General features: G+C 41.9%; 2 protein-coding genes across 8 annotated transcripts; both read right to left on the reverse strand.

Moving 5' to 3' along the window:
- Window positions 1-27,613: 27,613 nt before the first annotated feature.
- Window positions 27,614-31,041, reverse strand: PHLDA1 (pleckstrin homology like domain family A member 1). The gene is made up of 2 exons (XM_070755740.1): window positions 30,351-31,041; window positions 27,614-28,799 (listed from the first exon to the last, which is right to left on the reverse strand). Exon 1 carries the CDS (start codon window positions 30,826-30,828, stop codon window positions 30,367-30,369), a length of 462 nt encoding a protein of 153 aa, XP_070611841.1. The 5' UTR covers window positions 30,829-31,041; the 3' UTR covers window positions 27,614-28,799; window positions 30,351-30,366.
- A 4,344-nt stretch (window positions 31,042-35,385) lies between these two features.
- On the reverse strand, window positions 35,386-105,076 carry NAP1L1 (nucleosome assembly protein 1 like 1). Of its 7 annotated transcripts, none has more exons than XM_070755743.1 (15): window positions 104,845-105,076; window positions 91,270-91,306; window positions 80,584-80,672; window positions 74,630-74,732; window positions 66,510-66,651; window positions 65,552-65,632; window positions 59,301-59,426; window positions 58,767-58,838; window positions 57,450-57,589; window positions 56,407-56,552; window positions 46,214-46,233; window positions 40,152-40,274; window positions 36,620-36,652; window positions 36,431-36,481; window positions 35,386-36,086 (listed from the first exon to the last, which is right to left on the reverse strand). In XM_070755743.1, exons 2-15 carry the CDS (start codon window positions 91,284-91,286, stop codon window positions 36,051-36,053), a joined length of 1,179 nt encoding a protein of 392 aa, XP_070611844.1. In that variant the 5' UTR covers window positions 91,287-91,306; window positions 104,845-105,076; the 3' UTR covers window positions 35,386-36,050. The 7 variants fall into 7 exon arrangements, with proteins under 7 accessions (XP_070611844.1, XP_070611842.1, XP_070611847.1 ...); XM_070755741.1 differs by having other exon boundaries at window positions 59,301-59,429; window positions 104,845-105,032; XM_070755746.1 differs by having other exon boundaries at window positions 35,386-36,083; window positions 104,845-104,987.
- Window positions 105,077-121,896: the final 16,820 nt, after the last annotated feature.

A 121,896-nucleotide genomic window follows, 5' to 3' on the forward strand; every position in this document is an offset into this window, starting at 1 on the left:
AAAGACATATGTCATGTGGGAAAGGGATTGAAAACAAAACTGGCAACATTATAATGCTTCAATAGAAATAAAAAGCATGACCTCCTTGGAAAAGTGCACATTTATACTTGTTGCATTTTACCAAACATATTATCTTAACGTGCAGTTTCTAATTTTACAGCTTAAACTGCTTTAAAAGACTGCTAAAGTTTTGTTTTGACTCATGGATGAAATGAGAATTGTACTGGAAAGAGGAAGCTATCTGCCCAACTGAGCTCCCATTTTACATCTTTATTATGGCTGCTTTAGGGTTTGTTAGCAGAAAAACAGGATGAATGGATAGGCAATTAATATACTAAAATGCAATAAAACCAAGAATAAAAAGAATAATATAATATGAATGAGTTTATTAGTACTGATAAAAGTGCAGAGTAACTAAAATGATCAAGCAACTTCACAACAAACAGAGTGCAATAATTATGTTTTTTTTTAAATTTGGAAAATTGGGGAGTAATTAAAAGATATGGTAGCAATGGAGATATGTAAAATTGTGAAGACAATGGCAAAACACGAAGTAAGGGTGATCTCTTGAATACAGGGAGATGCAGGGCCAGTAAAAGGCAATTCTTTATTGAATGCATACAGAAACTGGAATTTATGACCAATAGATGTGTCATGGCAAAGACCATCAATTTAGAAGAATGTAAAGGATAGACCAGTCCATGTAGGAAATTTGTCTTGATGGATATTGTTGTGGTTAGCTCTGGCCCAGCTCCTACCCCAAGGAATGTGCAGGTGGATGTGGGGGAAACATCCACATGCTGCAGGCCTGTTTTGCTCCCAATGGAATCTGCCGACGAAGCCTCCTCTGACCAAGGAAGCGTGAGTGACAGGGAAGAGGGGAGTTTGGCAGACAGCCCAGGAGGAGATCAATCATCTGTATCATCCTTGGTGTAATCTTCTAGTATGCCCACAATGAACTATTAAATGGGATAGATGCCTGTGATCCTTAGACCCCTGACCTGATCCATGGGATTTCAGGTTTGCAAACATTGAAAACTCTATAAAAAATTCATGATATAGAAAAAGTTAGTGGTTGGGGTTTATTTTTCATAATACAAAACCAGTGGCTTAGGTTCATATGAAACATTTCATTCTATTATTTTGGAATTTTGGAAACCCCTATTTTGGAATGTCATGAAGCAGAAATAAAATGTTCTGTTGATATAAAGTACATACTTCACTTAGCAGCCTTGTCAACCATGAAATTTGAAAAAAATACTTCACTAATATTTGAATAGTCTTGTATATTATACATGGGCGTGTTTTCAGGGAGCACTATATGTTATATAAATGTTCCTAGAAACTAGCAATTAACGCTATTCATGGTTTGTCATGAACACTGCTGGATGATACACAGCAAAAGGAATGTGATACTGCTTTTAAAATAGCCTATGACAGTTTTCAAATCAATGTGGTAATACAATGCATGATATCATTCTCTGGGTATTACACTGGATTCTTGTCAGTTGGTTTAATTTGAGTGCTTCACCACATACATGCCACAAAAACAGTAGCAGCAGTAGTAGAACATACATTCTCTTTGAAAACAAAGATCATCTGTCAGAGAAAGCTGCTAAGGAGAATGAATCTCCATAAAGATCCAGAACTGGAACATGAAGTTATTGTAGTCCTTAATATATTTACACCTGGCAAAGATCCTTTTACCATATCATGTATATAAACTGAAGCTCTAGCTCTTTACAGAATTAATATTATATTTCTGCCTCTAAACTCTTAAAAAATGGAAGAGTAGAAGATTGGTGTGAAGGATCATGAATAAATGCACCCTGGTTTTGGAGGAAACATGTCCTGGAATACTTTCTGGAACTTATTACAATTTCCTATTTAGTATGGGGTGTGTGTGTGTGTGTGTGTGTGTGTGTGTGTGTGTGTGAATTCATAGATTTTCATGGGTATATGTATGTAGATTGTTGTGAATTCAGGTTTTTCCCCATGTAATATTTTGAGTGTCTTTGCAATGTTTCAGCGAAATCACATTCGCCATCTTCAGGCTGAAGTTATTGGCTTCTGCTGCTCTGAGTATGGTCATATGTTATAAACCTCCTATGTGGGGCTGCTTTTGAACAGCATCTGGAAGCTTTATTTGGTGCAGAATGCAGCTGCATGGATTGTAAATTGTGTCAAGTATTTGGCAAATGCAACACCATAGCTTTGTGGGATGCACTGGTTACTAGGGTGTTTTTTCAGGTGAAAGTCAAGGTATTGGTTGTTACTTTTAAAGCTCTACATGATTGGGTTACCTGAAGGATATTTTTCACCCAGTTATTTCTACCAACCCAGTCTAGACCAGCGGGACAGGCATAATCTGAGTCCCATCAGCCAAGGATGTCAATTGGTGGTGACCAGGAGACTTCATTATGGCCTTCTCTGCCATAATGCCTGTCCACTGGAACATCTTCCTACCATGAGCAACTGTCTGGAAAAAATGTAATGTAATAAACTAGACTTTCAAAGTTGAAATCAAACAAATAAATAAGTGCATATGACCCCTGGAAAGTTCATTTAGCATAAAATTATGGCATGTTTTACAGGTCCTCATGCATGGAAAGGTGAAGAAGGTGATGATAGTGTGCATATATGTAAGCTTGGGCTAATGCACCAAGTATGGCACCCATTTTTAGCTAGCAATGGCTACCATGACTCCCTTCAACAGCATCTAGTCAGAACTGTACTTCCCAAGTGCTGACCATTTATTTATTTAGAAGATTTACAGAGCTCACGTGCCTATCTTGCACGTGAGCTCTGGGCAACTAACAGGCAAAAACAAAAACAGTATAATAAAACCTCTGTTATACAAACAAAAATGCAACATTAAAATAAACATAGTGCAGCAATATGGACACCATAAAACTCAGTCACACATACCACACCTATATGGGACTTATCTGGCATTCTGGCTTTGGCTGGTCCTGGTTAAGGGCGTTGCAAACTGCAAACAGTTCCATAGGAATAGTGGTTTATCAATCAGCCTTACATTCCAAAACACAATTACTAAGAGCCTGTCCATTTTTGTCCTCAACTTCTCAAGCTTCCATATCTGGAGAATTTTGTGTGGTTTATAACTTCCAATTTGTATTCAACTTTCAGTGTTAACAGCATATTTTAACAGTAATATTCTTAACATTTGTACAATTCATTTGAGATAGAAAGTGGTGCTTTGCAATTGATTTTATGAGCCTCTGTTGGGCTGTTTTTATTACTCAATTAAGTGCTATGCCGCCTAGTTTTACTGCATTTTAACTAATGTAAGCTGCTTTAAGAACCCTCTTGGCTAGGAGGCAGTGGGGGTATTATAATAATAATGTGATAGATTTTCAGGAAACTAGAACTAGAAGGCAAATAGGTTAGGAAAAAAAGGACAGCCTGGCACCACCATAACTCAGGCATTTCTTTCTGATGACTGGAGAATGGGAAAATTCACCTAACTTCAACCTGCCTTGTTATATACTCAGACTGAAGTGCATAGGTTTCAGTCAGGTCCTCCATTCTGGAGGGAAAATATTGACTGCTGATTGGCTAGACCAATCCCTATAAAAGGGCTGTCTGTCAAACAGAGCTTTTGCTGGGTTGTAAATAGTTGCCAAATAAAGTGTTATTGTTTTGAAGAGTCTTTCATTCACCTTATCTAACACTGGCAACGAGGATGGGATTGGAAGGCAGATGGGCCAGAAAACAGCTGACAACTTGGCAATCCTGCCCGGGGCAGTAAGTCTTCAACAAATGGTGTTTCCAAAACACCAACTCAGCCGACATGATGACACACACCCTGCCAAGTCAACTTCAATGCAGCACGGGACATCTACATGACTTGTTTCAAATGTTTCATGGAGGTAAATAAGCTCCTTGGGCTATCAGACAATCAAGCCCTCTTCCTGAGCCACTGTGACACAGATGTGTTCGAGACAGTCCAGGCACTCACCAAACCAATACCAGTTCAGACAGTCACCTGGTCCTCCCTACAGACAATGCTCAAAATCCATTATGACTCCCAAATTCTCCAAATTCGAACAACAGTGCATTTTCAATCTGAGGAACCAGAAGGATGGGGAATCCGTTAATGAATACATTGCTGCACTGCATAAGGCTGCTGCCCATTGTGAGTTCTGCAATCTAGATGAGCTACTGCTCAATTGAGTGATCTGTGGAATTCAGGACATTAACTTCTAACAGAGATTACTTTCAATGACAAGGCATCCACTAGGTTGAGTGAGGCAACCAAGCAGCCTGAAGAGCATGCAAAGGCAGTCAGTGTGCATTGCAAGAGTTTAGCATGAGACTTCTCACCTGATAGTGATAAGGAAGTTAAAAAACGTGAATTTAATTTAAAAAGTGTGAAGCAGCCATTTTAAAATTTAAATTCAATTTTAAAAGTGTGAAGCATCAAATGAATCTGATGGCAGATGAAAGTTCCACTTCCATTCTGTGCCAGCTGCAGAGGGCACCATCACCACACAACTGCCGATACCATGATGCAATCTGTCAATGATGCGACCATTGCAGTCACCTAGCAAGAGGCTGCCATGCCAAGCTGCCTTCACCACAAGGCAACATGATGAGCACCAAGCAAACCTGGCTATGCCAAGCAGCCTCAGCACCATGGTTTGCAGCCACGACAGAGAACTGACTGTGCCAACATGATCTTGTTCAAGCCTATCAGCAGCTGCCTGTAGATAGTGCCAATATGGCGCTCCGGACTATTTTGAAGCACAGGGGCATATAGCCCTCAGACTGTTCCAAAGTCTTATGGAATGCCTGTTAGAAGGAATTCTGGGGGTCGTACCATATTTCAATGATATTCTAATTTCAGCCAAAGACAAAAAACAGTTATATCAAAGACAGAGGACAGTGCTGACCCAAATTCTGTGGCTTAAAAAGGGAAGATGCCACATTGGAGTGGACAGGGCAGAGTTCCTAGGGTACATGATTGATAGCTCTGGGATTCACCCCACAAATTCAAAAATTAAGGCAATTCAGGATGCCCCTACCCTTTGGAACCAGACTGAACTACAAATGTTTCTTGGGCTCCTTAACTTCTATAGCATTTTACTCTAACAAAAGGCCATGGTAGCCAAGCCGTTTCACAAGCTGCTGGAGAAAAAGGCAAAATCAATCTGGGGAAGGACTGAGGCAGCTGCTTTCATAGCAGTCAAATGCTGACAGCCTCCTCATCCAATATAATCAGACTTTCCCACGTTGTTGACCTTCAACCTTCACCCTCTATCCAATGGCACCAAGGCACCCATCTCCTTCTCTCTTATCTCTTTCTCTCTCCCTCTCTTTCTCCCCCTCTCTCTTTAAAGATCACATCTTCCAATCTGTCCAATTGAAATGGAACCTTTTTCTGTTTGAGTCAGTCAAAAGGAGCATTTTTACTCAATATTCTAACCAGAATTTGTTTCTCAATCCTATCTGCATTTTTTTATCTTCAAGTGTGTATTAAAATGCTGCTTCAAAACTTGATCTTTTGTCTTCTTCCTGACAAAGTATATAAGGACATGTCCTGGGACATTTATTATTTTTACAAATTTTGTATTTATTTCATATATTTATTTTTTTCTGCATCTATATCCTCCTCATCTTATTCCAAATCCCCCCCCCCATTGTCGTCCCCAGAGTCCTCCGGAATTGCTCTGCATCTCTAAAAAAATTCCTTCTCTTTTAATTCCAGTAATGCCAGGATTATCTAATTCTTTGCTTTTTAAAAAATGCCTCCTAGATTTGTTTTACATGAATCCATCTTAATTTCTAAAAAGGTACATGCCCTGTTGAAACAGCTAATAAAATATCTGCCACAGTGTCTAGGAATTGCTTACCCTCTCAACTAAGAAAGCTACATTATTTTTTATCGCCAGAGTTATCATACATATCTTTGTAATATCTAAGATATACTTGTGATTTTACCTGAAAGTTTCAGAAATTATAGCTAAAGCAGACAGCATGGTGTACCACAATAAAGTACATTGCTGTAATCACATTAATGCCACGGATATTATAGTCGGTTCGTAATTTAAATAAGAAATCAGGGTAATATTAGCAAAGCTCAGATCTTCATCCTCAGAAATTCGATGAACCATTTATGTTAGAAGACTAGGTTTTTTCAATGAGTGAAAGCATAATCACTCTACTTTCCAGTTTGGTCTAAATTTCAGTTAAAATAGCTTTGATCTTATTACTATAGCTGCATGAAACCAACATCTCAGTGCTTCCTTCATCTGTCATTTGACCCCTAACACAATAAGGATGGATTTCAAGGTGCCCATTAAAACTGTAATTGGAAATACTTCATTAAACAAGCAAGAATGTCACAGACAGTTAATAACAAGCCACACTCTGCTGTTCAGTTTCATTTCCTATTTTTCCTCTGACCTATTTTGCAGGAAGAGCAACAAAGTCATATTAAATCTAATGCAAATATTTGCAAAGCTAGCTTACAATAGGTGAGCAGAAAAAGCATTTTTCTTTTTCCAGCAGGATCTTTCCTTGCTCCAGATTTGGAGATAAACATTATATATACTGTATATATATATTTAATCATTTGCTTTATTTTAGATCAACAGTGGTACAAAAAGACAAGTTGGGCTCTTTTAAAAACATAAGAAAGGAAGTAGAGTGAAACAATGGAGATCAGTTTCTCAAGGCCAGAACAAAGTGATGAACTATAAGCAGCCATTTATATGCATCTGATCTTCCTTCCTTTGTGTTCTTGCTTGAATAACTAGCGGTATCTCCTATTTCTTTAGCTAGTCCATGGCAGCAGAATGGTCTTCATCCTTTTTAATGCAGTTTTACAATTGTTTGATTAATAAAACTGAGCATATAGATCATGTGCAGTTGATGGATGATATTGGTATTCTTTTTTTCATATTGCTTTAATATTATTGCTTTAAAATATTGGATGTGTTATAGTAAGGTGTTAGGTGCCCTAACTGATGGTAGAAATCAAAAATATCTCTCCTTTCACATCTCCAGTTCCAGGATGATAATGAATCTCCTTTCTTGAATTAATCCAGATGTTGTGTTTTTTTACATTCTATATACACTGCTCAATAAAAATAAAGGGAACACTTAAACAACACAATATAACTCCAAGTAAATCAAACTTCTGTGAAATCAAACTGTCCACTTAGGAAGCAACACTGATTGATAATCAATTTCACATGCTGTTGTGCACATTCAATTTTGTACAGAACAAAGTATTCAATTATAATATTTCATTCATTCAGATCTACGATGTGTTATTTGAGTGTTCCCTTTATTCTTTTTGAGCATCAATCAACTTTCAGCAGGCAAATATATTGAATCTGGAACTATGGCAAATAAAGCTTCTGCTAGATCCAGTCACCTATATTCATAAATGCATATATGCACATCTGTTGCAGTTAGAATATTTAAATATTTCATTGATCTAAAAAAAGGTTCCTCTCTATAATTCACAATTGAACATATGTTAAGATCAACTAAAATAATAATTTAAAAATATGCAAATATTTGTGTTGTCCAGAACTTTGAATCAGGGAACAGAAAAGAGGCCATTTCATTAAAAATGACAAACATTAGTGTTGATGCTAATAGCTTGTGCTGTTTTCCTCAGAATCAAACTTATTTTGTATTGCCTGACAAACTGCATTTGTTACCAGTAGATACAATTGGCATTACTTTTAAGTCGTGAGAGCAACAAAGAAAGCATTTTGTAGCAACATGTAACAATGCGCGGCTCTGGTTTCCCTTTTTTAAAGGACTCAGGTCTTGGGAGGCGCGGCTTTGACAGCTGTTTGTATTTTCCCACGCGCGACTTAACCAATTACCTTAAACTCTATACAAATAGGTAATTTGAATAATGATTAACACACACACACCCGTAGCCATGGATACAGAACAATTACAGTCATGTTTTCAACGTTGGTATCTGTTGTGGTTAGCTCTGGCCCAGCTCCTGCCCCAAGGACTGTGGGTGTGGGGGAGACATCCACATGCTGCAGGCCTGGTTTACCCCCGGTGGAATCTGAAGATGAAGGCTCCTCTGACCAAGAAGACATGAGTGACAGGGAGGAGGAGAGTGTGGCAGACAGCTCAGCAGGAGATCAATTATCTAGCCCCTCCTTGGATTCAGAACAAGAGTTAATGATACAGCCACGCATGCGGAGAGCGATGCATAGGCAACAACAACTGAGAGATTATTATCAAAGAAAATGAGGCCACCTGTGGTTGGGTGGGGCTGTGGTAATTAGTGAGGCTGCTATAAATAGCAGCCTGTGGGTTTGGCCATTGTGGAGGATTATCTGATCGTTGTGTTTCATGACTGCTTTACTGACTGACTTTTTGTGTGCTGATTTTTCCCTGCTTTGAAACTAAACCAGAGCAAAGTGTGTTTCGCTTTGTGAAAGAAAGACTTTGAATTGCCTCACAGCTGCGAGCTAAGTATCACAGGACTGATAAGGGACTTGTATAAATTACCAGTTTGTTTGGAGACGAGTGCTCTTTGCTATACCAAAAGAGGGCTTAGTTTAAGTGAATTTTCATTATAAAGAACATTGTTTTGAATTTTCAAACGTGTGTGTGTCTGACATTTGTACCTGTGAATTTTTGGGAGGATTCTACCAGAGAGCCTGACAGAACAGTATCGAAGGTTGACTTTATGCTGAGATCAGCTGAAGAGCCAGAGCAGCAGTTACCATTTTGGACATTGAAATGGAGCAGCACACTATTTAATTTATTATTATTTTATATTTGTAGTCTCTGAAGTGTATGCATGAATTGCCTTATAAAATGTTTTACTAGCAGAATTCATCATTCCCCTTGGTAATTAGTGTCTTTTTCAACAAGTGATTTATAATATCACTCGCCTGGCCTGAGAACCTCAATTTTACTCCCTACTCAGATAAAGCTGACCTTCTTGAATCCCCAGGCCATGATTGATGCAGCCTTATTTCTTATTTTCTAGTCTGTAAAACAAAATATGTAAGGTAGCTAAGAGAGTAAGAACTATGCATCACTGAACAAGCTGCTCTTTTGAAAACTGCAGCAAGGACAGGATTACTCTAAGGATCAGTGCTAAAGGGAAATTGAGTGTTGATGCATTCATGTTAGACACAAACTTGAATGCCATTAATTAATCAAAATATTAGCAATCTATTTTGCAGGCTTTTCTGTTTTGGGTGCCCAGACTAAATTGACTTACCCTTGGTACCATGCACATTATTTTATGGAGATAATTTTGTGTGAATACCACTATTTCTCTCTCAGAAGACAAACCTGATAGGTTATTCAAACATAAACACCAATTGTACCACTTTACAAAATTCTGGAGATATTAAGTTTCAGAATACACAATTATTTTATTTTATTTATTCAACTTGTATAGCTGTCCATTTCACATTTATGACACTGTGCAGCTCATACAATTAAAATAACCATACACACACACAAATGATAATGATAATGATAATGATAATGATAAGGATAATGATAAGGATAAGGATAAGGATAATGATAATGGTAATGATAATGCTAATGATAATGATAATTTATTAGATTTGTATGTCGCCCCTCTCCGAGGATTCCGGGCGGCTCACAACAACAATAACAATACAGTACAAATCTAATGGTTAAAACTAAAGTTAAAAACCCACTATCATTAAAAAACAATCGATACTACACAATCATACCATACTCAAGTTTTGCTAGTCAGAAGGGGGCGCATTAATCCCCCCATGCCTGGTGACATAAATGGGTCTTCAGAATCTTGCGGAAGGCAAGGAGGGTGGGGGCAGTTCGAATCTCCAGGGGGAGTTGATTCCAGAAGGCCGGAGCCACTACAGAGAAGGTTCTTCCCCTAGGTCCCGCCAGACAACATTGTTTGGTCAACGGGACCTGGAGAAGGCCAACTCTGTGGGACTTAATCAGCCACTGGGATTGGCAGAAGGCAGTCCCATAGGTGTTCTGGTCCGTTGCCATGTAGAGATTTATAGGTTATTACCAACACTTTGTATTGTCATAATACATAAAATACAGATATGAATATAACAATAACCCAATTAAAACCAGATTAAAATCCAGATTAAAGCATTAAACTTAAAAGCATTTAAGTGCAAGTTATTCATTAATCAATGTAACAATTTAGCAGACTCCAAATCATAACCGGATGAGCCAAATGACAAAGCTATAATTTCAAAGCTTATAAAAGGGACAGAACCAACCCTGAGTGAATGTTGTTCTGAAGGATGTGGGTGCTGAAGCACAAAGGATCTCATACTTGGTCCTGTCTGCCAATTTACAATAGCACTTAGACTCCTATATCACTTCATGGTGCTTTACAGCCCTCTCTAAGCAGTTTACAGAATCAGCATATTGCCCCTAACAATCTGGGTTCTCATTTTACTGACCTCAGAAGGATGGAAGGCTGAGTCAACCTTGAGCCTGGTGAGACTTGAACTGCCAGACTGCAGACAGTCAGCAAAAGTAGCCTGCAGTACACAGATCTACACCCATTTTCTTATATCTATTCAATAATATACAATGCATCATATATTTAGATAATTCTAATTTTTCATCCGTCATTTCACATTTTTTCACATTCATTTCCTAATCCAGTTGTACAATCTGTTCCATGTCTCATAGTATTCTGAATTATTTAATCCTTTAAGTTGCATAGTCAGTCTATCCATCTCAGGATGTCTGTATATTTTTTCAAGCACTTAGACTTATATACCGCTCAACATTTCTTTATAGCCCTCTCTAAGTGGTTTACAGAATCAACATATTGTCCCCAACAATCTGAGTCCTGATTTTATTGATCTCAGAAGCATGGAAGGCCAAGTCAATCATGAGCTGGTCAGAATCGAACTATTGGCAATCAGCAGAATTAGCCTGCAATACTGCATTCTAACCACTGTGCCAGCATTTCTCTTGGAAAACAGTGGATATGAACCACCACTGTAATGTGTTAACCAAAAATGCAATTGTGTTGATTGGTCACTCCCCAGTATAATTCAGAGCCATCAAAATTGTTAAACAAGATTTCATGAAATCAATAATATCATTCTAGCAGAATCAAATGAGTAAAAATTTAAAACAAAGTTCAGCATTTTCTGGAATCAGTTATATAATTTTCCTTTGCTTTTTAATCAAACTCCCATCCCATAATAACAGTGTCCAGTTTTAAAATTAATTACAATAAACATGTCACTCTGATTCCAGTGAGACTGCTCCAAACCAAGATTTTAGGAGGGGAGCCAAGATTTCAATTTATATATAGTAATTGAAGTAAGTAAAAGTGTACAAAATGTTCTGTAGTTTAGTCTTGAGAGATTTCCACCCTAGAGCTTTATTGCATGTTCAAATATATCTAACCTGATTTGTTGCTATTGAAATTGCCAAAGAATATAAATAACTTTGATTCCCATTACTCCAATTAATACCAGTAATAATGAGCAAGTTTTCTAAGGTAGTTTTGCATTTTAAAAAAGATATTACACAGTTTGAACTTCTAAGTGCACACATAACAAATTTTATTCCAAATGTATTGAAGTACAAATTATCAAAATGCTGCATGTGGCGCCCAATAGTAACCTTAGAAAAGAGTGGTTACTTTCAATGAATGTATGTATGAATGAATGAATGACAGCAGATATATGGTACACACAAACCAAAGGGAAAATATCATTTATGGGAATCATTAATTTATTTATTAAGCTTATATGCCACACATCTTGCCAAAGGTTATTCTAAGCTGCCTACACTCATTCAGTAAAAATAGTACATAGAACATTTAAGCAATAAATAGAGAGTATTTTAAATTTAATTTAAAATTTAAAATTCAGTTAAAATTAAATTGAACAAGATTGGAAGGAAGAGAGCAAGGTGCACATGGGGAGAAGATGGGGTATTATCTAATCCATTAGCCATCTCCGGAATTCATTAACAATCCAATGTCAGATAGGTTTGCACCATGGATATTGAATTAACAGCAAAGTATTGTAATAGTCCTTCATTCAAAACTTTTCTATAATATGTTTATGTCCAAAGGACAGTTTCTCAAATATGTAGTGATGAGCTGACAGAAAAAAAGTAAATATGCTGAGTGACAATATTTTGCAGACCACAGAATGCAAATACAGGGATGCTGTAGTGGAGCATGTGACTTGAAAACCTCTTGGGATGCTCTTCTTGGAATTTGTTTGCTTTTTAAAGAAATGAAGCCAGCTAAAATTGGCATTGTTACCCATTACTCCTTAGTGGACAGTTACAGAAATGCAAGGCTGTGTTCTAATAATTGCAGAAAATAGTATTGAAAACCACAAAGTGTTATTATCTTTTAAGGATTTTTCTCTGGTTGCTGCAGAATTCCAATTATGCTGTTTTTAAAAGCTTTGAATGAAACACCTGGTTTGGGGGTCTTTTGCCTTGCTAAATGTTAGTGACTAACATGGTCAATCCCAAAATATGTTGGTAGTTGTGGTGGTCCAGCAGTTCTACAACAGTGATGGCGAACCTTTTATGGTTTGCGTGCCAAAAGGTGTATGTGTGTGTGCTAGCATGCATGCCTGTGCCCACAACCCTTTCCTCTCCCCACGCATGCACACACACACACACGTGCTACCGCCCACGCATGCACACACTGGTAAGTTGTAGCGGGTTCATACCGGTGTGGTCCAGAGAGTTTCACTGATTTCCTAGCATCTCCGTATCGGAAGAAAACCTTGTCTTAATCCTGACCTTTATTCTTTGTCCAAAGCACAGCTGAAGGCTTCTTCCACATGGAGATGCCAGGGGAAAAACTCTCCAAAAATCAATGGGTTCATACCAGTGCGGCTCTCCGGACCACACTGATATGAACCCACCACTAATGGTAGGTGAAAAAAATGCCCAAATGAGCAAACATCCAAACTTCCAGTCTGGAGGATGAAATGGCCTTTCCCAAGGCCGACAATCAGCTGGCACTGGAACTAAAACATAGAAAAGTCTGGCCTGATCTCCCATTTGGCTCCACGCAGTAATTTTTTAAAATTAAATTTTATTTAATTTTTTATTGATTTTTATAATAACAATATATCAATAAAACATTCACACAACACAGTGTTGTGCTCAGTGTTCAAAGTGCCCACCACCAAACAACATTCATACCCCTCCACCAAAATGGGGGCATATTTTATATATATCATTTTAACTCAAGAGCAATATATCTATTTACATATTATAAAGTATTTCTAACTTATTCTTTATACCTTGGTATCAAATTCTACTAACTACATGTCCTCTTACCTTGTCCCATTGTCCCATCAGCTCCTGCAGATTAGTTTCATTGGCCGAATTCATCCTCTTATCCATAATCTCAAACTGAATATGATCCACCATGTACTGATACCAATTTTGTATTGCCCATTTTGTCGCATCCTTCCAGACTAGGTCTATTACCACCTGAGCGCTTTCTATCAATACTTCTTTTATTTCTCTAAATTCTCCCAACTGATTCCTTTTAACTAATACTGCCATTTCCTTTGTAATCCTCCATTGTATATTTAACATCCTATTAGTGTCCTCTTGCACTTCTTTCCGAAAGTTCTGCACTACTGGACATTCCCAAAACATATGCATAAACACCCCCTTATCTTGACACCCGTGCCAACAAGTATTCTTAACATTCAAGTTGAGCAGGTGTGTAGTACTACTTATGTAGTATTTTCCTTCTCATTTCCCTAACCCTTATATTCTTAATTTTTCTTATATTCTCCACTGTATTCTTCATCTCTTGCACATCTACTTGTAATTCACTTTGCCACCATTTAGTCACCATTTAGTCAATCCTTGGATCACACACCCGTCTGCCTGCAATAACATTTTATATATATTACTTGCTTGCACCTTGGTGCTATCACTTATTTATTTATTTATTTATTGGACTTATTTTTCTCTTATTATTTTCTCTAACTCTATCTCCTCCCCTAGTAGTGCTTCTTTATTCTTCCTTTCATTTGAATATTTGCATGTTGCATTTATTTGTAACCATCTTCCCTTACCCAGCCACCATTCTATACGCTCAGTGCAGGAATGAGCTCCTACTGGTACAGTCAGTTACGCAGAACCGGTAGAAAAATTTTGGTCAGATACACAAAACTGGTAGGATTTTTTTTTCTTTTTTCCCTTCTGGGCTCTGGATCAATGTTCCCTCTAATTTTTTTTTGGTGGGCAGAAAAGTATAATATCTGAGCGGCACATTTTCATGCCTGGGCGTGGATCGGTTAGAAATAAAAGGGTTTTGTGTTTTGGGGTATTTTGAGTCAGAGTTGCCTCATGGTGGTTACCTGGACAAGACCCTGCAGTTTTGTTTGAAAGGTTTTTCAGAAGTGATTTGACTGTTTCCTAGAGCTGAGAAGGGTGACTGGCGCAAGGTTAACCAGCTGGGTTTGTGCTTAAGGCAGGGGTCGAACTCACAATCGTCTGGTTTCTAACCTGATGCCTTAACCACTACATCAAACTGACTCTCGTTTTGTATCAGCAGTCCAATTAAATTGCAATTTTGATAGGGAAATAATGATGCTATGTATGTTATATATTTTCAGAGGGACTTAATTTTCAGGTAAGGGTGCATTACAACTATACTGCTCAAAAAAATAAAGGGAACACTCAAATAATACATCCTAAATCTGAATGAATACTTTGTTCTGTACAAGTTGAATGTGCACAACAGCATGTGAAATTGATTGTCAATCAGTGTTGCTTCCTAAGTGGACAGTTTGATTTCACAGAAGTTTGATTTACTTGGAGTTATATTGTGCTGTTTAAGTGTTCCCTTTCTCTTTTTTTGAGCAGTGTATATATTTTGTTTTAGCTTTTAAATGGGAGGAGGAAGTGGGAGGAGAGATAGAAAGAAAAGATCTAAAGCAATATTTTTTAAACTGGGCAAGTATATGACACGTGGACTTCAACTCCCAGAATCCTTCGGAGCCAGCCATATTGGTTGGGGAATTCTGGGAGATGAACCCCACATCTTCAGAATTGCACAATTTGAGAAACAATTTAAATCAGGGGCCTCCATGGGCTTTAAGACTTGTGGGAATTGAAGTCCACAAGTCTTAAAGAGGCCAAGGTTGGAGGCCCCTTATTTAAAGGAATCCAGAAAGCGTTTCCGCTACTGGAAGTCTCCGTGTCCCAGGCTCATCTTTTGCATTCTCCGCCACACAGAGAGTGGGGACAGGCACTGTGAGGGTGGGGCCTCCGCCGTTTCTTCCTAAGCCGTGCGCGAAGGGGGCCATGGTGCTGGTTCTTCCACCGCTGTATCTGAGCAGCACCGATCTTGGCCCAGCAGACGGTTCAGGCAAACCAGCTGTCATGGCTCTGCTACAGGCGGACTTGGGTCCGCCCGGAGCCAACACACTTGCAGGCTTCAAGAGCATGCTGTTTGTCCAGGCACTGGACCAGCCTCAGTGCGATCTGCTGAGTCGCCTGGACAAGTGCACAGCTTTCCTTAGCCGAGTCCTGGAGGGTGGAGGAAGCGCGCTAGTGCGCTGGTGAGCCCCCGGCCTTAAAGGAGACGGCTTGGGAGGCGGGGTGTCTGTGAGCTGGGACTGTGACCAGCAAAAGCCCCTGAAATACATGCTTGTTTTTACTAGCTTTGAGCTCAAGGCCGGTGGTAGACCGCTGTCCGTGGGTTGGGGACTCCTGATGTAGAAAATATTTACTTAATTTAAGATGAGATTTGTAACCATTTTGAAACATTCTGTGATATAATAAAAGTAATTTATTTGAACTCAAACTGAGTTTCAGAAAGAAGCTTTGCTTAGTACCTGCATAAATTGACTTACCATAAAGTACAATGAATAAAGTGTCTACAGAATGGCTCCCTCACAGCCATATGAAGAGTAATTTCAGTAATGCCACCTTTCTTCTTCAACATCATCACAGATTGTCTTGTTTTGGCATAATATGGGAAACACTGCTCCACAACTGCCTTACTAGTGATAGAGGTTATATAAGGATGTGTCCTTAGCAAAAAGGATGTAGAAAATCTTGCACTGGAACAAGGATATTGTACTAACAAATTTTAAATTAGCCTTGCAAGTTACTTGCGAAGGCCCTGAAATATAGTTTACATAGGATTACAATCTTGGGCTCTAAAAAATCAAGATAAAAAACATTGGAGTTCCCTGTATCTTTTTGGCTTCCATCTAATAAGTGTTAGTAACCCAGATTCCATATTATACGATATCAGATATCAAATGTTTATTCATCTCTGTAATAAATCCACTATTTTCATTAGTTAAAAGGCAATAGTTGAGACAAGCAATAATTACTTTTTTTAGTGCCCTTAGTAGTCCTTAGTTTAAAAACAAATTCCATTCCCAAGGTCTGTTCTTAAGTCAAATTCATATGTGAACCCAAAAAATACCATTGCATAATACAGTATAAATAATATTGTGTAGTGAACTTGAACTATTGTGTATTTAACTGGAAGTATTATGTATTTAAATTAAATTTTGCTATAATAAGCTCCATTCTTAATTGTGGGTCATCCTTAAACCAGGATGTTCTTAATCCAGGGACTTGCTGTACCTTGATGGATGTTTACAGTAGACCTTCATTGCTCAGCATCTATTCCAATCTTAAGAGTCTAACCCTTTTCATGTAATTCACATTTAAATCCGCTTTAAATTCAGTCTGAAAAAACTTAAAAATATATATTAGTCCTTTAAATCATCTGTATCAGAAATAAAATGATAGCATCTGCACTTCCTGTCCTATTCTGCTTTCTGCTCAGACTTGAAATCCTGTTATATTTTTTCTCTTTTTTCCATTGCTTTGACCTCAGGTTTGCACTTCTGTTGTTGATGGTAAATGGCAGGCACTAAATCACTAAATATGGCTGCAGTGAGTGTAAATCTTCTATCACAGTTTTCGGTAATCTGATGCCCTTTAAAATGTTGGGGGCACAAAACTCTGAATTTTCCCCAGAGTAATTTATGAAAGGGAATTCTCTAAGGGCTAGTTGGTGGTTGACAAAATATATGAAGTGAGGCACTGCTTTTTAATGGAAAATGTTATGTCTGAATCATTTGCCTTATCAGAAAAAAATATTTGTTTTTAGTAAAGATGGGAAGAGAAAGGCTAATTTAGTATTATCTTGTCATCCCAAAGGAAGACTGTACATTCCTCCCACCTACTGACTGACTGCTGTGTGACTAAACAATTCCTTCTACATTCAATTTCCTTGTGTAAAATAGAGGTCAAAATGATCTGATGCAAGTTGAATGCACATCAGATGCTAGGGCACATGAAATCATCCAGTTTAAACAAAGCATTGCTTCAAAGCCTACTGTTTTCTGTTGTTTTCTATTTTATTTGTGATTAATTAAGTGGTTTATTTCTTTAGCATTGTGTAACATACAACATTTTTCATGCTCTACAATATTTCACATTAAATTCTACATATTTATATATAAAATTGAGCTTGGAACTTGGCATTATGAGTTTTCTCTTCCTGTTTGACTCTTTATCTCTGTTTACCAAGGTGATGAATTGCCATTTGCCTTTGTTATTCTTCTGAATGGACAACTATCAGAAGTAGAGGTGCCATTACTGTTGGGAACATAGAATCATGTACGATATGCGGACACTATGGTAGTATTATCTCTGGCTTTTGGTCATCCTCTGCATCACCAGGTATCTACTCGGAAGTAAACATAACTGAATCTGCGGGACGTATTTGCAGGTAAGAATGTATATGATTGCAGTCCTTAAGGATCAGGATCTGTGAGATTTAATTCATGTTTAGTTTCTTCCAGGCAGTTCAAACAGCTAAGAAAGAACACGTTTCTTCTGTCCCTAAGGATTGGTGTAATCTAATGCCACAATATCTAATAGTGTGGTGTCTCTCCTCCCTCTCCCCTGAGTGATATGCTCTCCAAACATCCTTGGGTCAGCAGAAAACTATTTGTACATTTGCTGCCCATCTTGCTAAATATTTATTCTGCCTCAGTTGGGTGTATTCAAAGTTACTATAATCTCCTAATTCCCCTCTCAAAATAGTAGAACACAAAACTGAATGGATTTTATACAGCTGTAAAAATGAGGCTGTTCTTGAATAGTCCACCTTGCAGTGAAAGGAGTAGGGCAGGAAGAGAATGCTGGCATAGATAAAAGCTATGGTATCTAATCATGACTCATTCATAAGTATGAGATGAACACAGTGTCATGGGGACATGACACTGCAGCATGTGCATTTCAGGGTTAGGTGCAAGTAGGAAAGGCCTTACATTTAACCCCAAGTTCTATGTTAGGAATTACTTGTATTGCAGACACCACAGTTTAATAGGTTTACTCTAAATTTTTGGGGGGGTTTCTTTTCCCTATTTCATTTTTGTAATGAGTTCTGCAAAGACTTCCTATAATTTTGTATTATTTTTGATTTAATATTACCCAGATATGGATTTTCATTTTTTTTCCCTACATGGATCAACATAACTAGATGTGTGCGTGTCCCAGGGAGTGTAGGAGTTGTTGTACCACCGGAATGGGGTAAGGATGATGTTGGAGGGCCTTATTTAGCGTGGATTTATAGTCAGCGCAAACTCTTAAGGAGCCATCCGGTTTTAGAGGTGTGACTATGGGTGTTTCCCATGGTCCCTGCTCCACAGGAACTAAAATGCCTTGGCTTATGAGCTTATCCAGCTGCAGGTCAAGTTTGGGAAGGAGCGGAAGGGGTACCCTGCGAGGTTTGAGCCGGACAGGTGGGACCTTGGGGTCAATAGAAAACGAGATAGGGGGCCCTTTATACGACCCCAAGGTGGGGCTAAACACTTCAGGGAACTCTTGTAAAAAGTTAGGCATGCTATCACAGTTAACAGTGCAAATACCAGAAATTTCAATTCCCAAAGGTTCCATCCAAGCCAACCCCAGGAGAGAGTGCTTAGCCCCTGTAACAACAATCATAGGCAGGGTACATTTAACATTCTTAAACACGATAGGTACATTCACTTTGCCCAGAACAGAGATTATCCCACCTTGAAAATCTCTAATTACCAACGAGGTTTGCAATAGCTCAGATTTAGACAGGCTAGGCATGTACAATTTAAGCTTTTCCCACGGCATAATGGTGTATTTAGACCCCGTATCAAGCTCCATAGAACATGGCTTGTTGTTTAGAAGTAATGAAATAACAATCTTGCCCACATTTTTTGTTGCCGTGTTATTCACGGAAAATTGAGTGTTACCTCTTGAGTAGTCGCGGTTAGTGGCTGAGTAGTTCTTTCGGCCCGAAAAACGAAAAGGTCAGTTTTCTCACGGTTGAGGTGTTTGGTTCTGGGGTCGTTGATGGCGCGGGGTGGAGAAGGTTTCCTCCGGTGCAGATGCTCTGCAGGCTTCGGCGATGTGGCCGCGTCGGTTGCAGCGGCGGCATATGGCGTCCCGGAATGGGCATCGTTGGCGCTGATGGTTTCCTCGGCAGCCGGCGCAGTGGGCAGCGGGGTGAGGAAGTCTGTGTTGTCTCGGCTGGTCTTGCAGCAGGAAACAGCTGTCCTCGTTGCGAGCTGGTGGGCTGAGGTCATCTGGGTCCTCGGCGCAGGAAGACGTGGAGTCTATCTTGGCGATGACTTCTTTCCTTTCGTGATCCATCAGCTCTTTAGCAGCGGCGTCGGCGACCTCTGCGGTTTGTGCTAGCTTAATCACTGTTTGTAGGGTCGGTTCGTCTTCGGTGAGGAGTTTGTTCCTGACCGAGGCGTTTCTCATGCCAAAGACTAAGGCATCGGTGAGGCGAGCTTCCGGGTTGTCAAACTTGCATTTCGCAAGCACCGTTCGAAGTCGCGTTGCAAATTGGTTGATTGATTCCGCTTTGCGCTGAGCCATTCTGGAGAACTGGTGCCGGAAAACCATGGCTGGTTTTGTTGGCTTGAAATGGCTCGCGAGCTTGGCTTGCAGGACGTCCCAAGCGACGGATCTTGCCGGCAGCGGGTCGGTGAGAGTCTGGGCGAGGGCGTGGATTTCTGGACCGCAGTAATTTAGGAAAATGGCCCGTCTTCGATCGGCGTCGGCGTCCCGTATTCCTGCTGCCTCGAGGAAGATCTCGAAGTTGGCTAGGTAGTCGTCCCAGGAAGTCTTCTCAGGATCGAAGAACTCAGGAGCCCGGCCGATTTGGAGATTGTTCATGTTGCACGCGTAGTTTCTTTCGTCCGTCGTCGCCAGTGAAGTGAACCCAGAGGCAGGGTTAAGTGAGAACAGTACCTTTATTCAGCTCAGAATAGGTAAGTGACTTTCAGCTAGTACCGTCTGCTCTGCTTGGGAGAAACCGCTTCTTTTATACATTTGCGGTTCCCGCCAAAGCAAGAGCAGTGCGCGTCTGAGCCAATCAGGAGCGACTTCCTGATTCTAGCTCAGACAGCGCTTTAACAAGGAACAAACTATTTACAGAGATACAAGGTAGCCATTACAGGATACAACAGTTGGGGTGTGCTTTCAAGAAAATAAAGAAATATTTGCAATGTTCTGCATTTACTTTAGAAAACTAAATATAAACAGAAGTTGAATTGTTTCACTTGTAAGATCCCCATTTGTGATTACATAAAAGGCATTGACCAAAAAGGACATGATTTGAAGATTCAAGCTTTTTTTTCCCCCTTCCATATAAATGGCTATCAAGCAAATGAATTTTATCTGGCCTGCTGCATAGTTGTTTAGCTTTGAAGATGCTGTAATTCATTTTCACTGAAAAGGATGCTTCTCTTTAAACTTGTCATTTTCCCATTTCATATTTGAAATAGTCCAATTGAAATTAGCACACCTTTTGTAGACACCTCCCCACCACCACAATAATAATAAATGATAAATATAGGGATCAAACAGCTCTGCAAATACATGTCAATATGACAGAATGATTTCAGTATTCAGTGTAAGATTACTGTTGTGACCAGCCACTGGATCTCTCCCAAGAAGAGCCAATGTGATGTGATGCCAGTGGCCTATGCAGCTGGCACTCAAGCGAGGACTCAGTGCCAGAGGTAGATGTTCAGCCAGGGCCTTCAGAACCTCCATCACCTGATACAGGAAGAAGAGGAAGAGCTTCTTCTTAATGCAATGGCACCCAGAGCTGCCAAAAAGTAGGAATGGTTCCTCAGGAGGAGGTCGCCTTGTTGGGAGTAAGGCTTGGGGCTAATTGGCCACTCCCCTAGCTTATTTAAGGGATGATGACAACAGAAAAAATTCTTCAGGAAACATTTGTTCTTTAAGTGCCTTGGTGTGCTGAAAACATTTGCTCAGCTTATCTGTTTTGGCTGTTTTACTGCAGAGTGCTTCTAGGCATTTTGCCAATCCTTGTAAGCTTATTGAGATATCCAGGAGAAATTGCTTAGACTTAATTTATGACTTTATGCTAGTTGTTAATAGTGTTTAATTAACAGCTGTTTTTTCAAGAAAAGACTGCTTTAATTTGTGTTTGTGTGTGTCAACACTAAGCAAGGTTATTAGTAGTTGTTAATGGAATAAACATTAACATTATCACTGGCAACCTTCAGTCTTGAAAGACTATGGTATCGTGCTGTGGGAATACAGTGGTACCTCTACTTAAGAACTTAATCCGTTCCGTGACCTGGTTCTTAGTAGAAAATTTGTAAGTAGAAACAATTTTTCCCATAGGAATCAATGTAAAAGCAAATAATGTGTGCAAACCCATTAGGAAAGAAATAAAAACTTGGAATTTGGGTGGGAGAAGGAGGATGAAGAAGAGGACAGTCACTGCTGAAGGTAAGGTGAGGGGAATCAAAAAAATTCCAAACATTAAGGCTTTAAAAAAAAAAGAGGGACTCTGAGGCAGCGAGGAGGAGCATGCGCCTCCCATACACCTGGTGCAAGGCTGCCTCCCATATGCTGCGCCAGAGAGAGAAACCCAGGCAGGTGAGGGGGGAACCTCCCGCTCCTTTGACCAAAAGGTGGCTGCTGCTGCTGTTACCTGCTTCTTCTTCCTTCCCATGCTGAAGGGCTCCCCTCTTCTCTTGCTCGCTCGCTCGCTTTGTAACCAGCGCCTTGTGGTGACTCCTCAGTTTGGCTGAAGCCGAGTTGATCCAGCTGGGGTGAAGTGCCCCCTTTTGCCTTTCCGCGCCTAGATGCTCTGGGAGGCAACCTCGCGCCGGGTGCATGGGAGGCAGCGTGAGGGAGTCACCACAGCGAAGTGATTTATTCCCTCTCCAAGCACCCAGAGAACGGAAAACAAAATCTTGAACACCCGATTCTTATCTAGAAAAGTTCTTAAGTAAAGGCGTTCTTAGGTAGAGGTACCAGTGTAGTTCCTAGAACAGCATCAAGTGTGGCTTAAAAGGCCAATCCAAGAGTGGCAATCTCTTCCACTCTTCCACATTCTGTCCCCTGCCTGGCCCCAGAGTTCACTGGTTCTGGGACTGCCTCTTTTCCTCAGCCTGTTGAACAAGTGTCTTCTCGAAATAGAGAAGGCCATGTTGCATCTTCAGCCTCCAAGCTGAACAATCAGAGATCAAGTTTTCCCTGCTGTTAATGTCCATTCCCAAGGCCTTTAAATCCTTCTTACAGATATCCTTATATCGCAGCTATGGTCTCCCTCTGGGGCACTTTTCCTGCACTAGTTCACCATACAGGAGATCTTTTGGAATTCGCCCATCATCCATTCTCACAACATGCCTAATCCAGCAAAGACATTGCTGTTTCAATAGTGTATACATTCTAGAAATTCCATCATGTTTCAAGACTGTGCTATTTGGAACTTTGTCATGCCAAATGATACTATGGAGACAGTGCATATGGAAGGTATTCAACTGTCTCTCTTGTTGTACGTAAAGGGTCCAAGACTCACTGCAATACAAGAGTTTGCTCAGGACCCAGCTCTATAAACCTGAATCTTTGTATGTTCTGTAAGCCATATTCTGTTTTTGAGTCTAAAGAATGTGGTGGCTGCTTTACCAATATGTTTATTCAGCTCAGTATCTAGAGAGAGTGTGTTGGTGATGGTTGAACCAACATACACAAAGTCATGGATGACTTCCAATTCTTGTGCAAAGATTGTAATATAGGGAGGTGAATCCACATCCTGACCCATGACCTGTGTTTTTTTCAGGCTGATTGTTAATCCAAAATCTTGGCAGACCTTGCTAAAACAGTCAATGAATCATTGAAGATCTTCGGCAGAATGAGCAGTAACGGTGGCAGCATCAGCAAAGAGGAAATCCCGTGAGCATTTTAGATGGACTTTAGATTTTGCTCTCAATCCAGAGAAGCTAAAGACTTTTCTATCTGATCTGGTCTGGAGATAGACTCCCTCTGTTACAGTTCCAAAAGCATGCTTCAACATGACAGCAAAAAAGATCCCAAATAGAGTTGGCACAAGGACACAGCCCTGTTTTACTCCACTTTGAATGTCAAAGGAATCTGACGTTAATCCATCAAAAACTACCATGCCCTTCATTTCCTCATGAAAGGACCTGATGGTGTTGAGGAGCTGAGGGGGACAGCGGATCTTGGCCATCTCTACTAACCAGTTCAAAAGCTTTCGTAAGATCTATAAATGCTACAAAAATTACTGTCTTTGTTTCCTGCATTTCTTCTGCAGCTGTCTAAGAGAAAATACCATATTGGTAGTAGACCTGTTGGGTCGGAATCCACACTGTGATAGATTCTCTCTGCAAGCACCTGGAGCCTCTTCAATACGACATGGGCAAGCAGCCTCCCTATCACATTAAGAGAAATGTCACAGCAGTTGTTACAGTCGCCCCGTCACCTTTGTTGTTATATTGTGGTGATATTGCATCCAAATATAAGTAAACATAGGTTTAAACAAATTGGGTGTATGCTACGCTCTTTCTGGGGCAGAACAATTACTTTGTTTTAGTTTACTGATACTGGGAGTTTGTTTTTTGTTTTATTCTTTTCTTTTCTTTTTTTGGAAATGCTAACTGAAATATGATAAAATTGCATTCAATACTATACTTCAAATTACCTTTAAAGGCTTTCTACATATTTTCTAGATGCAAGCTGAAACTGTACATTTGCAAAGTAATAAGTTCACTCTCGGTCACACAGATTTTGATGTTCATGATAAAACTGTTGTATTGCTTAGTACCATCTGGGTCACCAAAATATCATTGACTATTAGATGACAGAATATAGAAAAACACTGTCCAGATATTTGCACTCTAGATATTTGTAAGTTGCGAAGACATGTTCAACCCATCGTTATCCCATGGACAACATTCCTCCAGTCTCTACCATCCTCTGGAGTCCATTTAAGCTTACGCCTTCTGCTTGAGTGACTCCATCCAGCCACCTCATTCTCTGTCATCCCACTCTTCTTTTGCCCTCAATCTTTCCCAGCATTAGGCTCTTCTCCAGTGAATCTTCCTTCTCATTTGATGGCCAAAGTATTTGAGTTTCATCTTCAGGATCTGGCCTTCTAAAGACCAGTCAGGGTTTATTTCCTCTAGGACTGATGGGTTAGATCATCTTGCAGTCCAAAGGACTCTAGATACAGGTAGTTCTAAATAAGCCCGTGCATTGTGAATTTCTAAATAATTCACATTTCATACTGATACCTGTTCTCTATATATTTTACACTGCTGATGAACATTCCAGGGCAATCAATCCTGATTATTATTATTATTATTATTATTATTATTATTATTATTTTTATTTTTTATTTTTAAATGTGTATGCCGCCCCTCTCCGAAGACTCGGGGCGGCTAACAACAATATAAAAAGACAATGTAAACAAATCTAATATTAAAAACAATCTAAAATGCCATGAAGGGCTTTTTAGGTCATAACCAACACTTTGAATTGTGACCGGAAATTGATCGGCAACCAACGCAGACTGTGGAGTGTTGGTGTAACATGGGCATACCTTAGGAAGCTCATGATTGCTCTCGCAGCTGCATTCTGCACGATCTGAAGTATATTCTGTTGAACTCAATGAGATTTACAGCAGATTGTGATCCAAAATCAAGTTTCAGTATATTTCATAGATGTCATATTTTGTATCATATAATCTAAATATTCCTAAATATGTTTATTTATTTGAAATGGAACACATATTGAAAAATAAATCACATTTCTTCAAATTTTGAATTATATTTACATACATTGGTTAGAAACTTATTTACATACATTGGTTTGATACACTGTTGTAGCTCAGAATGCCCCAAACCACATAACAGACTTTTTTTCCAGAAAATAACATAGAAGGTGAGAGATGATCATCTTTGTGCCAGAAATAAAATAAAATATTAAAATAACATGTCATTTGTATTCTTGAAAAGAAAATATATGACACAGAATATTATTTTTCACCCTACCATTTATTTGCAACATCAGTATAACGCCTATTTTTTCTAGAATATTACATAGTATCATCGTTTCTCAGGTAAGCACCATATATAAAAGGGGTAAAAATACCCAAATATATGAATGCAAATCATCTGCTGTTACTAATTCACAAAACTTCCTTTCTAAATTCTGGATCAGGTTGTGTATAAAAGGAGTGTGTGTGTTAAAAATTAATATTATAGTATCTGTGTCAAAATATGGCATCATCTGATTGACCATTTTAGGACCTGGAAGGTAAGTAGGTAGAATATATCTAGTCCTTAGGTGAGAGGCAAAATAACCCAGAAGTTCCATAGTAGGTGCTCTGGCAGCACAGAGATTAGAATGTAGTATTGCAGGTTAATTCTACTGACTGCCAGCAGTTCAATCCTGACTGGCACAAGGTTGATTCAGTCTTCCATCCTTCCAAAATCAGTAAAACAAGATACCATATTGTTGGGGGCAATATGCCGACTCAATAAACTACTTAGAGGGGGATGTAAAGCACTATATCATTTAATACTTCAGTCCAAAACCTCCTTCTAGAACAGGGGTGCTTAAATCCAGCCTCTGGGGCTGGCCTGGAAATATCAAAGGACCAGGCTATGATGCCTCTGCCAGCCAAAATAGGCTATAGGGCAGAGATGGGTTTTAGCAGGTTCTGACTAGTTCTGAAGAACCAGTAGTGGAAATTTTGAGTAGTTCAGAGAACCAGTAGCAGAAATTTTGCGTAGTTCAGAGAATCAGTAAATTTCACTTCTGACTGGCCCCACCCCTCTCTGCTTCCCAAGTCCCAGCTGATCAGGAGGAAATGGGGATTTTGCAGTATCCTTCCCCTGGCAGTGGAGTGGGAATTGAGATTATACAGCATCCTTCCCAAACTACTCCCATCAAGCCAAGCCAAGCTCACCAAGCCATGCCCACAGAACTGAATCCCAGCACTGCTGTGGGGTAGTGTGTGGCCCTCATGCAGCCCATTTTCGGCCTCCCTGGCCTCCAATTAGCAAAAATGGGCCTCATAAGGCCTCTGCACAGTCATTTTTTAGCCAACAGAGTGCTGCAGGAGGACTAGATTGGACTAGATTACAATTATGTAGCCTCAAGTAAGTGCTTGATCTTGATAGAAAACAAGCAACATCCTATGTTAATACTGTACTAAAGTTTAATGCCTTTACATATTGTGGGTCCATTTAATCTACAATCAACAATCTATAATTGTCAGCCATTTTAATTCACTGTGCTGGATATTTACCTCTGCTGTTAAGATCTTCTATTATCATATTATTTATGTTATTGTATTTTTATTATTAGTTGAATAATAAAAATGCAATAATATAAATAGCTTTTCTGCCTGTAAAATCAATATACTATTCAACAATAGAGTATAAATTTAGAAATAAAAAGTTAAGTGGGGTATGAAGAATAAGTAATAAGTAATATCTGATAGAAAAGATATGAAAATGATTATAGTAAAGAATCGTAGAAAGAAAGAAGGGGAAAAAATGCATCTTGAGCCTGTGTCAAATGCGCACCATTGCCATGCCCACCCCTGGCCACACACACACACACACACACACACACACACGCATGCAAACACACACACGGCCCTCTGAAGTCAAACACAACACTGATATGGCCCTCATTGAAATCAAGTTTGATACCCCTGTTCTAGAACATGTTCCAGGATGGAAAAGATATTCTTTCAATAAATCAGAAAGAATCCAGAAATACTATTGTTGTTCTTCTCATCTATGTTTATTTCAAATCTTAAATATAAGTATTGAAATATCTACTTATGATAGCCCACTTGTCATAATTAGGTCACATTTGCCCCAAATATAAGACTGCACTTATATCAGAATGTCTGTAGTTGCAATTCTTATATCTGGTATTTTTATACAACTGAGCTTTTTGAATTGCCTGTTACTCTGCTAGCAACTGGAGAAGTGTGGGAGCTAAGATAATACTTAGTAATTTCCGTAGAACTAATGACTAACTGAAATCTTACAGAAACTTGCCATAATTTATCAGGATAAGTATTTATAGAACTGCATACAAATATTTGATATTTCAATATTTAGACATTGTGCTGTGTCTAATTTGACCATAATAAATTTTATTTCTTGAAAAACTAGATTGATTTGGAAGATTAAATACCCTTCAAAACAGAATATCCAAATTGAAAAGCATAGCATGTATTACCTTATCAAATTAGTAATTAGGAAATATTATAATAGATCAAGGCTTTGATTCTTAAAAGGATTTTAGAAATCTTCTATTATATTAAGATTCCAAATATCACAAGACAAGTACAATATCCTATTAAGCCGACAAAAAATAAATGTTAACATAGTTTGAATATTCAATTGGACATTATTATGGTTTATTTAAATCTCTCTTCTAAGAAGAAATAATTTTGATTATAGGTGGTATAAAAAATATTATGTAGGACATGATCCACCGCCCCAAATGATAGGGAATATTGGTAAAATTATCTAATATTAAGACATCTAAAATTAAGACATTTATATAAAATAATGTGATAAGGAATTTGAAAAGATTTCATAAAAACATAAATCAAGTAAAACCACAGTAAGAAATATTATAGGCCAGGGACAAATTTAAATTAAAGAAGTGCAATGTATGTTTCTTCCAACAAATCTCATATAAAAACGAACATAACTTTTTTATAATTATTCTTCTGGTAAGACAGTCAACTAAGATTTTCTGCTTGTGAAGTAAGGTTATAAAAACTGGTATAACTGATTATTATTGAATACAATGTATAATTTATAATACTACAAGTAAATTGACTGTTGAATAAACAAAACCATCCAGAATTTTAATTCAAAATCACTACTTTCTTTGGAGCAGGTATTCTCATTATTTAGAATATTGGTACAATAGTTCAATATAGCAAGATACACTTCATACATTCATTTCATAACAGCCTTCCACTTTTTGAGATGAAAACTGTTGCAAAGCAGTATGTAAAAGCTATGTGAAAAGTTTGTATCATGGCAAAATCTTCATCTTTCTGTTTTTTTCTTGCTTCGGTTTCTTCCACCCTCTACAGCAGCATATATAATTCACCAAAGCAAGTATTTTCTGTACTTCATTGTCTCTTGGATGATCTACATTCAGAAGAAACCTGAAAACTTAAAATCCCCACTAATAAATATACATACAAATAAAACATAGTGGAATTTTAAAAATGACAGTGCGACATATGTCCTTTGAGGTCAAATATGCCTTTCCTAAGTTTAAGCAGTAGCCCAAACTCAGAACAGCTGAAGTACTTCTCTAAAGCAATCACAGATGGTGTCAAAACTGGACAAAATCCAGGGGCTGAACTGATGCTCTTGTACTTGTCCTCCTTTACTTTGCCAGCCTTTTTCCTCTTTCTTCCAGAAGCGCCTCTTGAATTTGATCTATAACAACATACACAAAATATGATCTGAGTAACATAGCAGCATTCTGTGCTTGCAAATGACAAACAAACCTATTGCTTGTTTTTTTTTTAAAAAAAAAACAGTCCTGCTCATGAAATGGAAAGGTTCTCCCTCATCATATTTTCACAAAAGAGTATAATGTTAGCAAAGCTCTTGCAACAAATTGCATAAGTAGTTTTAAACTTTAGTTAAGACTCTCACTGCTCTCAACACATCCCCATTACAATACTGCAAAGCACACAATCACCAACTGGTTTGGGTCTCAATGCTGAGAAGTCACAGGTGATTTACATGCCAGTCACCAGAAAACTCTAATTATGCTTTTACAGAGAACATATTTGTAATTGTTGCTTTACATGAACAAGTTGCCACCCCAGATGAGAGACCATTTGTGTAAAAATGTACTGAATTAATTAACCTCTAATTATTTGTACTCATTTTTCAGCCCTAAGGTTTTGGGGGAATTATTTGTAGGTGAAAAATATTCCAAATAAAGATTTGGTATTGTATAAAGCGGGGGGAAGGGAAGAATCACAAATAACATGGTCCCACTCTTTCTTTATCCCAGTACCTGAATTCAAATCCATTCAATTTTAAATCCATACTATACGCAGACCATAACTGAGCCTGCTTATCAGAGTCATAAGTCATAACAGTCATAAATTCAATCATCCTCCAACTGACTTGATTTTATTACCTTTTTTGAAGCGGTTAACAGTACACCATGGTCTTAAAACAAGCACTGCGGTCATTAAGTGAATCCATTGTTTTCTATGGAACATCTTTGCCCAAAACTGGAAATAAATGCCATTTTTCAACATCATAAACCATGGTCACTTGACCAGAGGACATAGCAAACGGCCATAAATGTGGGCCAGTTGCCAAAGCACCCAAAATGCCAACATGTGTCTTTGTGGGTGAGGGGGAGACCAATGGAACTAGGTGGTTTGGGTGATTTGGTGTAATTTTGACCGTTTGTTAAACAACTGGTCATAAGTCAAGGACTACCTGAACACTGCAAGAGGAATACAGGAAGCTGATTAAGAACTGAATTACTGGTTTAATTTTAAACACAAGACTCTGCAAAAGATAGTTATCTAATTTTCCAGCAGATTCAGTCCTTGTAACTCCACATTTTTGCAGGATACCAGGTTAAAGAGGGCTTGTAGAAAAAGATAACAAAGTCCATGTAGGGCCGTTTCGTTCTCATACTCTACAGCTCAACGTGCCTCTACCAGTCTATGTAAGAAAGCGCCTACACGTGAAGATCACAGGAAAATTGTTTCGGGTCTCTGAGGTCTCCCCTTCCCCAGGCGTCGGGAAAGCAGCAGCTGCACAGCTAAGGTGGGCGCCTCAGCAGGACAAAAGAGGGTTAAAGCTGAAGCCGCACTCGGCTTGTTTTGTGAGAAGCTCCCCTCAGACCGCGGGGGGAGCTTGAATTAAAGGGTGAGAGAAACACACACACACACCGCAGCCTACGGGGCCGAAGCCAAGTCCGGCGACTGCGGGCACAAGACGAGAAGCGAGTACCTGTCGGGTGGTCCGTCTAGGCGGTGTTGGAGGAGCTCCGAAGGCGGGTCCCGAGCTGCTGGACGAGGTGCTGCTGCTTCTGCCGGGTCGACTTGACCGCCAGGATGGCCTGCCGGTTTTTGTACTGTACGAGTTGCAGCGTGATCTCGGCGTTCCAGCCCTGATCCTGCGGGCACCGAAAGTCGATCTCCTTCCCCTCGGCCATCACCACCGTGAAATACACGTACTTGCCCTTCCGTTCCACGCAGTCCACCGTCTTCATGGTAGAGAAGGGCAATTGCTTGATCTTGGCGGTCACCACCGCCGTCTCTCCGTCGGCACGAGGAGAAGAAGCCGCCGCCGGCTCCTGCTTGGGCGGGATGAGCAGAAGCCCTTCCTCAGTGAGGATGCAACGCTTCTTCTTCCAGAGCTGCAGCAAGCCGTCGCTGCGCTTCTCCAGCACGCCCTCCTTCACCGGCTTGCCGCCGCTCTCCAGCATCCTCCCGCCGCCGCCGCCGCCGCCGCCAAAAACTTCCGAAAGGAGTGAAAAGAAGGCGCGCGTGAGGAGGGAAGCGGCGCGCGGACGAGCGGGATTTCCCGGGACGCGCCCGAAAGGCTTCGGCTTGTGCCGAATGACGGCCAGGTTTAGCCGCGTGGCTTCTGAAGTCCCCCGCCGGTTTTTCCTCAGAACCGCTGGAAGAAGCGCCCTCCGTCCCCCTCCCGTTATTTTTGAAAGCGGCTTTTTCATTTCAGCGACACCAGGTTTTCGGGGAGGGGCGAAGGGAAAGTGGGGCGGCGCCTGCAGAAGAGGGCTGGCCGAGGAAAGCCCGGCCGTTTCGTCCTCGCCTGCCCGTCTTTAGGGGCGGAGGCTCATGGCCCGCTCTCTTCTCCCCTCGGATGCCTGCAGAGGTTCCCTGGTCGCAACAGCGCCAAAGAACAAAGCTTTACTCCGGTGGCAGCCGGGCCGTTCTCATTCCTGGTACTCAGCAGGCCCCTCCGGCTCGCTTGAGGCTGGAAGAAAGGTCACTTTTGAGCTGTCACTGACAGTGGCAGGATAGCATTTCGGCATCCAGAAGCAGCAATTCGGGGGGGGGGGGGGGGAGAGAAGGGATGGCCTGAACCCAACAGGGAAAACCTCCCCCCCCCCAAGTGTTATAATTCTGAGAAATGTCTAATGTGATAAAAACAAACTCAGTGCTTGCCTACTTGGATATCATACATAGGAGCTAGAAAGTATCCACTATATAGAATTCAAAACCTAACAGGAACATTCACTTCAATTGCTATTTCACACAAACAGCAAAGTTATTTCATGCTTGTTAATACAAGTAAATCACAGCATACACACAGCAGTATATTATGCAGCATACACATAAGTTATTTCAGGAGAAAGAGATTTTTATTCATTATTCAGAAATCTACAACTGCCGAATGCTCACCCTTTGTTGCTCATCCCTCATATCTTTGTTGCTAAAAGAAAATACCATTGTTGATGTAATAGACCATGTCCCTAGTTCTATAAATAAGAAATGTACTTATTTTGTACTTATTTTGCCTTAAAGTCAAAAGAAATTCCTGAGGAACAAAACTGTATGTACATCTAGTAGGATAAAATTACATTTCAGAGTGCTGATGTAAAAATCTCCAGGTCTTAAAATTTCTGTACTTGTTTCATCACTCTCAGCAATGCCATCTTCTCTTGAAAATAGGCCCATTTTATACACTGATAGATTATTTGGAAAAACTAATTAGACTGAAAGTGCCATAGGTGAACAGCTATCTAGAGGACATGCATAATAAGGTCATATCAGTAATACTTTTAATCTGGGTGAATTATCTAGTCATTTCACAATCTAAACCAGCTCAGAACGTGAGTATAAACTCTTCTCTAAAGCTCTCCTCCTATACCAAGTATATTAAATGTTTTGAGAAGGCTTTTTGGAAACAGAACCCGTGGTTACCCTTTCCCAACATCTGTTCTAGTACAGTACTTGAATAAGAGCCCATGATTGAAATAGGAAAATATCTTTCCCAAAATCATTTCTGCCATCTAGTTGGTCATTACTGCAAAAATCTTTCAATAAAGACCTACAGTAACTGAAGAACACAGGTCATTCATTTGCTCTGTACTACATAGAAAATAAGATTATTAACTAGGAATACTCTTCATGGAAAAATAGGCTCATAACAGATTTCCAAAGAAAAATGCATTTTCCAATAACTAAAGGTTCTAGAAATAAGTGGTAGCTAGGCAGTAAAGGTGCTAAAACAGAAATGTGGAGCATAGTACCATAACAAAATGCATAATTCAGAGGGTTTTTTTAGAATGAAGAAATCTTGAGAATAAGAATACAATATAGTGTTTGAAATAGAAATCGCATGCTCCAAGAAAGATACCGTACTTATTTTAGCAGCAGAATCCAGGACAATTATAATGCTAGGCTCAACAGATGTTCATCGAAAAAGCCCAGAAATAGTTAAAGACATGAGATTACTGAAGTTTGATTGCGAGTTTCTGTAAAGGACTATATTTTTCCTTTGTTTTGACAAGACTAAGTATAGGGAGAAAAGGAAAGGGAAGAACTCAAATACATTGCTACTTAAATATGGATGGAGACACCTGTATATTTGCCCATCTACGATAACAGGACTGCAATTATTTCAGTGAAATAGAATGAGGCAGAATAAAAAATGTCCCTAAATTTTTATCACTTCAAAAAGAAAACCCCTCTAACATTCAGAGAACTCTATTTCCATTATGAGAGGAAATGGAAAACTGCTGTTACTTCAGATAAATTATGTGCACAAAGTCTATCCCTGCAATTTTATTTGTAAGATCATTAATAGTTTAAACTAATGCACATGAAACAGTATTAATTTTACCAGTTCTTCAACTCTACTGTATCATACATAGTATAATTTGGTATCAAAACACTGTGGCACATGTACGCCTCCTAGCGTCAAGCTTAACTGTATGCACATTTCTGATTTGCTCAATGGGATGTACTCTTAGACTGCTTTCCACTAATTGTTTAAAAAAAACAATTTTATAAAAAATTCTTAGCAGTTTTTCTTTTAAGTGACACATAATTATCATCTTAAATGGTATTTTAGGGTCATTTTTCTTCTTCATACTTCCACAAGACAAAATTGTAACTCAAACCATTCAAATATGGCATTTCAAGCTATTTAAAAATACTTGAAATATTGCATGATAACTAAAGGTCATAAAATCTAACTGAAAAATGTTTTACTTTTTTTCCAAGTAGGCCTGGAGGTATATCTCAGACCTGGCATCTTGGAACTACATTCTATTATATGCAAAGATTAATTGTTTTTGTATTTCAATCAATGCCTTTTGGAATGCAAATTAACATGATACATGGTACAATGTTAAACATGACATTTCTATGAATCTGAGAATTTGTGTATATTTTAATAAATGAATACTGAGGTGCAAAATTCGTATCCGTAAATCCATAACACCTTGGCAGAAATGACAGCTTCCAAGCATTATTACAGGTTGCTAAGAGTTTCCCATTGTCGCTGTCAGAATTTCTATTTACTACTCTTATTTGCAGAAATAGTCTGGCTCAGAAATATTCTTTGGGGCCCCTGAATGAACTTAATTTCTCAGATTTTGAACAATATTTTAATTTGGTGACTTTGACAACCATTCAAAGCCTTTCTCTCCTGTATTTCATAGTTGATTTGAAGGCTATGTTTCAGATCACTGCCTCACTGAAATATCCAATATTTTTTCAGCTTCTGTTTGATCAATGACGCCTAGATCTTTTGATGTAAATATAGCAGTTCCAAGTATTTTGTCAGATTCTGAGATTGTAACTAGGCAATGTTATTATTACTTACATTGGTAACTAGGAGTAGAAAGCTTGAATTTATAGAAAAACACAAGACTGGTCACTCTTCTATCCCCTTGAATGTGGAATGATTTGCGTATTCTGATTTTGGAACTGCAGAATATTATACTTATCAAACTTAAAGCTCCACTTTAGGGCACATACCCTTTAGCCCAGAACTCATTTCATTTTTTAAAAAAATAGGACAAGTATCTCTATCTCAAATAAAACATTTTCAAGTTTATTGCCAAAGATTTAAAAAGTTTGCTATTTTAAAATTATCTTCCTGTATGTGAAGACATTTGTTTACATTGTTTTAAAACTGTTGCTGTGAAAGTCATTTTTATTGTTATAATGTTGCCATTGTTATTAAGACTTACTTTTATCAATAACAATCTCCCAACCAGTTAGAAGTCAAATTTGGACTACAGATTGTCAGAGAAATAAAAATATTTTTTTCTATCAGTTTAGATAGACTGTGAAATTGAGAGTGTGTTTTAATAACTAACCAGTTATTATTTTATGAAGAATGATTTATCTATCCAATGCTTCTCCAGAAGACAGTTATTTATGCTGGGCAGCTACATTTTCTGCAGCCAGGAGCTTCATGTATATTTTATTATTATTTAACTGAATGCCATGAATTTCAGCAATGTAAATCCTAAGTTCCTAGATACAAAGATACCGCTAGGGAACACAATCATTGCTTTTTCCCTGAATTGGCTCATTCTACAGTACAGTACCATCTATTTTTATAAATCATTCCAAATTCTACCTTTTTTCAACTCTGTGATATGAGTGCTGATTGGGATCTATTACAATTGTGGTTCAAATAAAGATTAGTTCTTATTATTTACGTCAAACAGTCAAGTACAGATCATTCTTTTTAGGAAGAAAACGGTTATCATTTGTTTCACAAACAAGACAGTACTGACATTTTTTTAAAGTCAGTAAAATTAGATATAAAAAAGAACAAATTATCTTAAGAAATCAAGTTGTTCCTAGGCGTCATTCAAGAATTATGATATGTTATGCTAATGTGTTGCATTATCAGATTTTCCAGCTAACATGACAATATTGATTGGAAAGTCAGCAGCAACAACAAATCTATATGTAAGGATTGCTTCCAACAGTAAATATTTTCCACAACTCTGGTTGCTTATAAGATTTTAAAATGTACACACAAGTACAACTAGTTTCTGAAAATACTAGGTTTATTCACATCCCAGTGATAAACAACCTTAATATGATGTTTCTAGGGATTTTCTGTAGGTCACCATCACAAAATACAAAAACCTAGAGCATAAACAAGCAGACAATTATGAACATTCAATGTGGTCTTGATGGAAATTAACAGTTTATATGGAAGTTATGGAATTTGAAAACATATGTCATTTCCTAATTAGTACAAGTCACTGCTATTTCTATGACAAAGTAATGAAGGCACAGCCAGTGCAAGCAGACTTAAACCCATTTAAACTACTGGGCCAAAAAAATACTTTGGTTGGTTCTCTGGGAAAGGATCTTTTCTAAACAATAGTGGTCTCCGTCAAGAGTTCTGATATCTTCACAGCTGCAGTCTAATAGCTACATGACAACAGACTTCACTAGAACCAAACTATATATAGCAATGAATTAACAATTCATGCTTTAGTATTTACTGCATTCTACATATTGGCAGAAAAGTACTATTAAAATGCTAGGTACAAGGAACCTACATTTTAAACTGGTTCTGTCAGTTTGTTTTAACAAAATGTTTACTTAATTCTACCAAGATACAAAACATAAGGCTGTAAGTAACTAATAGTTGTATTTAGGCTATTACAGTGCAGATAATCCTCAAGGCCACATACACACTGTTTCACTGCTGCTTGCATTCTGCTGGATTTGGATCCTTCTGTTGAAAAAAGAAAAGGATACATCAGTGTTCAAACAGGTGTGCTACAGGAGCTTACACGCAATAATTCTAAATGTAACGAGCCATAGTGTTTAGACTTGTACACTGCTTCACAATGCTTTACAGTCCTCTAAGTAGTTTACAGTCAGCATATTGCACCCAACAATCTAGGTCATTTTACCAACCTCGGAAGTATGGAAGGCTGAGTTAACCCTGAGCCATTCAAAATTGAACTGCCAAACTGCAATCAGCATGCAGTCAAACAGAAGTAATCTGCAGTAACCATTGCGCCACCATGGTTCATTACACAATATTGCTCAGTAAGGTATGAACTGATCACATACCTTTGGATCATATTCTGGATCATTTTCTTCATCTGCTTCTTCCTCCCCTTCCTAAAATACATGTATAATATATAAGTGTATTTTAGTCTATAGAAAGACTAAAATTCCCCTCAGTTACTTTTTCTATAACTTTAAGTTGCTAAAATCAATTAATTTATTAATGTTTATGAAATCCACAATGAAGCCTACCTCATCATCAGCTTCCTCACCTTCTTCATCATACTAGAAAGTGAAAAAAGAAATGCATAAACTCCAAGATGACCACAACATTTAGATTCCAAAAAAGCCTCCGACTAATGTTCTTATCCTTCTGTAAGCTTATTGAGCAGCTAGCCTTAAAAGTCAAAGTTGAAAACTTACACATCTACTAATGATGAGTTGTAGTGTCAGTAACACATACTATATTGATTGAGTTTTCAATATATGAAGATAAACCAGCAATGTATGTTAGCAGAAAATAGTATTACTTTAAAAGGTAGGTAGCAATTATGAGCTAGGCTGCAATTATCCATATAAGGGGGACAGAAGTGCTGTTCTCTGTTGCATTCTGTTGAGTTTTGTTGCATTGCATCTGTTCTGTTGCCTTACATTGTAATGTTGTTTGTTGGTGTATATATACTGGTTAGTATTGATGATCTTTGCTGTGTGCGAATAAGAGAACATGTTATTTGTATGCCGCCCCGAGTCTACAGAGAGGGGAGGCATACAAATCTAATAATAATAATAATTATTATTATTATTATTATTAATAATAGTTATTATTATATTATATTATATAATAATATATAATTATAATTCTATACATTATATATATAATAATTATTATAATAATTATAATAATTATTATATAGCCGTGTGCTAGGTTTTGTTGCTTGCTATTAATATAAACTGTGTGCTAATAATAAATGGTATATGTATCTGCTGTGTGCAATATACTGTGTAGAAGATACTATATCACTGTGCTAAATGAAATATGTATATGCTGTGCGAATAAGAGAATATAAGATAATAGAATAAGATGTGTGCTAATACTAAATGGTGTATGTATCTGCTGTGTGCAATATACTGTGTAGAATATACTATATCACTGTGTGCTAAATGATATATGTATATGCTGTGCGAATAAGAGAATATAAGATAATAGAATAAGATGTGTGCTAATACTAAATGGTGTATGTATTTGCTGTGTGCAATATACTGTGTAGAACATACTATATTGCTGTGTGCATAATAGCATATGTACCTGCTGTGTGCAAATAAGAGAATATAAATGTAATTGCTGTGTGCTTCTTGGTCTAATGTACCTACTATGTGCTACAAGGTATTGATCTGTGTGTATTACGTAGTATGGATTGTATCATAGTTACTGTGTAATATTAATGATATTGTATATCCTGTAAATAATACCTTTACTGTATGTTGGTTGTATTATTGACTGAACAACCACCACTGCCACATATACTGTTTCAAATACAGTATTTCTATCATCGGCTGTAAGCCCAGTGTAGAATAGTGATACAATAGTTCTCAGAATTCATTTCTAGTCATGCTAGAAGGCCTGCTGCAAACTGAAACTGAAAAATATCTAAAAGGGAGCAAGTTTCCTCGGTAATCTTAAGTGAAGGCAGGACTTACTTCAAAGTAAATTTATATAGGATTGTTTTGTAGAGATCTTTTCCTATCATTATTTTTAAGAAGAGTTAAAGCCTTGAAAAGAAAAACTTCAAATACACAGTCCAAGTTAAAACCAATGAAATGTCCTATTCTCCACATAAGATTAACATATCTGTCACTCCTAGGAATATTATTATGCTGAGGAAATTTCTAATAGATTTTAAAGTTTTTGAAGCAAAGTGGCATCAAAACTGTTAAATAGATCATACAGCACAATGTTCTCTATGATCTGTTTGCCCCAAATATTTATGAACTATAATTCAATTAGAATTGCTGCTTTTATAGTAGAAGTCTGTCAACAGTTTTTTTTAAAATAATAATAGTAACAACAGAGTTGGAATGGATCTTTGAGGTCCCCTAGTCCAACCCCCTGCTTAGGCAGGAAACCCTACACTACTTCAGACAGATGGTTATCCAACATCTGCTTAAAAACTTCCAGTATTGGGGCATTCACAACTTTCACTGATCAACCGTCCTGTCAGGAAATTTCTCCTTAGTTCTAAGTTACTTCTCTCCTTGTTTAGTTTCCATCCATTGCTTCTTGTTCTACCTTCAGGTGCTTTGGAGAATAGGTTGACTCCTTCTTTGTGGCAACCCCTGAGATACTGGAATCCCGCTATCATGTCTCTCCTGGTCCTTCTCATTAAACTAGCCATGCCCTGTTCCTGTACCCGTTCTTCATATGTTTTAGCCTCCAGTCCCCTAATCACCTTTGTTGCTCTTCTCTGCACTTTTTCTAGAGTCTCAATATCCTTTTTGCATTGTGGCAACCAAAATTAAGTGCAGTATTCCAAGTGTGGCCTTATACCAAGGTCTTATATAAAGTGGTATTAACACTTCACATGATCTTGATTCTATCCCTCTGTTAATACAGCCTAGAACTATGTTGGCTTTTTTGGCAGTTGCTGCACACTGCTGGCTCATATTTAAATGGTTGTCCACTAGGACTCCAAGATCCCTCTCACATTTACTATTGTTGAGCAATGTACCACATATACTGTACCTGTGTGTTTTGTTTTTATTGCCTAAATGTAGAACCTTACTTTTTTCACCATTGAATTTCATTTTGTTAGATAGCACCCATTGTTCAAGTTTGTCAAGATCCTTCTGTATTTTGCGCCTATCTTCTGGAGTGTTGGCTATTCCTGCCAACACTCCAGAAGATATGGAGTGGTTAAAGTTTATCTTCATGTTAGTAGGCTTGGTATTTGTCATAGAACAATTTTAAATTCTCTCAAGGAAAAGCACTAGTCATTCAAAATCCATTTTTATATTGTCATATGATGTACATCAAAACCTAAGTTAACAAATGGAACAAACTTCTACACTATGGTTTGCTTCACAAGTAAGGTCAAAATCAACCAACAGCTTGAATTTATATTTTAAAAAGCCATGTTGTGTTTTACAAGACAAAATGGCAATAATCATACACCAGCAACATATACAAGGCAAAATCCCCGAGTTATCTACATTATGGAGCTTAAGATATGTCAATATCTTTCTGAAGCCTCCCTCAAAACTATTCCATTTTTAAGTGGTCTATTTGATTTCTATATCTGTAAATGATTAATGATACCTAAGCACCTTTGATACCCCAAAATCAGTATTAAACTCTATAACAGAATACAAGTATCAGGAATGTTTTGGTGTACCTCAAGGTGTGCCATATTCTGTACTGAAATGGGAAGCATGTTTCATCCTGTTGCAAGATATCATTTTGAATTATTGGCTAAAATTAATTTAAATTTGGAGCTCTTTAGCTTCTATAGTTCTTCAAAATGGTTTCATATCTTCCTACTCTAATGGAGTAACTGCAATTTCAGAGTTTTAAGGCTTATCATCACAATACTCAACAGCATACTGAGCTCAACATAACTCAGAAGCAAAATAAGGAATATCTAATGTTGGTCTTCAGAAATATTTTTGCTTTAACTCAAATACATATAGAGTAGTTCCAATCTTTTCACTAAACTCTCCTTTTATCAACCCTTAATTTCATTTGCTTCTATTTCTTTCCTATGTTCTGTGTATCACTGTTACAACTTACATCATCATCATCATCTTCAATGGCTTCTCCTGTAAAATACAATACTGATCGTGGAACTATACGCTCCCGTAGAAAATGGCCAATTTCAAAATCAGCTGCAAGAATTGCTTCAGCATCATCATCCTGCATAAGTAAATTAATAAATATGCCATTATCTGAATTTACTAAATGCAAATACACAATTTCATTCATCTTTAGTGTCAACAGCGTTTTCTATTACCAATTCTCAATTCTTGGCAACTTTAAGACGCATCGACTGCAACTCCCAGAATTCCCTAACTGGAGTGGAAATTCTAGTCAAAGACTTCTGGGAATTTAGGTTCATGCCTCTTAAAAGTTACAAAGGTTGAAAAATACTGGATTTGACAATTCACTGTAAAATTAATTATTATTATTTTTGTTACAAAAAATAATTCATTAGCCTATAAAGAAATATTGAATTCTTTAGTTCACAAAATTAATTTAAATTTGGAGCTCAAATTTATCAAATTTGATTCTGGATTCTCCTAGCAGTTAATTTGTAGTAGTCTACAAAGTGTGTAAATTAATAAATAATTAATAAATAATAATAAAACATTAGTTAAATCATTAGAAATGCTAACCTAACATGAAGTTTATAGGAAAAGATAAATGCAAGGTTATAAATTTTGCAAGTTTTCAAATTGTATATAAAAATGTTTAGAATAGGTGAACCTTATATAAATGGAAGGAAAATTTCAGAGCATTAAGGCTACCACAGAGAAAAACCTGGTTGTAGCTTATTTCAGTCAGGTCTCCTTAGTTGATAAGATATAAATCAATTCTTACTAAAAAAAACCCAACTCAAAATTCTGCAATATTGCATGAATACATAGATGATAAATTTATTATTGTATGGTTACAATACTTTTCCCTTAAGTTATACTTTCACATTATCTTTTGGACTCTCACACACATATATTTTATTATTGTATTTAAGTATTCTTTTTAAGGAAGGCTCTTTGTTATATTGTTTGAATGGATATGATTGAAAGACTAAACTGTAAATGAACAGGTTGAATGGAAGGGTCAGTTTGCCTGGCGGCCTGGAGGCAGGAGGTGTGAGGGAGCCTATCTCTGGGGTGGAAGAGGGCCGAAATATTCCGGTTGTGCTGGGGAGAGGCAGATATGGCGGAAGACATGGGGCAGGCCGCTCGCGGGGAAGAAGGGACTACTGCTTGAAAGTAGCTCCTTATTGGTCTCAACTCGGAGAACTGGTGACAAGCGAAATCCGGACCCTGGGCTCAGGCTGTTGCTGCTCAATGCCAGATCTGCTTTAAATAAAGCTCTCCTCATCCAGGATTTACTCCTGGATGAGGTGGCAGACCTGGCGTGTGTCTGAGGCCTGGGCTGGGCCCAGAGGGAGGAGTTCCTCTCTCAGAAATGTGCCCAGCTGGGTTTCAGGTGTGGCACCAGCCACGACCCCAGGGAAGGGGGGGAGGAGTGGCAATTATAGCCAAGAAGACCATCAAACTGGGTAGGCTTGCTGCCCGATTGCGGGTTGTGAGTCCCTTCTTATGAGGTTGGACCTAGGGATACAGATGGACTTGTTGCTCACGTCCCTGCCTCCCAGCTGCGTGTCAACAGCCCTGCCTGCGCTACTTGAGGGGGTGGCTGGGCTGGCGGTGGAGTCCCCCAGACTTATTGTCTTGGGGGATTTTAATCTGCCGTCGCTCGGCGGATCCTCTGGGTTGGCGCAGGAATTCATGGCCACCATGGCAACCATGGATCTGACCCAAGTAGATCAGGGCCCGACCCATGAGAGGGGGCACACTCTCGACATGGTTTTCCTCTCGGGACAGTTGAGTAATGATCTGATATTAAGGGGCTTAGAGACATTGCCTTTGTCATGGTCAGATCATTTTCTATTGCGGCTTGATTTTAAGGCTCCAATTCTCCCCCGCAGGGAGGTGGAACTGATTAGGAGGTTCCGCCCCAGACACCTGATGGATCCAGAAGGCTTTCAAAGGGCGCTTGGGGTTTTGCCGGATTCACTTGTCCATAGCTCAGCGAAGTCCCTTGCTGCAGCCTGGAATAGGGCTGCGACGGAGGCTTTTGACCGAATTGAGCCTTTGCAACCTCTCTCTGGCAACAGACCCTGGAGGTCTCCTTAGTTCACCGAGGAGCTTGTCTAGAGCTCTGGGGAATGAAATGGCAGAACTCTAGACAAGCGCTGGAGAAAGGCCAGATTCAAATCAGACCAAACACTTGTAAAAGCTCATATTCAGATTTACAAAGTGGCGATCAGGTCAACAAGGCGTGCATACAATGTCGGCCTAATTGCGTCTGCGGAATCCCGCCCGGCTGCCCTGTTCAGGGTGACTCGCTCCCTTCTTAACCAGGGGGGAGATGGGGAGCCCTTGCAGGGTAGTGCCTAGGCTTTTAATCAGTTTTTCGCAGACAAAATCGCTCTGATCTGGACTGATCTTGACTCCAATTGGAGTGCAGAGTCGGCTGACAACGAGTCAGTTGAGGTGACATGGGCCCGTCTTAGTCCATCTGTTTGAAGCGAGTTTGACCTGGTGACACCTGATGAAGTGAACAAGGCCATTGGAGCTGTGAGTTCCGCCACCTGTTTGCTGGACCCGTGTCCCTCCTGGCTGGTTTCGGCCAGCAGGGAGGTGACACGGAATGGGTCCAGGAGATTACCAGCGCTTCTCTGAGGGAGGGACTTGTGCGCCCCCTCCTCAAGAAGCCTTCCCTGGACCCAGCCGTATTCAACAACTACCGTCCTGTCTCCAACCTTTCCTTTATGGGGAAGGTTGTTGAGAAGGTGGTGGCGCTCCAACTCCAGCGGTCCTTGGAAGAAGCCGATTATCTAGGCCCTCGGCAGTCAGGATTCAGACCCGGCTACAGCACAGAAACTGCTTTGGTCGCGCTGATGGATGATCTCTGGCGGGCCCGGTTACAGGAGTTTATCCTCTGTCCTGGTGCTTCTTGACCTCTCAGTGGCTTTCAATACCATCGACCATGGTATCCTTCTGCGCCGACTGGAGGGGTTGAGAGTGGGAGGCACCGTTTTACAGAGTTTCTCCTCCTACCTCTCTGGTCGGTCGCAGTCGGTGTTAGCAGGGGGTCAGAGGTCGATTCCTAGGTCCCTACCTTGTGGAGTTCCTCAGGGGTCGGTCCTCTCCCCTTTGCTGTTCAATATCTACATGAAACCATTGGGTGAGATCATCCAAGGGCATGGGGTGAGTTACCATCAGTACGCTGATGATACTCAGCTGTACATCTCGACCCTATGTCCACTCAGCGAAGCAGAGGAAGTGATGTGCTGGTGTCTGGAGGCTGTCAGGGTCTAGATGGGTGCCAACAGGCTCAGACTCAATCCAGACAAGACGGAGTGGCTGTGGGCACTGCCTCCCAAGGACACTTCCATCTGTCTGTCCATCACCCTGGGTGGCGAATTATTGACCCCCTCAGAGAGGGTCCGCAACTTGGGCGTCCTCCTCAATCCACAGCTGACATTAGAACATCATCTTTCGGCTGTAGCGAGGGGGACATTTGCCCGGGTCCGCCTGGTGCACCAGTTGCGGCCCTATCTGGACCGGGAGTCACTGCTCACGGTCACTCATGCCCTTATCACCTCGAGGTTCAACAACTGCAATGCTCTCTACATGGGGCTACCCTTGAAGAGTGTTCAGAAACTTCAGCTTGTCCAAAATGCAGCCGCGTGAGCAGTCTTGGGCCTTCCAAGAAATGCCTATATCTCACCATCACTCCGCAGACTGCATTGGCTACCAATTTGTTTCCAGACACAATTCAAAGTGTTGGTTATTACCTATAAAGCCCTACATGGCATAGGACCAGATTATCTCCGAGACCGCCTTCTGCCGCACAAATCCCAGCAGCCGGTGAGGTCCCACAGAGTTGGTCTCCTTAGGGTCCCGTCGACCAAATAATGTCGGCTGGCGGGACCTACGGGAAGAGCCTTCTCTGTGGGGGCCCCGGCCCTCTGGAATCAGCTCCCCCCAGAGATTCATACTGCCCCCACCCTCCTTGCCTTCCGAAAAAGTTTAAAAACTCATCTTTGCTGCCAGGCCTGGGATTCCTTAGACCTTCCCCCCTGACCGATGAATGCTTAGTTTGACTGCTGAATGAATGATATTGATAGTTTTTAATTAGAATTTTAAGATTGTTTTTTAAGGTATAATTGGATTGTTATTATTGTTTCCTGTTTTTCTATACATGCTATGAGCTGCCCCGAGTCCTCGGAGAGGGGCGGCATATAAATTCAATTAATTAATTAATTAATTAATTAATTAATTAAATAAATAAGTAAGTAAATATCTTTATAAGTTTAACTCTTACCCTGCTGTTCTGTTCGGGTCGTATGTGACCCGAAGCCAAGTTTGAGTCACTGTAAAAAATTTTCCCTGCATATCTGAAACTTGAAATTTCATGACTTTTCATCATTTCAGGGGTTCTCTCTATGAGAATTTTTTTTGGGGGGGTGGGGGGCTTAGTTTTTGCTGGGCAAAAAAAGTTACAAATCTTCTGTTCCCGGGTCACCCTGACCCGCACCGAAAACTCTTCATTTGCAGTGCTTATGTTTGGTCTGTTTTGAAAGCTTTTTTCACTTGGAAAGTAGTCTGAACATTTCTGCACACAATGATATGAAAATTGAAATGAAAAAATTAAATCTTATTGGTTTATTTTGCTGATATAATGCATCCCCCCCCCCCCCGTTTTTGTGAAATGTTTTTCAATTTATGGATAGTTTTGGTTGCAAAATGCATTCTATTTTACTGAAGTTGGTGTGGGATTGGTAGCTTGAACATTTCTGAATATAAGAAAAATATAAAGGAACTGAAAAAAATGATTCTTCCTGGTTTTTTAAAATCAGAAATAAGCCCCCCCCCCTCAGCTGCTTGCAACCATTTTCACTTTTTATTTTTTTATGCTCCAAATCCGAAATATTCTTTAAAATCTTAGGCATTCATTTACTCATTTTAAGATGGCTGATCATCATAAAAATATTTGTGGGGGTGGGGGAAAAAAATTTTTCTGGGCAAAAAAAAAAAATCATGTTGACTGTTTCGGGTCATATAGACCCGGACCAAAATGATTTTTTTTAGGTATTTGAATTTGGTCTTTTTGAAAACCTTTTCCACTGGAAAACTAGTTTGAACATTTATGAACATAATGATATGAAAATTGAACTGAAAAAATTGAGGCTTATATTTTTATTTTGATCAAAAAGCCCCTCCCCCATGCTTTCTGAATTTTTTGTCAATTTATATTTTTTTAGGCTACAAATCTCTAAGGAATATTCCCCCAAAAGTTTTGATATACTAAATTGAACAATCCTAAACATAAGAAAAGTAGAAATGAACTGAAAAAAAATGATTCTTATTGGTTTATTTTTGAATATAAGACCGTATTGTTTTATACTCGAGTATAAGCCTACTCGAGTATAAGCCTATTTGAGTATAAGCATGGGGGGGCATTTATGAGCAAAATAAACCAATAAGGATCATTTTTTTCAGTTTAATTTTCATATCATTATGTTCAGAAAGGTTCAAGCTACCAATCCCACACCAACTTTAGTAAAATAGAATGCATTTTGCAGGCAAAATTATCAATAAACCTAAAAAAAATTCACAAAAACAGGGGGGGGCACATTTATGTGCAAAATAAACCAATAAGGATTAATTTTTTCAGATCAATTTTCATTCCATTGTGTACAGAAATGTTCAAACTTGTTTCCAGGTGAAAAAAGCTTTCAAAAAGACCAAATATAAGTACCTAAAATGATCAATTTGCAGTCCGGGTCAAATAGGCCCGGGAACATAAGATTAGGGAGTTTTTTCGAACAGAACAGCAGGGTTAAGTGGATAATATGCTGTCTACATGTACTTACATGAATAGCAAGTAATAAATTTACTGTGTGGATCCTTCATATGAACAATCAAATCTGTTTTTAGGAACTTGTAATCATTTAATATTGTTGTATTATTGGTGTGCATGTATGTATTTATTTATTACAATGAAAACATTTAAAAGTTATGTTTTTATTCATAAAGAAAAACATTGAAACTTACCAAGTCCCCACTTTCAGGAACTGAAATGAAAAAAGATATAACATTATATATTTAGGAAAGTTACATTATTTAATCGCAGTAACTACCTGAAGCACCCACTTTTTGTTTCCACATAACAAGATAAAAGATGACCCAAACCATTGTTCAAATGCCATTATGCAATATATAATGTAAGTTAATCAGCTAAAGAAAGACAAAACAAAGGCACTGCTATTGATGGGTATTAGAATACAGAGCAGTCTAAATGGGACTAAACTCCTATTTAAAAACCAAGTGCAAACAAAGAATGTTTAAGCTTTGTTCTCAAATATCTCCTTTTCATGGGAATATTACTTCCATGATATGCTGGCTTTCAGCAAGTTTCTATAAGCAGATTCTTATGTTCATCTAGAAAATCTTAAAATAATTGGAACACAGTGCCTGAAATCCTGCTTAGCATATAAGCAGTTTCATCTTTTCAGTTATCCTTGAACTTTAGTTCCATGATTTTTGCTTTCAGGATGGTTTAAGCACAAGTCAAAGGCTTCTCAAATATGGTGCTGCAGACTATTATTATTATTATTACTTATTAGATTTGTATGCCGCCCCTCTCCGAAAACTCGGGATACTTATTTCTAGGAAGCCTTTTAAGTGTCAAAACCAACCAACAAAACATTATTGACTTACTATACAGTATTTTTCTGTTTAACAGAATGTGACTTCAATAGGTAGTTTTTTTTCATTTGTGAAATTACAGAAATTTTAACCTATGCTCCTTTTATGTATATATTGTGTGCACAATTATTAGGCAAGTGAGTATTTTAACCATATCATAATTTTAGGCATATTTTCCACCTCCAAGATCTACAAATCTGGATGCTTAGTAAATATAAGCATATCAGATTATGTATATTTATGCAATGAGGGAAGGTGTGGCCTAAGGAAATCAACACCCTATATCAACATGTGCATAATTATGAGGCAGCTTCTTTTACTCAGACAAAATGGGCCAACAAAAGTTTAACTCTGAAAAGACAAAAATTGTAAAAAAAAAGTCTTTCAGAGGGATGCAGCATTCTTGAAATTGCTAAGATATTGGGGCGTGATCATAGAACCATCAATTGTTTTGTTACAAATAGTCAACAGTCACAAGAAACATATTGAGAGAAAAAACAATGCACATTAATTGCCAAAGATTTGAGAAAAATCAAACATAAAGCTACCAGGATCCCATTATCTTCTAGTGCTGTCATATTCCAGAACTGCAATCTACACGGAGTCCCCAGAAGTACAAGGTGTTCAGTACTCAGAGATAGTGATGGGCGAACCGAACTCGCACAATTCGGGTCCGTACCAAATTTTGCGGTGTTCGGTGTACCGAACCCAAAGTTCGGGTTCGGGCAACGTGGTGAAGCGGCGGACCAATGGACAGCCTTCTTACCTGAAGCCATGCGGTCTCCGGACATCAAGGTAAATGAAAGGCTGGGATTGGCCATGTGTCCTGCTGACCACTCATTGGCCAGCAATATGCATGGCTTGCATTGATCCCCAAGGACACCTGACCTGCCTCTATAAAAGGCAGCACCTTGCTGTCCAGCCCCATTGTAAGAGATACCAGCTAGCGAGGGAAAGTCTGTGTTACTTATACTGAGAGGGAGAGACAGATTAGCTTTCTTTTGTTTCTGCGACAAAGAGAGACCTCAAAGACTCTTCATACAAGTTGAAGAGACAAGAAAACTTTGGTCAGTAATGCATCCAGGGAGGGAAGGGCAGGGCTGAAGGAAAAAAAGGGGGGGGGAGGCAAGGGGCCAGTTGCTCTCTGCTACACTTCCACTTTTACATTTTTAAAACTTTTTCCTTTCATTTTGTGCACAAATGCATGGAAGGGCACAACAATATTAATTTTTTTTTTGGGGGGGGGTATTTATTTCTCTATCCTATACTTCCACTTTCAAATTTTTAAACCATTTTTTCCCATTCATTCATTTTGTGTACAAATGCATTTTAGGGAACAACAATATTACTTTGGGGGTATTTTTGCAGTTATTTATTTCTCTATCCTATACTTCCAATTTCAAATTCTTAAACCATTTTTCCCCATTCATTCACTTTAATTTTGTATGTGGCAAGACTGCCACTCAGTAAGCCAAAAAAAAAAAAAAGGTTGCTGAGTCTGAGCAAGCCTGCTGTTCCTGTCTGAAGAAAAGGTCTCCAGTGCGGTCTGGGGTCCTTCTAGTCTTGGAAAGCAACACCTGCTTCCAGGGCGAAAGCTATTTCCTGTATCCAGAGGAAGGGGGACTTGTCCAACATGCAGATTGGTTGGGTGGAAAAAGTTCAAGTAGGAGTGATAAATCGAGCCATTTCAGTAATTACAAAGTGCAATGGCTCACATGTTGAAGGCCACCCTGACTCTTTTGAGAATCGCGGAATAATAATCAAATAAATAAATACATAAAAAGTGGTGGACGTACACTTTTGTCTCGCTACGGACCGCTGGCACTCGTACTTTTGGGTCCACCACTGGGCCACTTTCTTTCAATTTCTTTCTGTGCATTTCCTTTTTTTCTATATATGGTGTTTCCTCAATTTCCACGGGGGATGCGTTCCAAGACTGCCCGCGAAAGTCGAATTTCCGCGAAGTAGAGATGCGGAAGTAAATACACTATTTTTGGCTATGATCAGTATCACAAGCCTTCCCTTAACACTTTAAACCCCTAAATTACAATTTCCTATTCCTTTAGCAACCATTTAGATTATTACTCACCATGTTTATTTATTAAAGTTTATTAAAATATATATTTATTAAAGGCGGATGAAAGTTTGGCAATGACATATGATGTCATTGGGCGGGAAAAACCGTGATATAGGGGGGAAACCCGCTAAGTATTTTTTAATTAATATTTTTGAAAAACCGTACCATAGACTTTTCGCGAAGTTCGAACCTGCAAAAATCGAGAGAACACTGTATAACAAAAGCCACAACTCTGTCAATTTATTTTTGGGTAAAACAAGGGCCAATTCCTATCTCTGCATCTCTTTCTTCTATCTAATCTGTAGCCTCTACTGCTCTCTGAAATTTAATTTTGGGTCAAACACGGGGCGACCATGTATCTGTGATTTTGATGTTTTTCTGTCTAATACAAAGGCTCTACTGCTGCCTGGACATTTAAGTTTTACAAGGCATTTTTTCTCTAATACTAGTTCCACCTGAACGCCACACCTTCATCTGTTCCTTCGACCAGTGTCACCGCAGGCCTTCAAACATGAAGAAAGCCGCGAAAAAGGGACATGGCTGTGCTGCTGCTGCTGCAGGTACAGGGCGTGTAACATATGCGTCTCCTACCCCTTCCTCTGGTGCAAGCAGACGCCGGGGTTTGATGCAAGAAGAAGTTGAAGATGACATGGCATGCAGCGCTACCTTTTACTTGGTATTGCCTTCTACACATTCCATCACATCTGTGTGTACACTGCCTGAGTAATCACCCCCCTCCAAAGCAGCAAGGCCATCTCACCCAGAAGCAGCGGAGTCTTTAATGCTGTTCTCTGAAACTTGCAACTGGGATGCCATGGGGCGTCCACCTGTCCAATCCGCAGTTGCAGACCTTGGGCTTCCGGATAGCCAGGAGCTTCTGCCGGAGAAAGAGCAGATGTCCATGGTATCATCGGGGAAGACCATGATCGATGATGATGAGACCCAGATCCCCGCTCCTGCAGCTTACTGCAATGTAGAGTCTGAGAAGGAGGCTAGCGGGGAGGAGTCGGTGGAAGAAGATGACGAGGTGCTAGATCCCACGTGAACCGAAGGCCGACAGAGTTCAGAGGAGGAAGAGGCTGTGGTAGTCCCACAGCCCCAGGCAGCCAGCAGAAGCGGAGGGAGAAGGCTGCAAACCCTCAGTGCTGAGTCTGCTGATACTACTGCCTATTTGTTCAAGCAGTTAGCAGAAGAAAAGAAAAAGGTCGTTTGCAATTTCTGCCACCAGTCCCTGAAGCGAGGGAGAGATCTTAATAATCTCAGCACCAGCTGCATGACCAGGCACCTGATTTCAAAACATGACCTTCGGTGGGGACAATACCTTAAAAGTATTCAAACGCCTGGGTCTTCCTCTTCTGTTGTGGCTGCCTTGGCCACTACCAACGCACCCCCAAAAACAAGGTCACATGTCTGTCCCCAAAGGGACATTGATGGATCGCCACCAATACCACCAACGGCTGCACCGGCAGCACCGGTAGCAGCAGCACCACCACCACCATCGCCAAGCATGTCTACACTGTCCCAGGGAAACATTCATTAGCTGTCCATCCCTCAAAGTTTTGAGAGAAAGCGTGGGTTCGGGCCATCCCACCCACGAGCCCTGGCCCTAAATGCCAGCATTTCACAGCTGCTTGCATTTGAAATGCTACCCTACTGCCTGGTTGAGACACCAAGTTTCAGGAAATTTGTTAAATACTCCGTTCCCAGCCGCTATTACTTTTCATGCAAGGCCATCCCTGCCCTGCACCAACATGTAGTGGAGAAAATTCGGTGTGCACTGCAAAATGCTGTCAGTTCCCACGTCCACCTCACCACCGACACATGGACCAGCAAACATGGCCAAGGCCAGTACATCTCTCTCACTGCCCACTGGGTGAATGTAGTGGCGGTCGGGAATGAGGCGGGAAGCAGTTCAGCGCATATCCTTCCACCACCCAGGATTACTGGACATCAGTCGGTGCCTTCTGTTGCCTCCTGCTCCTACTCTGCTTCCCCGTATTCTTCCTCCACATCCAGTAAGTGCAGCCCGGTAACCTCCTACTTCAAAACGGCTGTGGGTAAACGGCAGCACACGGTGCTGAAACTCATCTGCTTGGGCGAGAGACCACACACCGCCCAGGAGCTATGGACCGGCATCCAGGGGCAGACAGATGAGTGGTTGTTGCCGCTGAACCTGAAGCCGGGGAAGGTGGTGTGCGACAACGGGCAGAACCTTGTGGCAGCCTTGGGCCGAGCGGGGTTGACGCACATCCCTTGCATGGCGCATGTGGTCAACTTGGTGGTGCAGAAGTTCCTGGCCAATTATCCGGGCATGTCGGCGCTGCTGGGTAAAGTGTGTGCGATGTGCGCACACTTTAGACGTTCCCACCCTGCTGCTACTCGCCTATCTTCCCTGCAGAGGAACTTTGGCCTTCCCACCCACCGCCTCATCTGCGATTTGCCAACCAGGTGGAATTCCACGCTGCATATGCTTAAAAGGGTGTGTGACCAACAGCAGGCAATAGTGGATTACTAGTTTCATAACCCCCGGTCAAGTAGAAGTGCAGACCCACAGCACTTTACCCCCAATGAGTGGGCCTCCATGAGGGACATTTGTTCCATCCTGAATGGCTTCCAGTATGTCACCAATATGGTCAGCGCTGACAATTCCGTTGTCAGTGCTACTACCCCCATGGTTTGCCTACTGGAAAAACCCCTTCAGGCCATGCAGGTTGTGTGACAGGAGGAAACAGAGCGGCAGGCAGAACAGGAGGAGCAAGCGGAGGAAGGCCCATTTTCCCAGCAAATCCATGTCTCGCAGGGTGGGGGGCTGTGCCGACAGCAGCCAGGTACTCCGCTGTCCAGCCAGTGTAGAGTTTTGGGGCATGAGGAGGAGGAGGACTTGCAGCAGGGCGGCCCCCAGTGCAGCTCACGGGCACCAATGGAGCGTGGCTGGAGGGGGGAGCAGGAGGAAGAGGAGGAGGAGAGACCTGTTGCTGAAAACATCACCTTGACTCCGGGCAGCCTGGCTCACATGAGCCACCACATGCTCCAGTGCCTGCAGAATGACCCCAGGGTAGCCCGTATCCTCAACTCGGCCAGTTACTGGGTGGCCGCCCTGCTGGATCCCCATTATAAGGACTGCATCACCTCCTTCATACCAGCGCCCGAGCGGGAGCACAGAATACACGAGTACAAGCGTGCGCTTATGGACGTACTATTGGAAGAGTCCCCACAGCAATTGGAGTGCCCAATGGTGGCACATGGTGGAGTAGGACGCAGTCGGCAACGCAGTGGGGACACTGGCAGCACCGCAGGGGGGCGGTCATTGGAAGACATTGCAAATATGCATGACATCATATTCAACTTCCACACAGATGCACCAACCTCAGATGTGATGTCCCATAGCAGAAGGCATCATGTGACCCGCATGGTGGACAAATACCTGTCCACATGCATGATGGTTCTTAGCGATGCCTCCAACAACTTCAATTTTTGGGTAGGAAAATTGAACACATGGCCAGAGCTTGCCCTGGAAGTGCTGGCCTGCCCTGCGGCAAGCGTCCTGTCAGAGCGTGTGTTCAGCACCGCAGGAGGGGTCATCACTGAAAGAAGGATCCGCCTATCCACAGTCAATGTTGACATACTGACATTTCTTAAAATGAACCAGGCGTGGATCACAGAGGATGTTGCTGTGTCACCACCTGAGTGAGTGGTTAGAACGTTCGCTACCATCACCAACAACAACACCCTCACAGTTGTAAAATTCATGTTATGTACCGTATTTTTCGCTCTATAAGACGCACCTGCTGATAAGACGCACCTAGATTTTAGAGGAGGAAAATAGAAAAAAAATATTTTGAGCCAAAAAGGGGAGAGGAAGAGAGGAAGGAGTGAAAGAAGGGAGTGAGGGAGGAAAGAAGGGAGGAAGGAAAAGGAAAGCAAGAAATGGAGGGAGGAAAGGAAGGAAGGAAGGAAGGAAGGAAGGAAAGAAAGAAAGAAAGAAAGAAAGAAAGAAAGAAAGAAAGGGGGAAGGAACAGGAACAGAGGAAGGAAGCAAGGAAACGTATGAAAGGGGAGAGTAAGAGAGGAAGGACTGAAGGGAGGGAGGGAGGGAAGAAGGTAGGAAGGAGAAAGAAAAGAAGAAATAGAGGAAGGGAAGGTAAAAGAGAGAAAGAAAAAGAGGAAGAAAGAAAGCAAGAAAGAGAGAAAGAAAATGAAAGAGAAATAAAAATAGAGAGGGGGAATGAAAGAAATGGAAGGAGGGAAGGAAGGAGAGAAAGCAAGAGAAAGAAAGAAAGAAAGAAAGAAAGAAAAAATAATGAAAGAGCAAGAGAGCAAGAGAGAAAAAGAAAGAAAGAAAGAAAGGCAACTTCAAAGAAAGGCTCACTGAGCATCTCTCTCTCTCTCTCTTTCTATCCCTCTTTCTTTCTTTCTCTTCCTTTCTCTCTCTCCTCTTCCTTTATCTCCTCTCTCTCCCTCCCTCTCTTTCTCTCCCACTTTCCCTCTCTCTTTCTCTCTCCCCCTCTTGCTATCTCTCCTCCCTCTCCCTCTCTCTTTCTCTCCCCCCTTTCCCTCTCTCTTTCTCTCTCTCCCTCTCTTGCTATCTCCCCCCTCTCCCTCTCTCTTTCTCTCCCCCCTTTCCCTCTCTCTCTCTCTCCCTCTCTTGCTAGCTCTCCCCCCTCTCCCACTCTCTTTCTCCCTCTCCCTCTCTTTCTCTCTCTCCCCCTCTCTTTCTCTCTCTCCCCCCCCTTTCTCTCACTCTCTCTTTCTCACTATCTTGCTGTCTGTTGCTCTCACTCACTCTCGTTCTCTCTCCATTCTTCTCAGCGGTGACGCGCGCACGCCCTGCCCGCCTCACCTTTGCCGAGAGCTCTCAGCAAGGGGGTTGTAGGAGAGGCGGGGCCGGCGGCAAAGGTGATATTCAATGTCGGGGGCGCACGGGCGGTTGCACGCGCTCCCTATCTCCCTGCTAGCCCACTCGGAATATTCAAAATAAGAAAAACCTTCGCCGGCAAAGGCTTTTCTTATTTTGAATATTCCGAGTGGGCTAGCAGGGAGATAGGGAGCGCGTGCAACCGCCCGTGCGCCCCCGACATTGAATATCACCTTTGCCGCCGGCCCCGCCTCTCCTACAACCCCCTTGCTGAGAGCTCTTGGCAAAGGTGAGGCGGGCAGGGCATTGAATATCGCCTTCGCCGGCCTCCGCTGAGAAAAGCCTTTGTCGGCATTTCCTCTCGGCGCAGCGGCGGGCGGAGAGAGGGAAGGGGGGGCAGCGGCGTCCCTCCTGGCCTTGGCGGGCCGCCCGACCCTCCCCACCTCCTGCAAACGCGGCGGGCGGCGGGTGGAGAGCGAGGAGCCGGTTCCGGCGGGCAGGGCTTGGCTGGCTGGCTGGCTGGCGGGGGGAGCGCCGCTGGTGGTGAGGAGGGAGACCCTCCTCCGGGAGGGAGGGGGCCAGGCAGCAGCTAGCCAGCCAGCCGGCGGGATGGCGCTTCCGAGTTCGCAGCCTCCCCCCCCCCCTCCCTGCCTGCATCTTCGCTCCATAAGACGAGGCTGATTTTTCATCCTACTTTGGGAGGGAAAAAACTGCGTCTTATGGAGCGAAAAATACGGTATGTATATAGTCAGTTATATTTTTATGGTGAAAGTTTGGGTATAGTTTGTGTTTGAGTAAAGTGTGTGTTTAATAAACCTAATTTTTGCACAAATTTGTTCTGAGAGCCTAAATGGATGTTCCTTCCAAGTTGTGTCACCTATTGAAAATCTGAGATATCCATGTGTATTTTCATGGGAAAACTTTTAGTGTGTCCTGAGTTCAAATCCAGTCAATGGCTGTACTGTACACCTGGCCAGGAAGAAAAAAAATCTTTTGGAAAAATGATTGCAGGGAGTCTAAATGCAGAGTCTTTGGAGAGGGGCGTCATACAACTCTAATAAAGTATAAACTATGTCCCCTCCCAGAACTGTCACCATTTGTAAATCTGAGATATGCAGACTTAATGTAATGGGATGTAATGGTCTAATTTGGGTTTGACAAACACGGTTTGTGTTCTCTCTCCACCAGTTGCAATTTGCCAACACTACCATCAGTGTTCAGTCTGCTGTTACTACTGCCCACAGTGGCCAGTGACCCAGCACACCACATAGCGCATGCCCTCCAATCACACAAGATTGCTGTGCAAAATCTGGTGGGTGGCTGCTGTTGCCTCCCCCCACCTACTCTGCATCCCCGTTCACCCTCCTGCAAATTTAATTTGTGGGCAACCACAGGGCTGCCTTCAGCGCCTCTATTTTTAAAAAGTTCGGAATTCGGTTCGGGGTTCAGTGACATCACCTGAATTTTTTGCAAAGTTCGCCCGAATCCGCCGAACTCAAACTTCGTTGGGTTCGCCCATCACTACTCAGAGACATGACCAATGTAAGGAAGGCTGGAAGTCGAACACCACTGAACAAGATACTTAAGTTGAAATGGCAAGACTGGGCCAAGAAATATCTGAAGATAAATTTTGCAAAGGTTTTATGCCTGATGAGATGAGAATGACTCTTGACGGACCAGATGGATGAGTCCATGGCTGGATCCGTTAATGGGCACAGAACTCCACTTTGAGTTAGACACCAGCAAGGTGGAGGTGGGGTACCGGTATGGTTTTGTATCATTAAAGATGAGTTAAACTTTTTCAGATTGAAAATGGACTCAAAATCAACTCCCAAACCTACTTCCAGTTTTTAGAATTTTCTTCAAGCAGTAGTACAGGAAAAAGTCTGCATATTTCCAGAAGACCATGATTTTTATGTAAGACAATGCCATCACAGGCATCAAAGTACTCCACCATGTGGCTAGCCAGTAAAGGTCTTAAAGATGAAAGAATAATGACATGGTCCCCTTCCTCGTCTGACCTAAACCCTGAGAACTTGTGGGCACTTCTTAAACAGATTTAGGGTGAGAGAAAGCACTATACCTCTGAACAATGTCTGGGAAGCTGTGGTTGTTGCTGCACCAAAAGTTGATCATCAACAGATCAAAAAACTGACAGATTCCATCAATGGAAGGCTTATGATTGTTATTGAAAAGAAGGATGTTAATGTTGGCCAGTGATTTTTTTGTTGTTTGAAATGTTAGAAATCTCTATTTGTACATTTTGAGTTTATTATTCTGACTTTAACAGATGCAAATAAATGATAGGCAAATTTTCATTTTTCATTAGTTGCACAATAATTCTGCACACTAATAGTAGCTTAATAATTGTGCACAGATATTAATTAATTAATTGATTGATTGACTAATTAATTAGATTTATATGCCTCTCTGATATTCTCCTAAGAAAGCCAAAACCTCATTTTTACTTTCTTAAATATTCAGGTTTGAAGTTATTAACATTTTGGATTGACTGAGAACAGTGTCACTGTTCAATAATTAATCCTCCAAAATATAACTTACCTAATAATTGTGCACAGTGTATAATGTAAATAAAGTTAAGTTTACCTTCTGGAGGACTGAAAAAATTGAAGAAGGAATCGTTGGAAACTGTTTTTGTCACTGTTCTAACTGTTCCACGGCCCTTGTGCTTTTGTTTCTTCTTTATAGTTTTCAAAGTAACATTCTTCCCTTTTTTCCAGTCTATTTGGCACCTATGGAAAAACTGTTATGAAACCAAGCACCTATCTACATGTTCACTTGAACTATTATAATCCTGGCACATAGTATCACACAGCCAAACTGGATCCTGAATACATGAGTAATTCAACAGTATGACAAAGTAGATTTCTCAAAACTTAATTATTTAATCTAAGAAAGGAATAATACAGTGCATATTACTTTTTCTAATTACAACATAAATAGGTTTTCTCCCTCTGAAAATTTTACATGCATACAGTGTTTCCCCCCAAATAAGGCTATCTTTATTTTTTGAACCCTGAAATAAGTGCTTGCCATGCACTCAAAAGCCTGATAGGGCTTATTATCAGAATAGTAATGATAATAATAGATAATAAATAATAATTTTATTATCAAATACAATTATTTTGGAGGAAACGATACTAAACAATTCAGAATTCTGCAATGTATTCAATCTGTCATAAAATTAAGATGATAAGAGTTCCTCTATACATTTTAACTTATTACTGCAAAATGAAAAATATGCTATCTCAGTCCAAAACAAATATTTGAATCCCAATGGAACTATGGCATTCAGGTAATCTAGTAAGTAGTGCTTGAAAATTCAGCATCTAAGACAATGTAAATAGTTGCTTTACATATATCACACTAAACTCTATCCACTGTCCGCCTATGCAGCACAACAAAATATAAACACTTTAGCATAACATAGCTAGTAGAAAGCTAGGTTAGGAAAAGTAAGAACTCAGATCACAATCAAGTGACTATGGACACTGCAATGACTGGAACTACAAGAATCTGTTCAGCCCCATTACAATTTTGAATTTATTGTATTATTTATTGTATTTATTTAAACACTTTATGAGGTCATATATGTTAGTTCTTGACCACTTATACAAAATTATACTTACCCTGTGCAACCCATAATTTCTGGTCCATCGAAGGAGAAAGGATCAGAATCATCTGGTTCTGACCTCATTCTGTATGTTTTTGTTACTACTTCATTTGTGAAAAATTCATTAGGTTCAAAATGGAATTCTAAAGTAAAAGTCTTTGAAAAAAGTACAAGTCAGAATAAGTATGCATAATTATAATCTGAACCATAAAGCAAAGCTCCATTCCTTATTAATTTTATTCTTTTCTCTAAGGGATCAATAATTGTGCCTTTGAAGATATCAGATTTTAATACTGTTGAACTGTAATTTCAATCAATCCAAACAAATATAACCAAGAGCCATAAATTAAGGGAGATTATTTATTTATTGGATTTGTATGCCGCCCCTCTCCATAGACTCGGGGCGATTATTTTGTACATACTCTGCACTTCTTCAAGGAACAAAAAGTCCATCTACTTCTCCATTTCCCCAAACCCAACAGGCTGACAATTATGGCTGAATATGAAATCTGTATCTATTAAAGAACTAGTTCTCTCCTCTGTGTTACCTCAAAAGAAATACTAGTATTTTATTTTCCATTAATGTCTCCCTTTTAGAGAACTTGCTCTGAAGAATTCCCTATGGTATAACTTCAATAGAACTCACACCAAAATAAATTAACTGTATATGCTTAGCTAGGCAGTGAACTTATGAATTCTTTAAAAATTTTCCTTTTCATGCATCTTTACGGGCTGAAGATTAAAAAGTTTCATTAATTTGAGAACCTTAGTTAAAAACAGTCTTTTGCTTTAAACTGATATAATGATAATCATAATTAATGAGCTGGTCATTAGAGACAGCCATGTATGATTACTTAACATTTTAATTTAGGTGTTAGTCCCAAATAAGTTTTTATACTGTTATGAAATATCAAATTGTTACACATATCTTCAAGTGTTTGATTTTGCTATGAAGTCCCACAGGTCATATATGATCTAAAGAAACACACATTCTCTATAACAGCACCTGCCCTCTGGAATGAGTCACTCCTCCCCAGATGCAAATGGCCCCAGTTTGCTCGTATTTTTGGAGGGCTGTAAAGGCCTGATTCTTCACCCACAACTTTCTAGCAAGGATTAATGTTTTCTAGATGGTGTGGCATGTTTCTCTTTCATTCCTGTCTGGTTCTTTTCATTGTTGCCATTTTTCTTCTTTCTCATATATCTGTATTTTTAATACTTTTACTTAGGAGCCATCCATTCTCACTGGAAATTGATTAGCATACAAATTTAATAATAATGTACACAGAAGAACATTTTAGCTGCTTTATTATTTTTAACCATATAAGCTTACCATGGGTTCTCCAGCTTCTGAAAACTTTACTTTAATATCTTTTAAATGCTTCAGGATAGGCTCATCATGTTCCTATACATGTAAAGTAAAACTGCAATACATTAGACAATACTTTTTACACTTTTAATGCAATTACAAAGTAGGAAATAAAATGCTAATACAAAAGAGGAAAATCAAGAGGAGCAGATTACATTTAGCATCAAACAATGTTATTGTTAGTTTCAAAGGTGATATTGGTACTAATATATATTTACCATGGAAGTATTTATTTCCAAAGAACCTCAAAAAGATTTGTGCAGAAATAAGAAATTTATCATATAACTAGTACTATATTTCTATCAAATATGAGACTTGCAATCTGAATAATCCCAGAAAGGATTACTGATGGAATATTACACAAAATAAAACTACACCCAAGAAGAGAAGAAATATTTTAATGAACGTGCATACTACTTAGTTATGAATAAGATATTCTAATTCTTAAAGTTTAGTTTATCATCAACATTTCAAATAATTAAAAGTTTATTCCCTTACCTGAACCATATCACTGAGTAAATCAACATTCTTGAATACTGTCAGCCAAAATTCAGGAATTCCTTTAGGATCATCTTTTTCTTGATCTTTTTTTTCTTCTTCAAGCTTGGCCTTCTCTTTCATTTCCTCCTTGTTAAAATTAATAAGTTAATCTTTCTAATATTTGAGTGCTAAGTACCTATCAAATTTAGTGGTATACAGCTATAGTTTCCCATTTTAAAAAATCTCATTGTGGTTTACAAAGTACAGTATATTTACATAGCAGACAATGAAATACAATGTCTTTACATTGTACTACATATTTTTCTACTGCTGTTGAGAGGTTCAGAAATTTTCCACCGCAAAAGTCAAGATGAAAAAAAATCAAGACTCCAGATTCCCCTTTGCAGTAAAAAACAGGAGGTCTCTAAAAATCATGCCTAACCAATGAATGCAAAACTAATTTTGTCACCATATGTAATTTTCAATTGGTTTTAACCCAATCTAAATCACTTCTTTCCTGTAAGTTTCAATAGGAGGAAATTTGAACAAGGTAAGGGGCATTGGTCTTACCTGATATGCCTCTTCTCGTAGAGTGGAGCTAACCTCCAAAAATGGGATGACACTGTCTCTTCAGCCAATGAGGACTGAGTCTGTCAAATTGTATATTTTTGCCCTCCTGCCTTAATTCCCTCCTTTTGATAAAGAACAAAAGACAGACTTGGTGTGTAGCTCCCAAGACAACACCAAAGGTAGAAGATAACAATTTGATGTCCCGAAGGCCAGATCAGATTAATTTTGGGCAAGATTGGAGGTTAGCTCCATCCTATGAGAAGAGGCGTATCAGATAAGACCAACACTGCTTCTCCATAGCGGGTGGAGCTAAACTCCAAGAATAAGACATACCAAATCAGTCTGTCAGTTGGGAGGGCTGGCTGGCTAGCTTCCCCAGTCTGTGGCACCACATGCTGGAACACTCTGCGACCAAACGCTGCCTTTGCTAATACAAAAACATCAATCTTGCAGTGGTAGATAAAGGGAGTTGGTGAAATCCAACTGGCCACCTGGCAGAGCTCCGCAATGGATGCTTGAGTAGACCACACCACCATCATGGCAGCATTACAGGTTGAGTGCACTGTCACTCTGGTCGGGTGAGGCAAGGTCTGCAGGTCATAAGCCTTTGCAATTGTGCTAGCAGCTAGCACCCAAGGGTGGAGGAGGATATCTTTTGTCCCAAGGAAGTGGTTGAAAGGAGATGAAAATATCCTCTGTTCTGCGCTGGGTGGAAATGCACTTGAGGTAGCTCTTCAGGGCCCTCCTAAGCGTGCACCACTGTCACTCAAGGGAGTGCGAAGGGGCAAAAATTGGGCAGGACAATTTCCTTGGCTCTGTAAAAAGTAAGTGTTTATTTTTGGGACAAACATGGGATCCAGTCGGAGGATCACTCGATCAGAATGGAAGATAGAGATCCCCATCTTACAGAAAGAGCAGCAAGCTAAGAGACTCTCCAAGCAGAGGTAATCGCCACTAAGAACACCACCTTATTTGTAAGTGAAAAGGTCCTCGAGGGCTCATAAGGGGCTTCCATCAGGGAAAGGAGAACTTTGGAGAGTTCCCATGTCAGGTATTGATGAACAATGGGAGAACACAAATTGACTGTCCCTTTCAGGAAGCATTGTAACAGGGAATGTTGAGATAAGGAGTACAGGGGGACAAAACAAAAGAGAACGCCACCAGCTGGTGGTGAAGTGTGTTGGGTGAAAGACCCTTGTTAAGTCCATGCTGCAGAAACTCGAGGATTATGGAAATAGACAGGTCAGTAGGAGATATCCCTGCTGTGAGCACCAGGAGCAGATGATTTTCCAGGTGGCCAAATACATTATCTCTGTAGACAGCCTTCTGGAAGCCTGGAGAGTCCGAATGATGCTTTCCAGAACATTGCACCGCTGAAGCGCCATGCAGTCTTTTGGTACCACTGGGGGTCCAGGTGGACCAATGACCCCTGTCTGAGCAATGACTTAAATGGGATTCTCCAAGGCTGGCAGATGGACAGGGATTTCAAGTCCGCAAACCAGGCTCTCCTGAGCCAGTGGGGGCAAGGAGGAATACTTGGAGGCCTTCTCCTCCAAAATCTTCTGGATGACTTTGAGAAGGAGAGGCAGTGGTGGAAACATACAGTAGGCCGATTGGCCTGGCGCAAAGGAGAGCGTCCACGCCCTTTGCGCTCTGAGTCTGGTATAGAGTGAAATATCTGGGCAGCTTGGTGTTCTCTGGGGTGGCGAACGGCTCCGCCACCGGCACACCGAACTGGCTCACCAGGGCCAAGAAGAGAGATAGTTGAAGGCTCCACTCCACCTGGTAGATGGTGGTACGGCTGAGCCAATCTGCTGTCACACTGGTTGCCCCGGAGATGGGCTACGCCGAGAGGGACAGAAGGCGGCATCCTGCCCAAAGACTGAGGGTTCTGGCCTCGTCCATTAGCTAGCGGGACATGGTAGCCCCGACCAGCCAGCAGATGTTTCAGCTGTTTGAGTACCAGGCAGATTGTGCGGAGCTCTAGTCTGTTTATGGGATACTGCACCTCTGTCAGGAACCATTTGCCTTAAACCGCCGTTGATTGAGCATGCATGCCCCAGCTGTGACAGACTGGCATCCGTGGTGTCTGTAATCTTGTGGAGTTCCAGGAAGTAAGAACTCTTCACAATGTACAGTGAAGTCCACCAACAGAATGAGCACTGGACATGTGAGGGTACCAGGACCTTGGATGCCGGCATGCTGTGTCCCAACCTCTGAAAGGGTAAGTGAAACCACTGCAATTACCTGGATTTCAGGTGAGCCCATGGAGTAATGTGTATGGCCAATATAATTTTACCCAGGAGCATGAAAAGCAGCTTCAGGGGAACCTTGGGCTGTCTCAGGGCCTGATGGGAAAGTTTGATGGGACCGTCCTAACACTCCTGGGAAAGGCACACCATGCACTCCAGAGAATCTACAATGGCTCCTAAATGGGTCAGTCTGATGGTAGGAGACAGAGGACTCTTGCCTAAATTTATCAAGAATCTGTGATCTCTGGGGGTATTAACCATTACCTGGATGTTGTGCACTTCTTGGTGCCTGGACGATGACTGAACGGAGTATATCATCCAGGTAACACTAGAAACACACGGGTATTGATCTCAAATGCACCACCAGCACCGCCAGGACCTTGGTGGAGACCGCAGAATCCCCTTGACAGGGAAGGACCTCCCAAATGTCTGTCTGCTATAATCAAATTTGAATTGTCCAAGGACCACAGCTTCAGAGGGGTGCAGAAAGGCCATCTTGGCTATATCAGTATCTTGCCCCCCTCTGACTGGTGGAATGGGGCTACTTTGGCCAGCCTGATGAGGCTTCTGATAAGTGTGGCTAGACATAGAAACATAGAAGTCTGACGGCGGTCCATCTAGTCTGCCCTTATACTATTTTCTGTATTTTATCTTAGGATGGATATATGTTTATCCCAGGCATGTTTAAATTCAGTTACTGTGGATTTATCTACCACGTCTGCTGGAAGTTTGTTCCAAGGATCTACTACTCTTTCAGTAAAATAATATTTTCTCATGTTGCTTTTGATCTTTCCCCCAACTAACTTCAGATTGTGTCCCCTTGTTCTTGTGTTCACTTTCCTATTAAAAACACTTCCCTCCTGAACCTTATTTAACCCTTTAATATATTTAAATGTTTTGATCATGTCCCTTTTCCTTCTGTCCTCCAGACTATACAGATTGAGTTCATTAAGTCTTTCCTGATACGTTTTATGCTTAAGACCTTCCACCATTCTTGTAGCCCGTCTTTGGACCCGTTCAATTTTGTCAACATCTTTTTGTAGGTGAGGTCTCCAGAACTGAACACAGTATTCCAAATGTGGTCTCACCAGCATTCTATATAGCGGGATCATAATCTCCCTCTTCCTGCTTGTTATACCTCTAGCTATGCAGCCAAGCATCCTACTTGCTTTCCCTACCGCCTGACTGCACTGTTCACCCATTTTGAGACTGTCAGAAATCATTACCCCTAAATCCTTTTCTTTTGAAGTATTTGCTAACACAGAACTGCCAATACAATACTCCAATTGAGGATTCATTTTCACCAAGTGCATTATTTTACATTTGGAAACATTAAACTGCAGTTTCCATTGCTTTGACCATTTATCTAGTAAAGCTAAATCATTTACCATATTACAGACCCCTCCAGGAATATCAACCCTATTGCACATTTTAGAGTCATCGGCAAATAGGCAAACTTTCCCTACCAAACCTTCCCCTATGTCACTCACAAACATATTAAAAAGAATAGGACCTAGAACAGACCCTTGTGGCACACCGCTTGTAACCTGACTCTGCTCAGAATACTCGCCATTAACAATAACTCTCTGACGTCTATGCTTCAGCCAGCTGCAAATCCATTGAACTATCCAGGGATTAAGTCCAATCTTCACTAATTTATCTATCAGCTCTTTATGTGGAACCATATCAAAGGCTTTGCTGAAGTCCAGGTAGGCAATATCCACGGCACCACCTTCATCCAACACCTTTGTGACATAGTCAAAGAAATCAATGAGATTAGTCTGACATGATTTGCCTTCAGTAAAGCCATGCTGATTTGGGTCCAATAAGTTATTGTTTTTTAGGTGCTGACTTATCCTCTTTTTGAGTAGAGTCTCCATCATTTTAACTACAACTGATGTCAAGCTAACTGGCCTGTAGTTACCAGCTTCTTCTCTACTGCCCTTCTTGTGAATAGGCACAACACTGGCCATTCTCCAATCCTCAGGAACTTCTCCTGTTAACAAGGATTGGTTAAACAAATCAGTCAGGGGGGTAGTAGACCTGGCGCAAATCTTGGTGAGCGCCCTGGCCCTGCAGCGCATCCCTCTGGGCCACCTTAGAAGATTTGGAAGGGTCACCCGCTGAGGCGGAATGCTGCTTGCGGGCCCTATCCCTACAGGAGGATGAACCAGATGTTCCAGCTGAGGGCTCAGGGTCAGAGGCCGTATCCTGCTTAGCTTGCCCCTTTGAGGAACAGTTTTTATGGGACTTGCCGTCCTCTGCCATTTCATCCTTAAGGAAAATTGGTGGTAACTTGCACTTGAAACTGGCCTTTGAGGCCTCAAATGGCCTTGGTTGTGACTAATAGGGCTTGGTCCCACTCAAAATGCTGTCACTCACAATATGACCACCACCTTACAGAGTGACATAAAAATGGCCATCAATATGACCATATTTATTTTCACCCGCTTCAGCCAAAGATTAAGGCACAAAGCACAATGCGGGAAAGTGGAAAGGGCTACGGACGAGGCCGATGCATCATCAAAGTTTCAATAATGAGCAGTGAATGCCGGTACGAGGGGCAAAGACCCCTATGCCAGAGGGCAGGTGACAGGCTGGCCACATGAACAAGATAGCTCCAGCAGCGCAAGCTCAAGTCCAGGCTGTCAAATCAAAGCTTCAATAATGAGGGGCAAACACCAGTATGAGGGGCCAAGATCCCTATACTGGAGGGCAGGTGACAAGTTGGCTGAACAAGCGAGATAGCTCCAGTGATGAAAGCTGAAGTCCGAGCTGTCATGCTCTAGCTGAATGGCAACAAGTGGAAGCTCCCCTGGCCATTAGTCCCACAAGCATAAGGGCTCCAGAGACAGAGCGATGAAAAAGACAGCAAGTGGCAAGATCAGAGAACTGTTGTCAAATCCAAGCCTCCACATCTCACACAGAGCCGGAATAACGTTCACGGGATGATCCCTTAAGGCCGAATGCGAGGGGGAAACCCCTAGAGCCAGCGGTTCATGGCTCGGCAAGCAGTAAGAGCTGAAGCCCACACCTTGCTCAACACAGCAACTCCGATGCTAAATATAGGTCAGCTGGGAAGAAAACTAATGGTTCGAACTGTCTATGACAAATGGTGGAGAAACACCTCAGAAGAATGAGAGCACTAGAAGAACATGTGTGCTATTAAGTCTGAGAATTTAGTCAAAAGAAGGGGAATTAAGGCAGGAGAACGAAGACAATTTGGCAGACTCAGTGCTCATTCACTGAAAGGATGGTGTCATCCCATTCTTGCTCCACCCACTACGGAGAATGAGTATCAATAGAAACAAAAATCCCTTCTTCCATCCCTTCTGCTTCATAATGCAAACACAAAAAGGCTTCAGACTACCTTCCTATTAGCAGCCCTATGAAATAAGGCAGGACTGTCCTTTAAAAGTCTACTTCAAATAACATACAAGTACTCACTGAAATTTCTTCTTCCGCATCTGTTTTCCACTCACATTCTTCTTCAGTAGGTTCATAAACAGCATTGATTATTTCACTTCTCTGGAAGATCAAACCAATTTTCTTTCAGTTTAGCATGTTAATATAACTCAATACAGTGATCCCTCGATTATCGCGAGGGTTACGTTCCAAGACCTCTCGCGATAATCGATTTTCCGCAGTATAGTGGTGCGGAAGTAAAAACACCATCTGCGCATGCGCGCCTTTTTTTCCATGGCCGCGCATGCGCAGATGGTGGAGGCGGGGAGAGACGAGAGTGCGGAAGCCGACAGATTGCTTTGAATGCCGGCTGCCCCCGCCCCCCCCCCAGCACCCGCCCGCCCGCCGTTCGCCGCTCGCTCGCACGGCTGCTCGCTCGCCGCTCGCCCGTTCACCCGCCCGGTCGCTCGCTCGCCCGGCCGCCGTTTGCCACTCGCTTGTTCGCCCGCCCGCCGTTTGCCACTCGAGAGCAAGAGGGGGAGAGATAGAGAAAGAGAGAGAAGGAAAGAAAGAGATGAGAGAGGGAGGAAGAGAGTGTGAGAGAGGAAAAAGCAAGATAGAGAAAGAGAGAGAGAAAGAAAAATGAGAAAGGAAGGAAGGCAGTGAGAGAGGAAGAAAGAGAGAGAGAAGAGTGGAAGGAAGAGAGAAATGATAGAAAAAAGGGGAGAAAAAAAGAGAAATGAGAAAATGATTGAAGCAGAGAATGACAGGAAAGAAAAAGAGACAGAGAAGTGACTCTTGGTGATGACGTATGACGTAATCGGGTGGGAAAAACCGTGGTATAGCAAAAAAACCGTGGAGTATTTTTTAATTAATATTTTTTGAAAAACCGTGGTATAGCGTTTCGCGATAATCGAGATCGCGAAACTCGAGGGATCACTGTACCTTTTATAAGGTGGTAAAGCACAATTCTTTTTGGAAGTAAAGGCATACAGATTACCTTGTCAAATAAGGGCTGATAAAGGGTAGCATATTTTCTTTCCAGTTCATGAACTTCTTCATAAAATTTTGCTTCTATCTGTGCACATTTAACTTGAAGATTCTTGAGTGCATTTACTCTTCTCTTAACTACTTTAGGCAAGCTGTGGAGAGTAGAAGTATATTGTATGATTACAATAATTCATTTAAAAATAAAAATGTCAATAAATGTTGGTTGAAATGTATTTCTAGCACATGCAAAACCAGAACTATTAACATTAAACAAAAATATTATAATGACATACCATTGTTTAGCACAATTTCAGAAAAATGTTAGAAATTTAGCTTCATTTTACGCATGATAGGACTTGAAAATTGAGATTAAACAATTATCTATTATCATTACATAGTTTTATTAAATATAACTTAATTTTACTATTCTATTAACACATTATTGTTTTGTCCCACTTATTATTTCACTGCCTAGAGTAAATTTGAAACAAAGTGACAAATTCAAAAGTTTTATCTCTAGAAAAAATAATTCACATTTAAATTTTAAAAGTTGTAGGTAAAATTGACATTAATAAACCTTATCATAAAAGATTATCAGCACTAGATAGGATGTATGTTAATACTATAGAAGTGCTTTTGTGATTAACATTACTAATTTTATAATTAGTTAAAACTATTTATTTAATGCATACATTAAATATAGCCTCTAAATAAAACTCCAATTATAGTTCATAATCTGTAGACTATAATATAGTTCAAAGAAATTTAAAGCTGCACAGGTTTTATATCTTCCAGTCAATTTCTACAGGAGAAACCTAAAGCATTACTGTCCTCGCTCAGCAACTGAGTGAAAAAGCTGTCAAGCATAGCAACAGGGCATGACCTGAACAGTTTTGACAGTCTCAGTCCAATCAGAGAGCAGGCGGAAATATCCCAAGCCTGGATGCTATAGGGAGAATTGACATTACCTAATATACTTTAGTACAAAACATTATCAGCACTAGATAGGATGCTATGTTAATGCTACAGAAGTGCTTTTTGTGATTAACATTACTAATCCTATAATCAGTTAAAATATTTTTTTAATGCTTACATTTAATGATTACATAGCTTGAAAGCTATATTTTCCTCTACTTTTCCATTATTAGGTAATAATTATACTTTCCTCTACTTTACAATGTAATTTCCAGGATTACTTCTCTTAAAATCCACAAACAGGAAAACTCGGATAGTTAAGGTTTGTAGTGGATAACATTTTAAAATATAATGCTCGCTGTCAAAAAAAAATCATAGGTTCAAATAGAAATGTAACATACAGACATTAGGAAAAACCGGAAGAATATGTTTTATTCTTAAAAAGTATTTAAAAGAGAAAAGAGTAGATAGTCCTCCACCTACAACTGTTCATTTAATGATCACTTGAAGTGAAAAAAGTGACTGATGACCGATTTTCAGTGTTATGATCCTTGCAGCATCCTCATGATTCCATGATCAACGATTGGATACTTGGCATGCATTTATGACAGTTGCAATGTCTCAGGATCACTTTTTGTGATCTTCTGACAAGCAAAGTCAAAGTGGAAGCCAAATTTCACTTAACAATTGCAATTAGTCACTTAACAACAGTGACAAAAAGATTTAAGATGGAGCAAATGGAGGAAAACTCATTTAACTGTCTTGCTTAACAATGGAGATTTTGGGCTCAATTGTGGTCATCTCTGTAGTTTGTATGATGTTCATGGAGCAATTTTAAACATGCAAACTGGTAACAAAACTTAGTTCATGGACCCATGCTCCTGTACTCAGTAACTAATGCAAGAAGCAAACTAATAGGCATTGATTTGTAAGTCACTGATGAAAATTTCTTCCTGTAACTGTTTATTTATATTTCTGATCCTTTTTAATTTTTTGTTCTAAATCCATGTCCCAAGTAATATTTTTCCCTTAGCCATCTATAATATATTATTTATGGCTTTGGAGCTACAGTATTTTTCACCAATGAATCATAATCTCAAAAAGTAGGGGCATCTTTGCCAGTGGGTGTGTCACAAAATGATTTAACTAGAAAAGGAAAAAAAGAGTATACCAAATTTGTTTTCATATTTATTACATAACATACAATTTGTTTATTTTTACCAAATATATACAGTAGTCCCTCGCTATACCGCGCTTCACCTACTGCGGCTTCACTTCATCGCGGGTTTCTGAGGAAGCCGACCGGCAGATTTAAACAGCCCGCCAAACTCGATCGGCAGGTTTTTCAAAAAAAAAAAATATATCTAAAATTGTAAATACTGTATTTAAATACTGTATCTAAAATAAATACTGTGTGGGAAGGGTTTATAAACACTTAAAACAATGAAAACATACCAAACAATTACAATATAAATACTTAAATAAGTACTCTCAGTCGATAAATTCCCCATCGCGGATTTCACCTATCGCGGCCAGGTCTGGAACGTAACACCAGCGATAGGTGAGGGACTACTGTACTAATATCCCATATTAAATATATTTATGTTAGTAAAACATAAACTTTTAAATTAAGAAGCATTTTTATGAAACAATTGAATTTCTATGTTGTTTACATATTGCACAAGCTGGATCAAACTGGAAGAAATACAGTGATCCCCCGCTCGTTGCGAGGGTTCCGTTCCAGGACCCCCCGCAACGAGCGGGTTTTCGCGAAGTAGCGCTGCGGAAGTAAAAACACCATCTGCGCATGTGCAGATGGTGTTTTTAACTTCCGCAGCGCTAGCGAGGAGCCGAAGATTGTGGGCGGCGGGGCTGTTTTAAAACATCGCCGCCGATATGGGGGGCTCGCTAACACCCCCCCGAACCCCCAACCCAGGTTTGGGGGGTGCTAGCGAGCCCCCCATGTCGGCGGGGACGTTTTAAAACACCCGCGCGGCTTTCCAATGAGTCCCGAAGACAAACGCGGAAGTTTGACGTTTGTCTTCGGGACTCATTGGAAAGCCGGGCGGGTGTTTTAAAACGTCCCCGCCGACATGGGGGGCTCGCTAGCACCCCCCCAAACCCGGGTTGGGTTGGGGGTGCGAAATGACTTGGAGGAATGTGAAGCTGAAACCGGCCGATTTGGACTTCCCATTCCTCCAAGTCACTTCGCCGCTCGTGTCCTGGCTAAACCGGGCAGCAGGAGACAGGCTTTGAGTTTTGGCTGCGGGGCGAGGGAGTTAGGAAAGTCCTACTTCTCCCCCCGCAGCCAAAAACTCAAAGCCTGTCTCCTGCTGCCCGGTTTAGCCAGGACACGAGCGGCGAAATGACTTGGAGGAATGTGAAGCTGAAAACCGGGCAACAGGAGACAGGCTTTGAGTTTTGGCTGCGGGGCGAGGGAGTTAGGAAAGTCCTACTTCTCCCCCCGCAGCCAAAAACTCAAAGCCTGTCTCCTGTTGCCCGGTTTAGCCAGGACACGAGCGGCGAAATGACTTGGAGGAATGTGAAGCTGAAACCGGACGGTTTCAGCTTCACATTCCTCCAAGTCATTTCGCCGCTCGTGTCCTGGCTAAACCGGGCAGCAGGAGACAGGCTTTGAGTTTTGGCTGCGGGGCGAGGGAGTTAGGAAAGTCCTACTTCTCCCCCCGCAGCCAAAAACTCAAAGCCTGTCTCCTGCTGCCCGGTTTAGCCAGGACACGAGCGGCGAAATGACTTGGAGGAATGTGAAGCTGAAACCGGCCGGTTTGGACTTCCCATTCCTCCAAGTCACTTCGCCGCTCGTGTCCTGGCTAAACCGGGCAGCAGGAGACAGGCAGTGGGCTGGGAGCCGCAGGCGAAAGGAGCTCGGGCATTGTTCTCTGGACCCCGCCCGCAGCCTGGAGAGGGAAAGGGCCGCTGCGGGGCTGAGCGGGCGGGGTCCGGAGAATGCCTGGCGCCGCGCTCCGATGCCCGAGCTCCTTTCGCCTGCGGCTCCCAGCCCACCGCCTCGCTGGTTGGCTTCTCCTCCTGCTCAGCCTCGCCTCGGCCTTTGTCCGCGGCTTGTCCCGACAGCCCCCCACCCCAGCACTTTGAATCCAGCAGCTTCTGCTGGATACGGGCGGTGGGTGGGACGAGCGGCGCGGAAGCCAGGGGCTGTGGCAGCTCGCCCCCCATCGCCCGTATCCAGCAGAAGCGGCGGGATTCAAAGTGCTGGGGTGGGGGGTGTCCCGACAGCCTCCCACCCCAGCACTTTGAATCCAGCAGCTTCTGCTGGATACGGGCGGTGGGTGGGACGAGCGGCGCGGAAGCCAGGGGCTGTGGCAGCTCGCCCCGCCCATCGCCCGTATCCAGCAGAAGCGGCGGGATTCAAAGGGATTCAAGGCTAACTTCTGCGCTTGGCTTGAGGACTCAGCTTGGAAGCGGCACGGGTGTTTTAAAAGGTCTCCGCCGGCTTGGGGGGCTTCCTACCACCACCCCCAACCCCCAACCCGGGTTTGGGGGGGTGCTAAGAAGCTCCCCATGCCGGCGGAGACCTTTTAAAACACCCATGCCGCTTCCCAACTGAGTCCCAAAGCCAAACGAACCCGGGTGGCCGGGCAAGCAGCGAGCAAATGGTGGGTGGCCGGGCGAAGGGCGGGCGAACGGAGGGCGAGCGGGTGCTGGGGGGGCTTCTCGCCCTCCCGCCAGCAAGAGGGGAAAGACCCAGGGAAGCCGCCCAGCAGCTGATCTGCCCGGCGGGGAACACCATCTACGCATGCGTGGCCATAGGAAAAAAGGGCGCACATGCGCAGATGGTGTTTTTACTTCCGGGTTGAAAAATCGCGATGTAGCCCGTTCGCAATGGTCGGGGACGCAATAACCGGGGGATCACTGTAGTTCCAAGAATATATTCTATTCAGATTTTTTTTAATATTCAATTAATCAATAGTTTAAAATGGGCTTAAACATTCTGATACTTTCACAAAATTAGGGATACTGTTCTTCATGCTCAAACATGCCTATCCTAATGAATATATGCAGTAAGATAAAAATCTGCCAATTTCAATAATGAGAACAGAGAAATTTAAGACATCTCAGCAGACTCTGGGTTTTTTTTTGTTTTTTTGTCTAAGAAGATATTTAAATCCCAATTTCTCAATAGAATGTCCACCAAAATTTGGGCAATAATTTATAAAAAGAGGCTACCAAATTTGCATTCCTTCCTGTAAAAGTAGGAATCTATAGTATTTAAGTTATAAACAGGATTACAAAAAACCTACAGGTCCCATCAAAGATCATAATGCAGAATAGCCCACTCCCAAACTATCGCAGAATCATTTGTTATAAGCCCCTTAAGGAAATGAATCAAATAACACTCAACATGCAATGTTTTATATAAATCAGCTTTCAACAGAAAGAATCCTGCAATATTTTCTATTTAGTCCTAAGTGAACCAGCTAATTACACTCCTACCTGCTATTCAGAAGAAAAAGGGAGCCAAGTAATAAAGTTGCATTAACAAAATAAAAGGCTTTTAATGTGATAAATACAGCAAAAAGGTATCATGGTCAAGTGCTATCTTTAATGAAAATTAGACAGAGACATAAGATGAAGGTGGTAAGTAAAACAAGTAAAAATAATAAGATCTTAAGAGAATGGAAGTATTTCTTTAGAAAAGCTATGTCTGCAATTTTATAAATATTTTAATAGGTGGTTCTAAGGCTGGCATCTTTGAAGGAGAGAAATAATGCTTTGCTTGAATTGATTCTGTTAAGAAATGTATCTGCTACATGTAAACAATTACATCAGAACTGTTCAGTTAACACATGCAAAATATACTTTCAAAATATTTTAATGTGAAGTGAACATGCAAAATAAAATATTAAATGCTGTTGTATGTATTATTTTTGTTAATTTAACCATTTTCAAACTGGCATAGCTGACAAACCACATAATGTTTAGTATTGAGTTACTTGTAATAAAAAGCAAGTTTCTGTAACTTCTCAAAAAGTATAGTATTTCATTGAACGCAGCATCATTAAACCCAGAAAGAACTTACTGATCTTGGGTCAAGGACTTTTCAGATTAGCAGAAGTAATTTAAATATACTGTGAGAAAGGAAGGAAGAAAGAAAGAAAGATCACAGCCCATCTGAGATCAATTATGGCTAGCAAAGTAATATGTAAAGATCAAAGTATGTCATGCACAAATTGATGTGTTCAGATAAACAACTTCAGATTCCGTGACAATAGGAAACAATTGGAGGAAGACATATTATTTCTGTTGATTCTATATTTTGTCATCCCACCTCAACTATTTCTCATGCTAGGTTTTCATGCTATGATTTCTATGAGATGAACTGGGCTGAGAGAGAATGGCTGGCTCAAATTGTTGTTGGCAAAAAGAAGCAGGAAAGAATATTGATACGTCTGCCCTATGCTGCATATGAAAAAGAAGTTGAGATAAAGAATCTTTTTTTAAAAAGGACTATTTGAAGAAAGGGGGGGAAAGATGGAGAAAAGATGTATTTCAACATAAACAACCTAAAACAGTCTATTTTAGCTTAGATGTCTTAGTCCAATCTTTCCAAACATTGCTTCTAGGCCTCTCAGATAAGGTCAAGTGTAGTATAACAGTTTTACATGATTACATAATTGTCACACTTGAGAAAAATTTCCAGAACAACTTTATCTGAGGCTGATTTATCTGAGGGAAGGGAACATCTAGAAGACCCCTTTTACGGTTTTTATGAGTAAATTGTCCAGCATAATAAATAATAGGAGTAGCCCTAAACAACCTGAATCAGAACAAGTCTAGAACTTCCTCACTCTGATCAACAGGATCATACCTTAGTGCTGCTCAATCACCTTTAATTCTGATAAGCAGTTCCACAACTATATCTTCCTTACTATTATATTAATATATTAGCCTTGCATATCTTAAAATAGCACATCTGCCCAGTTGATTAACATTACAAAATGGCAACAGATGGTGAAAAGAGAGTAAAGAAGAGACAACTTGGTGATGTAAGAATTAATCAAGGTTTGGGGAAATGTTTTATTATCACTTAGCACTTTTAAGATTTTGGAGTTAAGAGTAAAGAAAGAAGGGATAAAATAAGGAAGAGCCAGAAAGCCTAGAAGTACTCTGTTCTCAATACTCAATCCTGAAGAAAATGTGTCACCTGATAAATAAAGATGTGCTATGCATTATTTATACTTGTACTGCCTAATAATATTACTGCACTGACTGTAATATAAGCAGAATATGGATCTGGACAATACAAAAATTACATCCATTTCTTATTATGGAATGTCTGCATTTTGAGAAACACTGATACTACTTCTCATACTATCATATATATTCAGATTACCAAAATGAATAACATTTTTCTATTTCAAGTAAAGCTACAGAAACAGCAGAGCAGAATAAAAATTTCAAATAAAGCATTATGTTCTACAAAAGTCAAGGAAAACAGAAAGCAGTCATGTAATTTTAATGTATTTAATTACAGATTGTACAAACTTATAATTGTCTTATTTCTATATGCTCCCCATTATCTTTCATAAAGAAAACCATATATTTTTCTTCTCAGCATTAGTGGAATCCTAATAATAACTAGATAAGTAAAAATTCTCACTAAGTTAAATACTTATTTCCAAGAAAGCTTGAATAGGACTGCAGACTATTCTTTCTAAACCATCAATTATGAAAGCTTCTCTGTAACAGATTGCAGGTAGTCCTCAATCTACAATCATTCATTTACTGTTCAAAGTTATAATGGCACTGAAAAATATGACTTATAACCAGTCCTCAACCAAGTGTCCCCACGGTTATGGGATCAAGATTTGGTTGCTTGACATCCAATATTTATTTAAGTAGTTGTAGAAGTTCTGGGATCATGTAATTGTCAGTAAAGTCAAAGAAAAAGCCAGATTCTCTTAAAGACCACATGAATCATATAACTGCAGAGATTTGCTTAACAACCATGACAAAAAAGATTATTAAATTGTGTGTGACCAACTTAACAAATGTTTTCCTTAACTAATACTAATTCTAGTTTCAATGTTTGTTGTAACTACTACTTGTCAGTTGCATAATTTAACTACACATATAAGACACATTCCTTTCATTATTTTGCCAAATGATTATGCGGTATCACACAAAAATATTAACTGATCAAGCAATAAGATGGTAAAATCATAGACTGTAATATACCTTTCTATATATCCTGTAGGTGTTCCAACCAAGCCATCAAGTCTTTCCTGGAGGGCTGCAAGAATCTGAGGATTCTGCATCATTTGTACAGTTAGTTGACGTGCTGAACAAAATAAAAATGAATTTTTAAAAACTCTACTATAAAATACTGTTACCTTTATTTGTTTTAATAAATAACACAATATAAATTATTGTCCCCTCTTTATGTGCCCACTGTTAAGTCAATTGGATAAGATATAACAGCTATATTCATTGCTAGTCAATAACAGCAAAATAAATTACTTGTATTAAGCTTTGCAAGGTAGTTGAAAAAATATACAAGTATAATTATTATTACAATATTTCTTCTTCAGTGTATATAAATCAGGTATCCCCAACCTGTGGGCCAGAGCCTATTACTGGGCTGCGGCCTATTCGCAATTGGGCCACATGAATGGCTGACTGGTGTGCCACTCGTGAGCTCTCGCGGCCTCACTCGCACGAGCAAGAAGTGCTCGCAAAACCATCACCTCTTCTCCCCGCTCCCAGCTACCAACCCAAAAAGGTTGAGGAACTCTGATATAAAGTAGAAAAAGTGCTAACAAAAATCAATTAGGGCATGAGGTTAAAGTCAAGAAAACATTGTTAGAATTCATTTATACTCACTATTCATTATACTTCTCATTCTGTCTTTATAAAAGCATTCCTGCTTCTACCACTTCTAAATGCTTCTTCATCCATTAACTTTTCTCAGCTTGCTTTATGTCATAAATTCTATCCAACCACAAGAGTTTTCTCTTCTTCTCTATCTAACCATTTGTCCATCTATTTGCTTCATCATTTAGTACTTACATTCTCATTATAGGACCCAAACACTTCAACCTATTTTTGTATTGGTCACACATTTTAAAATACAACCAATATTCATATTTATTTATTTTATTTATTATTTATTTATTTATTAGATTTGTATGCCGCCCCTCTCCGTAGACTCGGGGCGGCTAACAACAATAATGAAACAACATATAACAAATCTAATATTTAAAACATTTAAAATAATTAAAAGACCCTTATTTAAAAAACTGAACATACACACAAACATACCATGCATAAATTGTATAGGCCTAGGGGGAAGGGAATATCTCAATTCCCCCATGCCTGATGAAAGAGGTGGGTTTTAAGAAGCTTACGAAAGGCGAGGGGAGGGTGGGAGCAATTCTGATCTCTGGGGGAGTTGGTTCCAGAGGGTCGGGGCTGCCACAGAGAAGGTTCTTCCCCTGGGTCCTGCCAAACGACATTGTTTAGTCGACGGGTTCCGGAGAAGGCCAACTCTGTGGGACCTAACTGGTCGCTGGGATTCGTGCGGCAGAAGGCGGTCCCGGAGATATTCTGGTCCGGTGCCATGAAGGGCTTTATAGGTCATTACCAACACTTTGAATTGTGACCGGAAACTGATCGGCAACCAATGCAGACTGCGGAGTGTTGGTGTAACATGGGCATACTTAGGGAAGCCCATGATTGCTCTCGCAGGTGCATTCTGCACGATCTGGAGGTTCCGAACACTTTTCAGAGGTAGCCCCATGTAGAGAGTGTTATAGTAGTCGAGCCTCGAGGTGATGAGGGCATGAGTGACTGTGAGCAGTGACTCCCGGTCCAAATAGGGCCGCAACTGGTGCACCAGGCGAACCTGGGCAAACGCCCCCCTCGCCACAGCTGAAAGATGTTTCTCTAATGTGAGCTGTGGATCGAGGAGGACGCCCAAGTTGCGGACCCTCTCTGAGGGGGTTAGTGATTCTCCCCCCCCCCCCAGGGTAATGTACAGACAGATGGAATTGTCCTTGGGAGGCAAAACCCACAGCCACTCCGTGTTATCAGTTTGAGTCTGTTGACACCCATTCAGACCCCAAAAGCCTCCAGGCACCGGCACATCACTTCCACTGCTTCACTGACTGGACATGTGGTGGAGATGTAAAGCTGGGTATCATCTGCGTACTGATGATACCTCATCCCATGCCCTTGGATGATTTTACCCAGCGGTTTCATGTAGATATTAAATAGCAGGGGGGGGGAGGACTGACCCGAGGCACCCCTCGAGGTCGACCTCTGACACCCCACTAACACCGACTGCGGCCGACCAGAGAGGTAGGAGGAGAACCACTGAAGAACAGTGCCTCCCATTCCCAATCCCTCCAGCCGGCGCAGAAGGATACCATGGTCGATGGTATCGAAAGCCGCTGAGAGGTCAAGAAGCACCAAGACAGAGGATAAACCCCTGTCCCAGGCCCACCAGAGATCATCCACCAACATGACCAAAGCAGTTTCCGTGCTGTAGCCGGGCCTAAATCCTGACTGCCGAGGGCCTAGATAATCGGCTTCTTCCAAGGACCGCTGGAGTTGGGGTGCCACCACCTTCTCAACAACCTTCGCCATAAAGGGAAGATTGGAGACTGGACGATAGTTGTTGAGAATGGCTGGGTTCAGGGAAGGCTTCTTGAGGAGGGGGCGCACAAGTGCCTCCTTGTAGGGATCCAGAAAGGAGCCCCTCCCCAAAGAAGCATTGACAATCTCCTGGACCCTGCTCCGTGTCACCTCCCTGCTGGCCTAGACCAACCAGGAGGGACACGGATCCAGCAAACAGGTGGCGGAACTCACAGATCCAATGGCCTTGTCCACTTCATCAGGTGTCACCAGATCAAAGTCTTCCCAGACAGATGGACAAGTACGGACCCCAGTCACCTCAACTGACTCGTTGTCAGTTGACTCTGTTATCCAATTGGAATCGAGGTCGGCTCAGATCCGAGCGATTTTATCAGGGAAAAACGTGTTAAAGTCCTCGGCACTACTCTGCAAGGGCTCCCCAACTCCCCCCTGGTTAAGAAGGGAGCGGGTCACCCTAAACAGAGCGGCCGGGCGGGATTCCACTGATGCAATCAAGGCGGCATGATACGCGCATCTTGCCGCCTTGAGCGCCACTTTTTAAGTCTTAATGTGAGCTCTTACAAGTGTTCGATCGGATTCAGACTTACTCTTCCTCCATCGCTTCTCCAGATGTCTCTTCTGGCGTTTCAACGCCCAGAGCTCCTCGTTGAACCATGGAGCTCTACGGGATCTAGTGCCGCGGAGAGGTCGCAATGGCGCAATCCGGTTGAGAGCCTCCGCTGCAGCCTTGTTCCAGGCCTCAGCAAGAGACTCTGCCGAACTGTGGACTAGTGCATCTGGAATAACCCCAAGCGCCTTCTGAAAGCCCTCTGGGTCCATCAGGCATCTGGGGCAGAACAACCTAATCGGTTCCACCTCCCTGGGGGGAAGGATTGGAGTCAGGAAGTCAAGCCGTAGTAGAAAATGTTCCGACCATGACAAAGGCAACACTTCTAAGTCCCTTAGTCTCAGACCATTACTCAATTGCTCAGAGAGGAATACCATGTCGGTATTATAATGCATTCATTATTAGATTTAATTTTCCTTTCTAATATAGACATTTCTTTAAAAACTAAGAAATTCTCACCTCATCACCTTGTTTTTATATTTTACTAGTATGCTCACTTCTTTCTAAAAGAAGGTAGGCAGAAGTAAGACCTCGTGTAACCATTTTTGCTTCTTTTGATAAATTTAGCAATCCAAAACCTTTCATTTGCACAAACTGAAATTTCTCCATTCATCTTCCATGCTTAACTATGTACTGTACTTTACCAATACATCTATACATTTTTCAACTTTTCAAAAGCATAACAAAAATGTCGACATTTTTATATAACTTGGAATTATTTAGTCCATTTCTCTGTTGAACACCAAAGACTACAGTCTTTAATATGTTATATTTATACAACTATATTCTTTGCTGTATCACGCAACTTAATATTTGCTACAAGTATTTAGATCCTCTGCCAACAATAGTGCTTTATCTACAAATAAATGCTTACAAATTCACATCCTCTACCAATTCCACTAGCCTTCCTTATATATTTGTACATAAATACATAAAGGGAGCATTACATTTTCTTTTCCTCGGAAAGGGGCGGCATTATTATTATATTATTATTATTATTATTATTATTATTATTATTATTATTATTATTATTATTATTATTTTCTTACTCCTTCTATTGTTAATTTGCTAAGCTCTCCATTTATTCGCATACATACTTCATTTCTTCCATAAACATTCTTACAGCAACTCGACCTACGTACAATGATACCTTGTCAACCCCTTGTCATACAAACTTTTCGAGATACAAACCTGGGGTTTAAGATTTTTTTGCCTCTTCTTCCAAACTATTTTCACCTTACAAACCGAAGCTGCCACCACTGGGATGCCCCGCCTCTGGACTTCTGTTGCCAGCGAAGTGCCCATTTTTGCGCTTCTGGGATTTCCCTGAGGCTCCCCTCCATGGGAAACACCACCTCCGGACTTCCGTGTTTTTGCGATGCTGCAGGGAAATCCCAGCAGCGCAAAAATGGGCGCTTCACTGGCAACGGAAGTCCAGAGGTGGGGTTTCCCAGAGAGGGAAGCCTCAGCAAAATCGCAGCATCACAAAACCACGGAAGTCCGGAGGTGGGGTTTCGAGGACTTCCGGGTTTTTTGCGATGCTGCAATTTCGCTGAGGCTCCCCTCGCTGGGAAACCCCACCTCCGGACTTCCGCTGCCAGCAAAGCACCCGTTTTTGCAGTGCTCGGATTCCCCTGCATCATCACAAAAACATGGAAGTCCTGAGGTGGGGTTTCCCATGGAGGGGAGCCTCAGGGGAATCCCAGCAGCGCAGAAACGGGCGCTTCGGCTGGCAAAAGGGGTGAGTTTTGGGCTTGCACGCATTAATCGCTTTTCCATTGGGAAACACTGTTCCGTCTTACAACTTTTCACCTTACAAACCTCGTCCTGGAACCAATTAAGTTCATAAGACGAGGTATCACTGTATCTGTAGAAAGTATTCTACAATTCAACGTGCCATTGTTGTATACTATGTCTGAACCAACATCCATACAATAAAACTTCAATTCCACATTCATAAATTTCTCAATGACCTGTTGCAAAATAGAAATCTGATCCTTATTACTTTTGTCCTGCAGAGTATACTGTACTTTCAAAATGTTGTTGTCATCTTCTATATTTCAATAAGAAATCTGGGAAACATGTTTCCACCCACTTCCTACCTTCAATAGATTTTGCTTTTAAACGTGCTTCTTTTATTTTGTCAAGGAAAACATACTAAGTCTACAAAATACTATATATTTATGAAAAATTTTGCATTTAAATTTAGTGTGTGTTCATTATGAAGATTGAAATCTTGTGTAAATTGTCACTAAAATAAGGTCTATTCTATTCAGTGGAGGTCTAATGTTATGTGGAAATCACCTTGGGAGACAGGCAAGAGATACAGCCAAGAGAATTATTAGATATGAGCTGGCCAGTAAAGGAGACAGGGGAGAGAACTTCCAGACTTGCAAGTTGTTGTTAAAATAACAAAACAAAATTAGCTCATCTAATCATACTTCCTGTCTGGTCTACCTCATAAGGCCGACAGCAGCTTATTTAGAAGTTAAGCATTATAAGCTGCAATAGAAAGCCTCTTAATAAAAGGGTTTTCACAAATACACTGCTCAAAAAAATAAAGGGAACACTTAAACAACAAAATATAACTCTAAGTAAAGCAAACTTCTGTGAAATCAAACTGTCCACTTAGGAAGCAACGCTGATTGACAATCAATTTCACATGCTGTTGTACACATTCAACTTTGTGCAAAACAAAGTATTCAATGGGAATATTTCATTCATTCAGATCTAGGATGTATTATTTGAGTGTTTCCTTTATTAGAAAGTATTTGACTGTGACCTAAAAGGCAAATATTCCATTTACCAAAGTGTTGTTAGCCCACATCACTAATAGGTGTTTGCTTTATTAGGCCTCATATTACATATGTAAATGTGCATTTACAGTAGTCACAAAATTAATGATCTCATTTTTTTTTTCTGTCATTACCTTTACTGTTAGCATCCTCCCCAGATTCTTCCTCTTCTATTTCTTCAACATCTTCCATATCTTGCTGGTCAAGCTCAGCCTGTTCTTTGCTATTCAAAGCAAGAGTTTTCAATTTGTTATCAGATTTTTATTTTTTCTTAAAAGTTAACACTTCAAATATATTATTAACATTCTGATCAAAATATGTGTAGAAGTTAAAGTCTTTCAAAGCAATTTGCTTAATGCAAAAATAATCAGATTCTGTTATTTCAGCATTCTGTTTCAACATTAAGAATCAACAATAGCAAAAGTGGAAAAGTCTCCGGAGAGGGGCGGCATATAAATCCAATAAATAAATAAATAAATAAATAATTTGCAATTAAATGTGTTTCAGTTTAGAATACAGTAATACCTCATCTTACGAACTTAATTGGTTCCGGGAGGAGGTTCGAAAGGCGAAAAGTTCGGAAGATGAAACAATGTTTCCCATAGGAATCAATGTAACAGCGAATAATGCGTGCAAGCCATTAGGAAAATCCAAAACTTTAGAAGCGAGGCGAACAGAGGGTTGGGAGGGCAATGAAACGGGGCGGGTTGAGGAATAAATGACAGTGGGAGGGGGAATTCCTGGAAACTTAAGGAGTGAGGGTGGCTGGATGAATAAATGACAGCGCAGGGGGGGGGAGTCCTGGAACGTAAGGAGTGAGGGAGGCTGGAGGAATAAATGAGAGGGGATCCTTGAATGTAAGGAAAGACGTGGCTGGAGGAATAAATGAGAAGGGATCCTTGAACGTAAGGAAAGAGGTGGCAGGAGGAATAAATGAGGGGATCCTTGAACGTAAGGAAAGACGTGGCTGGAGGAATAAATGAGAAGGGATCCTTGAACGTAAGGAATGGGGTGGCTGGAGGAATAAATGACAGGGGTCCTGGAACGTAAGGAATGAGGTGGCTGGAGGAATAAATGAGAGGGGATCCTTGAACGTAAGGAAAGAGGTGGCAGGAGGAATAAATGAGAGGGGATTCTTGAACGTAAGGAAAGTGGTGGCAGGAGGAATAAATGAGAGGGGATCCTTGAACGTAAGGAATGGACCCCCTCTCATTTATTCCTCCTGCCACGTCTTTCCTTACGTTCAAGGAGCCCCTCTCATTTATTCCTCCTGCCACCTCTTTCCTTACGTTCAAGGATCCCTTCTCATTTATTCCTCCAGCCACGTCTTTCCTTACGTTCAAGGAGCCCCTCTCATTTATTCCTCCTGCCACCTCTTTCCTTACGTTCAAGGATCCCCTCTCATTTATTCCTCATGCCACGTCTTTCCTTACGTTCAAGGATCCCCTCTCATTTATTACTCCTGCCACCTCTTTCCTTACGTTCGGCATTTGGGAGAACGCCCAGAAGCGCCCGGCTGTTTCAGAAGGTGATAGACGGGCGACAGCGCTTCTCCCGAACACCAAACCCGGAAATTCGGCAAAAGTCCGGGTTCGGGTTCCTGAGGTCGCCGAGAAGCGCCCGGCTGTTTCAGAAGATTACAGCCGGGCAGCGGCGCCCAGCGGAGCGTTTGTAAGGCGAAAAAAATTTGTAAGAAGAGGCAAAAAAAATTCCGAACCCTGGGTTCGTATCTCGAAAAGTTCGTATCACGAGGGGTTCATATCATGAGGTACCACTGTACTTAGAATATTTCAGGAACAATGTATAGCATATCTTGTTTTATGGTAAGCTTCTGCAATTAAAAGCATCTAAACAATACATATGTGAGCATTTATGAAGCAATTATATTTTTAAAAAATTAAAATGTATAAATACTAATAAAATAAATAAAAGAGACACTCGTCAATCTCTTTGGCGCTAGATGAATCAATTTATCTGTCCAGCAAAAAGATCATATGATGCAAATTTGCATTATGCTGCAATACGAAATGATCAATGTTCTCAGTACTATAGTTACATAAAGAATCTAAGTGCCAAAAATGATAGATGTTACTGGAATTTATTTTTGCAAGGCTTCACATTGATTTTTACTGTTCTGATGAGATTATACAAAGGAATATAACTTGTACACATTGCTTGCAGTAAAATGCTCATTTAAATATTTATGCATCACCTCCAGTTATTCTAACTGCACTTTCCCCCTTTCTGTTTATATTCTCCAAATGTACATTGCCTTGCTTTTGGTGCACAGAACACTATATAACTGACATTTTAAAGAATAAGTAAGACAACATTGTCATTCCAATTTAGCATTATTGATCAGAATGAAGAGCAAAGTGTCAGGTCAAGCATAAAGCTACTGGTTTCAGAACAGAATTTTAAAAAGTATAAGATCATGAATCTGACACTCAGTTCTCACTGGAGCAGAACTTAAGACATGTCATATTCACTACTTTGCACTTCGTATTTATAAGTCAACACAACAAAATGCTGATATTTTATTGTATTCATATGTAACCTGAATTCTATTCTTCTATTCACTTGTTCTATAGTTACCGTATTTTTCAGAGTATAAGACACACTTTTTCCTGCCCCAAGAGGATGAAAATTTGGGTGAGTTTTATACATCAAATGTAGCCCACCAATCTGCCAGCCCCACCCTTTGGCCTCTGCCTCCCAAGAATTTCGTACGCTCCTCAAAACCCATTTCTGTCGTCAGGCATGGGGGAATTGAGATATTCATTCCCCCCAGGCCTATACAATTTATGCATGGTATATTTGTGTGTATGCTTGGTTTTTAATAAGGGTTTTTAGTTATTTTAAATATTAGATTTGTTATATGTTGTTTTATTACTGTTGTTAGCCGCCCCAAGTCTATGGAGAGGGGCAGCATACAAATCAAATCAAATCAAATCAAAAAATAAATAAATAACCTTCTTGCACCTAACAGCCTGATTAGCATAAGCAGCTGATTGTGAGTTGGATCAGCCACCCAACCATCAGCAGCTTCAGGTTGAAGAGATTGTCATTGCTTATTGCTACCTCCACACGCCCCATTTTCGGCCTCCGCATCCATTTTTGGCCTCCATGCCCCATTTTCTGCCCATTCCGATCCCCGCCACCTGGAACAAGCAGACAAGGGGGCATGCAGAGACTGAAAAGGAGACATGGGGAGACTGAAAACTATATGCTGAGGCCAAAAATGAGGCGCACTGTGGTGGCAATAGGCTATGGCAGTGATGGCGAACCTATGACACACGTGTCAGCACTGACATGCGTAGCCATTTTCAGTGACACTCGGCTAAAGGAAGAAAAGCCACGCCGGCACCTCACCTCTCCTCGCAGCCCTGGCATTTCACTTGCACGGGCACCAACTGGCTGAAAAGGCTCTCCACGCCATCTTGCGCTTTGAGTTTGGCACCCTGCTCCCGCGGGGGGCGGAGAGCAGGGGGGCGGGGGAGAGCCAGGAAAGAGCAAGAGCCGGAAGGGGGGGAAGGAGCAAGCAAAGCGCCGTCCAGTGGGAGACGGGGCGGGGTAGGGGTGAATGGGAGAGGAGGAGGAGGAGAAAGGGGGAGGAGCCACGACAGTGACACCTATAGATAAGATGGCGGTGCATGCCGTTGAGGTGGCATCTCTTCCTCAGCCGGGGGGATGCGCCTATTTCGTGGAGAGGAAGAAGCGCTTTTGCAAGATGGTCCCGGCCATAGGCAGGCGCTTCTGTGCTGAGCACAGTGCTGAAGAGGTAGCAGTAGGGGGGAGAGCTAGGCAAACTCACTGGGATCTCCACCGTTTCTTGTAGGCTGTGAGCGCGCGCGCACCCCAAAATACCCCCCCGCACGCCCTTTTCCATGGGCGCGCAGTCCCCATCCCCCTGCCAGCCCGTGGGGGGGGCGGGGGGGAGGCGCCGGCAGTTGAAGGCGCTGCCCCCACCCGCCCGATCCGCTTCCTTTCCTCCTCTTCCGCCGAAAGAAACGCGCGGAAGCTGCCTGCTTGAGCCTCGCTTTGCTGCACCCCACTTCGTCCTGCTTGTCATCCTCCGTTGTGTTTTCGGGGGGGGGGAGCGTCGGGAAAGCCCTGTGCCAGCCAGGAAAGCCGGGTTTGCTTTCCGTGAAAGCAGCGCGCCTTTTAAACATGCTGCTTTCCTGCACCTCTTTCCTGGGGGGGGTGGCATCAGCGCCACCCCTCTACGACGGGCTGCTCGCTTGGCTTCCCAACGTGCCTTTCTCGGGGCTTCTGGCGTGGGAGAAGACCCTGCGTGAGCCTCCCACTCGCCCGTTCTCTGCGGTCTCCGGGCTTCAGGCAAGGCGGCGCCGTCCAGCGGAGGGATTGCCGCCCGGGCGCAAAGTTGTCTCCAAGCACGCATCCTGAGCGGACCGCCGCGCTCCGCCGCTTAGGCTTTCGGCCCCGTCGCTTAGGCTTTTGCTGCTCGTGGAGGGGAAGGCGCCGATGCCGAAAGTCTCAGCGACGTTTGGCTGCCGGGGGGGGCGGGGAGGAGAAAATCCTCCCCCCCCCCTCCAGGAGCAGCAAAAGCCTAAGCGGCGGGGCGCGCCGTTTGCCTTTCGGCTCCGTCGCTGAGGCTTTTGCTGCTCGTGGAGGGGAGAGCGCCGATGCCGAAAGGCAAACGGCGCACCCCGCCGCTTAGGCTTTTGCTGCTCGTGGAGGGGGGATTGGCGGTGCCGATGCCAAATGCTTTCCCTCCGCGGGAGGGGGTGCAGGGCAGGTGCAGGCCGCCCCAGGAGACAAAGAGGGAATGACAGAAAGGAAAGAGACAGAAAGGGAGGGAGAGAAAGAAAAAGTGAGAGATAGTAAGGATAGAGAGAAAGGGAATGAGAGAAAGGAAAGAGACAGAAAAGGAGGGAGAAGGAAAGAGTGAGAGATAGAAAGGATAGAGAGAAAGAGGGAATGAGAAAAAGGAAAGAGACAGAAAGGGAGGGAAAGAAGGAAAGAGTGAGAGATAGAAAGGATAGAGAAAAAGAGGGAATGAGAGAAAGGAAAGAGACAGAAAGGGAGGGAGAGAAGGAAAGAGTGAGAGATAGAAAGGATAGAGAGAAAGGGAATGAGAGAAAGGAAAGAGACAGAAAGGGAGGGAGAGAAGGAAAGAATGAGAGATAGAAAGGATAGAGAGAAAGAGGGATAGAGAGAAAGAGGGAATGAGAGAAAGAGGAAATGAAGGAGGGAGGGAAAGAAAGTGAGTGATAGAAAGGATAGAAAGAGGGAGGGAGAGAAAGGAAAGAGATGAGAGAGGAAGGAGGAGAGAGAAAGAGAGAGAGGAGGGGTAGCGAATTATGGATGTCAGAACTCGCTTGCGTAATAGCGTGCGCCCACACTTTAAAAAAAAATTATTTATTTAGAGATTTATGCCGCCCAGTTCCGAAGGAAAAAAATTAGAGGGAACACTCTCGCCAACATTTCATATATGAAGAATGCACACACGCCGAGAGAGAGAGAGAAACAAGCATGCACACACGCTTTGTGAAAAAATACACTGGTAAAAAAAAGTAAAGGGAACACTCAAAAAATATATCCTAAATCTGAATGAATGACATATTCTCATTGAATACTTTGTTCTGTACAAAGTTGAATGTGCTGACAACATGTGAAATTGATTGTCAATCAGTGTTGCTTCCTAAGTGGACAGTTTGATTTCACAGAAGTTTAATTTACTTGGAGTTATATTGTGTTGTTTAAGTGTTCCCTTTATTTTTTTGAGCAGTATATCTGAGTTTCTGGTTCATCCCGTTCCACCTCGTATTTCCCATCCTAGTGTAATGGAGTGTCAGAAACTATCGTGATTATGAATGTCATTAGGTAGTCCTCGAATTGAAATTACAATTGAGCCCCAAATTTAGGTCGCTGTGAAATTTAGGTTCGCAGTTGAAACCAACTGACAGATTAACAAAGAAGTCACTAAGCAAGTAAGTTAAATAATTATACATATTTGTTATTTAAACTATAAATATCACAAAATTATGTTTTTTTTCTTAAGGTGACACACCACCAGAGTTATGCTCGGTTTTTTTGGCGAATTTTGACACCCCAAGCTCAAAAGGTTGCCCATCACTGGGCTATGGCAATCCCTGCAGCCCAAAGCCAACCAATAATCAGCTGCTTGTGCTAATCAGGCTGTGTTGAAACTGGAGCAGGTTGTTTGTTGCAAGGAGGCAAATTGCTGGGTGGCAGAGGCAGGTTTTTTTCTTGCTTTCCTCCCCAAAAGCTAGGTGCGGTCATATAGAATTTTTTTTTTTTATTGGCCAAGGAATTTGTCTTGGTGCATATGCTCTCAACGTACATAAAATAAAATATACATTTGTCAAGAATCATGTGGTACAACACTTAATGATTGTCATAGGGGTCAAATAAGCAATGAAGAAGCAATATTAATAAAAATCTTAGGATATACGCAACAAGTTATAGTCATACAGTCAACATGGGAGGAAATGGGTGATAGGAATGATGAGAAAAACTAGTAGAATAGAAGTGCAGATTTAGTAGAAAGTCTGACAGTGTTGAGGGAATTATTTGTTTAGTAGAGTAATGGCGTTCGGGGAAAAACTGTTCTTGTGTCTAGTTGTCTTGGTGTGCAGTGCTCTGTAGCAACGTTTTGAAGGTAGGAGTTGAAACTTCTTATACTCCAAAAAATACAGTATGTTGAATTCTTAAAGGGCAAGAATCTTATCTTGTATGTTATTATCATTACCTAAGTATGGTTAGCCCACAAGAATCCTTGGGATAAAACATTATTTTAAGCAAGTTTAACATTGTTACATATAGATATTCTCAGGCACCATAAAATTAAATCATTGTTATGGTACATTTGTTTGTTTCTTTATTATTTGATTTGTATGCTCCCCAACTCCCAAGGAGTCTGGGCGGCTTACAACAAGAGAACAACATTATTGGAGAAATAAAGAAAAATCTGTTTTAAAAATGTACTTAGATTAATACAAATAGTCCTTGACTTACAACCATTCCTTTAGTACCATTTGAAATTGCAACAGACTAGAAAAAGTGACTTATGACCATTTTTCATATAACCATTGTAGCATCCCCATGCTTAAATGATCAAAATTCAAATGCTTGGCAACTGAAATGTATTTATGACCACCACACTGTCTCATGGGCCATGTGATCACCCTTTGTAATCTTTTGAGATGGCGTCCAACAAACAAAGTCAAGGGGGCAACCAGATTCGCTTAATGACCCCATGATTCACTTAACAACTGTAGTGATTCGCTTAACAGTGGCAAAAAAGTAATAATATTACAGTATTATTAAAATTCACTTAATAACTGCCTTAGCTATCAATGAAAATTTTGGACTCAATTATGGATCTAAGTCAAGGACCACCTATATGTCAAAAAATAAAATCTCATTATTAATACTTCAAATAACTTTCTGCAGTAATACAGAAATTGTGATAGAAACATAGAAACATAAAAGACTGACGGCAGAAAAAGACCTCACGGTCCATCTAGTCTGCCGTTATACTATTTTCTGTATTTTATCTTAGGATGGATATATGTTTATCCCAGGCATGTTTAAATTCAGTTACTGTGGATTTACCAACCACGTTTGCTGAAAATTTGTTCAAAGGATCTACTACTCTTTCAGTAAAATAAGATTTTCTCATGTTGTTTTTGATCTTTCCCCCAACTAACTTCAGATTGTGGCCCCTTATTCTTGTGTTCACTTTCCCAATAAAAACACTTCCCTCCTGAACCTTATTTAACCCTTTGACATATTTAAATGTTTTGATCATGTCCCCCGTTTTCCTTCTGTCCTCCAGACTATACAGATTGAGTTCATTAAGTCTTTCCTGATACATTTTATGCTTAAGACCTTCCACCATTCTTGTAGCCCCTCTTTGGACCCGTTCAATTTTGTCAATATCTTTTTGTAGGTGAGGTCTCCAGAACTGAACACAGTATTCCAAATGGGGTCTCACCAGTGCTCTGTATAGCGGGATCACAATCTCCCTCTTCCTGCTTGTTATACCTCTAGCTATGCAGCCAAGCATCCTACTTGCTGTTCCTACCGCCTGACCACACTGCTCACCCATTTTGAGACTGTCAGAAATCACTACCCCTAAATCCTTCTCTTCTGAAGTTTTTGCTAACACAGAACTGCCAATACAATACTCCAATTGAGGATTCATTTTCACCAAGTGCATTATTTTACATTTGGAAACATTAAACTGCGGTTTCCATTGCTTTGACCATTTATCTAGTAAAGCCAAATCATTTACCATATTACAGACCCCTCCAGGAATATCAACCCTATTGCACACTTTAGAGTCATCGGCAAATAGGCAAACTTTCCCTACCAAACCTTCCCCTATGTCACTCACAAACATATTAAAAAGAATAGGACCCAGAACAGACCCTTGTGGCACACCGCTTGTAACCTGACTCTGCTCAGAATACTCGCCATTAACAATAACTCTCTGATCTCTACGCTTCAGCCAGCTTGAAATCCACTGAACTATCCAGGGATTAAGTCCAATCTTCACTAATTTATCTATCAACTCTTTATGTGGAACTGTACCAAAGGCTTTGCTGAAGTCTAGATAGGCAATATCCATGGCACCACCTTCATCCAACACCTTTGTGACATAGTCAAAGAAATCAATGAGATTAGTCTGACATGATTTGCCTTCAGTAAAGCCATGCTGATTTGGGTCCAATAAGTTATTGTTTTTTAGGTGCTGACTTATCCTCTTTTTGAGTAGAGTCTCCATCATTTTAACTATAACTGATGTCAAGCTAACTGGCCTGTATTTACCAGCTTCTTCTCTACTGCCCTTCTTGTGGATAGGCACAACACTGGCCACTCTCCAATCCTCAGGAACATCTCCTGTTAACAGGGATTGGTTAAACAAATCAGTCAGGGGGGTAGCAATGACAAATCTGAGTTCTTTAAGAACTCTGGGATGGATGCCATCTGGACCCATTGCCTTATTTATCTTTAATCGTTCAAGTTCTTCTAAGACATCGGCTTCTAAGATCACTGGATCTTTCACTAATGATGAATGATGATTATACTATATATAGCTTAGTACTATAATACATATCAGTTTTTAACAAGCAAATCTTACTTTAACTGAAGTAATATCAAATAAGATTATAAGAGGTATGTGATTATACATATGATGAGATTAAGCTGTTTGTAAAAACTAGGTCTGTGCATTATTCTGACCTTTAGTCTGAAAAGGTGCTTTAAAGCAGGCAACAAAACCAAAATACATCTTAAAGCAATCAGAGTCCTAAATAAATACAAGCTTCTTTAGGAAGAGATATGCAAAGTTTGTATCTTTGTGTGCTCCAAAGCAATCTTTTCAGAACTGAATCAAAAGGATAGCATAATTGTAAAAAAAAATCTGTCACGCTTCTGCTCCTATTACAAGCCTGAGGTTTGTATGTTTAACTTCAGAGTTATAAGCTTAAAACTGTAAGTTGAGGACAACCTACATTCTATAGAAAATTTATCAAATTATTTTTGCATAATTTATTCATCTTAGGGAGCAAAATAAGTAAGCAAATACTAAAATCATTTTTCATCGCTAAATATTATTATACCATAATATGTGCTCCAGATCAAATACATATACAGTGATCCCTCGGTTAGCGCGGGGGTTACGTTCCAAGACCTCCCGCGCTAACCGATTTCCGCGTTATACTGGATGCGGAAGTAAAAACACTATCTACGCATGCGCGCCATTTTTTTTCATGGCCGCACATGCGCAGATGGTGGAGTTTGCGTGTGGGCGGCGGGGAAGACCAAGGGAAGGTTCCTTCAGCCGCCCAACAGCTGATCTGCTCCGCAGCGCGGAAGCAGCGAGGAGCCGAAGATGGGGTAAAGGCAAAGGGGAAACTGAAGCTTTCTCCTGTGACAGGGAGGGAATTCCGGACAGCCCTATCCCTTCAACAGGAAGGCGGGACTGGCACCGCTTCTTCTTCTTCTTCTCGCTCGGGAAGATGAGACAATCGCCGTCGCCCGTCCTCGTTCCCGCCCTTTCCCACCCCGTCCGTCTTTTCCTATCCAAACGCGCTCTAGTCACGAAACTTCTGGCAAGTCGTGCTCAGTTGGCAGCCTCCGATGCCCCCGAAGGTGCAACCCCGAGACGGGAATTGTGGAGGAGGTTGGACGTCCGAAACAAACGTGCTGTGTGTGCGTGTGAGGAGAGGGTAGGTGGTGGATGGTGCGCGTGCGTGCGGGAAATGATCCTCGCAAGCTTTTAAATTAAAGAAACATAGAAACATAGAAGACTGATTATTATTTTGATTATTTTATTATTAATTATTTTTTAATTAATATTTTTTGAAAAACCGCGTTGCAGCGTTTCGCGCTAATCGAGAACGCGCAAATCGAGGGATCACTGTATTTAATAGAAAAGCATTTTATTTATATTGTGGTAGAAGACAAACATATTGCTCCTTTGTACTTTATGAAAACTGAGTTGATACAGATATTTGACAATTGTGTATCAATTTTTTAAAATCATCAAACGTTTGTTAAAGGGCAACTATGAAAAATATATTTGTTCATCCTTTTACAACATGAAACAAACAACTATGACACATCTGAATCAACTCTTTGAATTTAAAATACATTTACTCACAAACATAAAAGCATTACTATCTAATGTTTAAAACAAATATGCAGAACTGCTCTCAATCTGGCAATAAATGTCACAGGTAGCAAGTTGAAAGAATGAAATTTGTAGATCTAAACCCTTTAAAAAATTAACATCAATCAAAATGGGGAAAAAGTTGCATGCTTACTTGTCAATGTCTGCCATATTTCCAGACCGCAGCAAACCTTTAAGAAAATAAAATAAATAATTTAAAACAGCTTTAAAGAGAAATTATATTCATGTTGAACTATTTTGCAATGTATCTGAGGTATGGTAATCATTTTTAAGCCTGTCAGAATCATGGTCTTCCTCTTTTTGTATGATCAAAACCAATGTATTAGGTTGAAAAGTCTTTAAATAAAATTCCTAAACTACATGTAACATACTATGAATGGTGCAAGAATCCAGTATGTATCTTGATACAGAAAAAGACACTCATGACTTGAACATCTCCTAGCAACAACATACACATTTTATATCTTTCTCAGTAGTGATGTGGAAATAAACAGTGGTATATTACAGAAGTAATTTTGATAGTTTGCATTTTGAAAAGAAAGTTGTCTGTGTGTTTAAAATTGCTCTGCAATACTGATGTAAACCTATCCATAAACATGAGCAGAAGCACCCACCTTCACTGGAAATGCAACTGAATGTTGCTACTCTATTTCAAAAAGATAATTTTAATTGATATTGCTGCGACCAATTATATATGTATCAGGCATCACAATTAAGTCCCTTTTATCTATATTAACAAGGAGAATGTGTAACTATGTCATATAAAAATTATTCACTTCTTTCTGTGCAAACTATAACAATGTTCTGAAACATTATTCGTTTGAAGGATCTTATTCACCCTAGCACTTGCTTCTCCAATATTGTTTCTCATTTGCAGAGATATCCGTGACAGACAGAAGCACATAACTGGTCATTGTTAACTGAGCAGATTTGCTTCTTGTATATAAATTGCATACTCAGGAATGCCAGATTATATTGGATAATAATTTAAAAGTATTTGTTTTACTGAATTCTGATATATTGTATTTTTGTTCCTACCAGAAGAACAATTGTTATTAGAACTGTGGACATAGTTAAAAGAACTTGCCAATTAAGACATTAATAGTAAAGGGCATTTTTTCCATTAAGTCATCAAATAGCAGTCTTCTTCAATGGCTTCTCTGGAGTGTATTTGATGACTTTAGTGGAAGACCACTTAAAAAAAGATATTGATAAGATTGAACAAGTCCAGATATTGGGTAATAAAAATGGTGCAAGATGTGAGGGACAAAACATATCAGGAGAGATTGAAAGAATTGAATATGTGCAGCCTGGTGGACGGATGAGAAAGGGGTAAGATGATTGACCATTTAAATATATTAAGGGTGTGATAGTATATAATGAGATAATAATTCTGATGTATGAAACAATTCCAATTTTCATTATGAAATCTCTACAAAAATATTTTTTTAAGTTTGATAACAATATTTACTATGTGTTCCTTTGTTCATCAAATTTGGAGCTATAAACAATAGCAAAAACTATACTGAAATGTCCTCTTTTTTTGAATGATATAGTATAAATTTTATATTTATTTGCATCAATGCAGAAATACTAATGTGATCCAATTAAAAGAGGAATGAATATTAAATATAAAAAAGTTCAAGATACCAATATTTTTAATCTATTGTGGATATAAAGTTGCAGCAATCATAACCATCTTTAAAAATCAATATTGCATTTTGATAGTAGACTGAATACAGTAACATAAACTATTGCCAACTTTAAAAAATGCTCATTTAATTTTATTTTCCTATTGACATTACTAGATTTGCTATAAATGGAATTTAAGAAAGAGATCTAAATCTAGTATATGCTTCTTAAAAAACACACATTTATTAATCTAAAGGAAGTAACATTACTTCCTTTAAAACCAGACTGCCTGAACAGTCTACCCCATGTTCTAGGCTTCATTTTCAGAAAAGGTATACGCTTCCAGAATGGTTAAACGTTCCCAGTTTGGAAGAAAATCATGCATTTCCCCCAAAAGTAGATGATTTCAGGATCAAATTGTGAAATTTTGCATCTAGCTGGGAGCTGATTGACATAACGGTTTATATCTAAGGAGAGGGGCGGCATACAAATCCAATAAATAAATAAGGGAGGGAGGGGGGCAGGGAGGGAGGGAGGGAGGGAGGGAGGGAGGGAGGGAGGGAGGGAGGGAGGAAGGAAGGAAGGAAGGAAGGAAGGAAGGAAGGAAGGAAGGAAGGAAGGAAGGAAGGAAGGAAGGAAGGAAGGAAGGAAGGAAGGAAGGAAGGAAAAGAACAGGAATTCTGCTGCTTGTTTTTGAATCCAGTAAAAAATACATTTTGATGGTGCATGCAAGGTGTTCCTTCAAGTAATTACCTCATCAATGATGTAGTAATGATTTGATATAGGTTGATTATGGCAACAAAATCTGCTGCTCCAGTTCAATTTATGCATCCTATCCACTCTTTCTGCATTGCAGAGGAAGCCATTTAATCTTTCATTGAATTCTCTACTAGAAAGAATAGCAATGAGATTCAAGGGACTTTAATTTAAAATACCAGGACCACAGTCCTGCCAGACTAAACAGCACATGGAGAAAATATCAGTCCTTACACTCAAGTACTTTCTGGCTAGATCATCGGGCTTTAGCATGAAGTAGCATAAAGATCATCCTTAAGGTCTAAAAAGTTGTCAAAAATTCATGAAAACATCATGGATATTGTCCCATCTGTACTGCCTATGAATCTTTACTGCCTATGCTGAAGGAAGGTGAGAGGAGGGGAATTAAAAAAAATCCAAAACTTTAAGGCTTAAAAAAAAAGAGCGACTTTTGAGGCAGCGCGGAGGAGCACATGCCTCCCATACACCGTACCAGATAGATAAACCCAGGCGGACAAGAAGGGGGAACCTCCCACTCCTTTGACTGAAAGGCTGCTGCTGCTGCTACCTCTTCCTTCCCATGCTGAAGGGCTCCCCCTCTCCCCTCGCTCGCTCGCTTTGTGGCCGGCGCCTTTCCTTCACTGTGGTGACTCCTCAGTTTGGCTGAAGCTGAGTTGATCTGGCCAGGGCAAAGCACCCCCTTTTGCCTTTCCGCGGCCAGACACTCTGGGACGCAACCTCGCACCAGGTGTATGGGAGGCAGTGCGAGGGAGTCACCACAGTGAAGTGGTTTATTCCCTCTCCAAGCGCCCAGAGAAAGGAAAATGCTTCATTCGCTCTGGACTGCCAAAGGCTCCTTAAGCGCCACCGAAAGGCTCCTCTGGCAGCCCAGAAAAGCCTGAGATGGCCGGGATTAAAGAGAGAATGACAGGAAACTGGCCGGGCCTTCATGCCTCTCTCAAATTTCCTAGGAAATTTTTCCGGGCTTGAGTTCTTAAGTAGAAAATGGTTCTTAAGAAGAGGCAAAACAAATCTTGAACACCCAGTTCTTATCTAGAAACGTTCTTAAGTAGAGGCGTTCTGAGGTAGAGGTACCACTGTATTCTATTTTTGGAAAAGAATAAATGTTAGTTTATTAATAGATCATTAACAGTAACACCAACACCAACTTTTCACAATATTCTTTATTAAATATTCAAGAGAACACAATTTCCATAAAAACAAGTAGTCCTCAATTTACAACAGTTCATTTAGTGCTTATTTATAGTTACACCACCACTGAAAAAAGTGACTTGACTGTTTTTCAGAGTTACGACCTTTGCAGCATCCTCATTCCACATGGTCATGGGATCAAAATCCCTGTCTTCAGGATCTTCATCATCCTCTTTCTCCTCTTCAGAGGATTCAGAGTCTGGTTCTTGTGGGACTCTATAGGTTGAGAAGGAAGTCATGGGTCTGAAAGGAGTGACTACGAGGATGGGAATGCACATTGATGGCCTTGAATTTGGCATCAATGGCTTGAGATAAGGCAGAAAACATAGGTTGCAGCTCAGGAGGAAGGTTAGTACAGTGAACCCTCGAGTTTCGCGTGTTCAAGTATCGCGAAAGGGCTATTTCGCGAGTTTTCAACCAGGAAGTAAACTCCACCATCTGCGCATGCGTGCCCTTCCACACATGCATAGATGGTGGAGTTTCCCCGCCGGGCAGAGGCTTCCCTGGGTCTTCCCCCTCTTGCCCCCGTAAGACCCCAGCGGCGGCGCAAGCAACGGCGTGGGCGGGCGGGCGGCACGCGCTTGGGGACAACCCAGCTCCGCTCCCCAGCTGGGGAAAGCGCGCGCGTTTGGGGACTCCCTAGATCCGCTCCCCAGCTGGGGAGCGGATATAGGGAGTCCCCAAACGCGTGCGCTTTCCCCAGCAACGCGCGCGGGGTGGGGACTCCCTAGATCCGCTCCCCAGCTGGGGAGCGGATCTAGGGAGTCCCCAAACGCGCGCGCTTTCCCCAGCAACGCGCGCGCGGTGGGGACTCCCTAAATCCGCTCCCCAGCTGGGGAGCGGATCTAGGGAGTCCCCAAACGCGCGCGCTTTCCCCAGCAACGCGCGCGCTTTCCCCAGCAACGCGCGCGCGGTGGGGACTCCCTAAATCCGCTCCCCAGCTGGGGAGCGGATCTAGGGAGTCCCCACCGCGCGCGCGTTGCTGGGGAAAGCGCGCGCGTTGCTGGGGAAAGCGCGCGCGTTTGGGGACTCCCTAGATCCGCTCCCCAGCTGGGGAGCGGATCTAGGGAGTCCCCAAACGCGCGCGCTTTCCCCAGCAACGCGCGCGCGGTGGGGACTCCCTAAATCCGCTCCCCAGCTGGGGAGCGGATCTAGGGAGTCCCCAAACGCGCGCGCTTTCCCCAGCAACGCGCGCGCGGTGGGGACTCCCTAAATCCGCTCCCCAGCTGGGGAGCGGATCTAGGGAGTCCCCAAACGCGCGCGCTTTCCCCAGCAACGCGCGCGCTTTCCCCAGCAACGCGCGCGCGGTGGGGACTCCCTAAATCCGCTCCCCAGCTGGGGAGCGGATCTAGGGAGTCCCCAAACGCGCGCGCTTTCCCCAGCAACGCGCGCGCGGTGGGGACTCCCTAAATCCGCTCCCCAGCTGGGGAGCGGATCTAGGGAGTCCCCAAACGCGCGCGCTTTCCCCAGCAACGCGCGCGCTTTCCCCAGCAACGCGCGCGCTTTCCCCAGTAACGCGCGCGCGGTGGGGACTCCCTAGATCCGCTCCCCAGCTGGGGAGCGGATCTAGGGAGTCCCCACCGCGCGCGCGTTGCTGAGGAAAGCGCGCGCGTTTGGGGACTCCCTAGATCCGCTCCCCAGCTGGGGAGCGGATTTAGGGAGTCCCCACCGCGCGCGCATTGCTGGGGAAAGCGCGCGCGTTTGGGGACTCCCACCGCGCGCGCGTTGCTGGGGAAAGCGCGCACGTTTGGGGACTCCCTAGATCCGCTCCCCAGCTGGGGAGCGGATCTAGGGAGTCCCCAAACGTGCGCGCACCCCAGGCGCGAGCAACGGGGTGGGCGGGCGAAGGGCGGGCGGCAGTGGAAGCAAAAACACCATCTGCGCAAGCGCAGATGGTGTTTTTACTTCCGCACCGCTACTTCGCTAAAAATCGATCATCGCGTGGGGTCCTGGAACGGAACCCTCGCGATGATCGAGGGTTCACTGTAATAGAAGTAGGTAAATCAGAAGGAACCGTGTGGGCACTGGAAGGTTCAGGCTCTAAGGCAGCGGTCCCCAAACTACGCCCCGCGGGACGGATGCGGCCTGATGAGGTCTTTTAACCGGCCCGCAAGCAGCTCACGAGATTTTACTGGTCGATATAATAAGCTCCCGAATCTCCTGTCCACTCACCACGGTCGGCTGCTGAGCGAGGAGAAGGTGGAGAGGCAAGGGGGTGGGGAGGAAAGCGGGCCTGCAATTGGCCCCTTCCTTTGCCGCCTTTAGGGAGAGAAACTGTTGCTGCCCTATGGCAGAGCAGCAACAGTTCCTCTCCCTAAAGGCGAGAAAGAAATTGGCCAATTGCAGGCCCGCTTTCCTCTCCACCCCCTTGCCTCTCCTCCTCCCCACCTCCTCCGCGGTGAATGAAGGCGAAATTCAGGAAAAGGCGATTGGCGATTGAAAAACTGTTCACTGAAAGTCACAGCTAAGTGCACCATGGCTAAGTGTGTGTGGGGGGGGAGACGGCTGCTTGAAAACCCCTGACCTCCATCGCCACACCTCCCCCACGGCACAAGGCGAGCACACCTCACCGCTGACACAGGTGGCGGGGACTGCCCTGTCCCCCTGCGCAAAGCTACGCAATCCCGGATCGCTCGCTTCTCCAGCCAGCAAAGCCGACTGCCCGGCTTTGCTGGCTGATGCAGGAAAGCGTCACATTTGAAAAGCACACATTTAAAAAGCACGCCACTTTCCCGGGCAGCCGGCTTTGCTGGCTGGAGAAGTGAGCAATCTGGGACTGCTGCGCCGTGGTGGCCTTCAAGCGCGGCCCTTCACGGCGGCCCACCACCCGTTCCTGCAGGTAGAGATTGGGCGCATTACCGGGTGGAGGCGGCGTGGGGCCCGATGCTGTGTGCCGAGGAGGGCGAAGGAGTGGACGTGCCTCCCAGCTGCAGAGCCAAACAGGGCGGAGGCAGGCGCTGGGGCCATGCAGGGCCACTCATCCAGGGGGGCGTGGACCGGCAAGCCGCCCTCCGCTCTCTCTCTCTCTCTCATACACCACGCCGGCAACAGAGAGAGAAAGAGAGAGGTAGAGATCGGGCGCGTTACCGGGTGGTGGAGGCGGCGTGGGGCCGGACACTGGGTTTCGAGGACGCCGGGGAGGACAAAGGAGTGGACATGCCTCCCAGCTGCAGAGCCGAACGAGGGCGGAGTCCGGCGCTGGGGCCATGCAGGGCCATCACATTTTTTTTTTGCTGAATTTGAAAATTAAGGGAGACTAGGATAGATCTATTTCGGTCTTATTTTGGCCTCATCAGCTAGCCATACCCACTGGGACTTGAACCAGCAACCTTTGCCTTGTAATTGTCAATTATCCTCTAGGCCAGTGTTTCCCAACCTTTTTTGAGCCACGGCACATTATTCATATTTTCAAAATCCTGGGGAACACTGAAAGGGGGGGCGGGGGGGCGGGCTAAAGAAAAGTTTGGACAAAAAAACCCTCTCTCTTCCTCCCTTTCGCTCTATTTCTCCCTCTTTCTCTCTTTTCCTTCCTTCCCTTCTTTCTCTCTCTCCATCCCTCTTTCTTTCTTTCTTCCTCTCTTTTTTGCTCTCTTTCTCTCTCCTTCCCTTCCTCTATGTCTTTCTCTCTCCCTTGCTCGCTCTCTCTCTCTCTCTGACTCTCTGTCTCTCTTGCTATCTCTTTCTTGCTTTTTTCTCTCTCTCTTGCTCTCTCTCTCTCTTTCACTGTCTTGCTATATGTCTCTTTCTTTCTCTTTGCCTCTCTTGCTATCTCTCTTTCTTTCTTTCTCTCTCTTTCTCTCTCTCTGTCTCTCTTGCTATGTCTCTCTTTCTTTCTCTTTCTCTTTCTCTTTCTCTCTCTCTGTGCCTCTCTTGCTAAGTCTCTCTTTTTCTCTTGCTATGTCTCTCTTTCTTTTTCTCTCTCTCTGCCTCTCTTGCTATGTCTCTCTTTCTCTCTCTCTTTCTCTATCTCTCTGCCTCGCTTTCTTGCTCTGTCTCTCTTTCTCTGCCTCTCTTGCTATGTCTCTCTTTCTCTCTCTCTCTGCCTCTCTTATATGTCTCTCTTTCTCTCTCTCTCTCAGCTGACTGCAAGCGGGAGCCCTGACGGCGGCAGCTGGACGTGCTGCTGGACACCGTATATGCCAGGCCCGCAGCGCCAGCATGTACGACGTCCAGCAGCACGTCCAACCGCCACCGTCAGGGCTCCCGCTTGCAGTCAGCTGAGAGAGAGAGAGAGAGCGCTCCCTCTTGCCGCCGCCATCTCCCCGCGACTGCCTGCGGCCGCTGCAACTACCCCCCCCGCTCCCATCGCCAGTGCCCTCCCGCCGGGCCACAAAGGACACTTGCCGTCGACGCCAGAGAAGCTCCAGCTGGGCGGGGCGCTGCCGGTACTTCCGTCCTGGCGCTCCCGCTCGCAGCTGTCAACCGGCTCCTGCTCGATGCCGCGGTTTTCGGCGCTCTCCTGCTGGGTCCCAAAGAAGGAAGGCGGGGAAAAGGCGCGAAGAATGGAGCTCTCCTACTTCCTGCCTTCCTTCTTTGGGGCCCAGCAGGAGAGCGCCGAAAACCGCAGCATCGAGCAGGAGCCGGGGGACAGCTGCGAGCGGGAGCCCCAGGACGGAAGTATCGGCAGCGCCCCGCCCAGCTGGAGCTTGGCGGCACACCTGACCATGTCTCGCGGCACACTAGTGTGCCGCGGCACACCGGTTGGGAAACGCTGCTCTAGGCTACAGTATCCAATCCCTTCAGCTTTGCACCAGGGAAGGGTTACATATTTTTGTGTCGAATATATATATATTTCCACAGTGCTTCCTCTGGTCACATGATTGCATTTCGAGCACTTGGTAACCAGACCACAATTACAACCATTTGAAAGTCCTGCAGATACATTACTACATTTTAATGGCTTTGCCAAAAACTGGCATTTACTTCTAGTTTTCAGCTAAACCACATTCTTAAGCTTAATGAACACAATGTTAACAACTACAGTGATTTGCTTAATGACTGCTATAACAAAAGGCTGTAAATGAACATCAGTCACAAGACCGATATAATCATCATGATTTATGACCACAATGAAGCCTATTTATAATAATCATATCTTGAAAACTACTATCATATCTTGAACATGATCATATCTTGAAAACACGAGGCAGGGGTGCACCTGGTACGCCAATCGCGACCATATTTGGACAGGGAGTCACTTCTCACAGTCACTCATGCCCTTCTCAGCTCGGGGTTCAACGACTGCAATGTTCTCTACATGGGGCTGCCTTTGAAGAGTACTCAGAGACTGCAAATAGTGCAAAATGTAGCTGTGCAAGCTATTGTGGGCTTCCAAGATTTGCCCACATTTCAACATCACTTTGTGAGCTGCATTGGTTGCCAATTGGCCTCCGATCACAATTCAGAGTATTAGTTATTACCTATAAAAGCCCTACATGGCTTGGGACCAGATTACCTGCGGGACCATCTTCTGCCTCATGTATCCCAGCGGCCAGTTAGAACCCAGAGTTGGCCTTCTCCAGGTCCTGTTGACCAGACAATGTCATCTGGTGGAAACTACGGGAAGAGCATTCTCTGTGTCCCTTTGGAATGAACTCCCTCCGAAGATACGTATTGCCCCCTCCCTCCTGGCCTTTCGCAAAGCTTTAAAGATGCATCTCTGCCAGCAGGCATGGAGGCCTTGAGTGCTGAGACATAACTACAGCCAATGCTATGAGTGACTACATTAGATGATTATGGATGATTGTATTGGGATAAATGGGATTTTATTTTATTTTTTAGTTTTTGTAGTATTTTCATATTAGATTCTACACACTGTATTGTATTTATTACATTGTATGCCACCCTGAGCCAGTTGATAAGGGTGGCATAGAAGACAAACAAACAAACAAATGTACTCTGTAAATAGAAAATATCTGCCCAATCTGCACAACATTTTGAGGAGTTGAAATCCAAGTGTCTCAAAAGTTACCTAGGTTGTGAAACAGTGCCAAAACAAATCTTTAGAGTTTATATCAGTGGTTTCCAACCTTTTTTTGGCTGTCCCACCTAAGCATCTCTAAAATCCTGAGGCCTTACCCCCATGATATATAATTCTTATTATTCAAAAAGTAAACTACAGTACTCACGCCGAGGAAGCCTAAGAGGCCATCAACTAGGTTTAAACAAAGTTCCAACTGCCCCCGTTAAAAATGAAATTTCCCCCCTGTGGGACATGGGCCCCATGTTGGGAGCCAGGGGTTTAAATAGAGGAGCACTGCATAAATGCAAACACACTGAAGTCACTCAATCTATAATTAAGAGTTCAAAATTTGATTGTTTTATTTTCCAACAAGTTTTGAGCATAATGTGCAATATTATGGGAATCAGAACTTCAGTGAGGCAAGATTCGCCTTTCAGCAAGTTTATTTATAAGATAAATATTTCCAAACAATTTAACCTTCTTGTAAGGACTCAATTCCACAAATGTCATGAAAACTTTGGAAGTCATAAAACTGAGGAAAAGGTCCTATCCTCTTACAGCACTGTATGCTATGAAATCTAAACTAAAAGTGGTTGGGAAAAGGACCACAGAACAGGGCAGACCCAAAAACAGAATAAAAGACACATTAATATAGTTTGTAGTTATTTAGAAGGCATCTCTATTTATTAGGCATTCTTAAGAAAGCAATCAAAATCTAAAAATGTCAATATTGGTACAATGGGATATATCTATAGTATTATAATGCTTGGAATAATATTGTGTGCAATAATGGCTCACACACTTTAAAATAAGGTGCTTAGAGTTTGGGAAAGTATGGTTATCTATTCCATGATTTCAGTAATTAGAGGAAAAAACAAAAAAGGGGGTATTGCACCCATTTTTTTGTGAGTTTGCCATAAAAATGTCTAATAATGGAACAGAATACTGAATTTAAGATGGACTAGTCTTATTCAACAAAATTCTTACATTCACCACTGGCATAAAATCCACATGATGAAAGTATCTGCTTAGTGTACCAAAGCCCACTTCAGCATTTTTGTCAAAATAAGGGAGGTCTATGAACAATAGACATTCCAGACATCTTAGTTGCTCTACTCCAGAAGAGAAAGACAGAAAGGATTGGATTCTTAATTTCCTACCCCATGTTTGAAACATAACATGATGCTTTTAAACAGAAATTCATGATCCCAAGAGAGTAATGTCCAAATTAATTACCCCATGGATATTCCAGTTATGATTTGCTGCTAATCAGGACAATACAGATCAATTATGCAAATATTATTAAATGACCTTTATGCTAAGTGCTACCATACAGTTAACATAAATACTGCATGATAAATACATGATACTGAAAACATGGAAAGTCAGCAGTATACAAACACATTAAAAACTACTTTCTCAACTCTGTTTTTACTTTGGCCATTATTGATTTTTTTATATATGTTAATGGGCATAAACTGATTTGCAGTGTTATTTTAAAAACCTGTGCTAGGCCTGCACAATTTGGGGAGGCAAATGGGCCACACTGATAAATTAAAAATCTGTTTGCAAAGGAGTAGTTACATGAACTGTTCAGTGGCTACTGAAGCAGTGACAACAGAAATGGCGACACTAGTGCCATTTGGCAGTGTATCTTTCAGGGCAGCAGCAACAGTGGAACCTTTCTGATGGTTGTGATACTTGGAAGCAGCAAACTTATTGAGTATTTTAAAAAATGTCAGTGAGCTATATAAGGCTGTTTGACAGGTCACATGCAGTCCATAAGCCAACGTTATATAGGCAGAGCCTATTCACGTACTACAGTATTACGTTTTGTACATCAGGTGCTGAAGCTGTCAATTTGTTTATTATTTGAACAACAATCATAAGTAGTATCAAGTTTATACAAGTATTTCTCACAATTGCAAGTCCCAGTTATCATTGTTAAGTGAATCCTAAGTGTCCCATGGTTACGTGATTGCCATTTGCAATCTCCTTCCTGCTTCCCTAATGACTTTGCTTGTCAGAAGCTGGCAGTAAAGGCAGCAAACAGCAATCATGTGACCATGAGACACTGCAATGTCATAATTGTGAGCCAGTTGCCAAATGCCTCAGTTGTGATCATGTGATTGCAGGGATTCTCCAATGTAATTCATCAGTTGTAAGTCACCTCCATTCCACACTATAACTTTAAATAATCACTAAACAAGTTTTTGTTGAATGAGAACTACCTGTATTACTAAACGCAACTGAACCAACCTCAGTTAAGGCACTCTAAGGCATGACCAGATTGTAAAGTACAGGACCACTTTTCTGACTTAACACAACTAATTGTGCTTTCGTGGAAGGATGCAAAATGCAATTCAATTTATCTAAAAAGCTTCAGTTTAATAAAGTAGATTAAATAAAGCTTATATTTACATACAGTAGTATATCCCTAGGGTCAAAACTCTCAGTGTTCATTACTTTGGTAGATCCAATGCATTTTTATAATTTTGGACATGCATCTTCAGGTATATGAATCACTTCCATTTTACAGAAGAGTAACCAGAAGAAAGTAACTTGCAAAGAGCTGCCAATCATTCAAAATAAATATTGCTACAGGTTTTGTAACAATTAAGTTTAATGTATCAAAATTTAATATTAGTGTTAATAGACAACACCTGGATGTGTAAGAAAACTCTTTTTGACATTTAAAGTATCAATTTGTGAAAATGTTTTTACATAACACTTTGGCCAGCAAAAATATTTGCATTGGAAAGTCATGAAAAATTTCAAGCCCATTTTTTAAAAGACAAATTAACTTTTCATATCAGAAAATGCAAAAAATCAAGAATTTTACGGTCATGCCAACTGTCATTTGCACCTTTTCTAGATATTAAATAATGAATTTTAAAAAACACACATCTAGTCTTGTGTATGCGCATTATTTGGCTACCTTTTTATATTTTTGTAACCTTAGGCTAATTCATATTCAAAACCTAACATTGCCCAATTTATGAAACAGACTTTATCTTTTCATCTTCTATTGAAATGGTATCTCTCATTTTACATATCTTCTTTTGTTGCCACATCAAAAAGAAAATAGCAGTAGTACACTACTGCATGTCCCACCCCTCTAATCAAATACAACCAGCTATCTACTGAAAAACAGTGAAGCAAGGAACAGTATTTCAAGACACTTTAATCTTGCTTTTATACTGTCCTAAAAACCATATTGCCAGTATCATAAAGGGTGTTCTGTAGATTAAAATGCAGCCATCCTAGCAGTTAATCTGATGCTGTCTAAAACCATAGTCCTGGCATTATCTCAAAAGTTATAAAAAGTACATTTAGAATAGCTATTAAGGCAACCCATTGAGTCATAAAATTTTGATCTACAAACACAACTCTCTCTCTCTCTCTGCAAAAGGAAGGAAAGTAAAAAAGGACTTTTTATTAGTACGTATGGAAACTGCCTTTAAATCGCGAGGGGGGGGGATTATAAAATTGCGTAAAATTATCTCTAAACCAATCGTTTCCTCGGGGAACACAAGTGATAGACTACCCCCCCCCCCAAATACCCACATCCAGCCTCTCCCGAGGGCCCACTATCAAAACCGACTTGTCTATTTCGATCCCCTTCTCCCTACTCCCATCGCGACAAAATCCTATTAACGTCCCAGCCCTGGTAAGAGGTTTTAATCCACGCAGCGCCACTTACAGGTCACCGACTCCACGGGGGGAAAGCGCCTGAGGCGGCCCAGACCTGCCTGTTTTCCACGTGTTTGCTAGTGCTTCAGCCGACCAGACTAGGCCCGGCCAAGCCAGGCCAAGCCAAATCGAGCCGCCCGGCCAAAGGCCTCGCCCTCAAGAGAAAGTGAGGTGGGGGGAAATGGCCTTGGCACTCCCTTTGCGCGCGCGCGCGACCGGCCTCCCACTCGAGCGACCACCACCGCTGCGAAGTAAGAGAGGCACAATTCCCACAAGAAGCCCCAACGGCCAAGCAGGGCACCGCCTCACTCAGCTCGCTTTTTCCCCCTCTTCTCGGTGCCGACTGTACGCGAGAAAGCCTGCAACTGGTGGGCCGAGATCGATAGGTAAACCGGCGGGCGGTCCGGCTGTGATCTCCACGATCCCACCCTCAAAGCCACGCGTCTCGGTTACCTGCGCGAGGGCCGGGTCTCGCAGTGACTCAGGATTGAGGAAGAAGCGTCTCGCAGCCGGCGGTAAAAAGACCCAAGCTCCCGCCGCTCGCGCTCATATAGAATTAACGTCACTACGTAACACCCCCTCTCCCCCCCGCCTCCACCGCCTCTCTTTCCCGCGCGCCTCGGTCTCCAGGCAACGACATCGGGCGCGCGCCTACCAAGGCATGGCTAAGTTGCTGCCTAGTGACAAATAAGGAATCCTCTCTCTCTCTCTCTCCCGCCAATCAACCCGCCAACCTCAAGCCGGGTGGCTGCATTGGCGCTCGCGGTTAGGCCACGTGCTCGCGGACTCTCTTGTGATAAACAACGGGTGTAGCGAAAGGGAAGGGAAGGATGCTTGTGCTGTGTGTGTGTGAATGAGGCACAGCAAATTATCTCTTTTCTCTGAGGCAAACATTTCCAAATTAACCCTCCTCTATTTTTCCATAACCGAATGGAGTGCTATTATTATCACTACATGAATACTGTAAATTGACATTGTTATTGACACAGTGTTTAAATTGTGGGTGCAGTTGTCTTTTTTATATTATTATTACTACTGTATATTTAACTCAGTACTGTAATTTATTGTCTCAATATGAATAATAATTTAATAATAATTTATTCAATTTGTATCCCGCCCCTCTCCAAAAACTTGGGCCGGCTCACAACAATACCTACATCAGTCTTACATTATGTGGAACCCTCTGAATGTACAAGACTACAACATCCATCCAGTGAAGGGCTACCAAAATTTTTATTACCACACTGTGGGTGTCGCTTATGCAGGACGCCCTGCATTTTCTTTCAACATCTTTCAGTGCAAATTGGGTGCTCTGAGGTGAAGCTCCATTTTTGCTACCCCACTGCATTCCTTTCCTCCTGTCCGGGCAGTAGCCCACCCTTGCATCCATCTAGCATGAGTTCGAATCATGCCACCAGTCGGGCTAGTGATAAAATGTAAGCCAAAACATCTGGAAAGAGCTAGATCCACAGAAATGCTATAATAAATCTTAGAATGATGTTGGTAAAATGGCATATTACAAAGAACTTATCAATTTGACATAGAAATAATAGAGGGGAAAAGAAATAGGAACATATGTATTACCAGTTTACAGTTAACTACAGTGGATTATGTGAAAGTTGCTTTGAAGTTCATTTTTAGATAGCTGTGCTGAGCACAAAAGGGAAAGGACTGCCTCATTTGAGAGAGAAGATTATTTAGGGAATTATTTAGGTAATGGAACTGCAGGAACAAAACTGAAATTGGCATACAGAATGATATAAGGGTCAAGAAAGAATGAGTTATAAAGGTTTGGATAACTTTGAAAAGAAAAGCTGGAGTGGACCAGAAGATAGTGGAGGGTGTTATGGCATGTTACATGATGAAAGCCAAATGAAATATGAGTACGGTAATTATTCTGGCATACAAGATGGATGTAATGGGATCAAGATGACACAGTGGTAGTCGATAAATATATGACAAAGGCAATGATTCCAAAATGACAGAGCGTGGAATGGTCTCATCAAATACAACTTATGTATTTGTATCCCAAATTCTAAAATAATTATAGAACTTGTCATTTGCATGCTCATGTTTATGGAAGAGTCCATGAGGAGTTGGACGACATACAAGTCGCATAAATGAATGAATGAATGAATGAATGAATGAATGAATACATACATACATACATACATACATCTGGAGTAAAATTAGTCTCTGTGTCCTTTTATATACCCATGACCAGGAAACCAGGAAACTTTCCTAGACATGACTCAGAATCAGGGGCGGGCTTCAAAAATTTTACGGAGGGGTTCTTTGCATGGTTGCTGGTTGGGCATAGCCATGTTGGCCTCTTGCACCATGGTGGGGAACTGTTTTTGCCCTCCCTGGGCTCTGGAGGATTTCTTCAAGCCTCCGGAAGTGTGAAAACAGCCTCCCCAAGCTCTGGAGGCCCTCTGGAGACTGGAAACGGACACTAACTTTCAGGAACTCAGGTTTTTGTCCTTCCCAAGCCTTCCCGCACGGCCTGCGCTTACCTGCATCCAAAACTAGCTGCGCGGGGACTCCTGGGAGGAGCTGGGTGGGCAGAGCCAGCCAAGAGTGCAAACCCCCAGGAACCCATCCCTCCTCAGATATATATTTCTCCATATACTGTATAATCAACTCTTCATGACCCATGACTCAGTTTTTTATTAAATCAAAATCATCCAGGACATGTGATTTGGTCCTCCTAGATTCCTAATTGATCAGTTTGTATTAGTCCTCATCCATCCTGCTGAGTAGGTTATCACACCATAAGAATATATTTATGAAATCTTCCTTTTAATGACTGGATTTTGCCCTACCGGAAAATTCCAAGTTTCCTTTGCAGCAGCTCAATTAAGTAATTTTTTGTTCTCAGAATTCCTTCTAAGTAAATTATAGTTAGCAAATGCAGTATTTAATTCATTTAAAAACTTTTTTATATAGTTAACTACAGACCAAAAATGTAATAATAATTATATTATTAAATAATAATGCGCATCAAACCGGACAAATGATCTTGGGCAGTCCCAAGCATAGAATTCTTAGGTTTCCGCATAGACAAATCTGGCATCCGCCCCACAGAATCTAAAATAGCAGCTATCCAAAGTGCCCCCACCCCCAAAAACAAAACGGATTTAGAAGCATTTCTCGGCTTGCTAAATTTTTACTCTGTATTACTTAAACAGAAAGCTACAGTGGTGGAACCTCTGCATCGCCTTCTTAAGAAAGGTGCAGCCTGGATGTGGGGACCCACTGAACAACTCGCCTTTCAATCTATTAAAAATTTACTTTCATCAGATAGCGTCCTTGTGCAGTATAATGTTACCATGCCTGTTACCCTGACCTGCGACGCTTCCCCTTTTGGCGTAGGAGCTGTCCTAAGTCACACTTTTCCTGATGGCAGCGAGGCTCCAATTGCCTTCTACTCTAAAACATTCTCTCCCGCAGAAAGAAACTACTCACAAGTCGATAAGGAAGCTCTAGCAGCTGTTGCAGGCGTTAAACATTTCCACAGCTACCTTTTTGGCCACCCTTTCACCCTGGTAACTGACCATAAACTTTTACTGGGAATCCTAGCCGGGGACAGACAGACCTCCTCCTTCCTCTCCCCTCGCATGACTTGATGGGCCATTTTCTTGGCAGGATACAACTATGTTCTTTCCCACGGGGGGGGGGAGGAAATAGGGCATGCAGACGCTTTAAGCAGATGCCCCCAACCAGAGCTAGTAAAAGATCCGGCGCCAGCTTCAAGTGTATTCCTTATTGAAATGTATGAGTCTCCCCTCTTAACTACTACCAAAATTGCTAGTGAGACATCTAAAGACCCATTACTATCTCAGGTGAAACAATGGGTTTTAAATGGTTGGCCAATTGAGAAACAAAATGATGTATTACAATTGTATAAGAACAGACAAGTAGAACTAAGTGTGTTAAGAGATTGTATATTGTGGGGGGACCGTGTGGTAATTCCTCAATCACTTCAAAAAAGAGCTTTGAAACTTTTGCACCAAGGCCACCTGAGCATGGTGAAAATGAAAAGCCTGACCAGAAGTCACTTATGATGCCCAGGCATTGAATCTTGGGTGGCCACCTGCTACCCATGCCAGCAAGCACGTCCTGATCCGCCGAAAACCAAGCCAGCCAAGTGGGAGACACTGCAGGGCCCATGGTCCAGAATACACATCGACATCGCGGGCCCCATAGATGGACAATCATTCCTCATCATCATAGATGCTTATTCAAAGTGGCTGGAAGTCATCCTAATGAACTCCACCATGACAGCAGCCACCATTAAAGCCCTACGGCACCTCTTTTCAACGCAAGGCATCCCCGATGTCTTGGTCTCCGATAATGGCCCACAACTGACTGCTCACCAGATTTAACTTTTTCAGGCCAAACGAGGGATCAGGCATGCCCTGATCTCGCCTCAATTTCTGGCCGGCAATGATCAAGTGGAACGAATGGTGAGGGTCACTAAGGAGGCCCTCAGCTGTTCTGCCCCTGGGGACTGGCAAGAAAGGCTGGATGAATTCCTCTTAGTCTAGCACATCACACCATCAGCGAGCACTAACAAAAGCCCAGCGGAGCTCCTCATGGGAAGGAAGCTCCGCTCTCAACTAGATAGAGTACACTCCGAATACTCTGCAGAAAAAGACAAACCCAATCACACTCCTGAGAGACAATTTAAACCAGGCGACCCAATTTGCGCCAAATACTTTGACTCCGACCTCCACTGGCGAGAAGGGCTGGTCAAGGAACGAACTGGCCCCAAATCGTATACAAATCGTAAAACTAACTGATGGCAGAGTGTGGCGGAGACACATAGATCAATTAAGGAAGCGAGTTATACAAAAAACAGACACTCTGCCTTTTCCAGATCTCGACCTGACTACAAAATCAACCTTCGTACTCACCAAATCTTCTTCATGTCTCCCGCAATGGCTATCCTGGACACCTGGAGGCCGGCGGCAGTAAGGCTGCATCGACCCCCATAGGCCAAGAAAATCCTAGCCAGGGCACAGCAGCACAGGAGCCAGCCTCATAGGAGGATAGCTCACCAGCAACTGAACTGCGCAGGACTCAGAGGTTACCAAGCCACCAATGAAATGGCAGGACTATGTGACGTGGCTCAATGACTGACAGATATCAGCCACCTATGAGGGGAGAGGTGTTATGTCCTGCTTGAGCCATTGAAAGCTGATCGCTGATTGGATAAGACGCAGCAAGTCACAATAGACTTGCCGCCAAAAACAAATGGTTGTCAAAAGGTTTTCCAGTGTTTTAAAAGGTATAAACAGGCGTGGCTTCTCGCCGCTGCCTCAGTTGAAGTCTGTTAGCTGAGTTGAACACTTCTGGTTATTTCTCTTCAATAAAAGAGCTGTTACCAACTCATGGTCTCCAGCCTCTGATTTAACAGGTTGTGTTCTCCATTGGGCTGCCTTAAAGATTATCCAAAAGCTAGTAATTATCCAGAAAGCAATGATGTAGGTTATTATGCATGTGCCTTACGTCTGAAGCCCTAAATGACATGGAACCAAAATGCTGGTGGGACCGTATCTCTTTGGCAGTATCTTCCACACCATTAGATCTAGCAATAGGGCCATGTCCATTAAATAATGCAATCGAGCAGAATACAGGGAATTGCCCTTTCTGATGTCATCTGTACTTTGAAGCACCATAACATATGAGATTAGATTGACCCTGACTTTGCTGGTCTGTCAAAAAGACCTGGCTATCTTCCCAGGAATGGGAACTGGTGGAGTTTTGTTAATTGCAGTTGAGGAATTGTACCAGGCTACCATTTTTGCCATTTAATACATAATTTAGATTTAGGTTGTTTTTATTGTTTATATTGTTATTTTAAAATTATATTTGCTTTTAGAATTGCATTGACAGGATAAATAATTGTACAAATTCATTAGATAAATAAATGACACAATATTGGTTAAAAGAAACAATTTTTGTTTTATGCAGAACTTTATTCAGCTTGAATAAATTGAGGTCAACTAATTGAAAGCTAATTTGCAGTAGTAGCTAAACGGAGAGACTCTGAGTTCTTATCCTGCCTCAGGCATAAAGCTAGTTGGGTGACCTTGGGCCAGTCACATCCTCTCTCAGCCCCAAAAACAATGCAGTGATAAACCACTTCCAAATTCTTGGCAAGAATTTTGCAAAAACTAGTTTTGTTCCATCCAACACTGACTTGTGGGCACAAAAACGTATAAAGTAAGACATTTTTGTTCAGTAGTGGGAACTATAACTGTACAATGCAAATGCTATCCTTAAAGTTGCAAATAAAGCTATTATATCACTATTACATTGAAAACAATTTATATAATGTCAGTGTGCTGCTGAAGTATAATAATCAGCTCTGTGTTGGTAAAATTTAAATTATAACAAACACATGGCATTGGCAGGGTCACCTTGCCTTTTATTGTCACTTATTAGACTATTGATAGACTTAAGAACTGATATAATATGACATTTCACAACAGCAATAGTTTCTCATATTTACGTGAAGGGTTGTCAGCCATTACTCAAAATCAGTGAAGGGCTGCCAAAACTTTTACTACCACATTGTGGGCATGGGCATTGTGGGACGCCCTGCATTTTCTTTAAAATCTTTTGGTACAAATTGGGTGCTCTGGGGTAGAGCTCCATTTTTGCTACTCCACTGCACAGTTTACAGAGATCAGATTGTTATGAAAAAAGATATAGTGCTGAGCAGGATACAACATGTAAATATTTATTTAAGGTACATGGCAATTAAAGTTTGTAGAATACAAAAGTAAATTAATTGCTTTCAACTGGGAATAAAATATTCATTTAACAATATTTTGGGAGAAGCTCTCCTATTCAGTATCCCTATTAGTGACTTCAGAGGCAAAATAAATTCTGTCCTTATTATTTTTATTTTATCACAATGAATGTTGAAAGACAGTATAAGTTGGAATCTGGTTCAGATAATAGGAACTAAAGTGTATGATAGTTGTGATACAGCATTCTAGTAGTCAAATAATAATTATTATACTTATTAAATTTACAAACTGCATACCATAAAACCAACCCTTAATTCAGAGAACAGTAATGGGAGGAGAAGGCAGGTAAGGGCTAGAGAACATAGATGTCCACAAGTGATCACAAGTGTGGCAGGTCTTCAGTTTCTCCCTTCCTAAGGATGCTACTCTAATAGTTTTGATGAATTGATCGTATTAAAATCTGATTAGTTTATGACTTGTTTGTGGCATGAGAACTTAACTGAAATTGGGATGGGTAAACTAGATGATGTGGATTTGGGAACCTCCCCACTTAGTTCCTAAACAATGCTTCACCCCAGATCATGGACCTGAGGTTGATGGCCTTGGGAACCTTAATATTCAGGCTGGAGCTGGTTTAGTACAGCCAGGCATCCATAATCTCCATTATAGCCATGGATATGCTTCAAATTCTCACTGCACCATTTGAAAGACTTATTATGAACCCTGGTGTGCAGTGCTTATAATGCAACATTGCAGGCAAACTCTGTCCACAGCCTGGAGCTTAATCCTGATAGGGCTCAAGGTTGACACAGCTTTCCATCCTTCCAAGGTCAGTAAAATAAGGATCCAGATTGTTGGGAGTAATGTGCTGACATTGTAAACTGCCCAGAGAGTACTGTAAACCACTATGGAGTAGGTATGTAAGTCTAAATGCTATAGCTATTGCCTTGAAGGACTTTGGTGATACATGGAAGCTGATCGTTTTTTAAAATGTTGTCTTTGGGATTTTTTTTGGAAGACAAACCTTGTTTCTTCATTGATACTTTTGATGACATATGGAATTCAAAAACAAGATGAGCCCCTAAATGCAGGAAAGTTTCATCTGATTTTCTAGTTGATAGCGAGCCAGGAGATTACTAGAGTATAAATCGTACAAGTTTCTCATTTAAGATGATTAGATGTGGCTTAATGCACATAGTTATGACTTTAATGTGAGCAGTAATGTTTTGGCTACTGCATGGCAATGATGCCTTTTAACAAAGGTTATGTTTGTGTACTTAATTGTATGCTCATGTTACCCACCAGCATGACTCTTAAAGGTGATCAATAACTTGCTATCAGCCACTCTAGAAAACCTTATGCTATGATAGATTTGCAAGGCATTTTCAGGATAACAACAACAACAACAGAGTTGGAAGGGACCTTGGAGGTCTTCTAGTCCAACCCCCTGCTTAGGCAGGAAACCCTATACTACTTCAGACAGATGGTTATCCAACATCTTCTTTAAAACTTCCAGTGATGGAGCATTCACAACCTCAGGAGGCAAGCTGTTCCATGGATTAATTGTTCTAACTGTCAGGAAATTTCTCCTTAGTACTAAGTTGCTTCTCTCCTTGTTCAGCTTCCACCCATTGCTTCTTCTTCTACCCTCAGGTGCTTTGGAGAATAGATTTGAGTCCTTCTTCTTTCCCATCTATCCCCTTGTCCAAGTCATTGATGAAAATGTTGAAGAGTACTGGGCCTAAAACAGAGCCTTGAGGTACTCCATTGCATACATCCCTCCCTGTAGATGTAGTTCCGATGAGCACTGTTATGTTTTGCATGCTGTTACGAAGAGAGATCCCTGATTGGATCAGACACAGATCCCTGATTGGATCAGACACAGATCCCTGATTGGATCAGACACAGATCCCTGATTGGATCAGACACAGCCAATAGGAGCCTGCAGGCTGACCAATAGGAAGCCTGCATAGACGACCAATCAGGAGCTTCAGCACGAGGACTGGAATCAATGTCACCAATCCCAGCGCTGGCAACAAAGTATATAAGTGTGGGTTTTTGCCAGGGTTTCTCAATCTCTCGCTAGATTCTTTCCAGCCTGCGACCTGGGCTCTCTGGATGCTCCTGCTGATCAAATAAAGAGCTGTTGTCACTTTCCTTTTGCCTCTGCCTCTGATTTAACAGTGGCGACGAGGGGCTTCGAACCTCCGCGGAAGAACCAGAGATGGCTACACCGATACCCCACGCTCTACCTTTCTTCAACCCTGAAGAGGACACATGGACAGCATACATGTCCAAATTTCAACTCTTCCTTCAAGCAAACAACCTTGACGATGCCACAGACAACAGAAAATGAGCGATCTTCTCCTCTACTGCGGCCCCATGGTCTACAACCTGGCCACCACGCTTGCAGACCAAGAATCCATAGAGGACATCTCCTGGGCAGCGCTACAAGAGAAACTCGCAACCCATTTCCAGCCAACAACTCCTGCCCGCCTCAGCCGCCACCAATTCTCTCTGCTAAAACAGGCTGAAGGCGAATCCATAAATGACTTTGTCACCCGACTGCGTGCCCTGCTAACGAAATGCAAGTACAAAGAGCCAGAGGAACACCTGGTGGACCGTTTAATCTTCAGGATGAGCAACCTAGCCTTACAAAAAAAGTACCTCATCGAAGATGAAACGTCTTTACAAGACATCATGAAAGCTGTCAAAGCCGCTGAGATCTCCGATGCATCCGCCGCCGAACTCAAACGCACAGCTACACCCGTGCACAAGGTGACAGAAATCACCCCATCACACACGGGAGACTCCGCCGAACAACCGTCCGAAGCAGCAACTGACGAAGACTACTGCCTTCAGATCCGCCGTTCCTCACAATACGGCAACCCTCGGCGACCTTTCCCACCATGTTTTGGCTGCAATGGCTCCCATTCCTGATCCCAATGCCCTTTCAAAGATGCCCTCTGCCGCCGATGCCATAGAAAAGGGCACATCGACGAAGTTTGCCGAGCGCCCGCCCCAGGGGACTTCAACCAACCCTGGCAGCGCCAGCCAGCCACAGGCGGGAATTCCAACGCTCCCTATAACCGCGGGAACTTCAAGCAGTCCACAGGCTTTCACTCAGGATCCCGCAAAGGTAATTCCCCCTTTTCAATTAACCACAACTCTACACCGGCCCAGGGGAAACTTTTCACCTCCCTTCTAATTAACAATCGCCCCTGTAAGATGGAAATTGATACGGGCTCCCGCTACTCCATAATGCCGTGGCACAAATTCCACCTATATTTGCCACATATACTAAAAGACCAACTAACCCCCTGGACTTTTGGGCTGGCAGATTTTCAAGGGAATACCATTCCAGTATTGGGGTCTATCGATGTGCCTGTATGCTCTAATCATTTCAAAGGACTGTTGCCACTAATTGTCGTAGACGGCCCTAAACACACCCTGTTGGGGCTAGATTGGTTCCAGACGCTAGGCATGAGCATCACAGGCATTCACTCCGTTACTGACCAAAGAATGCCCCCAAAAGACATAATGAAGGACTTTGCTGACGTATTCAAACCAGGGCTGGGCACATATAAGGGCACTCCAATATCATTCAACTTCGACCCATCGATACCCCCAATTCGCCTAAAACCCCGGAGGGTACCTTTGCCATTACTCCCAAAGGTCGACCAGCAACTAGATAAATTAATCGCCCAGGGAGTCCTCATACCAATTGACCACGCCAAATGGGAGACCCCAATCGTCCTCCCCCTAAAACCCGATGGCTCAGTTCGCATATGCGCTGACTACAAAGCAACGATTAACAGGGCTTTGCAACACAATGCCTACCCGATTCCAGTAGTTCAGCAGCTATTACATACTCTGGGAAATGGCTCTGTCTTTGCAAAGATCGATTTGCAAAAATCGTGACTCACCGGGGGGCATTCAAATGTTCAAGGTTACAGTTTGGGGTAGCTATCGCCCCAGGCATTTTTCAAAGCCTCATGGAATGCTTGCTAAACAAAATCCCAGGGGTGGTGCCATATTTCGATGACGTGTTAATATCCGCAACATCAGCCCCCCAGCTATGGGAAAGAATTCGACAAGTACTCACTAAATTTCAGGAAGTAGGCCTCCGCATAAAATTGGAAAAGTGTTCTTGGGCAGTCCCCAGCGTCGAATTCCTGGGTTTCTCCATAGACAAAAGGGGGATCCATCCAACAGAAGAAAAGGTCTCAGCAATAAAAAACGCCCCTGTCCCAACGAACAAAACGGAACTACAATAATTTCTGGGCTTACTAAACTTCTATTCCATCTTTCTCAAGCAGAAAGCCACAACAGCGGAGCCGCTTCATCACCTACTTAAGCAAGGAACAGCCTAGACATGGGGACCGGCTGAGCAGGACGCTTTCCAAGCCATCAAAGAAATGCTATCATCAGACAGTGTTCTCGTGCAATACAACATGACTATGCCCGTGACCTTAACCTGCGACGCCTCACCGTTCGGCATAGGAGCCGTCCTCAGCCACACGTTCCCAGACGGCACGGACGCCCCCATCGCTTTCTACTCAAAGACCTTGTCCCCGGCAGAAAGGAACTACTCTCAACTGGACAAGGAAGTGCTAGCTTTAGTCGCAGGTGTCAAAAAATTCCACGGGTATTTATTTGGCCGCCCATTCACCTTGATTACAGACCACAAACCCCTATTAGGAATCTTAGCGGGAAACAAACAGACGCCCGCATTCCTTTCCCCGAGAATGACCCACTGGACAATCTTCCTAGCAGCCTACAACTACACTCTCATACACCGAGGGGGGAAGGAAATCGGCCATGCAGATGCCCTTAGCAGATGCCCCCAGACAGACCTGGTAATAGACCCAGCCCCAGCCATGGACATATTCCTAATTGAAATGCAGGAGAACCCGATAATAAGCGCAGAGGAAATTGCCCGGGAGACAAATAAAGATTCGGTATTGTCTCAAGTCAAGCAGTGGGTCCTGAGGGGGTGGCCAGAGAAAATCCAGGGAGAGGCATTTCAAACTTTTAAAAACAGACAAGCACTACACGTTGAGTGCGGTTGGTTAGCCAGTTTTGGAGCCATCTGGTGGTGTTGCTGTCGATCCCACATTTTTCTACTTTATTTAGTAGTAGGTCTACTTTGTCAAAAGCGTTACTAAAGTCCAAGTACATTCTCCCTGCAATGGACCAATTGTTTCCTTGACTTTTTTCTTGTTTCTAATATGTTGGAAGAAGCTTTTTTTGTTAGTTTTTAGTCTTGTTGCAAGCTTTGTTCATTGTAAGCTTTAGCTTTCCTCACTTCATCTTTACAGGTTCAGGCTATTTGCTGGTATCCTGCCTTAGTTATTTTATCTTCTTTCCACTTTTTATACTTGTCCTTTTTGTCTTTCAATTTGTCAGGGAGTTCTTTATGCAGCTATGCTGGTTTCTTTTGTGACCTATTATTTTTCTCTAAAATCACTATGAAACTGGAAAAATAATAGGTCACAAAACAGATCATACTGATGTCCAATGCATCATTTCAGTTTTTAAGGCTTGTTAATGTCAATAAGATGTTATTCCTAACCATAATCTTTAAATTTAATGATGCGTTGATTATAAATTTTATGTATATGTTTAAGATCTATCTCATCAGTCAAGATTTCTTTGTATTAAAGTTATATTATTTTCTTCTCCTTACCCCTTTCTACTCTCCGGATGTGCATATCTGTTTTGATTCATTTTTATTCATTTTGTAAAATCTTTAGAATAGTTTTGTATAGAAAACTGTACAAAATTAAATACTGAATGCAGCATATAAACCAAGTTATTTTCTAAGGAAAATAACTCAAAAGACAGAGAAATGACCAGAAAATAGACATTAAATGAACATTTCCTTGTTCTGGTTGGCTTCAAGCCAACTCCTTTGGCTGCTGATTTTGATGCAGAGGAGTGGGAGTCATTTGTTCACAGAAGACCCTTTTTTGCTGGAGGACGAATCAGACAGTGAACCAGAAGGAGGGGCAGGAAGGGAAATGGAGCAGGAAGGGACTGGAGAGACAGAGAGAGGAATGGAGTCAGTCAGATCTCCGGCCAGAGTTTCATCTGACTCAAAAGGGGAAGAGTTAATGAACAATCCTATTCCGAATATTCGGGTCAGGAGAATGCTGGGAAGACAAGAGCAGCTGCAAACACAGAAACAGATTATAGGTCATAGGTGATAAGAAATAATAACACCGCTGCAACCTAGAAAAAGGGGAGAGTTGCAGAGGCCTGTGTGGGAGTCTATCATTCAGTTTTGAAGAAAGTTTGATGAATTGTGGTTTCGTGTTTACTATTGTTATTTTTTGATATTCTGACATTTAAGCTGTGAGTTATTTATGACTGATGTAAGCCAGAAAGGCTTCTGCACTGACTGGAGTAATTAACTCTGGCCTATTGAACTCTTAAACTAATATTGCTCTGAAACTCTGTGGCTTGCAGTTTTTTGAATATAAAGAACAACCCTTGCTTTACTCTTACAAGCTTGCATGGGTGGGTGTGTTTGATTAATCACTTTGTTCCTGGGTGGCCCACGGCCAGGCAGAATATTCCCTGCCTATTGTCTTTCCAGAGGTATTGAGTTTGAAAACCAATAATTCCCAGCTGCTCAGGTAATATTACATAAGTTGCCCCAAATTGTTATTTGCAACAAAAGCTGAAAGCTGCATTACAGAAGTGTCTTAGGGGCAATGTTCCCTCTAATTTTTTTCCGGTGTGGGCGGAAAAGTATAGTGTCTGGGCGGCAGTCCCTTTGTACTGGGCGTCATAGAAGTATAAACAAACAAACAAACAAACAAACAAATAAATAAATAAATAAATAAATAAATAAATAAATAAATAAATAAGAAAAAATTCCCTTCTTTTTTATTAAAAGAAATTAATAATAAAACAAAACCAAAATCTATTACTGTTATTACTATCTTCTCTTTTTCCATCCCTGTCTCCTCCCCCCTTGTGTGTGTTTGTATGTATGTGTGTGTGTGTGTGAACTCTTGAACCATTTCCACTAACAGGTGAGCTATTGGAAATGGTTCAAGAGTTCACACACACACACACAAAAACACACACAAACGGCTGGGTTTTTTTTCTCTGTTATTATTTGGGTGCTTTTTACCATATGCTTTAAATCAAGAGTCATTTCTCTCTCTTTCTCTCTCCCCCTCTTGCTCTCTCTCTCTCTCTTTCTCTCTTGTTTTCTTTCCCTCTCTCTATTGCTTTCTTTCTCTCTCTCACTCTTTCTATCTAGCTTTTTCTCTTCTCTCTCTTGCTATCTCTCTCCCCCCTTTCTCTCTCTCTCTCTTTCTATCTTACTTTCTCTCTCTGTCAGCTCAGCAAGGGGACTGCGAGAGCGCTTTCTCCGAGCACTTCGGGAACGCCTGCCCTGCCTCTACTGCAGCCCCCTTGCTGAAAGGTCAGGGATGAAAGCACTCCCAGCAAAGGGGCTGCGAGAGGGGCGGGACGGGCATTCCCCAAGCGCGCAGAGAAAGCCCTCTCTCGCAGCCCTCTGGCTGGCAGTGCAGAAGTGGAGAAGAAGCCGCATCCACCGCCGCGGGAGAAGTCGTGCCCCAAGGCAGGAGGTGGCAGAGGAGGAGAGGGGGTGGATCGGGCGGGCGGGGAGCAGCGTCGAGAGGCCAGGGGCGCGAGGGGGCTGGAGGCACCATGGGGAGGCAGGGGCAGCAGCGGCTCCCTTCCCTTCTACTGCTGGCGCCTCCACACCCCCGCAACCCCCCGCGGGCTGGCAGGGGGATGGGGAGCGCGCGCCCATGGAAAAGGGTGCGCAGAGGGGTATTTTGGGGCGTGCACGCGCGCAGCTTACAAGGAACACTGCTTAGGGGCACCTGACTTTTATTTTCTAGCACTCACCTTTGCTCTTGATTATGTACTGAGCAGCAATAAGAATGTATTATTTGTTTGAAATCAGGGAGCTCAGATTTGCCATTTTCTCTAAAGCAAAAGATGATGCTGTGTGAAAAGTTCATCTTGCAGAACTTGCTGGCTCAGTTGTTATCTATCACTCTCTCCCCCCTTGCTTTCTTTGTTGCTTCTTATGTGGGAATTATAATCAAATTGTATATTGCAGCCATAACTGTTACTGAGTGAAGCAGAATCCATTTTTGAAATGTAATAACATCAAGGCTCTTTTATTCTGTCCTTTAAACTGAATTTTTCTGATTAAACACTGTTATTTCAACCTTCTAGAAGAGCTTTCCCCTACCTCATGTCCACTAGAAGTGTTTGAACTGCAACATATAAAGGATAGGCTTGTTTTCTCCGGGCAAAGCAAGGTTTGTTTCATTTGCAATGTTATGTAAAATATAAAATGATATAAATTGATATAATATATATATATTATAAATGTACATGTTATGGGTCCCATCAGCCAAGGAATGTCATCTGGAAGGGACCAGGAGATATGCCTTCTGAACTGTAACCTTTGCCTATGGAACATTCTCCCTTTAAAGATTAGGAAGATCCCGACCCTGCTGGCTTTTTGTAAGGCTATGGAGACTTGGCTATGTTTCTTGGCCTGAGGCCAGTGAAGGTTAGGGTTAGGGTGGGCAGAGCCTCCTGCACTGGCACTACTGGTTCTAAGAACTGGTCTAAACCAATGTTCCCTCTATTTTTTTCCAGTGTGGGCGGAAAAGTATAGTGTCTGAGCAGCAGTTCCTTCAGGACTGGGCGGCATAGAAGTATAAGTAAGTAAGTAAGTAAGTAAGTAAGTAAGTAAGTAAGTAAGTAAGTAAGTAAGTAAGTAAGTAAATAAATAAATAAATAAATGGGGAAAAAATCCTTTCTTTTTTATTAAAATAAATTAATAATAAAACAAAACCAAAATCTATTACTATTAAAACTAAAACAACCGGCAAAACCAAAAACACAACTATTAATAAATCCATGCTTTAAAATCTTCATTTCTTAAATATTTATCGTAGTATTATAGTAATCTAGTAATACTATGAAAATCTATCTGAGGAGGAGGCGAAGTTCAGGGCCGAGTAGGCTGAGGCCAGGCCCATTGTCCCCGGCTCCAATACCAGGATCAGGCAGCGGAGGGGACCCGGCAGCGTGGCAGCGGGGGAGGAGGTGAAGCTCAGGAATGGGCCCAGAGCAGCAGCTGCTGCTGCCTACTCCACCCTGCGCTTCAGCCGCACCGGGGCCGAGTAGGCCGAGGCTGGGTCCATTGCTCCCAGCTCCAAGGGGCAGCTCCCAACGCAGCGACGGGGAAGATGCGAAGCTCAGGGATGGGCCCGGAGCAGCAGCTACCACTGCATATTCCGCCCCGTGCTTCAGCTGCACCAGGGCTGTGTAGGCTGAGGCCAGGCCCGTCGCCCCCAGCTCCAAGGGGCAGCCGGCAATGTGGCAAGGGGGGAGGATGCGAAGCTTGGGGACAGGCCCAGAGCAGCAGCTGGTGCCGCCTACTCCACCCGGTGCTTTAGCCACACCGGGGCTGAGTCGGCCAAGGCCGGGCCCATCGCGGCCAGTTCCAAGGGGCAGCCCCCAGCACGGCAGCGGGGAGGAGGCAAAGCTCAGGGACAGGCCTCACCACACCCAGAATGCAGATCCCTGGGCCAACGCCTCCTCTGATGCCACACGGGTGGGTATCAGAGCCGGGGCAGCCTCGGGCATCAGGACCACCAACGCCAAAGCAGAGAGGCAAGGGGAAGGAGGAGGACTGAGGGATGAGAGACCCACAGGCAGGAACCTCGCACAAGGAGGGCCCGCGTGTTGAGGAAGCAGTGGTGGCGGCCAGACCCAGACATCGCTAGTGGCTGGAAAAACTTGGAAGCCGCAAAGAAGGAAGCTTAGCTTCCGGTCTCACAACTTTTTGCTCTTTGCGCCCTCAGCAAAAAGTTGCAAGACCGGAAGCTGAGCTTCCTTCTTCGCAGCTTCCAAGTTTTTCCGGGCAATAGAATCTGCCGGGGGGGGGGAGAGATTTGAGGTCTCTGCGCTAGAATGTGAATCTTCTGTGCTGAGCAATGTTCCCTCTATTTTTTTTCCGGTATGGGCGGAAAAGTATAATGTCTGAGCGGCATATTTTCATGCCTGGGCGTGGATTGGTAAGAAACAAAAGGGGGTCACATGACCTCAGGACACACAGTAATGGTCATATATATGAAACGGCAGCAAAGTTTTGATCCTGCGATCATCAGGCTGCTGCAAAGGTCCTAAGTGTGAAAACGGGGCAAAAGTCACTTTTTTCAGGGTCGTTGCGACTTTGTAAGTCGAGGACAACCTGCCTTCCCCCCTAGATGTTTTCTGTGGAGCTTCAAAATGGAGTCCTGATCTGCTGATCTGCTTCTAAAAGAATGCACTGGTCAGACAGATAATCCTCGACTTCTGTTCTGACCCCAATGGAGGCCCACCTTTCTATCTCCTGAGTAAGACGGTTATTAAGTGAGTTCTGCCTCACTTCACTACCTTTCTTGCCACAGTCGTTAAGTGAATCCCTGCAGTTGCTTGTCAGAAGATCCCAAAAGATGTTCACATAACCCTGGGGCATTGCCACCATCATAATTACGTTGTCAAGTGTCCAAAGTTTGATCTAATAACCCCTTTATTTCTCTAACAAAGTCCTTCCTTCATAGAAGGAAGAATAGAAAGAATAAAATGGAAAAGGGGATTAAAGGGGGATACAAAAAATAAAAAATAAAAGGGTTTGATTCAAAGTTCTGCTCAGATTAAAGAAATTGGAGTTTGAGAAGGATTGATT

The sequence above is a fragment of the Erythrolamprus reginae genome, chromosome 6 (assembly GCF_031021105.1).
Source record: "Erythrolamprus reginae isolate rEryReg1 chromosome 6, rEryReg1.hap1, whole genome shotgun sequence".
NCBI lineage: Eukaryota > Metazoa > Chordata > Lepidosauria > Squamata > Dipsadidae > Erythrolamprus > Erythrolamprus reginae.

Excerpts from the sequence above, each read along its gene's own strand:
- PHLDA1 (XM_070755740.1), bottom strand. The coding sequence starts at position 30,828 with ATGCTGGAGAGCGGCGGCAAGCCGGTGAAGGAGGGCGTGCTGGAGAAG.
- NAP1L1 (XM_070755741.1), bottom strand. Across the intron at positions 65,633-66,509 it reads ATCAGCCCTTATTTGACAAG|AGAAGTGAAATAATCAATGC; the intron begins GTAATCTGTATG and ends TTGATCTTCCAG. Across the intron at positions 58,839-59,300 it reads TACTCAGTGATATGGTTCAG|GAACATGATGAGCCTATCCT; the intron begins GTAAGGGAATAA and ends TTACATGTATAG.